This window comes from Colletes gigas, unplaced genomic scaffold (assembly GCF_013123115.1).
Source record: "Colletes gigas isolate AHSC1104 unplaced genomic scaffold, ASM1312311v1 Colletes_gigas_Sc00003, whole genome shotgun sequence".
NCBI classification, from domain to species: Eukaryota; Metazoa; Arthropoda; class Insecta; order Hymenoptera; family Colletidae; genus Colletes; species Colletes gigas.
In genome coordinates this window covers 6,759,969-6,871,486 of record NW_025106632.1, presented here as the reverse complement: position 1 = coordinate 6,871,486, position 111,518 = coordinate 6,759,969, and the positions used below count along the sequence as shown (strand labels likewise).

Genomic DNA, 111,518 nt, shown 5'->3' with positions numbered 1-111,518 from the left:
CCCATAGAAAATCGACGACGATGACCATCAGTCGTGCTCGCGGTGGATGCAACGCGCGTTACATAATCGGTGCACGGCGATGCAAAATAATTCAGGGGAGTGTGTCGGCGAGGGCTCGATAAAAATATGGGCGAAGGTCATTTCTTAACGTGCGTTCATCGAACGTATGCTTGTGCACGACAATAAATCGATGAATCTACGCGGTCGGGGGTTGTAATTAGATGTTTATTTGTTTCGGGGTTACTTCGTGTTTTCGAACGACCGCCGCGAGAATCGTTTTGCGAATATAACGTGGGGTATTCGATGCAGCGAGGTCGTAAATCCGGATCGACGGGTACGATAGTCGGTGACGTATACAGTGATCAAATAGTATTTTCTACGAGTGAGAGTTATGATTGTGATGACGAAGTAGAGGCTCGAGCTAGTCGCTTAGCGCACCCGGGCGATTACCGAGAGAGTTTTGGAGGGAATACCGATAATCATAGGGACAAAAACTGCGAGCGGCAAGAGGCGGCGAAGCCTCCCGCCGCAGAAGCAACGTCGTAAGTACTTAAGTTCTTAACTCTTTGAATTACGATTTTCCATCGTAAATTCACGGTTACGCGATAATCAAAAAATTCGAAATAATTTCTATCTCTCTTTTGAACGGACGATCGAATCCTCTGAAATTGCTTTTCGATTGTAAACACGGACCGATGCGTAACACGAAAATAACCTCAAAAAAAAGCTGCAGCAATATTTGTAACATAAAAAATTCGATTGAACGCATTGTCATATATTTCGATTAGAAGAGTCAAACAACTTAATTCTCTTTTATCAATAATTTAATTACTTTTCGTATTTGCGTATATTTCAACGTAAACTTCACGATAGAAAAGTAGTGATCAGAACTTCTTACTGATCGAGAATCTCCTACTTTTTCGACTCTTCTTTCGTGCGACGAGAAATATTTTTCAATGTTGCGTTTCGTCCGGGATTTTCTAGTCGAACTCACCGATAAGGCTTATCTAACAGATCCTGCCTTAGACGGGACGTTATTAATCGATTGATCGGTCCCCGATTACTCGCTAGTTTATTAGTATCAGTTTGTACAGGTAATAGGATAATAAATGACTAACGAGACAGAATTCTCCTGCACTGACTGAACTTTTTCACGTTCGACGTGCAGTTTTGACCAATGCGGAACTCGTTCGAAACGTAGACGATAAGAGGCCTCGGTTTCATTTTTTGAAGAGGGTCGAGTGTGTCGACATCGACGACACCAGGGGGTTAAGTGTACCGATACCGACGATCTCGCATTTGCTTGAGCGGATAGAACACCTGAGCTTCAACATCAACGATTCATCACTCCGGATCATCGCTCGTGGCCCCAACCTACAAAATAAATCAGGGTTAGACGACGGCGAACACTATAAACGCGGCGGTGCTTTACAAGGCGCAATTCTGTTCCATGATTCCTTGCTCGTCCATATTCGAGTCAGTTATTACGAAAGTGATTACATTTCGTTATTATGAAAATATTTTTGTCGAGTCGCGAATCGAGGTTATCATTTTCATGATTATTTCCCGCATCTTCGTGCTCAATTTAACAATGGCGTAAGTCGTGCCTCGTATAAAATATTTATAAAATTTTGTACCTTGGATATTCCCAAAGATTTGAGTGGACTTTTGAAGTTGCTATCGTATGGTTTATAATTTTATTTGTTTTCAATTTTATCGATCTTGTAGAGTAATGTAAACTTATAGAATCACCACCTACAAGATTGCCCACCTGTGGCCGGACATCCTGTGTATCTATATATATATATATTTCTACTGTTTTATTTCGGATCGTGCAACTGGCCAACGAAACGTATTTATTGAGTCTTCTCAGTTCTGGTTCTTGTCTCCACGGAATACCTCGAGTTCGGTTCGCTCGATCGAATCTTAAGATTCTGGGGGAAGTCCCCGCCGGTTCCAAAGTGTCCCCGATTGTTTCTATCGAATGCCACCAGTCTAACATTGACCTTATTGGCTCCGAGAAGTTTTCGGTTGTCCCTAATGGATTCTACGAGTTTCATGCTTTATCCTTCTGGAATCGAGTCTAAAAACGTGTCTATTGTTTCCTACGATTCCGAGCACGCGAACGACACGCTAATGGACAAAATGATTAACTACCATTATACAGATAACAAATTTCATGTACATATTTGGTAAAATCTCATTAATTAAAATAAAATTAAATTAAATTCTTTGGGCTATGTATTGATGTAACAATGTTTGAAAATTTCAGTTAAAAGTGTTTAAAAAAAAAAAAAACAAATGGAAATGGAAGAAAGTATTATTCCAAGCTTCAGATCAGGCTAGTTATCGAAGTAAGAACGTAGTAGTTTTTTTCGATTAAAGTTTCCACAAATAAATTTATATTTACAGAGCTATCGCAGATAAGGTCTCACGGGACAAACCGTACGACCAGACTCTATCGAATTCTTTAAATCTGAGAAAGTCTCTATTAAGTTTCGCAAGTTCGAGGTCGTCGACACAGTCTCCTACGAGTCTGGGGCTCGTTTCTATCGGGTACTACAACTCTAGATTACCCCAACAAAGTTCTGCGAGTGTGCGGTCGTCTCTATCATGTTTCGCGAATCCAGGATCGTCTTTCTTGGGTCCTACGCGTTCGAATTCCCCCCTATTGTATTTCACGACTATTTGCCGTCTTTGATAACAGGTTTCGTACGTAGTACACGTCTCTATTGCGCTCCATAGCTATAAAACATTTATCGGTGCTCCACCGCGTGATCCTGAATATTTTCTCGGACAACATTGTCGATAAGGACTAATTTAAGTTACGAAAAAGAATACAAAAGCAATGATAACTTTTGATTATCGCGATACGATCTTGGAATAATCGATTAAGAATATTTACAATTAGTTCGATATAGAGGGTGTTCAGCCAACCCTGGGAAAAATTTTAATGGGAGATTCTGGAGGGCAAAATAAGACGAAAATCAAGAATACCAATTTGTTGATGGAGGCTTCGTTAAGAAGTTATTAACGTTTATAGCTCCGTGTGTGGAACAGCTGCTAGTAGTTTTACAAGCGGCACTTCAAACGTTAATAACTTTTTAACGAAGCATCGATCAACAAATTAGTATTCTTGATTTTCGTCTTATTTTGGACTCTAGAATCTCCGGTTAAAATTTTTCCCCGAACAATACTAATTAACACTGACTACATAATGCGATGTTTTTTTTTTTTTAAGTTTAAATAAATAAATTCAAGTACAATTCTTTCTATGGAATATTTTGGTTATTGCGATTTTAATAACTGCAAATAAAAAGGTTAGCTTTCTTTTTGGGGGACATTCGAATTTTACACAGTGCAACTACGCGGTTGAAAATGTTTCAATGATTTTTTACAGAATTGTTTTATCCATTCGAAACGTACTGAATTTGTGTAAAAACCTAAAAGATCCCAGCGTGGTAGTCCGAAAAAACAGCCTGGAATGTCATTGTTGATTTTTTTATGAAGTTGCCTGTCTTGCAATGAAGCAAAATTCATTCACTGAATGCCATTCGCCGCTGACAGGCTGTGCCCGTAACCCATTTTCCAAGCTTTGATATTTTCCCAATTTTTTTTTTTTTTTTTTTGCGTGAATGTCACTGTGCGCCGTGCTATATCGCTGGTTTTTAACTTTCTGCTATTTTGTCAACTGGTTAATGAAGTTCTGCCTGGATAATAACTTTTAATTCTTCGATATCGAACGTTATTGGTAGATCGGATATTGACTCATCGGAAAAGTTAAAAACCCTATGTTGAAATTGGGAAAACCACTTTTGGAAACTTTCTTACACTCGAAACCGTACTTTCTATTCGCATTAAAAATATTTTTCAACCGTTTTATGTGGAAATGCGTATAATATTACAGTATGGTAATGCAGTTATACAGGGTGTTCTTTCTTGTTGACTGAGGCTTCGTTAAAAAGTTATTAACAATTAAATTAAAAAATTTTAAATCATTCTAAAAAAATTATTTTCGATTGCGGGGGTCAATTACAATAATTTTTGGTCATTAGACATACCCTTGAAATCTTACCCAGTTTCGAGAAAAAAATTCTAGAAGGTTTGAAATTTTTCGACAAAATTAAAAAATTTCAAATCGTTCTAAAAAAATTATTTTCGGCTCCAAGGGCCTATTACAAACATTTTCGGTGATTAGACATACCCTCGAATTCCTACGCATTTTCGAGGAAAAAATTCAATACGGATGGAACTTTAAACGGTGGCCGAACACCCTGTATAGTTAATATTATAAACAACCTGTTTTAATACTGAGAAATATAAAATATAAAAATTTGATAATATTATTCAATTATAGACATTTCTCTCATTTTTAAAGATAGCGTCTTATAGTTTTGCCTCTTGAAATTATATCATTCTGATTTAAATTGTAAATTCGTTTAGCTTACGTAGATATTACTTAAAAATAAAATCTTGTTTTACATATAACATTATTTAGTATAAATACCATACCGATAAGTCCTTTGTTGCAGTAATTCTGAGCGTGTTTTAGTATTTCATCCGGACAGCGTGAGTAGTTTGTCTAAAGTGGTGGCGCTAGAGTCGTGTCGGAACTAAAGAAATTTGAAGAATATTTTAATTTTCACCGTGGCAGGATTGAATTTTCGTCGCGCGTCTGCCATAATTAAGGGGTTAACTCCAGACACAAGAAATCCCCCTTAAGCCTTTCGAGTTGTTTCGTGTCGCACGCGTGGGAACGCAGCCACAGGCAACGGGTTAACCAATTACGAAAGTAATCAGAGTATAATCCAACTCTGTTACGTAACCAGTCACGAATGGTTTAACGAATTTGAACGTGGTCCCGATGGAGTCCATGATGCCGAAGACTCGGGGGGTATACACGCGTTAATCAATGTTTTTGATCGTTTCATGGAGTTGGTCGTAACCAACAGTGTTCCTCAACTTTTCTTTCTATTTTTTACATTTTCTTAAAGAACTTAAAAATAACGAATTTAATTCCATATATACGTTTCTTCTGTTTTGCTTGTATGAAAAGTAACGTGTAGTCGAATATTGTTTATTAACCTTTTCGCGTGGCTTCAATTATTAAAAAACAGTTTTATACTTGTGATGGAACTTTGGAGAATCTAAAAGTATAATTTTCATTTTGCATAATGTTATATTTTTACATAGTTTGTGTGCGATTTTACGTACACGAATGTACAACTGTGGGGAACAGTGGTGTATACGATTTTCACGTAACAGGATACGGTGATTAATTAAAATGAAGGAAACGAAACGGATTTGAACGAAAGTACGACTCGTAATCCCTGACAGGGGGAGGATTCCGATTATTCGATTTTGATTTTAACGAGTCTTTGCAAGGTGATGGTATACTATGTTCCTAATGGTATGTGTAAAATATTAGGTGTAGATACTCGATAATTTTAATGATATAAACAATTAAAGTTGCACACCATACCCATATATAATGAGTATAGAGACTAAATAGTCCATTCAAAATGGATAAAATTACCTATTTATAATAAAAATTGTTACAAATTTTCTCGACTGGATTTTTACAAATTTACTCTGATTTTCTATACGGAGAATGAATATAAACATTTATTTCCATTGCATTATTAACACTTCTGCAAGTATCTATCATTCCAATTTCTTTGATACAAGTAGATACACACTTACAATTAATTCTAGTGTTATAATATAGAGATAAAGCGTATCAAAATTGCCCGTATTATGAGAAAGTTTTACCCAACTATGTTAATTGTATATTTTTGTAAATCGTTACTGTAAATATTAAATAAAATAGATTTATTGTTATAATTTATGTTTTTCATTATTTATAGTTTTAGCCTTACATGAAAATTTTATAAAAATTACATGTCAATGAACCGGGGAATCGAACAGGAGACCTTGGATTTACCAGCCAGGTACTCTGACCGCCTCGCCAAAGTCGCTTCGATATCAACTATTTATACTCATGGTATACAGGGTGTTCACCCACCCCTGGGAAGATTCTAGAGACCAAAATAAGACGAAAATGAAGAATATTAATTTCTCGACTGAGGCTTCGTTAAAAAGTTATTAACAATTAAATTAAAAAATTTCAAATCGTTCTGGAAAAATTATTTTCGGTTAAGGGGATCCATTACAATCATTTTTGGTGAATAGACATACCCCCGAAATCCTACACACTTTCGAGAAAAAAATTCGAGAAGGTGTGAAATTTTTCGACGGAAAAAAAAATTTCAAATCGTTCTGGAAAAATTATTTTCAGTTGCGGGGGCCAATTACAATCATTTTGGGTGAATACACACACCCCCGAAATCCTACGCATTTTCGAGAAAAAAATTCGAGAAGGTATGAAATTTTTTCACAAAATTAAAAAATTTCAAATCGTTCTGGAAAAATTATTTTCGGTTGTGGGGGTCAATTACAATCATTTTTGGTCATTACACATACCCCCGAAATCCTGCGCATTTTCGAGAAAAAAATTCAGCACCAGCGAAACTTTGAACGTTAATAACTTTTTAACGAAGCCTCCATCATGAAATTGGCATTCTTGATTTTCGACTTATTTTGGCCTCTAGAATCCCCCATTAAAATTTTTCCCAAGGGTGACCGATCACTCTGTATAGGTGTGATGCACAACTTTAATTGTCTATATCTTTAAAATTATTGAGTATCTACACCTAATATTTTGCACGTATCATTAGGAATACGTGTACTATCACCTTGCAAATACTCGTTGAAATCGGCGTGTCCCACTGGGGGGCCATGTGGCTCCCTGAGAGTCCCGAATCCCGAGCGGAGTCAGTCGCGCTGCGAGTGTCGACCGCGAAGGTTGTCGGATTACGGTTGCGTCTCGCAGGTGCAACGTTCCCTTGCATTTATTCATGTCGCGCCACGGTGATCGCGCGATCGACATCGATGGATCGTTCGAGAAAAGGAAACGAAGTTCTGTCGATCCAATCGACCCTACACGTGAACAAACGACTGCTCGGTAACGAATCTCGAAACACGCGCGACACGTGACCATTTTTTAATTTTCCCACGCTTTTCGCATCGAAACGAACCCCCCTTTCTTTCGTGTCCCAAACATTATTATCGTACGCCGCGTTACGCGTCGAAACGCAAGTTTCCAATCTCGTTTGGCAATTTTATTTTAAGACACTGCTTCCGTGATTTTTTTTTTTTATTTTTTTCGTGCCCGTAAACGCGGACGTTAATTCCAGACGCGATAACGAAATTTGGATTTAACGACGCGGACAGTGTCGTCAGGAAGGTTTTAAAATTCAATCTTCTTCGAGACTTCGTGCTCTCGCGGCGTCGACCACGCGGAAAAGTGCAAACGATTTAGGAGGGGGGTTGGACAATTTCGTGATTCGTGACCCGAAATTGTGCGGCGAGATTTTTCTTTCTTTGGGGAATTCTATTTGAAGTCGGTCTTCCGAAGGAATCGTTTTTAAAAAAAGAATGATAAATAGACATTGGTGTAACCCTTAAATGAATTATTGGGACCCTCCACAAGTGTAAACTAATATCGTATATGTCGATATAATTATTTTAAAATTTGAGTAATCCTTCGTTAGTTCGTCAGTTTTTAAATGCTTTAAAGTCGATTTCAATTTACCAATTTGGTAAAAATCAACGTTAAATAAAATAATTCAGTTGAGATTGGAGTCCACTTAAGGGTTCGGTGTAAATATGTTATATAACGAGTATGTATTCAGATCGTTTCATTGTATTTTTTTTAATGGTTCCGATGATTTACTTCCAAAGGAAAAATCGTCGTGCAATAATCCGCTGGCGACGTAGAAAATCCTTGAAAAGCGACTCGACGAATTTTCTCCGGTTCTTAGCCTTTTCATTAAGCGTTGCCGATGCGCCGACGCATCGGTCAAAGCGTTGTGCGAAACGAAATAAAATTTCGCTCGCGATCGTTCGAATGCAAGCTTTGCAAAAAAAAAAAAATATCGACTTACCGATCGTCTTTGTGTCAGACGATACGAATCGTTCGAATACTCGACGAAATCATTTTACAAGAAAATACAACCATGCAAATGGAAAGCTTCTTCGACGTTTAAAAAGTCGTAAATCATCGTAGACAAATCGCGTAAAAAATTTATCAAATATCTACTGGACTCGAGTATATTTATTAAAATCCTTCCCCAAAGAAGATTAAAGTAGATAAAGTAACAATGGAAATAAGTGTGAAACGTCAAAGTGTGGAAGTTTAAATAAAAATTATAAACACGTATACAGGGTGTTCGGTACCACAGGGAAAAATTTTAATGAGTGATTCTAGAGGCCAAAATAAGACGAAAATCAAGAATACCAATTTGTTGATAGAGGCTTGGTTAAAAAGTTATTAACGTTTAAAGTTCCGCCCTTACTGAATTTTTTTCTCGAAAATGGGCAGGATTTCGGGGGTATGTCTGTTCACCAAAAATTATTGAAATCGACCCCCGCAACCGAAAATAATTTTTCCAAAACGGTTTGAAATTTTTTTTTCGCAGAATTTAAGCACCTAATTAGGTTTTCGCTAAGGAATTTTTTTCTCGAAACTGCGTAGGATTCCGAAGGTATGTCTATTCACCGAAAATGATTGTAATTGACTCCTGCAACCGAAAATAATTTTTTTAGAATGATTTGAAATTTTTTAATTTTGTCGAAAAATTTCAAATCTTCTCGAATTTTTTTCTTGAAACTGAGTAGGATTTCGAGGTTATGTCTAATCACCGAAAATGTTTGTAATTGACCCCCGGAAGCGAAACTAATTTGTTTAGAACGATTTGAAAAATTGTAATTTTGTCGAAAAATTTCAAACATTCTCGAATTTTTTTCTAGAAACTGCGTAGGATTTCGGAGTTTAGTCTATTCACCAAAATTGATTGCAATTGACCCCCGCAACCGAAAATAATTTTTCCAAAATTATTTGAAATTTTCTAATTTTGTCAAAAAATTTCACACCTTCTCGAATTTTTTTCTCGAAACTGCATAGGATTTCGGAGTTTAGTCTATTCACCAAAATTGATTGCAATTGACCCCCGCAACCGAAAATAATTTTTCCAAAATTATTTGAAATTTTCTAATTTTGTCAAAAAATTTCACACCTTCTCGAATTTTTTTCTCGAAATTGCGTAGGATTTCGAAGGTATGTCTGTCCACCAAAAATAATTGTAATTGACCCCCGGAGCCGAAAATAATTTTTTTAGAATGATTTGAAATTTTCTAATTTTGTCAAAAAATTTCACACCTTCTCGAATTTTTTTCTCGAAACTGCGTAGGATTTCGTGGATATGTCTATTTATCAAAAATGATTGAAATTGACATACACCCTGTATACGATAAAATGAAATTAATTTTATGTATTATATGATTCTACGTGAAAAATTAGAATTTAAAAAATTGTAGAATTGTTTACGTAAAATCTACGAGAAAAGATTATCGAAAAGGGTCCCTAATTTTCCGAGCACAGAGTACCAGACTCTAATTTTCTCGAAAGTTTGACGATTGTATGCGATCCGAGGTAAGCTTAAATAGTCGAATATAACGTTTGATTCACGATCGGGGCGAATTTTGTCCGCGTCGGGTCCAGCTTCGTTCGATTTTTATTTTTAGTTGGAATCAGTTCAAGGCTGGCGATAAATACTCCGGTTCGCAATTTTACATTTATACATGGTATTTGAGAGACTGTTCCCGCCGAGTTACGCGTTTCGTTCGAGCGACAAATTATTTTCCACAAACGAAAGGGGATCCTCGTCAGAAATTGGACAAAAAAAAAAAAATTAATTTGAATATAATACTGTGCATTTCGTCGAGAGCGAGTCACCGTATAATTAATAATTTATCGATGTCTAAAATAAAGAAATAAATCATGCAACGAGATCCAATCCTACCAACGAAGTCAAAGGTGGCTCGATTTTCGAAACGAAGAATTTTGTATTCCTTGAGGGAGTTGCAGGTCACGTGTAAAAATATTTGACTGACGACTAAGGTATTCTCCAAGTAAACTTCTGAACAAAAGATATTCTGAAACCAATCGCCACCGACGAAACAGTATCGAGCTGGTTACGATTGGTCTCCTCGAATAAACGTATAAATTAAAAAGGGAAGACGCGATTTATTCCTGTAATCGGGTCACCTAACGTGCAGGTGGCCGTTGTAATCGGTTAAAATTGTAACATTTTGTGTTAAGAATACGATAATTAAGAAAGTATTACAGAGTTGAAAATTTGTTTACGAAAATGTTCGTAGCAATTTCTCTGAATGCTAAGCGATAAACAAGTTATAATTTCACAAAAATAGGAAGAGTAGATCGTGAAGAGGGAATATAAATTAAAGATTACGAAAGCATCCCTTGCAACAATTTGTATTTTTAATTTCATTCCTTCGTTTGGTATTTTGTTAGTTGGATGCAAGCTCACGCGATTTTAGCTATAATGTAGCATTAGTTTATTTTTTTTTTCTTCTTTTTATTTACAAACTGTCGGATTTCTCTTTAGGAATTTCTCGGGGGGCCAGAAATTAGTGATTCCCCCGCTCCATAGCGACAAACCCACCAATAACAAATATTCAACGGTTGCCAACATCACGCAAAATCCTTTAATCCTCTCGAATTCGAGCATACGATCTGTCGCAAACTTGAATCGTTGCCAAAACTATCGGATACACCGTTGCAGTATTTGAAATCGTATAATTTTCGATATCTTGGGGCCGTACGGCGATGTTTGTTTTAAACTTCAACGATATATCTCGAACTACATCGCGAACACAACGCGAACAGAAAAAGTACAAATAATCGAAAATAAAATATTACAGGGCGTGAATCTAAAAATTCCGATTGAACTTTCAGAACGATTCGACGAATCAAATATTTCGTACGACTAATGGAAAATATTGGAATTTTTTAATCGGGTTCGATTTAAAAGCGTATTCATATTTGATTGTGTCTTGAAAAATTTTAATGGGAGATTCTAGAGGCCGAAATAGGTCGAAAATCAAGAATACCAATTTGTTGATAGAGGGCTCGTTAAAAAGTTATTAACTTTCAAAGTTCCGCCATTACTGAATTTTTTTCTCGAAAATGCGCCGGATTTCGGGGGTATGTGTAATGACAAAAAATGATTGTAATTAACCCTCGCAACTGAAAATAATTTTTTTACAATGATTTGAAATTCTTTAATTTTGTCGAAAAATTTCATACATTCTCGAATTTTTTTCTCGAAACTACGTAGGATTTCGAAGGTATGTCTATTCACTAAAAATGATTGTTATTGACCCCTGCAACCGAAAATAATTTTTTTAGAACGATTTGAAATTTTTTAATTTTCCCGAAAATTTGTCCAGCTTCCTGAATTTTTTTCTCGAAACTGCGTAGGATTTCGAAGGTATGTCTATTCACTAAAAATGATTGTTATTGACCCCTGCAACCGAAAATAATTTTTTTAGAATGATTTGAAATTTTTTAATTTTGTCGAAAAATTTCATACCTTCTCGAATTTTTTTCTCGAAACTACGTAGGATTTCGAAGGTATGTCTATTCACTAAAAATGATTGTTATTGACCCCTGCAACCGAAAATAATTTTTTTAGAACGATTTGAAATTTTTTAATTTTCCCGAAAATTTGTCCAGCTTCCTGAATTTTTTTCTCGAAACTGCGTAGGATTTCGAAGGTATGTCTATTCACTAAAAATGATTGTTATTGACCCCTGCAACCGAAAATAATTTTTTTAGAATGATTTGAAATTTTTTAATTTTGTCGAAAAATTTCATACCTTCTCGAATTTTTTTCTCGAAACTGCGTAAGATTTCGAAGATATGTCTATTAACCAAAAATGATTGTAATTGACTCCTACGACCGAAAATAATTTTTTTAGAATGATTTGAAATTTTTTAATTTTCCCGAAAATTTGTCCAGCTTCCTGAATTTTTTTCTCGAAACTGCGTAAGATTTCGAAGATATGGCTGTTCACCAAAAATGATTGTAATTGACCCCTACGACCGAAAATAATTTTTTCAGAATGATTTCAAATTTTTTAATTTTGTCGAAAATTTGTCCACCTTCCTGAATGTTTTCGTCGTGTTTGGGCTAATTTTCATTGGAAAAACATTTCCAATCCATTAGTGATGGGAAATATGCAAACATCCTAAACGCTTAGAAACGTGCAAACATCGTAAAAATTGTTATTTTCGCTACTATGATTTAACGCATTGCCCGAGTACGCAAAAACAATTGCGTGGGCGTGAGTCACAATTGTTTCGTACACGCGGAAGGTATTGTATTAAAGTGCAACACGACGATCAATTACGCCGTGGAAACAACGCGGCTAACTGTTTGAAATTTCGAAAACGAAGCTTCCAATTTCGAAAAATTCCGTCGCGTCGGATACTCTTTCGAAACGCGATTAAAGATCGTACGCGTGCAATTAAACGATTATTTTCTATCAACTTTGCACGCGTACAGTCCGTTAGAGGTTCCGCTGTAATTTGGTAAAGGTGAAATTTTATTTTCGATATGAGAAAAATGATGGATTATGTGAATCGTTCGCAGAGCTCGATCTGGACTATTTGGAAAGGAGAGGAGGCGAGTCAATATCCTGTGAAAACGCCGAAAGCGGATCGAAAGAGGAAGAAAGCCCCGCAGACACTCTGGATCGTATCAAAGTTGTGTTTCTCGGTGCACCTGGGGTGGGAAAGTCCAGCATAATTAGGGTGAGCACGATTTTCACTGAATCAGATCGTCATCGATTAATCGATGATTACACAGAGATCTCCAACCGTACTTTTAACCACGAAATTCTAACACTCCCCCGTAAAACAACATTATTATCCGAAATAATCTTTTGGAACAGGATTTTCGTACCACGAACATCGTTTGAAATTTTTAAGTTGGCTTCGAAAGGTTATTAAAATAAATAATATTTTCTACCTCACTTGTTGCTTTATTTTGTTAAAACCAACAAGTTAAAAGTTAATAAATTCAATTCTAAACCCTAAAACTAAAAAGTTCTTATTGAAAAATTCTAAAAAAAGAAATTGACGATTCGATTAAAATTGCGAGAGTGGTAACTTTATTTTGTCTTCGTGTACCTATAATGTAACACTAGCGTACGGTGCAATTTAAAATAAAAAGAAGAAAAGTACAGTTATACTTCACAAACACATTGTCGTACGCGTGAAAAAAATAATTGGGCGGATATGCTGTACGTATAGATGAAAATAATTGGACGAACACCTGTCTATATAATGAAAGCCCTGCCCAAGCTTCGTAACGCTCGTTAATGAAAGACCTAGTATAATTCCATTTAGTAAAATGAAGTTTGCAATCAGCAGATATTAAAACAATGTCCCGCCCGGCCATCAAGTTTTTACTGTTCGTTTTTCCCCTTTTTCCTTTCATCGCGAACGCGCGATTATTAGATTCACTTCACGCTCTTATAATTTCAAAAGTCACCAATCACCCAAGTAATTATTCATAGCAACGAAGTCGATTCGTCTTTCTTTTCATCTTTTTTGTTTCAACTTGTCGGAAAGTTGGAATAAAAAAGTGAGGTTATGTATATTTTGACAGGTTCACAGGTGAAAACAAGTAACTGTCGTTACTGTGTTCAAAATGCCAGGAAGTCAAATGCTAATTTGTTAAACATGCATCGAATGAAATTTCTGCCATTTCTGCTAATATTTAATTGAATAAGTCACCATTTTAACTGTTAGGTACATTTACTAAATACATAGTGGCTCAGGTATCCAATGAAGTTACCTTGGAAATTATAAAATATTGATAGTATTATATGTTATAAAAAAGATTAACACGTTGGCTGCCAGTCTAAAATCGTAAAATTGTTTGCAAGACCAAAACTTTGACTTTAGTCAATTGTAAACTGTATAAAACTATACAAATGTATATTCATTCTTTTATAGAAAATTACAGTAAACTTTCAAAAATTCAGTCGAATAAATTTTTTACAAGTTTTATTAAAAATTACGAATGGGGTCCTTTTGACTGCTTTGGTAGTACCAGTATTAAAAGTTGTCCTACTAGTTACTCTCGTAACCTCGTTAGAATTTATGAAGCCTATTAAAATTCATTTTCTTTCACATTTCAACTTGAGAATTAATTGTTCTAGTTCCACTGTTAAAAGTTCTGCCCATGTATCGGTGACGTGGCAGTCAAAGTGTTAAAGAATGTGTGGCATGCCTCCGAGTGGTCTCAATTTAATTTGTATAAGAATCGGTAATAGGATCTTCAAAATTGACGCTGTGATTAATTTTCAAATGGCCTCTGTGATATTTTCTACGATAAAATGTTGATTCATCAATCTCGACAATCTTCTCTACCCTTCTAATTGCTGTGCAGTAATTCTACAGCCAATCGACCATTATTTGCCCTATAAAATAAGACCATTGCAAAACAGTATTTTTATTTAATTTTTATAATTGTATGTTAGCGTATATGTTAATTTTAGAGCATCTGTAGCTGAGTTAGGTCTGGGTTAGGTTAGGAGCCAAAAGGGAGACAATATTTTGTACTCTTGCTGCACATACTGTCTACTTGACCTACTCCTTCATAGTACGTGCATAAAAAAATGATTTTTATGCATACATGTTTAACAAATTAGCATTTGACTACCTGGCATCTGTAATTTACACTATAGAACATAGTAACGACAGTCATTTGTTTCTACTTGTGAACTTGTCAAAATATACTTAACCCTACTTTTTTACTGCAACTTTACGACAAGTTTAAACAAAAATAACGAATTTCCGTAAATAATGAAATGCATATTAACAATGTACTGAATTAGTCGAATCGAATGACGTATAACTCACCCTAATCGGTGAACGGTCCATTTGCTAGGAATATTCTAAACTGATTAAATAACTATATATAGACAATATTGAAATGTTAAACACAACCACTTTAATTATTTATTAGATATGACATAGTTAAACATGAAATACAGTAACGAACAAACGACACGACTCGACACGAACAACAGACACGGGAATCCCCGCACGATCTTCGACCTTATAGGTGTCGCCACTTTGGTCGTTGCTTATTGCCGCGAAATTATGAACGGCTCAACATATTTTACGTTCACGCGATCTGGTAGAGCTGTGGTACTTAATCTGTGATCCATAGATCCCATCATGCGTCAATATTATAACATTTATTATACTAAAAAAAGAAATTCTATTTAACAACAATATATGTATATATAAAAATACTAATTTTCAGCTTTAAACAAGAAATATTTTTCTGTACACGTTTATAAATAAATTTTCTTGTCGAAACAAACTGATGTAAGATCATTCTTAATTTTCAGCCACAAATCACGGCTTTTCAGACTACCGCGTGAATTTAGGCACACGATTGGCAAAAAATTACGATCATAAAAATAGTCACGATCATTTTACGAAAAATCAAAGTGATTCTAATTTTTTAAAATGGTGGTATGCATTTTTAAAATCATTTTTGAGATCGCGGGCAGGTAAAAAGGTATAAATCGTGCTTGTCGAAGACGCGAGAAACCAAAGAAGAAAGTAACGGAAGCTTAATTGCACCCGTGGGTCCCGTGATCGATAATACCCTCTTGTGTTTCACGATTAAAAAAGGAGACAGAAGCTCGCAGACGTTCGATCCAGTGACGAACGCCGCTTCACAAGACGCGAATGACTTCCGTTCATTTCCGGAACCAATTTCCTGTTACCGATGGTAACTGTCGCCGCCCAAGGAAATTGAATGTCGTCGAAAAAGGATTGTAGAATGTTTAATCGGGAAATACGACGAGTGCATGTATAGCTTTCAACGAGCCATTTTTTTCAAATGTGATAACCAAAGAAAAAATTTTCAAACAATTTTTCCGAATTTATCATTTTGTCGCTTTTTTCAAAAAGCTCCCTTATTACAAATTTTTTATCGAAACAAACAAAGAATAAACGATAGCAAATATATTAATTGAATCGTTGATTAAATAATAATTATTCTGTTAACGAAACAATGTTATCGATAGGTAAATGATCGATAAAGTAAGGATTGCACGGTTCTTCCAAGAACACAAAAATGATAATTTAGATAATAACAGTGAAAATTAAAATATTAATGAAAGATTCGTATTTGTGTATTACACACGTGGTATATCAACAAGCGTACTCGTGCAACAGGCGTACGATAGTGGGTAACAATATACATATACTCGACGACATTACATTCCAGTAAGTATCGGAATTCGAGTCTCCGGCGACTGGATACAATAATAGTTTCGTGTACATATTCCCGATCCCCATGGTTTGTAGATTATTCAATTGCTCGAGACGATACAGTTTTGGGAGTCTAACCTATTTCATCGTGAAACAGTAATTCTACACTTGGACAGTGCAACGAGGTAAAATTGAATAAAAGTATTAGAGGTTACGAAATATTACAAAGGTAATTAAATTAGAACAACTGTATTAAACTTGTGCACAATACATTTCGCATTTAACGGAATTAACTAATACTACATATATCAAAGAAGAGAAAGATAAATTTGGACATTATGCAATTGCAATTTGTGGAATTTGCAATGCAATTGGAACATATTGCAATTTATGTTGCATGGTCGCAAAAAATACTTGTTTAATGCTTACCATTTATAATATTGTGCGATACTTGGGACTATACATGTATGAGTAAATGGAACGGAACTTTGTAATTGTGAGAAACTCCTGACAAATACATTTCCCTGGAGTTTGAAAAGCTGATTACCTTTATCCCGTACCTTTAATGTTTAAACTCGATTCCCATGAGTAAAACATTACTACCAACTTTATTGTAACGTCGTGTTAAAGTATCGATAAATTTTATTTGATTCCGCCACTTAGACCTATCCGTTTGCTTCCAGCTTCGTGCACCGGTGTGCAATTACAGCGGAACGTATCGTATTCTTCGATCAATTTTCATTTTCCTTTATTGCAGTTTCACGAACCCTTTGGGAGGACCACGCGAACCGTTAAAACGCGTAAAATACGCAATAACACGACAAAACAGAATTTTATCGACGCCATACCACTTTTTGAAACAAATTCTAAAAGTAATCCCAACAAATCCCTAGAAATCCCTAGAATAATAAGTGCTGTTATATTAACTACACTCTACCTACAAAAGATAACAAATATTAGTTAAAGAATTAATTTTCAAAGGGGGGAAATATTTAAAAATACTTTCGAATTTCGATCATAATTTGGATAAAGAATTTTTAATATTTTTGGTAAAAAATTTTTTTCTCGAAATTGTAATTGACCCCCGCAATCGAAACTAATTTTTCCAGGACGATTTACAATTTTTTAATTTTGTCGAAAAATTTGTCCACCTTTCTGAATTTTTTTCTCAAAACTGAGTAGGATTTCGAGGGTATGTCTATTGACCAAAAATAATTGTAATGGATCCCCGGAACCGAAAATAATTTTTTTAGAATGATTTGAAATTTTTTAATTTTTTCAAAAAATTTCAAAACTTCTCGAATTTTTTTCTCGAAACTGAGTAGGATTTCGAGAATATATCTATTCATCGAAAATTATTGTAATGGACCCCCGCAACCGAAAATAATTATTTTTAAATGATTTGAAACTTTTCAATTTTGTCAAAAAATTTGTCCACTTTCCTGAATTTTTTTCTCGAAACTGACTAGAATTTCGTGGGTATGTCTATTCACCAAAATTGTTTGTAATTGACGCCCGGAGCCGAAAATATTTTTTTTAGAATGATTTGACATTTTTTAATTTTGTCCAAAAATTTATCCACCTTCTTGAATTTTTTTCTCGAAACTGAGTAGGAATTCGAAGCTATATCTATTCACCAAAAATGTTTGTAATTGACCCCCGACTTCGAAAATAATTTTTCCAGAACGATTAGAAATTTTTCTTTTTCGTTGAAAAATTTAGGCATTTTCACGAATTTTTTCTCGAAAATGCGCAAGATTTCGGGGATATGCCTGTTCACCAAAAATTATTGCAATTAACCCCCGCTACCGAAAATAATTTTTTCAGATCGATTAGAAATTTTTCTTTCTTTTCGAAAAATTTAGGCATTTTCACGAATTTTTTTCTTGAAAATGCGTAGGATTTCAGGGGTATGTGTAATGGCCAAAAATAATTGTAATTGACCCCCGCAGCCGAAAATAATTTTTCCAGAACGATTTGAAATTTTTTAATTTTGTCAAAAAATTGGTCCACCTTCTTGAATTTTTGTCTCGAAACTGAGTAGGAATTCGAAGCTATATCTATTCACCAAAAATGTTTGTAATTGACCCCCGCAGCCGAAAATAATTTTTCCAGAACGATTTGAAATTTTTTAATTTTGTCGAAAAATTGGTCCACCTACTCGAATTTTTTTCTCTAAAATTGCGTAGGATTTGGGGGCTATGCAATTACCAATTGTAAATCAATTACAATATGGATGATCGACACGAGCCGGAAACTCGAAAACGTTCCGTGATTTTCGAGTCCTGCGCATAGTCCCAGAATTCTCTTTTGCTTCCGCCCGCGATGGCGGTTCGACCGTATTACAAAGGGGTACTCTAGTGTCCAAGAATCGTTTGTGCGTTTCAGCAATTTGTGTGGAGCGAATTCTCCGAGGAGTACAGGCCGACCGAGCGCAGGGAGACTTTTTATCCGAACGTGGTGCTCGCCAATCGATTCTACGAGCTGAAGATCACGGATCTACCGACGATCCCGTACTTTCCGGTCAGCTCGCACCTCGAATGGACGGACTTCCGTTATTACGGGCTACGAAGTGCCAGCGCCTACGTGCTCGTGTTCGATCTCAGCAATCAGGACACGTTTCAGGTATGTACACATACAGACCGTCACGATCCAAAGTTACGCGACCGCTGTTTGGTTTACCTTGTAGCCAGTTAGGTTAGGGCCGTCGAATGTCCGAGCAAAGGGACCCGCAAATTGAATAAAACAATGATTCGTTTAATCCACGTCAGAGACTGAAAACTGATACAGAGTGGTAAACAAGCGTACAGCCACAGCACGAAACTCTCCTTACAAACGCTTAAATGCACAGTAAATAACCTTAAAAGTCTTCCTAAATTTACGTCGCGCGACTAGAACGTGCTTCGCCGGTTAATATATTCGCTGTTCATCGGCTTCGCCGCAATATTGTTGACAGAAATTAAATTTGTAATTCCAAACTTCACTTTCGCCTTAAAATTTCATTTTAAAAGATCCGAATACTCGAGCACACCCCCTGGCACTCTCTTTAAAAGGATTTTCCAACCCAATTGCCGTGGGAACACCTCCTTTCGTTAAAGACCCTTCTTTATACTTAGCAGAGGGTCGGAAACTTTCTTTATTCTATCCTTATCTCGGCTCTTTCTTACACCTTCTTTACGCGAGACGAAAAACGTGTACAATTTTTTGTATTTAGAGAAGAAATCAGTATACCACTATTCGGAATATTTCACGTTACAACTCGACGCAACGCGCTGCAGAGTTTCAGATACGATTCAGCGAGGAGTAATTTTTAATAAATATTTAGGGGAAAAAATTTAATGGGCGATTCTAGAGACCAAAATAAGACGAAAGTCAAGAATACCGATTTGTTGATCGAGGCTTCGTTAAAAAGTTATTAACGTTTGAAGTTGCGCCTTCAAACGCGCATGCAGCGTGCGCAGGTTGCCTATCTACAGGCGCAATTTTAAACGTTAATAACTTTTTAACGAAGTCTCCATCAACAAATCGATATTCTTGATTTTCGTCTTATTTTGGCCCCTAGAATCTCCCATTAAAATTTTTCCCTGAACACGAAATATTTTTGGTTATGTCAAAGTTACTTACGACTCGATCCCCGTACGTGTTAAGAGATATAATTTTCTTGGATGACGATATTGAAACAATTTCATTTCTAATTTCACAGTATATTAGGACGTTACGGGAGCAAATCTACGAAGCACGAGACATGAGGGGTGTACCGTTATTAGTGGTCGGGAACAAGCAAGACGAATTGTCGCCGGCGGCTGCTACCGAAACTAGATACAGGGACATCGTCAATCTCGTCCGGAAACACTGGCGGTGCGGCTATGTCGAGTGCAGCGCAAGATTCAACTGCCGTGTCGTACAGGTACGTGCAATATCAACGTTTATTATCAACGACCCTTTAAACGCGCCGCTGCGCATTGCTCGTTGTCTCATTGTCACGCGAAGTGTCCCACTAGAGAATTTTGCTCTTGGCACGTTCACTGGCGTCACTAGTATCGCGAACCGTCACCCCGTGGCGCTATTTTGATCGCCCTACTGGAAAATGGTACGAAGCGCCAATGATGTGTACGTATATTACAGGATTTGGAGAATTGTTTATTTATCGATAACAGAATGTTGGATGTATATATATAATACATAGTATTTATATACAGTGTCTCGTAACACGTACTTCGAAGGTGGATTCAACGTAAGAAAACAGTAACAAAAGCTCGCTTAAATATGTGTCCTATTTGACACACTTTTTAGTCTTAAACTTTCTAACAACGGGCTCGATGCAATTAACGTACTTAAATGTAAATACATTTCATGAACCATTGGTCTTCTTATTTCTATTTTACGTACTCCTTGCAAGAACCGGGGCGATATGTAGTAAAATATGAACATTCAAAAATTACCTATTATAGAAAAAAAAAAGAGAGAAACACATCTTGTCTGCGCCGGATCTACATAAGTTCTTGCAAGACATTGTAAGCTAGATCCTTCGTGGATCGAATGACTCAAAGGGTTAAAAATAAGTTATCCAACCCTGCCTCTATTAACTTATTTTTTTATATTTTTTATTATATCTTCTTGAAAGTATCATCAATGGATTCACGAAATTTTGTCAATGAAAATGAGTTCAAACACAATCTTACTTATACATTAAGTCTAATAACTAAAAAATAATCCGAGTATACTGTTTACATCAGAGTACATACTCAGTACAAATCAGTGACAATAAGTCGCGCAGTTTGCCTGTCGTTCGAATCGACAGATTAAAAAAAACATTCATCAGAAGCGCTTCGATATGGATCGTTAATACTGAAAAGTATTTTGTTAATAAATATATGTAAATATATGAGACAATATTTGAAATAAAATTTCTTTGAACGTTATTGTATATGATCGTGTCCATACTTATTTTATTTTTGACTCGTCTCGATGTTCTTTAATTGAAACTTGTTTATCAACACTTGGCATTTCATTAATAATTTTTTATCTACAATTTTTTCTTTTTCCGTCAGTTTTTTCTTTGAAATAATATCCGATGTATTTAATTTCTGAGTAGATTTGGATTTACTTTTCGTACTCAACATATTTACACTGGGAACAATAAATTGTTCCTCGGAATTCAAATGTTCACCCTTGGAACGCGTCGATGACGTTCCCTCCGCAATTCGAGCATGATCAGCGTGGTTCGAATTTTTTAGATTATCGTCAAACACATTAGTACATAAAATAGGACTTTTCGATCTATTTTCACGTTGCGCTATATCCGTATCTATTAAGTCATTCTCGTCTCTACCATTTTGTTTTACACTATCATTTTTTAAAGACCACCAAGCTATTGTACTGCACGTGCTGCTTACGTCGCTATTGTCATCTAGCGGGGACCGTATAGGTGTGCTTCGTTTCGTACGTGTGCTTCTACCAACAACGAACGAATCTTGTTGAACAGTAGCAACGTGTTCTGTTGTTTTTTTAAGTTTTTGTTCGACGGTTTTTACATTTAACGTATTGCTTTCTGTGGTTTTAGAATTCATCACTGGCGTAATACTAGGTTTCTTAATGAGGTTGATTTCTTTCAAATTATGCAAAACGTGTTCTACGCTTTCATTACTATTTGACAAAATACTGTCGTCATTTTGTGTCGGGGAAGTACAATTTCCTTTCGAAGTTAATTTTGCCTGATCCTTCGTACTTGATTGCTGCGATATTGGTTCTTTATTTTTCAAAGAATCCGACTTCTGTATTGGGGTCTTACTTGCTGTCGCTGATACTTCATTGTGCGTATTTGGAGAACGGCTATCATTATTACTATCAGACTCTGAACAGGTTTCGAATTGGGCTAGCAAATTCTTAGTATTAACACACTGCTTATTTTGCGCATTTAAAGTGTGACGTCTTGATTTGTATTTCGTTTTTTGTTGAAAATACATTCTGTATAATTCTTGTTGCTGTTGGGTCAGTTCTTTTTTGGCTTCGCCAAGAATGCAATTTATAATGAATATTATATTTTCAGCATCTTCTAGCGTCTCTATCTCGTTTTTAACATAGTTCAAACCAAAACGATTCAGTTGGGATTTAAATGTGGCAAAAATGTGTTTACTCTTTTCTATTATTTTAATAATATATAATTTAAAGTTTCGAATAGTATCTAGTTTGTGTCCAGCTTGTTTCCTATATTTTCTACAAATATTTCTTACTACAAAATCAGTCTTGTTTGAATTATGTTCGCTCATCTCACTGTCTGTTACTTTCTTGCTTCTCGAGCTAGAGGGACTATTACGGAACACATTCAACTTTGTATGTAACTTATCATTATTATAATTATTTATTCTGTTAATTTTGGCAGCTCTATTGCCGCTGAATTTCTTGTTTACAGGAGAATTGAAATCATTTATAACAAGTTTTGTTTTTTTCTTTTTTTCTAGTCGATCAAAGTAATCTGATTCGCTACTATCTTCCCTGTAATGAAATGTTTTCCTTTTCCTGAAACAAGACATTTGCGTTGGAGTTTCTTCCTTTACACGCGGCACGTGTATGTCACATTATCAAATATATTATTGCAATACAATACCATACAACATTCTATACAGGACCAAATGAACAATATAAGCGTACATACTCTAAAATATATCTCGATCAAAGAATCTGATCTTGATGCAATGAATATTAATTTATCATTATTAAAATGAATTGTAATTGGTTATAAAAAGAAATATATGCATAAATCGAAAAAACATAAAGTAAATTGATCTTTTGAATTACAGAGTATTTTATATATATTTGCACATTTATGTAGCTTTGAAATTACATCATATTTTAATACAGGAAAACAAAAATTACAAAACAGAAACATTATTAACCACCAAAATTCAGATTCGTTCGATCAGACCGAGAGGTTAGAAACTTACTCTGGAACAGAAGACATGGTAAAACTAGAACAGAGTCGAAACGATCAAACAATTTGAGTGTATCCTTAACTCAGTTTTATGCAAATCAAAATACAAACGATTTACGAACGGAAGAGCACATTCGCCACAAGCACGCAGTTTTTGCTCTCAACACAGACTCGGTACTGAACACCGCTCGAACGTTAAAAATCAAACTCTGTACAATAATATATTTGACATTGCACGGTTAAAAGGAGAAACCAAACAAAATATTTTATTGTGTCGCTAAACAATGCTATCCATAGAGATTCCATTGTCATGCGTACACATTTTGACGATTATGTATCGGAATGCGCAGGTCCGCGATCGAAAACAGGAAACCCACAAAGAACAAACGTAATTATTGATTTATCATCATTCGATCGTAAAAAAGAGAAATTTTATAAGTAGTACAATTTTTTATTTCATCGCTTGCCTTTGTAAGACAAAGTCTATTAAAAAAAATTAAATCTTTTGTGTAGAATAAAATTTTATACCCATTTGCGTTGCTATACAGGGTGTTCGGCCAACCCGGGGAAAAATTTTAATGGAAGATTCTAGGGGCCAAAATAAGACGAAAATCAAGAATAGCAATTTGTTGATGGAGGCTTCGTTAAAAAGTTATTAACGTGTAAAGTTCCGCCTGTAGATAGGCAACCTGCATACGCTGCGTGCGCATTTGAAGGCGCAACTTTAAACGTTAATAACTTTTTAACAGAGCCTCCATGAATAAATTGGTATTCTTGATTTTCGTCTTATTTTGGCCCCTAGAATCTCCCATTAAAATTTTACCTACCTACAAAGTGGAATTACATTCGCGTAATAAAATGTTTTCGTGAACGACAGGTATTTCGAGAATTAATGAAGAGCATCCAAGCAGTCGAAGGCAGACCACCCTCGCCCCCGTCTGCACCCTCACAGCCGCTGCGATCGCACCCCCACGACACCGGCGAAAAGTGTATTTTTCTCTGACATTGAAACCAAAGAATCAGCGTGCTCGACTTCTGCGACCGTATCATCAGAAGAAGCTGCTTCTTTCCTTATCACGATGCAGGGTCGTAGTTATCTTAAGTCGAAGACGAAAGACAAACGTAAACGGGGGGGTGGTTTATTCAAGAGAATCGCGAAAACCCTAATGCGAAAGTTCAACTTCGCCGGGGATCGCAGGGCAAACATTCCTGCTACTCGTTTTATCGAATTGTAATCCGAAGTAAAAATTCACGAATTTTTTTTTTTTTTTTTTTCTTGGTTCATCGTTTAACCGTGTTAAGCACGGTATTGTGATCGTTCAAAATATGGAGGTCTTTCATGAAACGTTCATTTCTTATGAAAATAAATTGTTTTTGTTATCCTTATAGTAACTTCCTTACCGACAGGGTAAAACAAACACCGAAGAAAGGTTAGTTTTGTTCAGAAGTTATAAATCGTTTGCGTGTTGAGAGGGATGCCCCGAACTTTGTCAATTTTCATGGAAGATTCTTCAAAGCTCACGCATTAACAGTATTAGGTGGATAAAGAGCGAATGACAAAGCGAAGACCGAATGTAATTTGCGTATTTAGAAATCCTTGAATCTCGACTGTGAATATTTCGCCAACAAAACTGCTCATCGCGTGACATTAACATTAAAAAAAAAAAGAAAAATAATACAATCGTGTTGTGCAACTACAATTGCTCGTTCGTGTCGAGAGTAACGAAAATGGTTGCGAATACTTATACATGAAATCGACTGCCGAATACCACTGTGTCCATGTACAATTCAGTTCGCAGTTTTACTTTTGTAAGTCGCTCTGTAAATACGACGTGATTTTTATTCTCTGTACAGGGTGACCACACTTTACTCTATAAATAACCTCATCGCGATTTCTATGAACCATTTTCAACTTCTCCATTCTTTTTCTTCTACGTTTGTATAATTTCCTTGATAAATCATAGTGATCCTAACTGATACTAATAATCATTGGCAACATATTCCACGCTTAACTTCGATCCATCATTTATGATCTCTCACGGCAACTATGTTTATGTTGATCAGTTTTACTTTAACGATCTAACCTAAGATACAGTTGTTACCACTGACGTTCGCATTAATATCCCTATCACGATTTCGTTACATGAAAATTAACCATAATATTTACCAAAACTGTTCATAGTACAATTTACAATTTCTTCGTTCGAGTTTTCGATTTTGAAAACTATCAGCAATAAAACTTTGTTTCGAACAACTAGAAATCCACGATCGCAAGACTAGTGGAAAATTTTAAGCGTCAGTTCAATCTCAATACGTTCATGTGCCACGAAATGTACCGTTTAAGTTGTGCCTCAAAAAAAAAAAGAAAAAAAGAAAAAAAAACACCCCCAAGGAATCTGTACAAATAGAACAAAATTCTGCTGCGTTAATCACGTTCCTTTATCTGTGATATGTTTTACTCCATTTTACGTTGTTTCCTGTTCTACTATCGTACTTCAAGTATACGAAGCAATCATAAAATTTTAATTTATCTTCCAGCAATGCATTCGGCCTAATAGTAATAATTATAATAACAATAATAATAACAATAATAATAACAATAAAGTAATTATAATAATAATAATAATAGTAAACAAATAAATGTAACAATAGCGTGTTATTGAGAGTTACCTCAGATCAAGCAATAGTGTATACAATATACATATATTTTACTATACTGTTAAGGAATTAATCACTAGTTTGTAAGCGTAGTTGTTGATATTACGAAGTATTGTATACGTGCACTGCTGACCACCGAAATACAGGTTGACCCATTTAAATAGAAACATCGAAATATCTTCGTTGCTAATTGTTACATGAAAAATTCGTTCAGAACAGAATTACGCATGTTTTTTTTTTTATTTAAAGACATTATTCACTCGATAAAAACAAAAAAGGTATATCAAGTAGGGATTCAGCAAGTGGAACTAATTTGCAACCTAATTGGTTTCATAAAAAGAAACATCGATGATCTTGACATTGGAAAAGAAGAAAAATATTTGGAAGTACGTTGTTTGTCTTTTCGAACAATTTTTTCAACCATCAATAAGCGACGAGGATATTCATGTGTTTCTATATAAATGGTCCACCGTGTATACATGTAAAAACGACCTTATATTTTGAATCTACCGGATATTTGTGGGAAACACGCGATTTTTTGTAAAGCTTGTTTCATGTTTATTTATTACAGTATTACGGCGTAAGTAATAATATAAATTAACCGAACGAAGGCTGTTCTTCCCCGTTGTAAGATACACCGGCATTTGCCGCTAGAAATTAACTCGACGAGCAATTTCGTATAGAAATATATAATGATTTTATTCCGAAATAACTGAAAATATTTCTACTGGTAAAGAGAATTTCATTCCAGCTCTCTATTTTAATATTATGTGTACTCTATGTTTTAAAATACTACAACTCTTTGTCAGAAAGCGTAATGATCGCAGATCGCCTTACAACCTCACCGAATTTAGACAATTTTCACGCAGCTGAATTCTAATATTAACTAAATAATGCTTAATTGTTTGTATTGAATATACATTTGTGATCTTATTCGTATACGTATTCTGTGTACCTGAAAATCTTTAAATACTGTAATTTTGAAACTTAAGAACGTGATAACCTATAAGTGCCCCATCGTTAATTTTATGGCGGTAAGAACGTAATCAAATGTCAAGGCGTTCTTTGTAATAAAAAGCAGAGAACAACCTAAACAATGCTTACTGTGCCCTGTGATATTTTCTTAAATTAACGTCTTTCAATTAAATTGTTAACGCTGTTGGCCCCTTCAAATGAAACAGGAGAACTCAAATTCGTTAAATCAAAAGCTGCAAACTTGTCGTCCCAATATGTATGGTCGGTAGTGTACATGTACATACAGGTCTATAAAATGTGTGTTACCGTTGTTATTGTTTATACGTATTTTAAGAGAATCGCAATATTACCGGCTAAACTATTTCATCTATGGTTGGACCAAATTCAGTTGATCTTCAAGGCCACGCTACCTTCACAATATGCTAGTTTTCTACCCTACATAGCTTGCAAGAATATAATAAAAATACTTCAATAGAAACTTCAGCTGCATGAAGAAACTTCACTTTTTGAAAGTAAAAAGAAACAAGGTTCCAATCTCCAAGGATATAGAAGTTCTTCCGACTAGAATTTTTACTTTACATATTTTGTACATCCAAGAACTGTGTATATGTTTTGAATAATAGTTCTATAATGTCCTTTTCATCTCTGATACTTTATATAATAATTATTAAAAGTATTCATGTATATCTTGTACAAGAGCAATGTTCAAACCCGCGTAAGTTTAGCCATCTATAGTGATTCAGTTACACCTTGCGTAATCAATATTTAGAAGGCTTAGAACAAGTTCTTACATCTGTTTGAAATGTGTTTTTGGAGAGTCTTTGACAAAGATTGTTAAATAACGTTTGCCTTGAGATGCTGACAGAATTTGGTCCGATTGTACTTTGACACAGACAAGGCCAAACAATCATTGAACGATTGTCCGACAATTTTTTACTTTCGACCGATTTAACGCAATAAATTGATCGTTAATTTCTCGATTAAACTTGTTGTCCATTATATGTATAGACGATGGAAAATATACATAAATGTTGAATATATCGTGATCGCGATAGCGCGATTGTATGTTACACGGCATACAAACATGTGTTCGTTGGGAATCTTTGTACCGAAATACATAGAGTGTAGGCATTGTAACTTTCGGCGCGATTTGTACAGCCATCGAGTGTCGAGCAAGCGTCGTTTTACATACAAAATACCATTAATTATTTTGTATGCAGGAGTAACGCAATAATAAAAAAAAACGAACCGAAGAATTCATTGTTCAACAGGCTTTAACCCCGTTCCTTCTACCTTTGCGTTTGAATTGTACAATTTTTGTAGTAATAAAGCTAAAGAAAACTTTTCAAAGCAATGCCTTGTAAAATTAGTACCATGTGTGTATCGATCGAGTATACAGGGTGTTCAGCCACCCTTGGGAAAAATTGTAATAGGGGATTCTAGACTCAGTTTCGAGAAAAAAATTCGAGGTTTGAAATTTTTCGAAAAAATTAAAAAATTTCAAATCATTCTAAAAAAATTATTTTCGGTTCCGGGGGTCAATTACAATAAGTTTCGGTTAATAGACATACCTTCGAAATCCTACTCAGTTTCGAGAAAAAAATTCGACAAGGTTTGAAATTTTTCGAAAAAATTAAAAAATTTCAAATCATTCTAAAAAAATTATTTTCGGTTCCGGGGGTCAATTACAATAAGTTTCGGTGAATAGACATACCTTCGAAATCCTACTCAGTTTCGAGAAAAAAATTCGAGAAGGTTTGAAATTTTTCGAAAACATTAAAAAATTTCAAATCATTCTAAAAAAATTATTTTCGATTGCGGGGGTCAATTACAATAAGTTTCGGTGAATAGACATACCTTCGAAATCCTACCCACTTTCTAGAAAAAAATTCGAGAGGGTTTGAAATTTTTCGACAAAATTAAAAAATTTCAAATCTTTCTAAAAAAATTATTTTTAGTTACAGGGGTCAATTACAAGCAATTTTGGTGAATAGACCTACCCCCGAAATCCTACCCACTTTCTAGAAAAAAAATCGAGAAGGTTTGAAATTTTTCGAAAAAATTAAAAAACTTCAAATCATTCTAAAAAAATTATTTTAGATTGCGGGGGTCAATTACAAGCAATTTTGGTGAATAGACCTACCCCCGAAATCCTGCCCACTTTCTAGAAAAAAAATCGAGAAGGTTTGAAATTTTTCGAAAAAATTAAAAAACTTCAAATCATTCTAAAAAAATTATTTTAGATTGCGGGGGTCAATTACAAGCAATTTTGGTGAATAGACCTACCCCCGAAATCCTGCCCACTTTCTAGAAAAAAAATCGAGAAGGTTTGAAATTTTTCGAGAAAATTAAAAAATTTCAAATCATTCTAAAAAAATTATTTTCGGTTCCGGGGGTCAATTACAATAAGTTTCGGTGAATAGACATACCTTCGAAATCCTACTCAGTTTCGAGAAAAAAATTCGAGAAGGTTTGAAATTTTTCGAAAACATTAAAAAATTTCAAATCATTCTAAAAAAATTATTTTCGATTGCGGGGGTCAATTACAAGCAATTTTGGTGAATAGACCTACCCCCGAAATCCTACCCACTTTCTAGAAAAAAAATCGAGAAGGTTTGAAATTTTTCGAAAAAATTAAAAAATTTCAAATCATTCTAAAAAAATTATTTTTAGTTACAGGGGTCAATTATAATAATTTTCGGTGAATAGACCTACCCCCGAAATCCTACCCTCTTTCTAGAAAAAAATTCGAGAGGGTTTGAAATTTTTCGACAAAATTAAAAAATTTCAAATCTTTCTAAAAAAATTATTTTTAGTTACAGGGGTCAATTACAATAATTTTCGGTGAATAGACCTACCCCCGAAATCCGACCCACTTTCTAGAAAAAAATTCAGTACGAGCAGAACTTTAAACGATACTAATTTTTTAACGAAACCTCCATCAACAAATTAGTATTCTTGATTTTCATGTTATTTTGGCCTCTAGAATCTGCCTTTAAAATTTTTCCCAGGGTTAGCTGTACACCCTGTATAATTTCTCGACTCAATTTTAAACGATCCTAACCTGTACAAAAGACAAAGAAGACAAATGTCCCTATCAGCAACATCGACTCTATTCTACATCGTTTGTTTTCATATTCCACTAAATATGACAAATATTTTATTATCTTATTCATTGGTCAATTTATTATAACTATGATATTATGAATGATAACGATAAATCGAAAATCAAAAGAAACAAAATAGCATCTTTGCCTAGACATGTAAAAAGCACTCATCATGAATTGATCTTTTCTGCCTTATCTCGGAGCAGAGCAATGTCTAAATTTTACAGTTTATTTCGCACGATGCTCAAGTAAAATAAAAAGAAACAATAATAAGAACACAGCATGGTGTAACGATCTTTCGTTGCTCGAATCTTAAAGACTCACCTTTGAAGGCACAGACGAGAAACTTTGGAAAAATGTTTCGGGTTTGGAGAGAAATTCAATGCACGAATCTACAGTCAGCGATTTTACGAAGTATCAAGAAAATCCACAATGGCGACAGTAGTTATGGAGGACAACGACACGTATTGACGGTTGGAATCGATTTACCGATGTACGAGGTTACTCGCAGCCAATTTGCTTTTCGAAATTATAATCGTAATCGATAAATGCAGTGAACGAATCGAGGGTTCATAATTTCAACTAGTATTTCTCAAGCTTCGTATTTAGGCATCTCAGTATTGAACGCTCAAGGTTTTTCTCTAATTAATTAGGAAATTGTTTAAAAGATAAAATCAGAAGCGTAATAATAAAATGCAAAATGTATCATCGTCATTAAATTACAACTTAATATGGTATTCTACTGTAAACCTTTAAAAAGAAATAAAAGTTTCAATAAAATTTTTACCTAAATAACTCTGTACAAGTCACAGTTTGAGAAACACTGATCGAAGCAATCGATCACTGTTATTAACCTAGCGATGTTCAACACGACAAGCAACCTTTTTATGAATATTTTTGAAGGATTATAAATCGAAAGACAATAAGGAAATATTTCTTTTTTTATTTAAATTGTAACGAGCTATCTATGAATTGTGTATAAAATCAATTCCTCTTGGTCTCAATTATCTCTGTGTAAATGCTTCATTTTAAAAGAAAAAATTTTTGCAAAACTATTTACGAATGAAATGTTAAGGTGAGTACAACAAGAGGTACGCCAAGTACAAGTACAAACTTGAAGGAAGCCCTGTGCGAAAAGATTCCGTTGCACTATGACCTGCTGAGGAATTTTCGTCGCCAACATGGACCCTTCGTGCTCAGTCAAATCACCGTCGAAAACATATACCAAGGGTTGAACGGTGTGAACACTATAGTCAGAGAAACGTCCGAGACTGATCCAAAATATGGGGCAAGTATTAATTCTGCAAATCAAATTTTAATAAAAGATTCTGGAGGCCAAAATAAGACGAAAATCAAGAATACCAATTTCTCGATCGAGGTTTCGTTAAAAAGTTATTAACGTTTGAAGTTCCGTCTGTAGAACGCGACAGTGGTTCTTACTCAGCACGAGTAACTCTGCTTACTGACGTATCGACAGCGTTACAGTTTTCTGAGTGGGAATCACTACGACTGACCCGCCACCTGTTATCAATCGCACGCAGCTGTTCGCAGATTGTCGTAGAAACAGGCGGAACTTTAAACGTTAATAACTTCTTAACGAAGCCTCGATCCACAAATTGGTACTCTTGATTTTCGTCTTATTTTTGCCCCAAGAATCTCCCATTAAAATTTTTTCCTCAAGATGGCCGAACACCCTGTAAAATATTTATTTTAGAAATGATTTGTTTTCGAAAATATTGGTTTGTAAACGTTTCGTTTGTTCTTTTTAACCAGATCAGGTACAGGGGACTAACAATACCGGAAGTTATTACTTTATTGCCTCGCCAAGGGAAATCACCGAGCGCGGAAGCTGTATTTTGGTTGCTATTAACCGGCGACGTTCCGACTCAAGAACAAACGGCATCGTTGATCGCCGATTGGACGATACGACGACAGAAAAGGAAAGATTGGTGGTCGGGACCGGACGGAGGAATCGTCGGTTCCATTCTTCAAACTCTTCCCAAGACAACTACGCCATTGGGTAAACTGTCAGTGGCTCTCACTGTCTTCGATTCTGGCAAGCATATGAAAGATGCACTGAAAAATCGTGTCTCCAGTCATGCTCATTGGGAAGTGAGTTGAAATATATTACAAATTCAAAATTACACCAACTTACTTAAATTTTGGAAACTTTGCCAAATGTTTAAATATATTAGGTCTGCCAGAAAGTTACAGGAATATATCTTAAAATTATTTACTTTTCTCCATCAAAACCGGTCAGAACTTTCTGGAAGACTTAATATCTTTATTCAAACTATGTACGAATAAGTATTTTCGAAGCCATTGTATTTGCTTGAATTATAAATGAAATCTCTTCGCTAATTGTAAAATCTATTGCTTTTGTTTCAAGTATACATACGAGGATAGTATGGAACTGCTTGCCACGTTACCAGCGATAGTTGGTCTGGTGGCGAAAACTGAAGGACTTAAAAATGTGAAAGAAGATGGCGATTGGGTGCAGTTTCTGCTGGAATGTTTATGCAACGCATCTCAGATATCGGAGAATCGTAAGGAATCTATGCTGGATTTTCTTCGATTATACGTCACTTTGAATGCGTGAGCTGTTCAGAATTTTCTCGTTTTACATGAATCACTATTATATAGGTAATTTCTTAAATTTGATTTTCTCAGTGACGAGGACGGGGGTATCCCTGCTGTTCACGTTACGGAAATACTCGGAGCGTCTCAATTGGACGTAAACCAAGCTTTAGCTGCGGGAGTTCTGGCATACGCCGATGAACCAAAAAGCGGTACATTGGCACAAGTAAATTAAACGATTCTAACTAATTTCGATTAACAGCAAACAACGCGTGTTATTTATAAATAAAACCCGATGAATTCATCCATTCCTAATTTACTTTCCTACGAATAATGTAACAATCGAGGTATCGATGAGTTATTTTATTTTCTAATGACATAGTACATGGAGTTCCAAACGAAAATACAAAGTCTCCTTGGTCGTGAATCTAAAGAAGAACATTTAACGAATTATGTGACTCTAATCGCAAAGGATAAATTGATCGGCTTCAAGGAAACGGATGTTTGCGATCCGCGATACACAGCGTTAATAAATTATGTCAACGAAAATATGCCAAATGATTTCGATACAAAGGTATAGAAACACGATCTTCTTAAGTATGCATAATTCAATGGAATTTGATACGCAGTATGTCCGTTTTAATTCAGATTATTGAAAATTAAAAAATATTCTCTTTACGCAAATAATGATATAAAAAATTGAAACATTCCTAGCAAAGTTATTCGATTCGCCTAATTCAGTACATTATTAATATGCATTTCACTGTTTGCGGAAATTCGTTATTTTTTTATAAGCTGGTTGTAGAGTTACAGTAAAAAAGTAAGGTTAGGTATATTTTTCGACAGGTTCACAGGTAGAAACAAGTGACTATCTATGTTCATGTTACAAATTATGAATGACTGATCTAATTTGATGATGCTAGATTGTCAAATGGGAATTTGTAGAACATGTATGCATAAAAATCATTTTTTTACGCATAGATTTCGTATGAGTTGGTTAGGTAGACAGTATGTGCAGCAACAACTAAAAAATTCCTTCCCATGTAACCCCGACCTACTCAGACAGTACTTACAGGTAGACAGTAAAAATCCCTCTCCGCCCATATAACCCAGACCTACTCAAATAGTACTTACAGCTAGACAGTACATGCAGCAACAGTAAAAAATGTTGCCACCCCCCTCTGACAGTGTTTACAGGTAGACAATATAATAAATTACTATTCTATACAGTGCATTGGCACGATCTGTCAATCCAACTAAACGTAACAGACATAATATGTATAAAGATTAATACTTTTTAGGCTTTCGCGGCCATAGTGATTACTAATAGAATTAGCTTCCGGGTTGGAGCCGCGTTCAGAAGACGAGAGAGTCCGACGTTTCGCCAGCATTGCAGCTAGCTTCATCAGGGAATCAAATAAGAAGTATCAGAGATTATTTGATTCCCTGATGAAGCTAGCTGCAATGCTGGCGAAACGTCGGACTCTCTCGTCTTCTGAACGCGGCTCCAACCCGGAAGCCAATTCTAGTAGTAATGTATAAAGATATTTGCAAAGCAAAGAACATGGTTCTTCAAAAACAAACTCAGCTCCAGATGTCTTAAAATTAACATATATGCTAACATACAGCAATTGGAAGGGTAGAGAAGATTGTCGAGATTGATGAATCAACATTTTGTCATAAAAAATATCACAGAGGCCATTTAAAAATTAATCACAGCGTCAATTTTGAAGATCCCATTACCGATGCTTGCACAAATTAAATTGAGACCACTTGGAGGCATATCACACATTCTTTAATCTTTTTTATAACATATAACACTATCAATATTTTGTATTTTCAAGGTAACTTCATTGGATACCCGAGCCGTTATGTATTTAGTAAATGGTGATTTATTCAATGAAATATCAGCAGAAATAGCAGAAATTTCGTTCTATACATGTTTAACAAATTAACATTTGACTACCTGGCATTTTGAACACACTAACGACAATCACTTGTTGCCACCTGTGAACCTGTTAAGATATACTTAACCTTACTTTTCTATTGCAACTTTCCGACAAGTTTAAACAAAAATAACGAATTTCCGCAAATAATGAAATGCATATTAATAATGTACTGAATTAGACGAATCGAATGACGTATAACTCACCCTGATCGGTGAATGGTCCGTTAGCTAGGAATGTACCAAAAAATTCAACTCAATCACTATATTTTCCATTTTAAATCGAACAACTTATTTGGTAATAATAATAATTATTGGAAGAAACTATCATGTACAATACTGCATACTAAGTGGGGTAATTGTAGAAACAAAATATTCTGTGTATTTTATCTACCATTTTCATAGTTGTCCCAAGCTATCGCACGAATACTCACTACGACGATGAAGACTGCAAAAGGAAAGACCATTTATCCTGAACAAAATACAATCGCGGCGCCAGTATTTCAGGTATATCAACGATAACGTTTAATTAACCTCTTCACGCCCTTAGCCACATATGTGGACGTTTAATTTATTTTTTTATAATTATAATTACTGTCAATAATAGACAACAAAAAAAATCGTCCCTGAAGAGGTTAATCTGCAGTTGATACTAATATAATTATTACTTATCGAAATTCTACGACTCTAAATAGAAACAAATTTTCGAAGGGTTGAAATGATATCAACGCAATTCGAAATCAGAAAGCTTCGGACGGAAATATTTTATCTGTCGCTAAAAAAATCGAAAATGGACTGATCCACGATCTTAACCCTATATTATGCAATTAATTTCATTGTTTATTGTACATTCGTTATTTAAACGACCCATATTTCCCATTTATTCAAGTCCCACGGATTGAAAAACATGACGTTCAATCAAGTATTATTATGCATGTCGCGGGCACTGGGTGCAGTTGCATCGATCATTTGGACAAAAGCTGTTAATGCACCGGTCGAGCGTCCAGCATCGAAATGCACTTACACTTACTTGGATTCTATTCAAGGGACTCGAAGGAAACACAAACGCGGGGAACACGCGAAACATTCTCGAAAATAACTATCATTGTTTTACAATCATATCAAGTATCGTGTTTCTTATCGTATTCTCTCGTACGTTCCGCGTTCCTCTTCATGCGTTTACTCGCGCGATATAATACTTGCTCTGCTCGATTATTGTACATCTCGCGTATAAAAGCCGTCAATGGAACAAGATAAAATAAAAATTTTATACAAATAAAAGAGCATTTATGATTTTTCAAATGATTCTGCCTTCTTTCTCGACTCCCCAATACTCTACGAGCTCACGTATACAGGGTGCTCGACCACCCACAGGGAAAAACTTTAATGGGGGATTCTAGGGGCCAAAATAAGACGAAAATCAAGAATACCAATTTGTCGATGAAGCTTGATCGCCCACGTCGAAAAGCATACAATTCCATTGTTCACTGTAACACGCTGGTCCGTTTGAATTTCGCTCTTAATTAAAATGTATGTAGTTACATGACTCCGTGCTCGACGGTAAGTGATCGGGTTTCAATTAATTCCCGTTGTGGCGCTATGTGCGTTAAACCTACGTTCATGTGATAGCGTAACAACATATTGATTTGAGTATAACGGATTGCAATTGTAAGTACAGAATGCCGCGTAATGTACAAGTAGACGAGATTATAAACATTCCACAGAATTCAACAGTGTCACACATAACGTGTGAAAATAATGTTAGGCAATCTACAGGATTACTGACACATTCGTCTTCTATACCCTGGTCAACATCATCTATTAGTATAAGGGATTTCAATTTTAATGGTAGAACTGTAGAAGACCAGGAGGAGATCATAGAGGAGACCAGGCCTTTTATGGAATGTGTACATGCTGTAAGTGCAATTTCACCATGAGTTTCATAAATCATTGTATCAATATAATTGATAATAATGCATTTCTTGTTTTTATTTACAGCAACCTAACATTTCGTTAAACTCCTTGTTAAATAATCAAAGAATTCAAAGTTCATCGAGTGCCGTAACACCTCCATCTAATAATCATATAATTAATGTCGAAGATCAATCAAGTGGTTCGCATTCGCATGATGTTTCGAATCATGACAGTCATCATCACCAGACAACTGCAACGGACAATTTTTTAAATAATATTCGAGAGGCTGCAAACGAGGTTGTAAGCGAAAGCCAGAACAATAATAGTAATATTGTTATTAATCATAATAACAACAACAATAATAATAATAATAGTACAGGAGGGAATCTCATGGAGGCATTACAGTTGATACGCGAAATACGCGCATTACTCGTAGCGAACAAACGCTATATCATTTTTATCACTATTCTTCTTATTAAAGGCATTTACGATTATAGAGCCCGTACACTGAACATTATGATATTATTTGTTACATTCTATTACGCTAACTGCGTTGTGAAGCGTGAAATTGGAAAACGACATAATAAAAATTTGATGACACTTTTATTTATTACATGTTGTATACTTGGATCCACGTTTCTTATTAATTTTGAGTACGACACACAAATATTTTCGACGTACACGCAGCCTCTCACAGTCTGGGAATTGCTGTGGTCAATTTTGATAACAGACTTTATTTTAAAACTGTACACTATTATTTGTAAAATTTTTTTAACGTGTTTACCTGCGAAATTATTGCCGTTACGAACAAGGGTAAGTTATAACATGCAATTGTTTTGTTAGCATTGATCAAATAGAGGCTGAAAGAGAATTTTACTTCAGGGGAAATATTATCTCACGGTAGAAGCGACATCTCAACTTTATCGATGCAGCGCAACTATTCAACCATGGTTGTATTATTTCTTTGACGCGTATCAAGGACCCGAAAAAATTCTAGGAGTATTTCTCTCTTTAGTATACACAATGGACAAAGCATATTGTTTATTATGTCATGCAAAGCTTTTTCAATATGCTATTTGGAAATTATTTAAGAATGTAGTACGTTCCTTTCTTTTAATGGTAAATTGTACGTCTTTGCAAACAGATATTATTTTATAATCTTACAGAATATCGGCGAATCGCCATCAAAAGAGGAGTTGATAGCATCTGGTAATAATTGTGCAATTTGTCACGAGCGGTATTCGGTGCCAGTGCGTCTACATTGCAAACATATTTTCTGCGAAACGTGCGTTTTAACATGGTTAGAAAAAAAACGTTCGTGCCCGGTGTGCCGTGCTGACATCACGGAAAATCCTACTTATCGCGACGGACATACGACTACCTTTATTCAATTATATTGACTGCCATGTAATATACATTAATATTCACAGTATGAAAGAGATATGATTGTATAAAATTGGCTTAAACTCTAAACTGTTTTCGTTGCTGATTATTTGGGGTGTACGAGAACCCGAAAGTTTCGAGATCCCCGAAAATTCCGAGAACCCGATGAACAGCGTACACAATGCCCAAGTAATAAGCACGCGGTTACACGTTTGTTTACATCAGGTCACGTGATTGTTAGAATCCGTGTTTCCAATAACTTCACGAAAACTGGCACAAGAAATTGAAAGAATGTTGTCCATCGCAAGAATTCTTTTCAAGAGTCTAAAAAATTTTCAGGAACTCGACCTCATCCGATTCGCCCCAACCATCGGGTTTCCGATGTTTTCGGGTTCTAGTACACCCCTACTGATTATATTTCAACATTTGGTCATCAACACTGGATGAAGTGTTATGTGCAAGTAATATAATTAAAATCACACGGTAGACAGATTTCATTAATGTACAACATAAGTATTTTCTCTGAGATATTATAAAACATATTGTCATACAGGACTTTAACACTAACAATAAAGTAATTATTATGTAAGGGTATTACTTTTAGTATACATAGAAAAATAGTTCATAAAACATTGGTTTTTAAGCGTGCCTGGAAATAATCTCCATCTCCTTTAGTCGCTTGTTTATTTATTTCTTTATGACGTTCCCTACTCACTATTTCTTCTAAGACCTCCCCGTCGCCTTTAATTAACCTGCAAAAACATGAAATCAATAATTTTCATTCTATTACGATTCAATTCGAATAAAGCTATATCTTTTATGAAGATTACCTGTATCTTCCAGTTTCCTCGTCGTAAACTCTGCGTACTATGCTTTGTTTCTTTTCCCATTCTTCTTTCGTCATTGGCGCCATTGCTTTAGATTTTTCTGATATATCCTGTACAACGTCTTTAGACACACTTTCTTTGGACTTGTCAGTATTGCGCGACTTCTTCTTAGAAGATGATTTCTTTAGCTTTTTCTTCAACTTTTTCTTCATTCTTTTCTTCTTTCTGCGTTTTTTCATAGCTTTCTTCAACTTCTTAGCTTTCCTTTTAGCTTTCTTACGTTTTCTTTCATCTTCTGATGTATTGGTACTGCTACTACTGCAACTACTGCTGGTGCTGCTACTACTGGAACTACTGCTACTACTTTCACTACTGGTACTGCTAACACTCGAGGAACTTGAAGCAGACAAGGACCTTTTTCTTTTTGACTTTTTACGAGCGGGATGATCAGTCTTTTCCTGCGTGTCGTCTTCTTTCTTCTTTTCCTTTCCTTTCAGATAAGTATCATCCGCATCGCCTTTCTTAGATTCCATTTTGTCGCTATTCGAATGTTTTGAATGCCTTTCTTTCGAATCGCTTTCTCTCGAATGTTCACTGGAATCTTTAATATCTCTTTGACAATCGTGATTCTGATTGCTCCTACTCCTTGATCTATCGTAAGGTGGCCTTCTACTGTTATGATTTGAAAATCTACTGCCTCTCCTGTCGTTGTTGTACCTATTATACTGTGAATTGTTATGCATTCTATTTCTATCATAAAATCCAGAGTTTTTGTATGGCCGATAACCAAAATTACGTTTCCGGTTATCCATGAATCCGCTACGCCCTTTATAATATCCTCTACCTTCCCTCGCATTCATTCTGTACGATCTGAATCCATTTTCGTACCTCTTGTCCCATTTGTCGTTTCTTTTGTCTCTGTCATTTTGGTGCTTAGCTTCGTAACTGGACATGCTAGACGAACTTGAACTGCTCGAGCTGCTTCTATGCTTTGATTTCTTTCTCTTGTCTTTACTGCACGTGTTTCGTCTTTTTTTCTTCAGATCGGAATTGTCGCTTTGCGAAGACACCGATTGTCTCCTGTCCCTTTCCTCCTTAGTTTTGGAGCATTGCTCCGATCGGAAATCACTTTTCTCTCTATTACTCATTTTAATCTCTTATTGATTTCTTACGATGCATAAATCTACCTTAGATTAAAATTTTATGTCTTTTATTGTATATTTACCGCTCTATTGCATCGACGATTAACCTTCTACATCGTAACCGAAGGTTTCTCACTGGAAAATATACTCGAACGGAATGATCGATAAGAGTCACATATAAACGAATGCGTTAACGATTAATTAACGCAAAATAACTCGTATATATTTCCAAACTATCAACATTTTGAAACATTCCGCTAACACGTAATCGCAACTAACCTTGATCTAGCAAATTACAACTGTCTTCTTCATCGATTTCTATTTCAAAAATTTGTCGAAACTTAAGGCAAACTTCCATGATAAAGCGTCGTGCGAGGGAGGACTTAGGGTTTTTTATTGCTACTCTTTCAGATATTGGCAACGACCAATTACAAACACGCTTCGCGATGCAAATATTTATTAAAACGTTACATATTAATTTTCCAATGCTTTAATAATTTTTTTCCTTATCAATTTATTTTTTAAAAGACCAAATTAACATTTTACAAAATCAAATACTGCAAACAATTGTTTGAAAAAAGAACGCTCTTCGATTCGTGATGATTTGATTTCGTGTTGAATTTTTGTAGGAAATATATCTGTCTCTTGTACAATTAATAAATATTTGTTTTACTCAATTGTTTTTATAATTTTTGGTTAAGGTCGAAATTTCTTAAAACATGTTTGCCATGTCAATATAAAGACATTTTTTAATTATTCCTCACATCTTTAAATTGATTCGTATCATTTATATGCACTATCTAAGAAAAAAGAATGAAACGTTTAGGTGATAGATGTTCTTGCAAAGATAAAGTAAGCAACTAACCTATAATTAAAGAACTTTTACCAAGCAACACAAAGTACAGAAATATTTCTTTTATGCCACCTATAATTCAATGATTTTTCTAGAGATGAATACTAAAATTCCATCAAAAATATATTAGATATATGTTAGTCATTACTTGCAAATGTTACACTTGTTAAGGTTATTATGTGCCACAGTATTCTTAATCAGTAACGATTACAAGATTAGAATTTATTGTTATAAACTATATTTATACTTGCCTTTTTGTCTAAATTATTGAAATATAATGTGATAAACAGTTTGTTTATTTCATAGAAATAATAAATACGATGACCAAAGATCAAGAGAAATAAGTTGATTATCGTATAACTTTTCAACATTAACTTTGAACTTTGTTTATTATATTATAATGGGAATCATACTATTTAAAGTTTTGCAATAGTCAGTATCGTTTACTTAAGAATTATGGGATCTGAATACTGAATGACCGCTGTCCAAAATTAAATATAACTCGACCGAGTGCCAACGCGGTTATTAACCTCAACTTTACTCACAGTTTTGAGACTACACACTTTCCGATCACTGTTCCTTCGTTCAATTAAAGTTTTTGTGAATTCAATTCAATTCAAAGTTTCGAAATTTTGAGAGTCCCAACCCCTACTTTCTAGACATCATTTTTCTTACTCAAAAAACAGTAAGTCACCACTACCGCGATTAGACAGTTAAAAATTGTGGAAATTGAAATATTACGCAAGCTTAATCTGCTTCTACTTCAACGTTGAATAACCTTACCTCTATTTATAAACATTAATGGAATTTTTTAAATGCGTACGATACGACAACGATGAGCTTAATTGTCAATAATCTGAACAAGAGTATCTCGATAAAGCTTATTTTAAACACGAGCATAAATCATCAATATTTGCTTCGTTGAATTGATATATCGTGAGTTTACGTGTGGAGCTATAACGGATTAAAATCAATTGGTTGCTCAACGCCACTTTCTCCAATGTAAATCAAGTCAAATATGTATCCTACTTTTTCTTCGTGCTAGCTTTCGTCTCTGCAAGATTGAGAGAGTACGTGCAGAGACTATAGAGGGTGTTTGGCCATCTTGGGGGAAAAATTTTAATGGGAGATTCTAGAGGCCAAAATAAGACGAAAATCAAGAATAGCAATTTGTTGATGGAGGCTTCGTTAAAAAGTTATTAACGTTTGAAGTTCCACTATCGCGCGCAGCTGTTCGCCGATCGCCGTTCTACAGGCGGAGCTATAAACGTTAATAACTTCTTAACGAAGCCTCCATCAACAAATTGGTACTCTTGATTTTCGTCTTATTTTAGCCTCTAGAATTCCTCATTAAAATTTTTCCCAGGAGTAATATTGTTAAGTGGTATAGCATCGATATCAATGTTAATTTTGGCAATTTTTAGATATTATCGCCGGTAACAAAATATGCAGAGTTGGATCCTGCCCTTTGTTCCGAGTTGCGAAAAATCGTGGACACCATACTTGCGCCTGGAAAGGGGTTGCTGGCTTGCGACGAGTCCAGTCCGAGTTTGGACAAACGGTTCGAGGAGTTGGAAATCGAAAATACCGAAGATAAACGACGCGATTATAGACAGATGTTGCTCACCGCTGATCAGGTCATTATGTTGCACTTTGAACCGAACTTTTTTCGAAAAAAACGTTCCATCGATTACTTTCGATCGAACATTTTTTTTGATGGATATAAAGTAAACAATTTTTTTACGATTAATTTTTCTTTAAAGTTGGTACTCAACCTGCCTTTAAAGTAAAAAGAAAATTGAAAAGTTTGCGACGTTTGAAAGAAAAATTAACTTTTTTCTTTTAAATCTGATCCCCGCGTGTTTGCACGTTCTTGTCGCAGTCCCAACTGTCGAAATACATAAGCGGTGTTATTCTGCATCACGAGACAGTTTATCAAAAAACTACGGCCGGCGTCGACTTCGTCCAATTGCTTCAAGAAAGGAATGTCTTACCCGGCATCAAGGTCGACGGAGGTTTGGTCGATCTCTTCGGCGCGAAGAACGAAAAGACCACGGAGGGCCTGGACAATTTGCAAGAGAGATGCATACAGTACAAGCGGTGCGGCTGTCACTTCACAAAATGGAGATGCACGTACAGGATTTCAGAGACCACGCCAAGCCAGTTGGCCATGGCTACGAACGCGAACGTCCTGGCAAGGTTCGACTTACGAAGAATATTTTTAGACTCTCGAATTGTGATCGAAATGACCCTGAAAAAACCCTACACCATTATTATATAAACAAAGACCAATTTTTGTTACATTATGACGGAGAAGGAAGAATTTTTTTAATCTATTCTTAATTCTAGTTCAATGTTTTTTATTTCAATTTTTATAGTTGCCTTATGTACGATTTTCGTGTTTGTGCGATCATAGTAATTATTTATTTTTCATTCTGAATATGTTTAAATAAAACCCTGGGAAAAATTTTAACGGGAGATTCTGGAGGCCAAAATAAGACGAAAATCAAGAATACCAATTTGTTGATGGAGGCTTCGTTAAAAAGTTATTAACAATTAAATTGAAAAGTTTCAAATCGTTCTGGAAAAATTATTTTCGGTTGCGGGAGTCAATTACAATCATTTTTGGTCATTACACATACCCCCGAAATCCTACCCACTTTCTAGAAAAAAATTCGAGAAGATGTGAAATTTTTTGACGGAAAAAAAGAATTTCAAATCGTTCTGGAAAAATTATTTTCTGTTGCGGGGGTCAATTACAATCATTTTTGGTGAATAGACACACCCCCGAAATCCTGTGGATTTTCGAGAAAAAAATTCGGTACCGGCGGAACTTTAAACGTTAATAACTTTTTAACAAAGCCTCCACCAACAAATTGGTATTCTTGATTTTCGTCTTATTTTAGCCTCTAGAATCCCTCATTAAAATTTTCCCCAGGGTTAGCCGGACACCCTGAATAATCATTACCAAAAAGTATACTCGAGAAATGTAATTGACGTAATTAAAGATTCGACGAGCATTTCTCTATGTGTACTTTGAGCAGTCATCATTAATGGTAAGCTGAATCATTGTAAAGAGGAAAGCAAAGGATTGCATCATGCAGGTGACAAGCGCGAGAACCAAGAGCTTTTAGATGACTCGATATTATGAATGACATACAATTGTTATTAACTTTATTAATCACTATGACTTACTATTAAATGTATCTGTACTCTCGATTCAATGTATGACCTAACCTAACCTTCAGTGAATATTACAGTTACTTTTTTTATGGGGTTTCTAATCGGTTACATTGTGCAATAGAGAATTAATACCTAAAATTTCTATTTTTAATTTATTCAGAAGTCATTTAATATACAATTAGGTCTATATACACGTACGTGGATGATTTATTTTGTTAAGATATGCCAGTATATGTCAGAGTGCGCGAATGGTACCCATCATAGAACCAGAAATTCTAAATAACGGCGACCACGGAATAAATAGAACGTTGGAAGTTCACGAAGAAGTCTTGTCTATTTTATTTCGTGCCCTGAACGAGCACCGCGTGTACCTTGAGGGTGTAATTCTAAAACCAGCAATGGTCTTGTCAGGAATCAAGAATTCTCTTAATTGCACGCCGCAGGTATAGTAATTAGGCACTGTCGTCGAACAATTTCATTAACTTTTTTTACGAGTCGTGTTTACCGTATTATTGGTAATTTAAAAATATTGCTTTTAGATTATTGCAGAATACACGTTAACAGCTATGCAGAGGACAGTGCCACCGGCAGTGCCGGGGATACTATTTCTGAGTGGTGGACAATCAGACACAGAATCTGTCGTAAATCTAAATGCTATTTGTGCTTACGATGGAAAGAAGCCTTGGAAAATCAGCTTTTGTTATGGACGGGCCCTACAAGTACGATTAAACATTAAAAATCGAATTAACTTCTAAAACATTAACGCTTTCATATTTTTACGAAGAATGCACCAATGAAACTCTGGCACGGGCTCCCAGACAACGTGCAAGATGCTCAGGCATTGTTGCTCGAAAGAGCAAGACTTTGTTCCGAAGCGACTTTGGGTAAAATACAATTAAACGGCGTGTGTACGAAAAAGGCAACGAACGCCCAAAGGACAAGTCTCAACACCGTTGCTCAGACCTAACCTCTAATTGCGTCATGGAAATTCTACTTGAAATTATCTATTAATTGATTCGAACATCGAGAGCAGAAAATCGCAGCTGTTAACGAGACGATACAAGATATAACATTGACGATCCTACCTTATCAATGAGTTCGTCATACGAAGATAAAGGTTCAAGCGAAAAGAAGGTATGCATGATTCGTCACATGCGCGCGAGTACGTCAACCTTAACAGTGAAATGTTCCGTCAATAATTTCGGGGAATGTCGCGCAAGGTGCCCTTGACTGACCTCTAAAACAGAAGTTCTCAATAACAGAGATCCGTGCAGTACGTGCAAGCCACGACGTATACTCAGAATTTTATTCCGCTACTGGTCGATATGACGTCATTTCCGAGGATCCCCACCAACCACCAGCTCCTATTCTTCTCAATTTTATAGGTCCAGCCATCAGCACGTGTACACGCCAGTGTCGTAACAATCGAGTAACTAAATTCGTCTTAATCACATTTTTAATCCGACATTCCAATGATCATTCAATGGAGCCATGAACAAATAAATATTAAACCAATAATAACGTTATGATGTGCGCAATTTTATTGTCCATTTAAATATTTCTCGTACATTCGATGCTCTCCTGATGCTTGATATTATCTTTTATATTAGCTATTTTTTCATTAGAAAATGATTTCAAGCAAAATATTTGCAGTTATTATTTTTATCAATTTCATTGAAAGTAACAACACACATCGATAGAGCTCTTATTATAAGTTCATAAGCGTAATGTATATTCTTATTCGACCATTCCGAGTACTATACGTGGTTCGTTTATAAAAATAAAGCAGGTACGATTTCTTAAATATCATTCTACGCAATAGACATTTTTAAATGGAACGACAATTTCTTCAAAATATATATTAAAGCATCCATCGTATATCTTCCATACAAGTACTTTATTTTAAAGTTTTTGAAATTATATTTTCATTTTTAAAATACCCGCGGAGCCTGCTATGTAATTCGCATACCGACGTCTCTCGATCGGAGTAAGAGAACAAGTGGATGTGGTTGAGAACCTTCGCGAAGAAAGCGGGCGCGCATGCGCCAATATCACTCTGGTTCAGACTTTGAAACCGACAAACACCCTAGACTTACCTCAGTCGCTTTCCAATCAGCGGACAGTACAACGTGCTCTGACACACGTTTCAAGCCAGGAATCAATTCATCGATATTAGGTAAGTTATGTCTGTGAGTGTTCTTGAATGAATAGTTCACGCGAAATCGAGACGAAAAGTGACACGCGTTTCTGCGAACCCGATCGATTCTTTCACGCCACGAAAATTGGTGGGAAATGCAGCTACGGATGTTCGACTTACAATGAGATTCGACCTTGACTGACATTCGGTCGACACCCATTCTGTTCCCCGTGAATTTAAATGCTGTAAGTTTCCAACGACCCGAACAGCATCTTTTTCTTTCGTTACTGTAAATGCAAATTTTACAAGCGAATAGTGTTTTTCTTTTTCATACGTTACAACATATATATATACACAGAAAGGTCAAGTTCACGACATCGTATGCAAATGTTCCGTAGGTTTTTAACATCGAAGAAGTTAATGTTATTCTTAATAACATAAATCAATATTTTACGGCATTCGCATCGAATTATACGAATGGATATACATTACTTATTAGCAGTTACGTTTGAATTATTTTTATTAAAGTACTAAATACTTGTCGATTCGTAATTACCGAAAATTTTCATTAATTGATAAAAATAAATATATGAGTGTTCTTTGAAAAGTATTAAGTTTAAACGAGTACCGGAAGAATCTATTTTGTCTAATAATACCTACGTCACGTGATTCATTGACACACGACTTGAAAAGAACGTTTCGGAGTATAAAGTGTTCGTCTTTTAACGTTTAAAATAAATATCATTCTTTCGAAAGTTAAAATATTTTTTACAATATTCAACCAATATTTTGGAATACTATATTTTGAATCCCATTCACGAGTAATCAGCCAGTGATACGGATATATAATTTTACATATTAATAAAACGTTTAACTGATAACGTATATATACATTATACAATCTGTCGATGATAACGTATATGTGCTATACTCGTTAAAATATAATGCAGTAATATATTAGAAAAGACACATAAAAAAAAACAAAAAATTGCGTCACTTGCAATAATACGTATGACCATTTAACATTAATTACTAACTCGTAAAAGTAATTTTCGCTACTTAAGGCATTAAATTTTAAGCTTTGTTATATTTAAGCATGTATATAATGTAAATTCTTGATAAAAAAAGAGCACCGCCAAATAGTCACAAACACACGTGTCGCGCATCCGAATTGCGTCTTATTTTTCGCTATCTATTTTTATCTATTTTTCTCAATGACAACAGGCTAATTTCGGCGTTAGGATGGATATAATCGATATTGCAATCGATAGTGTTCGTAGGTTAGATGGAATTAGATCAGTTGTTCGCAGGCATGGTTCAATCGTAGCGTGAACTTACGCAATCGACACAGGAACCGCTGTGCTACGTGTCTACGTGCTTATGATCATTTTGTGAAACGAAAGTACATCACGTGCTCGGACAGAACACGGAACGATACACGTACACGGCGGCTGGGCATGCATCTGCGATGCACGCGCACGAACGCAGTCGCATTCACGCACAGTAATTTTTCTGAACCGTTTCGTCACACATTCCATCATCTCATATGTACAAATAAAGCTTTGGCGAATTACCAGTTTAGACGACTAGTTTTGCATATACTTTTGGCGCCCTCCCCTTTCGTCGGGTTCTACTCGTAATAGAAAATAATTCATGTATTCCGGTCTATTAGCATATAGCGTAATGAAAATAATTCTGTTTTTATCTATTCGGTTTTCATGTTCTTGTTAAAAACTTGTTCTGGATTCGTATTTAAAAAACCTAGGTTAGTTCAATATTGTACGAACTCAGTGGTCGATATGTAGTTAAGCAACTTTCACTACTCAAAGCTGTTGATAATTTTTGTACGAATCGAGGAAAATATTCTATATCAATCTTTAATATAATGAAATTACATGATATTTATTAAATATTACGAATAATATTATTACTCTTCTTAACATCTTAATAAACTACTTCATTACTGCTATTTGCCTATTGCATATACCATTCGAAATAAAATTTTGTTTACGATATGACAAATGCACGTTATGTGACGGTTCGTTACAATATCTCGTTTGTTTCACATAGTATTTGCGTTACTCTCTGGTACTGATACCATAATCTTTGGTTTCGTAAGGTGAAATGAAGCATATCTATTACTAATCAGTATTCAAAGAGTAATATCATAACTTTACGATATAACTGTTATTTGTTGATACCGTGTCAGAATTAATCAGCTACATTTTGAGGTTATGTTACTACTGGTAGATCTGCCACTCTCTTACGTTACGAAATACGGAAATTGTAGGACTGGAAATAGGTAATACCGATCACAAGCACCTATTTGTATAAATTGTATATAAATTTATAGATTAGATCGTATAAAACAAATATATAAAATAATTTCCAAATATTCGTAAGTGTCATACAAAACTTTGAAGATGTATCAGCAGCATTCGAAAATAGAAAAGTAATTAATTTTCAATATTTTTACACAAAGATAATACAATTGCAATCACCTTCAAGCCTTCCTTGACTGGCTACGTGCAAATCCATATGTAAGTTCACGATAATAAAGTTCTATCAGTTATTGGTCGTAAACAAGCAACCGATATCAGATAGTAAAATACGAAAACAGTAAACAAGTCGTAATAAAATTTACAATACTATAATTATTGTACGTATCCCTCGTAAATACATTTACGACCACGATAGTGATATGATTTTGTAACGTATCATTTCATACTTTCTAAAAAAAAAAGGAAAAAACTTGTGCTGCAATCTACATTATCTATATCAAGTTAGTTTTTTTTTTAATGCATTTAATCTTTACGCATGAAACAGAATAAAAACAATTTCGTACTCGAATATCGCGAGTACATGTTTACGCGTTATATTCGCGATTTAAATTGCTCCTATTTACACGGATTACGATCAGATTATACGACGTAGGGCAATCGAGATCAACGTGCACGGTTTTCAATGAATATCACGTGTCGCGGTAACGTCTTCGCGGAACGTGTTACAACACGGTCGTACACTTTGATGTCACCTTTAAATAAAACTTTTCACGATTGTTATTTTCCATAGACGGTTCACTGATTACGTTTAATTTTCGGGAGTTCGCATAGCGCACCGAGAACCGCATATTGCGGCCTGCATTGCGCACTACGTATTGAGAGATTACGCCAAACGCCACCGCCAGGTGCGTTTTACTGTGACGTTCACCTCGTCTGAATGCCACGGGTTAAACGGAGTCGAAGCGAGTGCGCATGCGCGCTTGCATATTCGTTACCGATTAACCACAGCTGAATTTTCTTGACGTTATTGACCGCCGGCCGACAAGTTAGAATTGTTGCGCAGATGACTTTTTTAACGGCCGGGATTGAAGTGTTCCTTACCCGCATAAATTTGTTGTAAAGTTCCACGAAAGGCTATAAATCTCTCGTAACGTACAGCGTAACGTTAAATATTCATTTGGTTGCTTCTTAAAAACATACGAAACGAGTTTGATGACTTTGGTATTACAACTAACAATAAGTAGAAATTTTATTATATCGTAGAAAGGGAAGTTCAGGTTTGTAGAAATAATTAATCCGTGACTTTGCGAGTGTTTGGGCGGACTCTATGATATCGACGATGCATAAAATTCTTTTGCACGGACTCGGGATGGTTGTTTTATATTGAATGAAATTTGTCTGGGTGGTTGGGGAATTTCGTGGAATTCAGAGGCTAAAATACGCGTCTGCGCGTACAGATAACACGATACGAGACCATTTTCACGTATTGACCGACACAAGACACCGCGTGGATCTATCGAATCTATTCTTGCGGACGTGTATGTACCTACAATCGCTAAAGTATATACATACGAAATACGTAGTTCGTTATTATCACGACAATTGCAGCATTTTTAGATGTTCTTCGGCGCTGTTTATCGTCGACATTGTTTGCGTTTGTTCTTTTGCTATGGATAATAATAAACGCTGATATTACTTTATATTAAAAGATGGCGGTATCAGAATTTTCCATGCACCACTAAATATCTGAATGTTTATAATCAACGAGTACGAACGCTTCGAATATTCGACGATAGCGTTTGTTTGCGAGTCAATGTTACGCAATCAGGATGAGAAATACGCAATCAAACATCGAATGTTCAAGTAAATTGATTCAACTCCTGATTATTCAGACGGGGTGAAAAAGTTGCAGTATATTTTCCATCCTAACATCGATTATCTGTTTTCGATATATTCGTTTCGTATCTTTTAACCCTTTGTAGTATGAATTTCTATCTCGACCATATTACGGTGGAACTTGTTGAGTGTTTTAGGTTATGATATGAAAAAAACTATAGATATAGATTTTATTATCAAGCATTTGTTGTATTAAAAAGAGGGCCTGATAAACCTAATACGGAATCATTCCTGTATTTTTGCATTTCTGTTATATTCACGTCATACATAAACCGATGGGTACAAAAATGTAACTGTTATACGCTTAAGAACATTCATAATCAGAGTTTATATTATTGTATTTAATCGAGCAATGCCAATTAACGAGTGCATTTCACACGGTTGAAAGAATTCATTTTATACACAAGAACGAGCTTCGAAGCGTTCGATAGACCGTATTTTAGCTCGCAAGTCTGCGAAACGTTAAGAAATATATTTCGCTTAATAAAGTCGAGACATTCGCTGCGGATGGCTGTGTACAAGATATCGACGGTTTAGACGTCAAGATTACGGGTCAGTGAATCGCAATTGATAACATAATAGCGGCATGTAAGGCGATACTTTTCACCGCGAAACGAGATTGCATGTTCTCGACAGATTTAACATGGTAAACAGGTTTATCGCGTCGTGTCACGATAACTCCAAAAAATAGGCATTTTCATACGGTTGCGTAAATTACGTTATCGTTGGATAACGATTATATGGAGAAAAAAAAGAAAATGAAAAATACCGATGTTGAATTCAGGGTGGAAGAAATTTAATATCACGTTTCGGCGTGTTGCAATAAAATTTTAGAAACACTGTTGCGACAATTCGTTTATTTCGGTGTTCGACTCGACACGTGGAATTTTTATTAGATACCAGTGGCCGCTATATTCTCAGAAAAGAGCCATCTTTAATCTATTTTCATTCCTTCCATCGTGGATGTCTCTTGTATTGCAATCACATTTTATATTTAAGTTGATACATTTCCAAAAATTTCGAAATTATTTAACATATTTTTTACGCACTTAAATCGCGTAAAATTTTATTCTACAGTTTCTTTTAACGTAGTTTCTTCACTTTTTTTTTCTTTTATGAATAGATAAAGTTGATTGTGAATAAAATTAAAAAATTGCTATTATAATTGTGATCGATTTTGTAATAGAAAGAATTCGTTTTCACGTTGAAGTCGATCACTTGACACAAATTGTCATCGATACGGAAAAGCTGATTCCTAAAGCTCAAGTGTTTATTCTTAGAGTACCCCTGTACAGAAATTTCGAAACTGCCGAGCACCGTTACAATCTACCCTCGTTATTTTTAGACCCCGTTCCCTCCGTGTTCGAAAACGGTTCGTTTGCTCAAAGATCCAAGGGTGCTCGAAACTTTTAACCGGCACATATTACATGGCGTCTAACAACGAGTTAAGTAATTCGATCGTGTCCCGCTAAGATGAACATGTTACGTAACTGTTGCTTTCATTGACCTACGTGAAATCACGCGACGTGGAAAGTTTGGATATAGAACCAGACTTTGTTCGAGTTGCGCAACGTTGAATCGTTTTGTAAAAAAAAAAAAGAAGCATAAAATAAGATTTTACAAAAGTTTCCACCCGACATTTTGCAACGGTTGAAAACGCGTTCTATTTATGATCCATGGAAATGACGAGCACCATCGATTCGTCAGCTTATGCCAAGTGTGAGGCAACGATTCACGCATTTTGACCGTGAATCGCGTCGCTGTCACGTGTTTAAAAAAATATTGCATCTCCCAAAACTGACGGTTGAATTATTCCGTGCTCCGACAAGTGGAATACTATTTTTAAAATGAAATTTATTCCCGATAATTATTTTAAAATAAATCTTGTTACGGATCAAATTTAACATATTTAAAAACTAAATTACCTTAAAATAATGAACTATAAATATAAACAAATTATAATTTATTGAATTAAGGTTGCGTTAAATTAAAATAATATTTTTTTTTTTGTTTTGTGTTATACATGGATTTATATTTTTCATAAACATTAAGTTGCTTATGTAGAATTAAAAAAAAATATTTCTTTTTAATAAGTTTTCGAAAAGTAACCCCCCCTTTTTTGTACTGGTTTTGGGTCTCATATAAGACGGTTTCACACAACAGGGCATTTTCTAAGAACCTATCTACCGTGTTATAGGAGGGTTACCTGTATTTTATACAGGGTGTTCGACAAACCATGGGAAAAATTTTAATGGGGGATTCTAGAGACCAAAATAAGACGAAAATCAAGAATACCAATTTGTTGATGGAGGCTTCGTTAAAAAGTTATTAACGTTTAAAATTCCGCTTGTGAGACTGCGTGCGCGCGATAACGGACCTTTAAACGTTAATAACTTTTTAACGAAGCCTCGATCAACAAATTGGTATTCTTGATTTTCGTCTTATTTTGGCCTCTAGAATCTTCCATTAAAATTTTTCTCATGGTCGAACACCCTGTATATTATATTAAATATATTATATTTATACGTAATTGAATAAAATTACTAGAAATAGAGTTTTCAGGCGAATGGTGGTATTATAAATATCCCTAAAAATATAAATGTTCAGGCCGCGGATTTAGCCGGAGGTTGCGTGATTTAGTTCGAGACTCGTCCAGACTACGGGTTTTTATTTAAAGAAAGATAAGTTGCAGCCATTCACGTGCCCGCGAAAGTTAGACTGGCGCGGCGAAAGACTTAAATAACGATCTGAGGGTTCGATAAATTACGATGATGCACGATCTACTTACCCCCAGCTTTTTCGACTTCGGGAACAGAGACTTCTCCCGGACTCCCGTGAAATTTTCAGGCCTCTTGGCGAGAGGAGCTTCTTTATCATTTACGCGGGCCAAAAAGCTTTCACCTACACGCCTCGCCGACGTATTTCTTCCGAAACGTGACTTTCATTTCCATGCATTCTTCAAGAGTTACTCGTGCCTCGTAAATGCTTTTCGAAATAAAAGGTGGCGTTCCATACGTTAACCGTTTAGACGCGCATGGAGAAACGATAGAAGCCTCGACCAGCGTTTCCGGTTTCAGAAAATTGTTTGCGTAAGTAGCCCCTGAGATAAATTGAAGGAACATTCCTAGCAAACGGACCTCAATTCATCTAATTCAGTATATTATTAATATGCATTTCATTATTTCCGGAAATTATTTTATTTTTTGTTTAAACTTGTCGTAAAGTTGCAGTAAAAAAGTAGGGTTAAGTATATTTTAACAGGTTCACAGGTAGAGACAAATGACTGTCGATACTGTGTTCATGGTGTAAATTATAGATGCCAGGTAGTCAGATGCTAATTTGTTAAACATGTATGCATAAAAGTCATTTTTTTATGCACATACTATGCAGGAGTAGGTCAAGTAGACAGTATGTGCAGCAAGAGTATAAAATATTGCCCCCCCTCTGGCTCCTAACCTAACCCCAGACCTAACTCAGCTACAGATGCCCTAAAATCAACATATATGCTAACATACAATTATGAGGAATGTCATATTATAACTAAAATTAAATAAAAGTACTGTTTTGCAATGGTCTTATTTTATAGGACAAATAATGGTTAATTGGTTGTATAATTTCTGCACATCAATTGGAAGGGTAGAGAAGATTGTCGAGATTGATGAATCAACATTTTGTCGGAGAAAATATCACCCGATCGGTGAACGGTCCGTTTGTTAGGAATATACTAAATTAAATTTATTCTTAATAAATTGTTGCTTGGAAAATGGCAAATTCATAAGTACAGTGGACGAAATTTATATCCCACTTTCACTATCCGAACGTTCCATCTTTTGGAGGTTAAACGACAGATCTCAATCGGTTGAAGTACGCAACTATCTCCCTCGTAGGATCAACGGTTAGTTCCCGGGAGTATTTCGAAGCTTTTATACGGGACCGGTATTGTTCATTTTCATAATCTTAATCGCAAATACTGCTTACGCGGAGGTTATGCTTCCTTAAATGCACGTTTGCGGAAAAAGTATTAGCGTTTCTTGCGATATTAGAGTGCACAAAGCGGTTCGTGCAGGGCACGGTAAACAACTGGTAATACCATCGACGTAACTTTACGTGACTTTAAATTAGCTACCCACTACAACTTTCGTCGACGTTTCCTCCTGTAGTTCCGTTTAGCTAACGAGCAGCCTGTAAACGTTTTGTGGCGCTGCTTCGCTGGTCGAGGTAACGAAAAAGATAGCAAAAAAGCAGATTCGTCAGTAAAGGGGTCTCCTAGCAGGACCTGCCTTAACCCCGGGGTCACGCGAGCGTCGAAACGACGTCCGTATTTGTGTTTTTGCATGTCTTACGATTGAAAACAGTCGAGCCAGACATAGAGGAATGCACGCTTCATCTTGTCTGTCTTCGTTTTTTTCAATCGAAAGACAAGGAAGAACATAAAGAAACGCACGTCGTTTCGACGGTCGTACGGCCCTAATCTTAGACGACTGCATTGTGTGGCCCTCTGGTGACATGTACGGGAGGTGACGAATTCGGAAGGTGACGCCACAGTTCCATTAATTCCGTACACCGTGTCAATCTTTCTCCGATTATTTACAGTTGATCGATGTTGCGATACAAAAAAAAACAGATAAAAAGTTGAGAGTGAATCGTACATGTTGGAAACAAGTGGTACTCTCGTGACCGATGGCTTCGAAGCTTTAAGAATATTTCCAATTAACCGGTGAACAGGTCAGACAATTTCCAAGCTATCATTCACCGAATTTTCAGTATGACCTATTTTATAGCAGCGGCCATACCTACTGTCAAATCCAACATAACCGCAACGTACGGCAGGTTGTACGACAGCCTGTTTACAATTATAGTTGAAACAGTTGTACAGACGATAGTCACAGGTGTAATTTATCGTATGATAAATCATTACGTCCGCGGTCCCCACGCAGTCTGTTCTTGAAAGGTGGTTGAAATCGTTCCAAGCTCGTAATATCCACAATAGTCAACTCTTTGTTCGTTTTGTCTTTGAACGAGGCACCAAAATTCCATTTTATCTTGGGTCGCGTTTACATATAACGCGTCGATGAACGGAGTGATCCGACACCAGAGTATCAATATCAAACGTAAATGCATCAACGGTATCAAAACGCGTCTCTGTCGCCGCTATTGATCGTAAATCTCCACAAAATTCGGTTATGCATCATTTCGCGCAATCCCAGCGACGATCGGAGACCCCACGAGAGTCGCAACGTGCAAAATTTAATAGAAAATCGAAAGTTTGCTACCGACACGCTCGACCGGGGTATATCCATTTTGAAAAATATTGAAGTATCAAGAAAAGGTCGTACAACGATCTTTTTGCGATCGTTTTAAAGGGAAAACTCTCTGTTTTTACGGTAAATTTAATTTAAGAAATAAATTACAGCGGAGAGCGGGAAAAAGATAGTCTCTTCGAGAATAAACTGTTTCGCGAGAGCGTTGGCTTGATATCTAAGAAAGTAATGAGTATTTTTGAAGAATTTAAAATAGGTTTAAAATAATAGTACAATTATTTAATATTGTATGAAAAATTTATTTTAATTCTCGAGTATAGCCTCATTCTTATAAACAATGAGGTCGTATTACAGATCCTCTAGCACAACAAAGAAAGTGTTTTTTTTTTTAGATAAAATATTTGATTTATCGAAGTTTAATTTCATATCTGAATTACTATTTTATTTGGTTTTTAAAGTATGTATTATTTGAAATGGGAGAGGCAGTTGCCCCAATATGGGAAACTTTTTTTTATACACATGTTTCACTTGCTTGCAGAACTTTGATAAAAACTTAAATAGTATGAATTTAGAGGAAATTTCATGCTCTTTTGACTGGGAACAGTCAAATTTAAGATATAATAACGGTTTAGGACACGTTTACTTTTGTTACTATAGAGGGTGTTCGGCCACCCATGAGAACAATTTTAATGGGAACTGCTATCATTTTCTAGTTTGAGGCCTCGTTAAAAAATTATTAAAAAATTAAATTAAAAAATTCCAAATCATGCCGAAAAAATTATTTTTGACTGCGGGGGTCGATCACAATCATTTTCGGTCGATAAATTTACCCTGAAAATCCTAACCACTTTCGAGAAAAAAATTCGAGGTGTGAAACTTTGCGACTAAAAAGAAAAATTTCAAATCGTTCCGGAAAAATTATTTTCGGCTCCGGGAGTTAATTACAAACATTTTTGGTGAATAGACATACCTTCGAATTCCTACGCAGTCTCGAGAAAAAAATTCAAGAAGGTGGACCAATTTTTTGACAAAATTAAAAAATTTCAAATCATTCTAAAAAAATTAGTTTCGGCTCCGGGGGTCAATTACAAACATTTTTGGTGAATAGACATACCCATGAAATCCCACTCAGTTTCAAGAAAAAAATTCGAGAAGGTGTCAAATTTTTCCATAAAATTAAAAAATTTCAAATCGTTCTGGGAAAATTATTTTCGGTTGCGGGAGTCAATTACAAGCATTTTTTGTGAATAGACATACCTTCAAAATCCTACGGAGTTTCGAGAAAAAAATTCGAAAAGGTGTGAAATTTTTCGACAAAATTAAGAAATTTCAAATCGTTCTAAAAAAATTATTGTCGTTTGCGGGAGTCAATAACAGTCGTTTTTGGTGAATAGACATACCTTCAAAATCCTACGCAGTTTCGAGAAAAAAATTCGAAAAGGTGTGAAATTTTTCGACAAAATTAAGAAATTTCAAATCGTTCTGAAAAAATTATTGTCGTTTATGAGAGTCAATAACAGTCGTTTTTGGTGAATAGACATACATGGGACATAGATGGGAAAATCACGATTCTTTGATATCGCAATTTTCCAAATTAGGAACGTGTCTCATATTAGGGCAAGCAACCCTATTCGAAACAGTTTTTTTGCGAATATTACTTAGCTTCGAGCGTGTCTCGTTCGTCCGTGTCCGCGGACCGCGCGTCTCTAAGCGAACCTTTCTTAAACGAAGCAACGCGGCTACCCCTGGTTACGAGGGTGGATTCATCTGTAGGTGGAATGAGAGAGAGAGGGGGGGAGTGAGGACGTGTACGGGTTCCTCGGTATCTCGCGTGGCGTTGCTGATGTCTCAGGTCACGGATTCAGGGTGCGCAGGGGGATAATACAGGCGTAGCCTCGAGAACGTCTGCGCGTGCTGCATTGCGGCTAGCCCACTCCCTTGTTCCGTGCTGTATGGACGACAGGCAGCGCGGCGGACAAGGATGGAAACTACGGGGCGGAGAGGGACGGGAACGCCGGTTGACGGAAAAGAGGAAAGAGGAAAGAGCGGGAAGAGAGGGGTAGAGCAGTGGTCGAGAGAAAGACGAGCGATCGTGGATGACAAGAACGAGCCAGACAATGAGCCCAGGGGGTGGTCGAGCGGGAAGGGAAGCGGGAAAGAGGATTCGAACGAACGTTGGCGCGACGAAGACGACCGAGGAAGAGAGAATCGAAAGCAAACAGAGAGAGAGAAAGAGAGAGAGGTTTACCCCCCTGTTTTGCAGTTACGACACTGCACTGCAGCCAGGTACCCCTGCCGCCTCTTGGACGGGGTGAACTGGTCGCGGATAAAGCCAGTCGTCGTCTCGTGCTCGCGCGAGACGCGCGCCCCGGCGCCATTTTATCCACGACGAGCAAAGATGTAGTCGAAGGACCACGTACGCAGGGGTCCTCTCTCGGCTGGGACCTCCTGGCAACTACCACGCAGCCAACGATACCTTGTGCCCGGTTTGTTTCACCGTGTCACCGTATCTTTTCTCGCCCCGTATCTCGTATCGAAGGTGTTTGCCAATTATCGTCGTCCACCGGACCACCGAACGGACTAACGTCGACGGAACGTATTCTTCTTCTTATTATTATTGTCGTCGTTCTATTATATTTATCGTCGTTGTGCGTACCGCGTGTCGCGACGGGGCTCGCGAGATCTCAGCATTTGTTTACGATCGAGGACGCAACGGATTGTTCGTGGAAAAGGTAAGAGTCACTCAGAGGCGACAAGTGTCGAGAACCTACATTAATCTATTTCGTCACCTCGCCCCCGTTGTCCTACGGTTCCTTGCACCGAGTTTCACGATCGCTGTGTGTTGCTAGCTCTGATATATTGAAATCAATACGCGTTAACGTTCGTTAAATGGATTTGTTCATTAACGAACTTAAATTAACGCTGGAACTATCAAATCAGTCGTAATTAACCGTAATTTCTAAGAAAATTTGTAAAGACACTTGTTTCCATCATATTGTACGTTTCTTCGCCTGTCTGTCTTAATTGTAATTGTAACTGTAATTGTCGGTGATTCTAGAGTTGAATATGCCTTTAAAAAATCTCTCGAATCGTGCGTCAAAGGGTTATGCTTTCGTCGACTCGCGAGCCAGCCTTCGTGCTGCCCGTTTCCACCCCTTTCGAGGGGGTGTGCACGTTGGGTAAACGCGATTACGTCTTCGGAGCCTGGCACCGTGAGAACTACGACCGTTACGGTCCGTCTTTATCGGTTAACGCGCTCGCGATAGAGACGTTCGATCAAACTGGAGCGTGAAAATAGAGCGGAGGAACTCAATAACGGTCGTTGGAAACTTTTTAAAGATGACCTTTCTCGAAAATGGACGGTTCGTCGATGAAACCGGCCGTCTCGTCCAAGGTTGCCAGCGCAGTTTCTCCAGTCGACTTGAAACTTTTCGTCAGAGTTAACCTATCAAATTCCATCGAATTTACGAACACAATATCATTGAGTTTGAAACAACACAACGTTGTACATATTTTTTTACGAGCTTTTCGGGACGTTTGCGAGCGACTGACATTTTCTATCGTCGTTACGTTTCGATAATAGTTGTAAATTGCGCCATTTTTCGTACGAGAAATCCACGAGAGATCAGTTTACTTTTATTCCAAACTCGTGCAGAATACTATCCCTATTCTTGATCGTCTGACTTTGTAAAAATTGTAACGCGAGGAGAAAGAAGTAAAACCACAAGGAAGAACGAAGTTTCCTTTTTCAAAAGATGTCGTAAGGCAAAGTTGAACGACGTCGAATGTATTTCTATGAATATTAATGCGTTCTTCTTCAAAATCGAACTTCGTAATTTTGTTTGAACCGTTTTTTAATTTCTACGAGAAAGTATCGAGGCGTTTGGTGCTCTGTACTTGACGATTCGAGAGTGACGACACTTGAAACTTTGATACCGGAAACCGTATAGCGCGGATGCTCGATGGGCTTCCGATCTGTTCGGGCGAAACTGTGTATAGCTTTTTACGATAATTTACAAGTTACGTGCTCGCGCGTACCGAAGCTTGTTTACGACGGCTGCTGAATGAAGAGTTTCATTGTACCCGTTTTATCGATCTTGTAACTCTCTCGTCCGCATCGTCTGCTTTACAGCCATTCCTGCGCGTGCATTCGCACCCGACGACTGTCTCGAGTTTCACGGAAAGACGGGATTCCTGTTCGTGAAATTAAATACGAAGCTTGATTGTGCTTGGTCCTCGTACAGCGGTGCGGGACGAGGAGCCAAGTAAAACCGATTCCAAGATTCTATCTTTGATGCCGTTGGCTCGACGCGACCCGTGCCTCTTCTGATTCATTAACGAGGGAACGAGAATAGGGCTATTCATTTTCGCTTTATTCGCACGGGAATTCGAATTCGGCACGAGGATAAAAATATTTTACGGATCCATAAGGTTTGCCAACGTTAGATATCCTTGTAACCTCCGAGGCCGGATAAGAAAAGTCGAGGACGTTTGTAGATATTTTTAAGAGAGAAAGCATCGTCTTGAAAAACCTGATTTTTACTGAAAATCATTTATACATACGTAGCGTTTAAATTGACCGATGTTTTTGAGATTCAAGCTTGCTATACAGGGTGTTTGGCCACTTCTAGAGGCCAAAATAAGACGAAAATCAAGAATACTAATTTGTTGATGGAGGCTTCATTAAAAAGTTATTAACAATTAAATTCAAAAATTTCAAATCATTTTGGAAAAATTATTTTCGGTTGCGGGAGTCAATTACAATCATTTTTGGTGAATAGGCATACCTTCGAATTCCTACCCACATTCTAGAAAAAAATTCGAGAAGATGTGAAATTCTTCGGCGGAAAAAAAAAATTTCAAATCGTTCTGGAAAAATTATTTTCGGTTGCGGGGGTCAATTACAATCATTTTTGGTGAATAGACGTACCTCCGAAATCCTGTGCATTTTCGAGAAAAAAATTCAGTACTGGCGAAACTTTAAACGTTAATAACTTTTTAATGAAGCCTCCATCAACAAATTGGTATTCTTGATTTTCGACTTATTTTGGCCTTTAGAATTCACCATTAAAATTTTTCCCAGATTGCTTTTTTTTATATTTATAGACTTTTTATATTGTTTTTAAAAAATCTCTTCTAAATTGATGATTATTCATCGTGGGTAGTTTAGTATTTTTGCTCAGGGAACGTTGCACCGAACGTTGAAAACAAAGTTAATTGCATCAATTTAAGAAAAACTATTCAACCATTATGAGAAACATTTTTCAATATAGTCAGCAGTATCGAAGTTTTTCAAGTAGTTTTGTGAATATTATGGGGCATTGACTAATAAATAGTATCTACTATTTTTACCCGTGTCACGTTTTCTTATGCTTATTTTAATGATTCGAAAATCGATCGAAGGGTTATCTATTTTCATCGAACGAGAAAGGGTATCGTATGGTCGCTTGTCTTGTCTCTAAAAATTATTTAATAGTTTCTAGAAAATCGATAAAGAACGCTAAATGAAGCGCAACACATATATCTTCCATACATTTTACATTCAGTTTCGAAAATGGTTAATTTCGGTCTCGTATTCGATTCAATTATAATTTACAGATAACCTTATATAGAATAGAATCTAGAACACTTTTCGTAATGTGTTATATAAAATATGCTCGGAGTAATCAATTTATAATAATTCCGTGTGACATAAAGCTAGGAAGATTTGCGAATTATCGTATTACGTAACTCGTGGTATCGCGTTTTGCGCTGCATCTGCAGCCATATTGGAAATTGGTGTAACCTTTACGCAGACATTGTTCCACGAATTTACTTAAAAAAAAAATCTTGGTATCGTTTCGTATCGTTATATTTTTTATTTGGTGTTAATATCATAACATAGTTAATTCCTCGAGACTGTCGTAAATAATAAATTTTTACGCGATCTCCTCTGGCAATAATTCCATATTGGAGAGGACACGGAGCATTGTATCTTCTTTAAGCCTTTTATACCTGTGCTCGGGCGGTCTGTCGAGTTCCCATAAAGTCAGAAAGTTATCAAGGAGCTTACCTCCGGTGAGCTTCCACTATCGACGGCCACCTATGTGTCTGTTTACGATGTTCTTTTACAACTTCCCTTTTCGCCTTCTCCCCCCTCCCCCTCTGTCCTTAAGTTCAATCTTTGGATGCTATCTCTTTGGATTAAGATTAATGCTGCTGCACACTACGTGTTAGACAGTAACGAGATTAACGAGCTCCCATTTTCTGCTGGAATATCGCTGAACACAAAACTTACGCACAGCGAGGCAAATTGCACAAGTTGATCATTATTCGTTTAAATTAAAGCTAACGTGTCGTACAAATTTCGACATTTTTTTCATTTTAATCATTCAATACGATAAGTTGGTAATATTATAATTGTGAAATAGGTATAAATAAAAAAATATTTCTTCATCGAAGGGACTCGATATTTTCGAAGCCTCGTAGAAATTGTATCGTTCGCAATTTAAGGAATCTCTAATTAAGAACGGAACAATACAAAGGTCGTAATGAACGCGCGTTTTGCTTTGCGTGGCTTTGCAAACGAACCCCTTTCCAAAGTACGGGGAACCCTTCTTTCAAACGTTTACTCAAACGTCAAATGCATGCGTCGGTTCATGTAACTCCGAGCTGCTGAATTCGCGATAACGAGCTGGAAATTTTACGTAAAGCGAAAACGATCGTTCGCCGTCTATTGTATCCATTGTTTTGCACGTTGCTCAAGGAACAATAGTAGCGCGCAATTAGTTGAATTTAATTTTCGACACGGTCTACCAATACTGTCGAGCGACAGAAATCTGTAGAACGAACGCAAATCTAAACAATTTGTATAATATACAGGGTGTTCGGTCAACCTTGGAAAAAATTTTAATGGCGGATTCTAGAGACCAAAATAAGACGAAAATCAAGAATACCAATTTGTTGTTCGAGGCTTCATTAAAAAGTTATTAACGTTTAAAGTTGCGATGTAGATACGCTAAGTGCGCGTTTGAAGACGCAACGTTAAACGTTAATAACTTTTTAACGAAGCCTCCATCAACAAATCGGTATTCTTGATTTTCGTCTTATTTTGGTCTCTAGAATCTCCCTCTAAAATTTTTCCCCTAGGTATTTACTAAGTTCCACCTTCCTGAATTTTTTTCTCGAGAATGCGTAGGATTTCGGGGGTATGTCTATTCACCAAAAATGATTGCAATTGACCCCCCCAACCGAAAATAATTTTTCCAGAATGATTTGAAATTTTTTTCCTCCGTCGAAATATTTCAGGACCTTCTCTAATTTTTTTCTAGAAAGTGTGCAGGAATTCGGGGGTATGTCTATTCACCAAAAATGCTTGTAATTGACCCCTGTAACTAAATATAATTTTTTCGGTATGATTTGAAATTTTTTAATTTTGCTGAAAATTTGTCCATCTTCCTGAATTTTTTTCTCAAAACTGAGTCGGATTTCGGAGGTATGTCTATTCACCAAAAATCCTTGTAATTGACCCCTGTAACTAAATATAATTTTTTTGGTATGATTTGAAATTTTTTAATTTTGCTGAAAATTTGTCCACCTTTCTGAATTTTTTTTTCAAAACTGTGCTGGATTTCGAGGATATGTCTATTGACCAAAAATGATTGTAATTGACCCCCGCAACCGATAATAATTTTTCCAGAATGATTTGAAATTTTTTAATTTAATTTTTTAATAACTTTTTAACGAAGCCTCAGTCAGAGAAATTGATATTCTTTGGTTTCGTTTTATTATGTGATTTAGCGTGATTACTACCGAATCAACCGATAATTTATATTTAATATTAAACAATCGTCTTTTTAAAGTATAAATTAGTAAACAAACATTTGAAGAATCAAATTACGTTCGACAAGATTTGTTATTCGTAACGTTCATTTACTATTTTTTACTTCAAAGTACAATTTTATAATACTGAACAGTTATCAGTTTCTACACTAGTTTTAGAGCAGTATGTTGCAACATCGACTTTCTCTATTGTATTTATTTCATGCAGTCGATCAGGCTGGTTTCCAAGAGGCTGAATTATTAATTTGCAATTATGAGATCAGTCAAGTTTCGCCTCCAGTGGGCTTCACGCCTTAATATAACTATAAATGATGTATGGTACATCGACGACCCTCGCGTCGTATTAGCTACGAATATAGCGGCCTGTTAGCTCGATGTCAAAGTGTTGGAACGAATGAAGGCACAGAAATGGGTCAGACTAACATTTTCTTTTTATGAAATATTGACGTTGATGGGGGACTGACTGTGAAATTCAATTACGTGGCGGAAGCCTTAGCGGGCATTTGATATTTCATGTGCAACAATGCCTTCGACGCTTCAAAAGGCGCGCCTTAAAAGGGATGGAAACGTCGGGAGGTCTTTGCTCCTGAAATTGTGCTGTCTCGTTACGTGGATTCGATAAATAACACGGGGGGGGGAAGCGATAAAAGAGCAATGTTGCCAAGCACTCGCCAATATCATCTTTTAACATTACGGTGTCCCAGAAAATATGTCACTTTGTTATTTTAAAATCACCATAACTCAAACGATGCAATTCTATCTCTATTGTCACCTGTTATAACTTGCGAGGCAGAAACCTTTCTATTTGCAATTAAATAAAATTTACATGAGAATTTTAATTTAGGTGATCAAGTCAATATTTGTTGACTTAATATATAATGTTTCAACAGGATAATTTATCCAAGACGATCACAAGAATTTTAATATCATACTCGAGGAACGTCACGCTCAAGAGTTCCTTCGTTAATTGCTCCGTGGTAATTTATTAGGCTATTAATTATATTCCAAAAGATTGGTTGCTCCCGTTATGGATTCGTCGTCATTGCTCGTTAATCAAACGTTCTTATCTTTTAACGATCACATTGAGGAATTGCGAATCGTTTGTGGCACTTTTCGAACCTGACTCGTTTCTTTCGTATATACGTAACCGTGTTCATGATTCCAATGTCTCTCGCAGAAAATGGTTGCGGAAAAGTACGACAAGCTCGAGCCTGAGCTGAAAGAAGAATTGAGAACGATCGCCCAGCAGATCGTCGCGCCTGGAAAGGGTATTCTTGCTGCTGACGAATCCACGACAACGATCGGCAAGCGTTTGAAGGACATCAACGTTGAGAACACCGAGGACAACCGTAAGGCGTACAGACAGCTTCTTTTCACCACCGCCAAGGTACTGTTCAAACAGAGCAAATAATTTCAATCTGATTTCAATCACTCCCCTCTTAATTTTTATTTTTAATCTAATTATGAATTGGTTTGTTCCTTCACGCAGGATGTCATCAGCCAGCACATCTCCGGCGTCATCCTCTTCCACGAGACCTTGTACCAGAAGGCCGAGGATGGAACACCGTTCGTCGAGCTGTTGAAGCAACGCGGAATTCTCCCGGGCATCAAGGTCGACAAGGGTGTCGTCCCGCTTTTCGGCACCGACGACGAATGCACGACCCAAGGTCTCGACGACCTTCAGGCTCGTTGCATCCAGTACAAGAAGGACGGATGCCACTTCGCCAAGTGGAGGTGCGTGTTGAAGATCAAGAAGGACACGCCGAGCAAACTGGCCATCTTGGAGAACGCCAATGTCCTGGCTCGTTACGCTTCCATCTGTCAGAGCGCCAGGATCGTGCCAATCGTCGAGCCTGAAATCCTACCCGACGGTGACCACGATCTTGCTCGTTGCCAGCAGGTCACGGAGGAGGTTCTCTCCGCTGTCTACAAGGTGTGCAACATAACCTAGATTTCTTGTGCTTTTGGAAGATATCTTACCATATGGTTTTCAGGCGCTCGCTGACCATCACGTGTATCTCGAGGGAACCCTCCTGAAACCGAACATGGTGACACCGGGTCAGAGCTGCCCGAAGAAGGCAACTCCCCAGGAGATCGCTGGCGCCACTGTGACAGCTCTGTTGCGCACCGTGCCACCTGCAGTGCCTGGAATCACCTTCCTCAGCGGTGGACAGTCCGAGGAGGAGGCATCCGTGAACTTGGACGCTATCAACAAGTACCCGCTGAAGAAACCCTGGGCACTCACCTTCAGCTACGGTCGCGCTCTTCAGGCATCTGTCCTCCGTGCATGGGCAGGAAAGAAGGACCAGATCGGAGCTGGCCAAGATGAACTCATCAAGAGGGCTAAGGTAACATTAGGGCTAAGATTTCGTGTCTCACTGTTTTAGAGTTTCTTTGCTAACTCTGATCGTCTTAATATTTCTCTATTTTACTTTAACGTGTCCCATAGTTACATTTTTCATTGAAATTATTGTAAATAACTTGTGCTTGCTACTTCTTTAGTTATTCTGTCTCTTTAGCTACCCTTGTTTTACTTCCGTAGTTTCTTCTGTACTTTAATATGTTTCTACACATGTGTTGTTCATTTTTTTAATCTATGTTCATTTTTTTAATCTATGCTTATTGACCTTTGGTCAAATAATGTTTGTTACAATTTTCCTTTATCGCCTAATTCTATACACTTTGTGTTCCCAAAACGTATCTAATTTATCCTACGATTTATTTATTTTTTTCTACTCTCACTTTTACTCACTTTTTATGTTTCTGTTTAACACCTTATTTTTTTTGCATGTGTATACCGTGTGTGCTTGTTTAGGCAAACAGTGCAGCTAGTCAGGGCAAGTACGTTCCTGGCAGTATCGTTAGCAAAGCTGCTAATGTTTCACAGTACGTGAAATCTCATGCCTACTAAACTCTTACTTTTCTTTCCATGAGATGTGTTTTCATAGTAAGTATCATACGCTACATTTTTAGCTCCTGTATAGTACGTAAATGACGCAATATATTTATCATTTTCATTTTTCTTAAATGTCTCTGCTATGTATAGCAGCATTACTATGTGTACGTTAATTGTGAGTGCCACTTGGATTGAATTTGTACCAAAGTGTGGTTAGAATGTGATTTTTAAAATATTCGTGATCTACTAATAACGATACGTGTATATTAATCGTAATTATTGTCATTAATTATTGGTTCATCTATTCTATTGTGTTTTGGGGATGGAACAATCAAATACAACAGAAATTTTCTGCATTACAGGCCAACAGCGAATCTGCGCTCGGCAAATACGCTGGTGGCGTGACAGGAGCAGCTGGCGACGCAGCACTTTTCGTCGCGAATCACGCGTACTAAGCATAGTCCCTAGAACACTGATAAGGATTTTTGTTAGAAATTAGATCGTTCGCCGAACATCATCAACGTCGATCATCGTTGCCGGCATGAAAACATAACCACTAACAGGAAAGATAGAGAACGAGCGGAGGACTCTTGAAACGCCTCGAAACGCGAGCGTGCGTTCAGCTTTTGCATATAATTTTTACGTTCGAAATTTCAAACGAGAATCAAACGGAATTTTAACCCTGTCGCGATAATTGGAAGTTTCTAAGTGATTTTAAACACGAATTTTAACGGTTTTAACGGTTTACGCGGGAAGCTGAGGGATCACGCTGCGTATCGACGCGAGATATAGTCGCTTTTTACTCAGGCTCGCGCAACATCAGGGAAATTACGCTTGTTGATCACGATCGATCATCACCGCTGTACCGTTTCCGAACGAGCAAGCTGCGAACGATTATCCCCTTTCCTACTTTTACACTTTCTAATTGTATCCACTCGCTTCCCACGATTTTATCCCCCGTTCCTGTATTCGGTTTCTCTAGAATTGCGAGGTGCGACGGAGAGTGTTTAACGTACGTTTCATCGCGGTGTCGTTCGTTGCAAGCTCGTTTCGCAACGAGGGGGGGGAGACTTCTCGCGAAGGATCTCTGAAAAATTTTTAACAACAACGGGAGAACGTGGTCAACACGCGTGCAAGAGCCTGCTGGGCGAAGTTGATCGATACGAAAAAAAATGCTTTACTCTGATCGTGAACAGATTTCGCGACATTCGAATTACACAGGCGTTATTATATTCTGTAACACTACGATAAAAAGCAGATATATATTATATATTGTCAATGTCGTTATAATATTCTACGTGTAAAAAAAAAGCAAAAAAAAAAAAAATAATAATGAAAATACTAAATAAAACCATATTAAATGTTGTTTGTTAGCGAATGAGTCGAATACTATGAAATCGTAATATTATGTCATCTACTTATACAATATGTGTATCTTATATAGATATTTAAGTAACGTATTGAAAAGTATCTCGTACATCGATGTTATATCTAATATTTTCATTGCAATCTAGGTCACCAAATACACTGTGGAGGGTATTTAACGTGGTTTTTTATTTCGAATTCCATTTGTCCTGTAATATAAGGCGAGGTAGAGGTTAGAACGGAATTTCACCATACATTTTATCTCACAGTGATGGATTTTGGTGGGAATTTTTGATCACTGTCGTATACACTTAACTAGAATTCAGGGTACCGTTGGATCCCAGTAAGGAACAAAATTTAAGAAAGTTACAGAGAAAGAGACAAAAACAAAAAATTTCCTCTTAATCTAGATGAGTATAGCTAGAGAAATACGTAGGGGATCTTCGATAAGTTAATTTTTGTGTGATTGGCGAGCATTTGAAGTAGAAAATTCAATTTTCTATAAAACATGGGAATTCTCAACAAGCACCTTTTCTTGCGCTGAAGATACATCTATGGCAGAAAGCTAACGCATGCGCAAAAAGGAATCCCACGAAAATTCTAATGCGCATGTCCAAAATGCCCACGAATGTCCATCACTGCTTAGAGTCCCCTTGCACTTTTCGTGTCACATTCAATATTCTGGATTCCTAACTAAATCGAAGGAGAAAATTTCATCGATCTTCACCGTCGAGCTCATGATCATCAATCACGCCATACAAATCGTACAAGATAAAGTCTACATAGAAACTAGGAATGGTTACAATGGATAACATTGTCTTCCGAATACACGAAGCATATCGCAGAATAGTTGAAGAGGGCAGCAAGGTGAATATCATTTGGATCCCTTCGTTGGATTACCAGCGAACGATAAATCGAATCAAGCAGCTAAAGCGAGCTAAAGAAACAGTCAACCTACCAACTGCATCTACAGAACTATGGAAGAACTAACAAAGCAACAAAAAGAGAAATAATCAACCGTTGGGACGTAGAATGGAAACAAACAGCATTTATCCAATCAAAATCAATCTACGAAAAATAAATGATTGCTTCTATTCTACAAAGGAGAGATCAAGTCGCCATTGCAAGAATTAGGTTAGGCTAAGAGAACTCGTTCGTATTTATAAACGAATGATTCGGTCAAAAGAAATTTATTTTACCTTTATGAAATGAAACAGTATTTAGAATCTTGTTTTTATTCAAGCAACGAAACACAAGATGGCGCCACTAGTTGCGTAACATATTTCATGCGTTTATTTTATAACATACATGGAAGTAATCGTGGCAAATTAAATGACCTAATCACTCCTAAAATATACAGAATTATTAATTATTTAATAAACGATTATTAACGATTTGTTGATTTTACACGAATAGAACATGAGTATGAGAATTATGCGGTCATAAAAATGTTCTAAAATTGTAAAATAAATTGTTAGCTTTAATCTTGTTGCCTTTTCTACAGGAAGCGTCCTTGTTCATCCAGAAATTGAAAGGACCAATCGCGTCGTCGAGGCTCAGGTAGTTGATAGCGCGATACAAAAGGTCGTCGAAAAGACTTTGTTGGCATTCTATCCGCGATCGTCGCGAGAAGAGCACAACATTGTATAGTGCGACGTTCCACGCAAAATTGCGAGTCGATACGCGAAACAGTCAACTTGCCGGACGACTGAACGCGTGTCCATGAAGGTCAATCTTGGTTCTCACAACGCCAAGAGGATTTTATTAAGTCTACGCGGTTAGTACGCGATACAGGTTAGTTTTTCGAGTCGAATTATGTTGCACGGTCTCCCAAATAGCGATTTACGTTTAGCGTTTGTGATTACAGACATTTGTGAGCGAACTTTGGGCCTGCATCAGAGATGCCAGATTCAACATCGGGTGCACTGCTCATACTATATCAGATCACGTGTACGTTAACTCGTAGAGCTCGTTTTTTCATTATGGGTGCTCATGTGTGCCTACATAGGTCGAAAAATAAAAATGCCTGGATAGTCGAGATTCTAAATCGTATGTTGTTGACGTGAGGATTTCAGTTGTTCAAGAGCGAGAAGGCAAACGTGAGCCTTTCTCTCTCGACTCCCCCGAGGCGCTCCGAAGTTACTTCGGGCAGCTTCGGCGAACCGAGAAAGAGGGCATGCGTCAGTTCGCCTCTGTCGACTCCCCGAAACTCTACGAGCTCACGTACGCGTGATTCGGCATTAGTGTGAGAAGATGGCTCTGGCTGCGTCATCGTCACGACCGAACAGCTGTTTTGCAGGGACAGATCGATCGGACCAAGGACAACAGCCGAGGTAAGTTCGTCGCTTACGAATGTTTCTTTCCTCGAATATTTTCATTGATGCCTCGGTGGCTAAATTCGTGGCACTCGATGATTCTTTTCAATTCGTCGAGACTGCGTATAGCATTTCACTTCGGGAATAGAAATTACCATGTAGCTTTTTATAACAATTGTATTCGTTTATGTACAATGTTTACACGACGATACAGAAAATAAATCTGCCAGCCTGATGCGTAATTATAATACATGAGTGTTATCGAGTTGAAGCCACCTGTTAAAATGTTAATACAACAATTACAGAGATAAAAAAAATATATTTATTGTTGAGGTGTTTCCTACTAGTTAAACACGGTATAATTTACTATAGTACATTCATAAATATGTTAAAATGGAGAACTGGTGGTAATAGCTTGTTCGTGGTTCGCGCTATGGCTGTGTACATCTGACTACTGCGATCTCGTTTATTTAAGTACAATGTTATCGAATATTTTCAATCCTGAACGACAGGATTGTTTGCTTACAATTTACATGTTACATTAATACAACGCGTATATAAAGAAGGATATTTACGTTGACATTTCTGTACGTTTTTGATATGTACAAAAGGGGCAAGTAAATTTTAAAGAACTGTTAAAAATGTGGAAACCTTATGTTCATGATTATGTGCATGTTTGTGTTCACAACTTGTGCGTTAAATTAATGTAAGATTTTCACATATCTATGTATACGTATAAAAAATTACTTTTTTTTGTATAAAAATACCTACTCGTACAGTAACTCATATTTTTGATTATACAACAAGTTACTCCAATTTTTAACAGTTTCTACCCTATTAGATACTCAGATTTATCGATAATTGTCATGGCTACTAGCTAACGCAACGTATCTCGTTGCATTCTCTATCCTCGTCTAGTCAGTGCTTTAACGAAACAAACATAGCGATAGAATTATAGGTAATTAAAGGATTAGTGTATTAAATAAACTTAAGTAACGTCGTTTGGCCCTCGTTATCGATACTACAACGAATCCTACGCAGATCTATGAAACATAACGTGTTATAATTACGTTAGAATTAATTGTAAAACCTACGTTCCTCTTACGGCATGTTACATATAGGCACAACTTTATAATGTACAGGAGTGTATGATAAGAACTGGCCGCGGGCGAAAACGGATATCGTTGCCTGAGCGTTAAATACAAGCTTCGATCGAGACACGTATATCTATTGTTAACAATAGTAGTAAAAAATATATCTTTCTTTTAGCACGCGTATACCCTGACATTGACGATAATTTAGAAAAAAAAGCATGTTTAAAGTGTTTGGGGGTCATTGAACGTTTCGAATTCTTCAGTCTGTCCGCCATTCCTCTAGAGAGATTCTACTGACTTCGTTGCACCATAGTCGGAATAAAAATCAACTACCCACCGCTTTATTTCTCGTCTTTTCTCGAAAATCTGTAATCTTGAAATATCGACAATTTTTTATCTACAGAAGCAAACGTGATGAAAGTGGTATCGTGATTTACAGCAAAGTGGCCATCGAATTTAATCCGACTATAGTAGACTCGTTACGATACATTTATATTCCCTGCATGATAAAACTAAACGGAGATCTATCTCTATAAAATCTTATTCCATAACGCTTAACGTACTATCAGAACTCTATGTTAATAATAAATACGATGATAAATCCGTCGTAGCACACACAGTTGATATTACGTCGACGATCTATTAGTACAAACGATACAGGTTTTCAGAAAAGCCACTTTACGGCGTTAGTATTGTTTGAACGTCGCGACGCGATGCATCGATAAGATAACCTTTTCACGTTGGTAACGTTTCGACAACTGGGACCAGTCTCAGCGTCGTTTTCGGTGGTGCAACGAGTCTCGAGGTAGGATTTGTACCGATCACCTCGAACCACGGATCTCACGTTTCCGGGCTGAAGAAATCGTGGTCCCTTGGTTTGCACTTCTTGCACTTCTTCCTCTTCTTCGGTTTAGGCGTGACCTCGCAGCTACAGCCGCTTCGTACCCTGATGTAGTCCAACGTCCACATCGATCCGCCCTCCGTGTTACCGGTGAGCGTCAAATGTTTCTTGTGATGCCTCTTGTGCCCCTCGTTTCCACCCTATTCGACAAAACGACACTATTAAACTCGTTACGTCGACGAACGACCAAAAAATTTTAAAGGCAGATTCTGGAGACCAAAATAAGACGAAAATCAAGAATAGCAATTTCTTGATGGAGGCTTCGTTAAGAAGTTATTAACGTTTATAGTTGCGTCTGTAGAACGGCAATCGGCGAACAGCTGCTAGTGGTTCTTTAAACGTTAATAACTTTATAATGAAGCATCGATCAACAAATTGGTATTCTTGATTTTTGTCTTATTTTGGTCTTTAGAATGTACCATTAAAATTTTACACAGGGTTGACCGAACATATTGTTTTTTTTACGATATTTTTAGAAGTATGACAAAAATATCAAGTATTTTTAACGAATGTTGGCGATCAGAAATTATTATAGTCACGTTACAATCATTTTTGGTCACTAGACATACCCTCAAAATCCTACCCCCTTTCGAGAAAAAAATTCGAGAAGATGTGTAATTTTTCGACGGAAAAAAAAATTTCAAATCGTTTTGGAAAAATTATTTTCGGTTGCGAGGGTCAATTACAATAGTTTTTGGTCATTAGACATACCCCCGAAATCCTACGCAGTTTCGAGAAAAAAATTCAGGAAGATGGACAAATTTTCGGCAAAATTAAAAAATTTCAAATCATTCTAGAAAAATTATTTTCGGTAGCGGGTGTCAATTACAATAATTTTTTGTGAATAGACCTACCCCCGAATTCCTACGCAGTTTCGAGAAAAAAATTCAGGAAGGTATGAAAATTTCGACAAAATTAAAAAATTTCAAATCGTTTTGGAAAAATTATTTTCGTCTGCGGGGGGCAATTACAATCATTTTTGGTGAATAGACGTACCCTCGAAATCCTACCCACATTCGAGAAAAAAATTCGAGAATGTATGAAATCTTTCGACAAAATTAAAAAAATTCAAATCTTCCTGGAAAAATTGTTTTCGATTGCGGGGGTCAATTACAATAATTTTTGGTCATTACACATATCCTCGAAATCTTACGCAGTATCGAGAAAAAAATTCAGGAAGGTGGACAAATTTTCGGCAAAATTGAAAAATTTCAAATCATTCTGGAAAAATTATTTTCGGTTGCAAGGGTCAATTACGATCATTTTTGGTCATTAGACATACCTTCGAAATCCTATCCGCTTTCGAGAAAAAAATTCGAGGTGTGAAATTTTTCAACAAAAATTACAAAATTTCTAATCGTTTTGGAAAAATTATTTTCGGTTGCGGGGGTCAATTACAATAGTTTTTGGTTATTAGACATACCCCCGAAATTCTACCCACTTTTTAGAAAAAAATTCAGTACAGGTGAAACTTTAAACATTAATAACTTTTTAACTAAACCTCCATCAACAAATTGCTATTCTTGATTTTCATCTTATTTTGGCCTCCAGAATCTCCCATTAAAATTTTTCCCAGGTCGAGCAAAAAGTTAATTCGTTCTATAGATTTTCATTGGCCATAAACCAAGAAAATTCGTTAGTTAACTCTGACACCGGAAACATCATCCGTACTTTAGAGAGAATATATTAGAAACGTATAGAATTTTATTTTGCAAACAACGTATAACAATTTTCAAGTTAGGAAGAAGAGATAACAAATTTATTAATGTAAAATCTTCCCTTCGTCTCGAAGAAGTTGCCAGAAGGTGACTTAACTCGATAAACCTTCGAACGTATTGTTTAATCACCGTCTTTGTTGTCTCGTGAAACCTATTATTTATTTTACCCATCAAAGAACATCCGGAGATCGCGAATCGATCGTCGATAGAGCGTTTCGAAAAGTAACGGAAGAACGAGTTCGTCCAACGTACGAGGCAGACTCGAGACTAATCGAAAGCATAGACGAGCTAGTTCTCAATTCCACCGTACCTTCGGTCCAGAATTTTCAATGATAGCGTAAGTGTACGAGAACTTCTGCACACATTTGGACTGGTTGCTGAACTTCCGGTCGATGAACCTGCACGGCTTGTCGAGTACGTCCTCCCTGCACGAGTACTCGAAGAACCTCTGGGTGTTCTGGCCTTCCCGATAGAGCTGTACGTACATGTCGTCACGATTTCGACCGCCGACCGGTTCCACCATTTCCAATACCGTAGGACAGCAATCGACTTGATGGCCGTTCTCGCCTCCCTCCTGTCGCAGAATCGTGTTCATTTCCCGATATGTCATTCGCTTGTTCGGGTCTGCGTCGAAGGTCTGCGTCCTGAAAAAATCCACGGCCATCGGTTAGAAATCGTCGCAGTTTCTGCGAACGATCGCTCCGGTGGGTCAGAGGCTCCGGTAAAAATACGCGTCGACTCGTACAAATGTTCAGGGCACGATTTGGAAGAACAGATAGTTATTATACATTCATAGATGACATTGATTTTTGAAATTTATAATTTAAACTATTCCTAACTTTTACTTTCGTTAAAACGTGGACCTAGACTTAACGATCGGTACATTTCTCAACAATTTTCATTATTTTTTTTATAAAGACCTCTACATTATTTCTGAGATACAATCAGCGAATGAAGCATATTTCTACGTTATGACAGTATCCTGTGAAGGAAATTAGAAAAAAGGAATTTTTTTTCCAAATTGTCCCTGAATTTTCTTCTTGGTGAAAAATATTTTCGACCTCGATTAACACTAGAATTACCGACAATTATAGTGTGTTTATTCGTACCACAGAAATAAGTGTTTATATATTCTCTTATAGAAAATTACGATAAATATTCAAAAATTCAGTCGAGTGAATTTTTTACAAGTTTTATTAGAAATTACGAATCATTTTGATTGGTTTGGTTTGGTAGTTCCAGTCTTAAAGATTGACGGGCTGGGGGAGCCACGATCGCGAAATAACATTCCGCTCGTGCCGGTGGCGCGGCGGCTCGTGTCCGAAACGCGCGACAGAATGCAGCTCGGCGCAAAAGAACCGCTTGTAAAACGATATCTTCGTCCGATCCCGTATTCGCCGCTCGTACGTTTCGCGCGGGTCATTAATAATAATTAAGACAGCTTGACAGAGACCGATAAATAATGAGCGAGCCGTCTAACGCCGACGAGGATATAGATCGAGGCTGGCGGTGATTGAAAATTGAAATTCACCTGATCCGGAATATGTCGCGCGTGCGTCGATAAATCGGCGATGACGCGAAACGTTGAACGTTGCCTGAGGAATTTTGTTGGTCGCGCGGCGTATAGATCGGATCGATTGTCGCGGAAACGTTCACCGAAGCGTGGCGATCGCGGAGTGGATGCTTATGGGAAATCGGGAGAAATTTAAAGGCTTACCAGCGAGACGTGCGTCCTCTCGAAGGATGTTCCCTGAGCTTACGAGAGGTGAAGGATATGCTATGGTTGTTGGCGGCAGCAAGCCGCGGGCACAGGACTGCGGTCAGCCAAACCACCTGTAAACAAATAATAATTCTTTATCGAATCGGTCGATTCCCCTCTGTATTAAAAAAAAATGATTCTGAGATTGTTCGTCTTATTAACATCAGATTTATTGTGTTTTAATAATACAGGGTGTTCGATCTTCCCTGGGAAAAATTTTAATGGGGAATTCCAGAGGACAAAATAAGACGAAAATCAAGAATATCAATTTGTTGATTGTGGCCTCGTTAAAAAGTTATTAACAATTAAATTCAAAATCTTCAAATCGTTCTGGAAAAATTATTTTCGGTTGCGGGGGTCAATTACAATCATTTTTGGTGAGTAGACACACCCCCGAAATCCTACGCAGTTTTGAGAAAAAAATTCAGCAAGGTGGACAAATTTCCGGCAAAATTAAAAAATTTCAAATCATATTAAAAAAATTATATTTAGTTACAGCGGTCAATTACAATCATTTTTTGTGAATACACAAATCCTTGAAATCCTACCCATTTTCGAGAAAAAAATTCGTGTAGGTACTGAAATTTTGAGAAGAAATTTAAAAATTTCAAATCATACTGCAAAATTATATTTAGTTACAGTGGTCAATTACAAGCATTTTTGGTGAATAAACATACCCTGAAATCTTATTCACTTTCGAGAAAAAAATTCGAATAGGTATTGAAATTTTGAGAAGAAATTAGAAAATTTCAAATCATACTGAAAAAATTATATTTAGTTACAGTGGTCAATTGTAATCATTTTTTGTGGATATATAAATCCTTGAAACCCTACTCATTTTCGAGAAATAAATTCGTGTAGGTACTGACATTTTTAGAAGAAATTAGAAAATTTCAAATCATACTGAAAAAATTATATTTAATTACAGCGGTCAATTACAATCATTTTGTGTTAATACACAAATCCTTAAAATCCTACCCATTTTCGAGAAAAAAAAAATATAATATGAGGCCAGCAATTTCATGCGAATCTTTAAAATGTTATAACTCCTGAACGGATTGGAGGATTTTAATTTTTCGAAATGCAAACAACGCGTATTTTAGTGGAGAATATATAGAAATTCTAACAATATTGAAAAAGTTGGTCCTTGACACTGTAAATTGAGAAAAAGTTCATAAAAACAGTCCAATATTCCAGCGACCATAACTCCTATAATAGTGACTGTATTTTATTGAAACTTGTTTCTGAAGTAGAACTCATGGGCACCTACAAAAAGGAATTAAACAACTTTTCTGTAGAGCGTCAAACAAATTTATTACAAATCAAAAACGAATTTTTATGAAAAATCGACATGGGTAGGTGCCTAAATTTTTCGGCGACAAAAAAAATTTCGAATCGTTCTGGAAAAATTATTTTCGGTTGTGGAGGTCAATTACAATCATTTTTGGTCATTAGACATACCCTCGAAATTCTACTCAGTTTTGAGAAAAAAATTCAGGAAGGTGGACAAATTTTTCGACAAAATTAAAAAATTTCATATCATTCTAAAAAAATTATTTTCGTTTGCAGGAGTTAATTACAATAATTTTTGGTGAATAGACATACCCCCGAAATCCTACCCACTTTCTAGAAAAAAAATTCGAGAAGGTGTGTAATTTTTCGACGGAAAACAAAATTTCAAATCATTCTAAAAAAATTATTTTCGTTTGCAGGGGTCAATTACAATAATTTTTGGTGAGTAGACATATCCCCGAAATCCTGCGCATTTTCGAGAAAAAAATTCAGTACGGTTCCATCAACAAATTAGTATTCTTGATTTTCGTCTTATTTTTGCCTCTAGAATCTCCCATTAAAATTTTTCCCCCTGTATATCTTCGACAAAAGAACAATTCTGATACACGAAAATATCCTTTTAGTATCAACCTGCATTTGTTCAAAGTTCAAAGAATAATTCTATGGAGATTCCATCGCTAATTCGAACGTTGCCGCCATATGCGTAGTTTACCGCCAGGGACCGTTAAAGTTAGGGTTAGGTTGAGTGTACGTCGACGATGGAAGACCATAGGCGTCGTTACGGTAAAATAGTCGTTGTAGTTAATAAATCGTGTGAAGTAGAAAGAATGCTACATTACGATATTTATGTGTCACGTTGAATAGTAAAAGTTTCAAGTGCTACTGTAATGAGAAATTCGAGAAATGCAGTACCGTTACAACAATGTGACAGCGATACGATCTACTTTTCACCGCGGACAACTCGCGACACTGCCTTGAGAATCTCGATTCGATTTCGTAACGATCTGGACTAAAATGCAGTTCTCATTTTAATCAAGGTACATATGTTCATATCGTTACATCAATTCAACATAATTTGCTAACGAATAATATCTACGAGTCCCGTAACGTTGGGGTTAGAATCTGAATGCGGCAGAGTAACGTACTCGCCAAATTAGGGTTAGGTCGTCGATGAACGCCAAAGTAGTTAAGACGTTACACAGATACATTAACCACGCGTGTGATTTAGAATGACACGGAGACCTCTGTTTGGAAAGAGCGAATTTAATTGCTAATTGCGTCGGTTAAACTTTGTAGGACAAGGTGAACAGATTGTTTGGAGAGGTGTAAAGGGCGGGTCGAGATCGCCGCGTGAGAAAGTACGGGAGGTACTGGATCAGTATTAACGTGCAATAAACCACTATGTTAGTCACGCATCGGCCGACCGTGAAGCGCGATGCACACGAACATGAGCGAACGCGTGTACGCGTTTTACGGAGGTGAAAACATTAATTCTGCTTATAATTTTTATGCAAAACAGACCCCGCGGCGGTCGGCTCGCCTCGTGCGGGCCCCCCCTCTTCCTCACCTTTTCTCCCGTACGCTTTCGATTTAATTGCGGAATATATCTTGTCGTTAGAAATTAGAGGCCAGATAACGCGATACGTCTGTCGTTATCGTGTCATTATTCAATTTTCTCAGCCTTCGAGAGTCAACCCGTATGACGATTTCCCGTTAATCGCGACATCCACACGATCGATTCTTACACGTTCGTGTTGCAGAAATTTCACTCGCGAACGAAGAATAAAATTTTAAAATTTATTTGCAAAGTTTTCTTTAAAACTAATTTTGAGCGAGCAGAAATTAGTTTACGAGCAGATTTAACATTTTTATTCGTTGTTTGTCAATGAAATTTGCCCGACTCTGTCTTACATAACCCAGTTTAGTAAAATAGATACTCGCCAAAAAAATAACCTAAAATACTTATTAAACGTTGGAAGTATTTATATGTGTACAAATGTCTAGATTCCGTCTATGATGTAGGGATATTTAATTCGGCTGGAATTTGTACAATTTACAACGTAGAGTAATTTTCGAAACAAAGATGTCCGGAATAATGGTAAATTAGAATTTGAAGCGGCATTGTTTGGCCTTGACGGCATTTTAGAGACACGGAATCGAGAATAGCGACTCGGGTTTCTGGTGATTTATAGAAGTGTTGAGATGGTCGGCATTCGTGTCGCTTAATTAAGCCATCGCTCGTCGGGGTGAACAGTTAACCAACTGGCGCCTCCCGTACGAGGAACTCGCGTCGGGACGAGGCTTTGCGTTCAGATTAAACGCATATTCACACACAACGGACCACACACCAGGTTCTCGGATCCTTATCGGTTTTCTTGCCACATCGGTTAAGCGAACCTCTCGACGCTCGCAACGCGATTTTAATCGAACTTGGTGCACGGACGCGTCATACGCGACGTTACAACCAATTAAGGTTATCTTTGTTTTTTTTCACTAAAGAAATTATGGCACTTTCCGCAGCCAAGTTTACAAATTTTATTTATACGCGTTTGAATAACATTTTAGAACTTTTTCGACGAAACGTAGTTAAAATTGTGGTCGCTTTTATGAAAGGTCGTTCTATCGGTATCCATGATCGCGGCCATCTTGTTTATTCGAAACGAGAACGAATTTGGCTAAAACGTAGTGAATACAAACGTATTCTTTTGCACTTGACAGTGTTTATTTAGCAGATAATGCATGGAAAGTTATTTAACTTTTATTTTATATGTAAAATTTCTTTCTGTGTAAGAGTTTTGCTCGTCTCTCTGCATTGTAATGCACGCGAGCAGTCATACGAGCGACGACCACGCAACGTCGGCGACAGAGTGTTTATAGGATGCACCCACCATTTTCTTGATTTGTGGTCCTCATTTTCTACGCTCGACACAGTATAAACGAAAACGGCGACTTTTACATTATTCATCATGCCTGTACGAATTTTTATCGGTTATTGTACGACTCTGCTTTAGCATTAAATACCTCTTAAACTACAGGGTGTCCTAAAAGTCGCCAATTATTTTGAGAAATAATAAGAATTTCAGAGAAACGAACCGTAAGGCATAGAAACTTCTTTTTTCCAACAAATTCTTTATTTTTCCTAAAATTAGTTTTAAATTGAAATATCGTGTGACATATATTTTTAGTAAATAAAATAATATCCTTTTACTTCCGTGAGTTTCTCCCAATCATTTTGGTATCGACTTTTTTCACAAATGTCAAAAATGTTCTGATCACGATGCTGGAATACATTTATAGATTTATCAATGGTTTTCAAATCCCTTATAATAAAAGGGAAATTTGTGTCTTAGAAAAAATAGATCCTACAAACACTTAAATCTATTTTATTTCATGAATTTATTTTAGATACTTTAATTTATTTTAGATTCTTTTCTTGAAAGTGAAAAACATTCGTTAAATTCTTCGATATGGACTGTGTATGGGCATCTGCCCCGATTACTATCGATCTAACGAATAAAGATTTATCGAGACCATAATACGCGTATGCTGTGACAACGAAACGGCGATTCAGCCGCGAGAAAAAATACTGGCCGATCGGCCATAAGTCACGGACCCCAGGTCGAATGCAACTGGCATCTTTTGCGCACAAAAAGCAACGCAAGACTTCCGCGGGGATTTATCGGGCGCGTACTTTCAAATTAACCCCGGAACGCGGAGGTCTTCGAACGGCGAAATTCGGGGTTCGATGCACCGCCATAAAATTCTGATGTTTGCTCGTTACGTTCCCGTCGTCTTCGCATGTTTTTATTATAGGGCAGACTCATTTAGACTCATTCGTTTAGGTTTTTCTGGCGACAGAGTATATTTTCAGTAAAGAATTTTTTTCATGAAAGTACATAGGATTTCGGGGGTATGACTGTTCACCAAAAATGATTGTAATTGACCACAGTAACTAAATATAATTTTTTTAGTATGATTTGAAATTTTTTAATTTCGTCTAAAAATTTCAGTGCCAACTCGAATTTTTTTTCTCGAAAATGAGTAGGATTTCAAGAATTTGTGTATTCAACAAAAATGATTGTAATTGACCGTTGTAAATAAATATAATTTTTTTAGCATGATATAACATTTTTTAATTTCGTCTAAAAATTTCAGTACCAACTCGAATTTTTTTCTCGAAAATGGATAGGTTTTCGGGGGTATGTCTATTCACCAGAAATGATTGCAATTGACCCCTGTAACTAAAAATAATTTTTTTCAGAAGGATTCGAAATTTTTTAATTCAATTCTTTAATAACTTTTTAATTGTGTAATATATTCAGGGATGTGATAAAGAGGAGCCAGGGGGGTACAATACACTCCCAAACATGGTTTCAATTACTTCAGTATCTAAATTGTATCTAAATTTTCTTTAGATCATTAATTTGATTGATTGTTAATCCCGTAACCAACAATTAAATACACCTATGTATACAATACAGGGTGTTCAGCTACCTCTGGGAAAAATTTTAATGGGAGATTCTAGAGGCCAAAATAAGACGAAAATCAAGAATACCAATTTGTTTATGGAGGCTTCGTTAAAAAGTTATTAACAATCAAATCCAAAAATTTCAAATCGTTTTGGAAAAATTATTTTCAGTTGTGGGGCTCAATTACAATAATTTTTGGTCATTAGACATACCCTCGAAATCCTATCCATTTTCTAGAAAAAAATTCGAGAATGTGTGAAATTTTTGGACGAAAAAAAAATTTCAATTCGTTTTGGAAAAATTATTTTCGATATCGGGGATCAATTACAGTAATTTTTGGTGAATAGACATACCTTCGAATTCCTACCCACTTTCGAGAAAAAAATTCGCGAAGGTATGGAATATTTTGGCAAAATTAAAAAATTTCAAATCGTTTTGGAAAAATTATTTTCGATAGCGGGGGTCAATTACAATAATTTTTGGTCATTAGACATACCCTCGAAATCCTACCCACTTTCGAGAAAAAAATTCGCGAAGGTATGGAATATTTTGGCAAAATTAAAAAATTTCAAATCGTTTTGGAAAAATTATTTTCAATATTGGGGGTCAATTACAATAATTTTTGGTCATTAGACATACCCTCGAAATCCTACCCACTTTCGAGAAAAAAATTCGCGAAGGTATGGAATATTTTGGCAAAATTAAAAAATTTCAAATCGTTTTGGAAAAATTATTTTCAATATTGGGGGTCAATTACAATAATTTTTGGTAATTAGACATACCCTCGAAATCCTACCCACTTTCGAGAAAAAAAATTCGAGATGTGAAATTTATCAACGGATAAAAAAAATTTCAAATCGTTTTGGAAAAATTATTTTCAGTTGCGGGGGTCAATTACAATAATTTTTGGTGAATAGACCTACCCTCAAAATCCTGCGCATTTTCGAGAAAAAAATTCAGTACGGGCACAACTTTGAACGTTAATAACTTTTTAACGAAGCCTCCATCAACAAATTAGTATTCTTGATTTTCGTTTTATTTTGACCTCTAGAATCCACCATTAAAATTTTTCCCAGGGTTGTCGGAACACCCTGTATACAATCGTCGACCAACTTCCCAATATCCTAGTCCTCTAAGGCAGGACCTACTAGAAAGCCTCTTACTGATGAGTCCCACTAGCATACCCTTTCCTTTTCTGTAAGGGGAAAATCCTAGGAAAATCTCCGAGTTCCTATCCGCAGTAAAACAGCGCCGCAGTAGGGCAAGCAGTTGTAAAACCCCTTTTAAAAGAGATAAACAAATTTCGTCAATCCCTCATAGTGGATTCCCCTCCTTAAAACGTTGAAACCAACATCGAGAGGTTTCGAACAATTCTCGAAGCGAGTGAACGCGTTGGTACCCGATCCCCTAAGCGTTATTTGGCCGTTGGAAACGAATCGAAGCTATCCAGCCCGAGCAGATATACACGTAATAATCGAAATGGTCCCCGCCTCCAATGTTTGCTCGTCAATATCCTTGGCATTCTTTCATGTACAACGACCAGGATTACAAATTTTCAGGTCAGAGAATGGAACTCGCGGATGATGAATTGCCGCGATTATCATACAATGTGATACGATCGGAATAATGTAACGCTATACGGTAATATTTCCGATTTTACTGCGCCGTCCAGAACTGGAGGCGGTAGTTATGAGCGCGGCGCATGGCACGGTGGACATTCTCTGCCGCCATTGGTCGTGATTTTTTTTATTAACCGTCGTACGGCGGTCAGCGATTGGACAAACTCGGCGGCAATAATTTATAGGTCTCCGCGAGCCTCCGGTTTCTCGCGCTGAAACGGCGTGCCATTATATGGCGAATAACTAGACGCGTTGTACAGCGATACCGCGGGTATCGTAACAACCGTGTAGTATCGTAATAAGGCAGCGTGATTTGAATATCTCTGTCCAGGACGAAAGGCTCTTTCGAAACGTGCATACGAATTTTACGCAATAACGCGTCGTTTTCTGTTACGTTTCGCTGGGGGGGGAAGCGTGAGAAAATCGTGGCGCGCCTAATTGGCACCGCTACCAGGATACTGCTACACACAGTGGGGGGGCCATTGCACGCCAAACGCGACAAAAAGTGATTTTATACAAATATACCCACAATGAAACAATGATTCACTAATAGTTGACACATGGGCCAAAACATGATTTAGTGTGATTTTTTTTATCATTCGTCGATTTTTGATACGACTATATGGTTCTCAAATGTTCAATCTTAAAATCGTCCAAAATTACAATCATCGTTTATTGTTGGTTTGATTCTTCAAAGTAAATGACGAGTAATTGAATTAAATTTATTTAGTACGTATTTAAATGACACCAAAGTACACTTTTGTATCTGCAACATATTTTGAGTTAGAACTGATTGAACATGTTCAGTTTTCATTTTATTTTTTAATTATGAATGCAGTGTTCATTTTAGTTGATTATTGTTGCGTGAAGCCTTACCTTTTCTAAAAAAAAAAAAAAAAAAAAATTAGCTGCTACTGCGAAAAATATATATAGATAGCTAAGTAAACTGCAAAAAAGAATCATAACGTCAGATTTCCTTAAAAAATATTAAGAAAAATAATTGTCTGTCATTCACACGAAGTCTATCGTTCTCGTCGGTATGAATTACAGAAACGTACAGCTACGTGGACTTAATCGAGTTGTAAATTATGAAGATGAGTAACAGCCTAAACGAACGGAGTCGAGTTTACTGATCAAACGAGCCGCCTCTTCGTATGTTTAAAATGTCAACGGTTTTAATTAACCTTTGGCCCAAGATCATCGGCGGCTGATTACGCGATTAACCGTTAACAGGACGAAACTAGCAATTTTCACGAGTCGCGGTTACGCGCAGAAAGTAAACCATTAAACCGATCGTTAAACGCGTAATTTGTTTGCAGCGTCTAGGAATCAGACTTTCAGAGTTAATCGAAGGTGATAAAAGTGTACCGTGCACAGGAGGACCAATTAGCGTAATTCAAGTCGTAGATCAACGCGTAGAACGTACCTGAATTGTATAACAAACCGGTGACATTAAAATTTCAACTTTCGACGAACGTTAAAGTCACTAAATTGATCCACGCTTGATATAACAAATTGGTCGTTGGTGCAATGTGATGTAAATATCGTTTATGCTCTCGATCCAGGTATTTCTCTAACTCGGTGTTCAACGGAGCGAAATAAAGCAATTTTCAGCTTGCTACTCGGATCGCGAACTTGGAGGATTCGAATCCTCCATCGATTATCCATATTTTATACGAGAACGATAAATCGAGTGCAGCGGAGCGAAACATCCTACCGGTATTTTCTCAGATAATCGTTAACAGTGGTTTTCATAATAAACTCGCGGAGATATTTCAAATTCGGTTTATATTTACTCAACGTCGATGCAACGCTCCGTATTATTAGCACCCTCTCCGTGCGTGCTAGCGGACTGAAAACACTTCTGACTTATTGCTGAGCAAAGCCTTCGCTCAGAGCTCTCATCGTCGTCCACCGTGTCTGTTCTCCGTCGATTCCGATACCGTGATACGTTCATTGTTTACGTAGTTACTTATACGATGTTTCACACAACAGTTGTATTTTGTAATCAAACAATAGTTTGGAATCATGAGGTGTTTGGTTGAGGCGCTAGATCGAGCTTTTGTTACCATTATTTTGCATTCTTCGGTGATAAGGGTCAATAGTAACACTTTGACTTTGGAATGCAATAATGAAGACGTGTAAACAGTCGAAATTTTTAACAGAGTGTTGAATAATAAATTGCTAAATGTTCTATGATTTTTAAGAGATGAATTTGAAGCGAAATTTAAAAATAAAATGTCTATTCTGTAAGAAGTGTAGGTGTTTGGAGCATTCTTCGGTGATAGAGGGGGACCAGGGTCAATAGTAACACTTTGACTTTGGAATATCATAACAAAGACCTGTGAACAGTCGGAATTTTTAACAGAGTGTTGAATAATAAATTGCCAAATGTTCTATGATTTTTAAGAGATGAATTTGAAGCGAAATTTAAAAATAAAATGTCTATTCTGTAAGAAGTGTAGGTGTTTGGAGCATTCTTCGGTGATAGAGGGGGACCAAGGTCAATAGTAGCACTTTAACTTTGGAATGCAATAATAAAGACCTGGAAACAATCGGAATTTTTAACAGAGTGTTGAATAATAAATTGTCAAATGTTCTATGATTTTTAAGAGATGAATTTCAAGCCAAATTTTAAAATAGAATGCCTATTCTGTAAGAAGTGTAGGTGTTTGGAGCATTCTTCGGTGATAGAGGGGGACCAAGGTCAATAGTAGCACTTTAACTTTGGAATGCAATAATAAAGACCTGGAAACAATCGGAATTTTTAACAGAGTGTTGAATAATAAATTACCAAATGTTTTATGATTTTTAAGAGGCAAATTTCAAGCGAAATTTTAAAATAGAATGTCTATTCTGTAAGAAGTGTACTTGTTTAGACCGTCGGACTTTTGGCGTCGATAATGTTTAGTCTGAGCTAGAGTAGGTATCGAGTGAGGTATTTTGTTTAGATCATTATGAAGATAGGAATAAGGAAGGTTCGACTTTGTTGTCGAGAGCAGTCACAGTTTTACGTTTATGACCTTTTATGGCCTCTGACCATCCTCGACAATCCTTACAATTCGTAGTTGTTGCACAAAATTATAATTCCGGTCTCGATACTTCCCAAGAAGGGATGGTAGAGACGGGGTGGAAGGATAAAAATTCCTGTCCCGTCTCCAGTCGAGTACGAAACAGCGAGGTGACTAACTAAATATTTATACACGTCAATCATAACAGACGGCGAAGCACTCGTTGTCTAAACAGGCCGCAGAGAGGCACCGTGCAACGCGTAAGCCACTCGGTGGCGTCCATTATGGAGAACCTTTCGTTGCTCTGCGCTGAGACTCTCTCGATTGTTGCTCTTTGTAGTAAATTACATGCCCCTTTCCAAGAGAAAAAATCGTACGTAACTTAATTCCTGTCGTGAAACGACCAACGAACGCGTTTTCGTCTCTCTTAGAAGCACTCGTGTCGCTAAATGATTTTTAGATATCTTTGAACCGAATCGCGACGCCATGATAATGTAAACAAAACATTATAGGGGAAGCTAGCTTAGCAGGTATTATGTTTAAAAAATTCAATAGTTTTGTTAGATTTACTACCTTCGTATTTTGGTGTACGAACAATTTTGTGACATAGAGATTTCGTTACATAAAATATGTTGATGAGGTCAGGATATAAAATAATGAACGTAGACACAAAACGAACAAAATATGAATTTATAAAAGAGCAAAATATGGCTTTACACAAACGTTCGAGACAAAAACAATTATTTGTAACTGGAACATTCTCAGCGAGCAATGATACATGTATCCAGTGCCTGAGAAATAATCTCGTCCTTTTTCTTAACAAAATATTCTTAAAAAAGCAATAAATTTGTATGTAGTTTGACAGTAGAACTACCAAACCAGTCAAAATGATTCGTAATTTCTAATGAAACTTGTAAAAAATTTACTCGACTGAATTTTTGAAAATTTATCGTAATTTTTTTAGTAACCCAGACCTAACCCAAATCTAACCTAGATCTAACCCAGACCTAACCCAAATCTAACCCAGATCTAACCCAAATCTAATCCAGATCTAACTCGGATCTAACTCAGACCTAACCCAAATCTAATCCAGATCTAACTCAGACCTAACCCAAATGTAACCCAAATCTAATCTAGATCTAACTCAGACCTAACCCAAATCTAACCCAAATCTAACTCAGACCTAACCCAAACCTAATCCAGATCTAACTCAGACTTAACCCAAACCTAATCCAGATCTAACTCAGACCTAACCCAAATCTAATCCAGATCTAACTCAGACCTAACCCAAATCTAATCCAGATCTAACTCAGACCTAACCCAAATCTAATCCACATCTAATTCAGACCTAACCCAAATCTAATCCAAATCTAACTCAGACCTAACCCAAACCAGTTAATAATAATAATATTCAAGTTTGAATACTTAAGTTCGACATATTTGACAATTCTAACTTGGTATTCGAATAGAAATAAATTTTTTCAAAATTCGACGCGTCGATTAACACTAGAACTACTAAACCAGTCAAAATGATTCGTAATTTCTAATAAAATTAGTAAAAAATTTACTCGACTGAATTTTCGAAAATTTACCACAATTTTCTACAAAAGAATGAATAAACACTTATTTCCATTGCATTATATATTTCTTCGCGTATCTATCGTTTCAATTTCCTTGGTACAAATAAACACACTATAATTGACAGTAATTCTAGTGTTAATTTACAATATCATATATAATAATAAATGAATATATTATTATACGAAATTGTTGCCTATTTTCTTTAAAATTACTATCTTAGGGGTTGCACGAAGACATTCCTGACTGACTGTATATTTTTATCCTAACACGATTATGCACCGTCCCTAAAAAAATAACAGAACACAACGATAAACGTTTAATATTTCACTCGTTAAAAATTTCTTCGTGTTTTTATGAAACTAAATAAGTTGGTTGGCTTTTATAGAAGATAAATGCATAAAATACGCGTAATCTCTCCGCGTTACGACGTATTGTGCAACGCGTACACTTTTTTTCGACACGATACGTTCGAGGAGGCGCCATCCATTCGCGAATTCCGCTCGGTATCGGGATGGTTTCGCCAGAAAGTCCTTCGAAAGGATAACGCGCCTGAGGCAAAAGTCCACCCACGGCCCACTAAATCACCGGAAGGTAGAAACAAAGCGTACGCGAGTCACGCGAACGGACCCACCCTCTTTCCTGTTCCCAGCGACGATTCGTAATATATTATTTGAAAATTGTTTTAAATTACAGGCTCGATCGGCGCGATGCGTCCCGGCGATAATAGAAGAGGCGTCCATTCGGGCCGGTATCTCTCGTTGCGTTTACGAAACGAACGTGGGCTACGTCCGATGGACGCGTGGACGTTGGTACACCCTTGTGCAGAGTTAAAAAAAGAAATAACGAAGAAGTGGACACGAGATGTCGCGAGATTATGAAACTCCAGGTAAGCAACAAATTCTCGTGCATAACGACTCGAAACGATAAAGTAAAATAAAAATTGTGTCTGAGAAAACGACGAAGGAGTTTGGAAACGAAACTGATGGTAAAGATTTTAAGGGAAAATATAGAACTCAGAAGCAACCTGACAATGATTACAGGGTGATCTAAATGTTTTTGGAATAAATATAAAGGAAACGAAGCTACTAATACTAAAGATTTTAAGGGAAAATATAGAACTCGAATAAATAACCCAGAAACAACCTGACAACGATTACAGGGGGATTCTAAATGTTTTTGGAGTAAATATACTATACAAAGGAAACGATAGAGAATTCTGAATTGTTTGGGTTGAAAGATTGATCAGACTATTTCCGTATTCCAATTATCGAGCAACAAATATTCAAACGCGTGGTTGTACCGTTTGTCAGTGATTATTTACCGATCGATCAATTCCTATTTTCCAAACGCAGCACTTTCTAGCAAGCCATCAATTAATTCTTCTAATTTTCATTAAACCAGTTTCGTGAAACCTGTTTTATCGTTCCGGCGACGGCGAGCATCGATTCCCGGGATTATTAAAATCACCGTTGTCCAGGAAGCTCAGCGGGAATAATAACCGCGATAATCGCTTCATTTCGCAGCTTCCCACGAATCGTGGATCGCGAGAGTAGCGCGTGGGTGGACGCCTCGACCGAAAGAGGCAGGGTCGATCGCTTTGAAATCGATACGTGACGTCGATGCACGATTCCCAATAGGATCGAGTTGGTATTTCAATCCTGCGCGCCTCGAATACCCTCCCCTTTTTTTCTCTGCGCGGTTAAAACAGTATAATTATTGCCTGTAATGCGGTTGGCCTCGTTTTAAAGACGCGTTAAGAAATGTTTATGGCGTGTCTCCTTTTCTCTTACGGAGGTATTCAAATTTCATGTCGTGCTTTCTTGCTTCGAGTGCAATTAACATTTTGCCACTTTCTACTTTTGCAAAAAGGTCGCGATTCGCGGTATATTTTCTTCGAATTCCTATGGTCGTATATACAGGGTGTAAAATTTTGTTGCGTGAAATAGATATTGCTTTGTTAATATTGTACAAGGTATTTGGCTACATCTGGGAAAAATTGTAGTGGGAGATTCTAGAGGACAAAATAAGACGAAAATCAAGAATATTAATTTGTTGATGGAGGCTTCGTTAAAAAGTTATTGATATTCAAAGTTTCGCTCGTACTGTATTTTTTTCTCGAAAGTGGGTAGGATTTCGGGGGTAGGACTATTCACCAAAAATTATTGTAATTGACCTACAATATTGATAGTAATTTTTCCAAAACGATTTGAAATTTTTAAATTTTTGTCAAAAAATTTCACATCTCGAATTTTTTTCTCGAAAGTGAACAGGATTTCGAGGGTATGTCTAATGAGCAAAAATTATTGTAATTGACCCACGATATTGAAAATAATTTTTCCAAAACGATTTGAAATTTTTTAATTTTGCCGAAAATTACACATCTTCCTGAATTTTTTTCTCGAAACTGCGTAGGATTTTGAGGGTATGTCTATTCACCAAAAATGATTGTAATTGACCCCCGCAACCCAAAATAATTTTTCCAAAACGATTTGAAATTTTTTTTTCCGTCGAAAAATTTAGGCATCTACTACCCCCTGCGATTTTTCTTATAAATTTGTTTGACGCTCTACAGAAAAGTTGTCTAATACTTTTTTGTAGCCACCTATGGGCTCTATTTCAGAAAAAAATTTCAATGAGATACCTTCACTATTGTAGGAGTTATGGCCGTTTGAAATTGGGCCAGTTTACCATGGGGTTTTTCTTACTTTACGGTGTCAAGAAACAACTTTTTCAATATTGTTAGATTTTCTACATATTCTCTACTAAAATACGCGTTGCTTGCATTTTTAAAAATTAAAATCCTTCAATCCGTTCAGGAATTATGACATTTTAAAGATTCGCATGAAATTTCAGGGGAGCCTCACATTAGATTTTCAGTAAAGAATTTTTTTTTTCGAAAGTGCGTAGGATTTCGGGGTATGTCTATTTACCAAAAATGCTTGTAATTGACCCCTGTAACTAAATATAATTTTTTTAGTACGATTTGGAATTTTTTAATTTCGTCCAAAATTTCAGTACCTACACGAATTTTTTTCTCCAAAATAGGTAAGATTTCAGGAATATGTATATTAACTAAAAATGCTTGTAATTGACCTCTGTAACTAAAAATAATTTTTTTAGTATGATTTGAAATTTTTGAATTTTGTCGTAAAATTTCACACCATCTCGATTTTTTTTCTCGAAAATGCATAGGATTTCGGGGGTATGTCTATTTACCAAAAATATTTGTAATTGACCCCTTCAACTAAATATATTTTTTTTAATATGATTTGAAAATTTTTAATTTTGCCGAAAATTTGTCCTCCCTGAATTTTTTTCTCAAAACTGAGTCGGATTTCGAGGGTATGTCTATTTACCAAAAATGATTGTAATTGACCCCCGCAGCCGATAATAATTTTTCCAGAATGATTTGGAATTTTTTAATTTAATTTTTTAATAACTTTTTAACGAAGACTTAATCAACAAATTGACATTCTTGATTTTCATCTTAATTGGGCCTCTAGAATCTCCCATTACAATTTTTTCCAGGGGTGACCAAACACCCTGTATATGAGTAATAATTAGCAGATCATATACATAGATAGTGAATGAAGTTAGGGTAATAATTGGACTTTGATCAAGCTCCATGTTTGTTGTTGAATAAAGTATTTTTGATTAAAGTTATTTAATATTTAACTATTATATATATATATGTATAGTTACGTTCAAAATATCTTTGATAATTTAAAAAAATTTGCACAATTCATATAGTTTAGACTCAGTACTGTTGTATTAGAAAATTACCCACGTAAGACAATAGTTGTAAGATGCATTTAAGTTAGAAAGTGTTAGTACCGAAGGAATTACTTATTTACTGCATCAAACTGCATGTGTACGTTGATTTTATTTGCAAATTAAGCTTGCCTTTGGTAAATTAAGATTCATACATCGTTGCTTATGCAGCACTCTCGATTAATCGATCTATCGTTGTGTATTCGTATTCTTCGATCGCCCACAATCGATTCACGCGCGACTCGGCCATTCAGTGTATCCATTATCGAGACACGCAATCATTCACTCGTGAATTTATTCTCGGACGATCAATTAATTTAGTCGATCACTGTCATTAGACGGTAAATTACACCGCGTAACGCAGAAATTATACGACGCGCATTGCCACTTTAGCGCTGCTCATAAAAAGTAGAAAAATTATCGTCTCTTTTATACAGATCCTCGTATGTCGGAAACGAGTGATTTATTTTATCATTTTACATAAGTCTCCCTCTCAAAACAAAAAAAAGTCCCTAAAATATAAAAATATTGTTGGTTCTTGTTCAAATAACGTTCTATACCCAGTTTAGATTAAAGACGAAACAAGATTTATTTAGCAATAAAGAATACAGCGGTTTGAACACGTGTCTATGTTACAGTGAAACACCGAAATTTGGAGAATGTCGACTTTCACCGGTGAATGTCAACATTCACATAGTCGCTTAGTGTATGTCCGAAATATTTGCTAAACACCCTTATTTCTGACTTACACCGGTAAATGTTGACATTCACCATGCAATAATGGTGAGTGTTGAACATGTTGGAGATTTATATTTTCTTCTCCGTAATTCAGTCGCTATAAAACGTCACAAGGGTGACGTAACTTTTTCGCCTCTCTTTCTGAAAGGATCTAACCCAGACCTAACCCAGACCTAACCCAGACCTAACCCAGACCTAACCGAGACCTAACCCAGACCTAACCGAAATCTAATCCAGACCTAACCCAGACCTAACCGAAATCTAATCCAGACCTAACCCAGACCTAACCGAAATCTAATCCAGACCTAACCCAGACCTGACCCAGACCCTAGATTTGGGTTAGGTCTGGGTTAGGTCTGGATTAGATCTGAGTTAGGTCTGGGTTAGGTCTGGGTTAGGTCTGGATTAGATCTGAGTTAGGTCTGGGTTAGGTCTGGGTTAGGTCTGGATTAGATTTGAGTTAGGTCTGGGTTCGGTCTGGATTAGATCTGGGTTAGGTCTGGGTTAGGTCTGGGTTAGGTCTGGATTAGATCTGGGTTAGGTCTGGGTTAGGTCTGGAATAAGTCTGAATTAAGTCTGGGTTAGGTCTGGACTAGGTCTGGGTTAGGTCTGGGTTAGAAAAAGATCACGATTTACTGCAGTATCCATTTAGTATAAATTAGGGTATCGGGAAAAAAATTAAGAAAACGTTGCTCGCGTTATCAAAGCTTGCATAAGACTGACAAAGCTGATTGACTCCGAGCAGAACAAAGGATTTGGCAGGAGAGAGCCAGTCGCTTGTATTTTGACTCTTCTGTTTTGGACCTCCACCAGAGCATATCTGTGATTGTCGACACACACCGGAGAGGGTCCGAATGTACAACAATGTAATGAAATATTCGATCTTTCACCGACGTATTTGGTATCTGTTGACATTCACCGGTGAAAGTTGACATTCTCCAATTTCGGTCATTCACGGTAACATCTATACACGGACGACAAGACAAGAGAGAAGCGCGAAGTGAAGTAAATAAGGAAGGTAGAGGGGGAAAGCAATACAGGGCTCGTTTGCATGTTCAACAAATATCAATAATTTAATCATCACCAAGTAATTTTCACAATTCCCCTAAGGATTAAAAATTTGTCATATTGGACAAGACTATTAAAAATTAAACACTTCCAACGACAATGTTCGATTTGAGATAAATTTTTCCCAGGGATCATCCGAGATATAAGACATTTTCCAAAGAAAATGCGACAATTTGTTATCAAAGAAAGCTAATTCGGTGGTCGATCGCCTCGATCTCTACGTTGCACTCGAGAAGTAATCTTATCCCCGTAACGATCGCGAATGGAGCTTCTCGCGATCGTTGTGCATTTGAACGGTGGACCACGAGACGTCGGGACTTTTAACGCGTCGACAAAATAATCGCAGATCCCAGATAATGATATACGGTAACAGAGTTGGAATGAAATATAGCAGTCGGTATAATTTATTGCTGGATCCGTGGAACAGGGTGTTTTTATTCCGACGGACATAAACCTAGAAAGTTATCGGACTGTCATCGAGTCCGGGGGATGCGCGTATAACGGTAGCGGATATTATACACACGCGACAGCCTGTCGTACGATGGCGCGTTAAGAGAATTATTTATTGGAACTATTGGCGCCACGAGAACGATTAGCATATTAATGTCACCGCGATTTTCTCGCGTCGTTCCGCGCACCGGCTGCTACCGTCGCGCGCAGCGCGCAAAAATGGCGGAAACAGGTGTGGGTGGACGAATAGAACGTATCTATTATAATTGTATAAAGTTGGTAAAAACAATTTTACGAGAAATCGATACGATAACAATGTTTTCTCACTCTCAATGCTTAAACCCTCAACGCTCATGCCCGAGTCTGACTGTTTTGAAAAACGATATTTCTTTGGTCTAATTGTTTAAGGGTTGACAATATTTATTTTTCTTCAAATTATACGTCGGATACAACATTGAAATTAACAAAAACCGTATTTTTATACGGCTTGGAAACAAATCCAATAAAGAAAACTGATCAATCTTGGTTAACCCGAAAAATATGAGCGCTAAGGGGTTAATCCGTTGGATTAAACAAATATTGTTTTTCAAAGCAGTTAGACTCTGGCATGAACGTTAAGGGGTTAAATACAAAGCGTATTCGTATCTCCGTCGGTCTAAGAAAAACAAACGTCACGAATTTATGAGTCTATCTAATGTTTCAATGCTTGGAACAACAATTATGGTGTATTTATTTGTACCAAAGATATTAAAACGACAGACACTCGAAGAAACAAATCTTTAGAAAAAGCCTCTTATAGAAAAAGCTACGCTAAAATTGCTAAAATCCAGTCGAATAATTTTTTACAATTATCATTCGAAATCACGAATGGTGGTAGCTCGGAACACATTGATCCAAGTTGCTGTTAACTAACAAAAAATAGATTGCCGTGATACGCGTGTAATATTCAATTACAGTTAGGGGAGACCGGGGCTAGTTGACTAATGGGGTTAGTTGACTAATTGCCTTTAATTTTTATATTATAAAATGCATGCGGCTGCAATCGATGTTTTGGAACATATGAATGTCTAAACCGTCATGTAGTTTGTTACCGTGACAATACTTTGCATTTTACATCAGTGAGAGCGAAATATTCAAAAACGATAGCGGTAAGTAAATATTTTCCTTCTGACAATTTATATGCGACGAACTGTATAGTAAGAGCGTTCGTGGTGATAAGTGGGTGCAATGCACACGTTGCAGCAAACGGGCTCACGAGAAGTGTATCGGTTCAAATAAAATATTTTACGTTTGTATAAATTGCAATTCAAATGACGATTTACAAATTAAAATTCATCGTTATAATTAATATGTGTAAAAAATAAATGTTGTTTGTTTATTAGTTTTTGTTTAAAACTTAAAAGTAAATGTCAAGTAAACTAACCCCGTCGTATAAGTCAACTAACCCCAAAGCCGGGGTTTGTTGACTTATTGCTCACACCTGCATAAATGTGATAAAAACTACAACTTAGATTTAATCAAAGCGGCTTTAAAAATTACACTGTATACCTCAGTAAATGTGTAAACTATTGGTATACAATAAGTGAATAAAATAACAATGGTTCATTTGTAATAATTAAATATGTTAAAAGTTAGTCAACTAGCCCCGGTCTCCCCTACCGTTGTTTCATAAATAATAGAAAGCCGGTAGCTGTACCAGATTGCCTCGGTAATACATACAGAAACGCACTAAAAATGCCCTGTGAATCGTCCATCGATCCTATATACGGTGTATTCATTTATTCATGCAGTCGTTTACGTCGAATTATTTATCCGACACTCGTAAAACGGACCATTAAAAGAACTCCGGGGCGGTCGCGAGGGCACGCGTGGGTAGAAAATTTTCGTCATTAGAAATCCAACCGTGGATTAGGTTGACCGCGGGTGTCATAGCCGAAAATTGTAATCAAATACGGCCGGGGACGCCCAACCGCGCGCCAAGAAGAACAGGACGCGACGAGAAACGACCAAAAGGAAAAGAAGGGAAACGTTTATCGACTACGGGGAGGGGGGGACGAATTCTGTAAATCCACAGAGTCCTCCACCGCCGTTGCAATTCTAAAAAAATGCAAGAACGCAAGAATTCACATTACTTCACGTTACAGCAATCACTCCCAGTGTTTATAGCTGTGTTTCTCTTTTTTAAACGGACAGTTAGTTTCCCGATACTTTAAAAATTGCTCGTTTTTCACGATCTCTTCTGCGAGTTGTCAACTATTTGATGAAAGGAAAAAATGGCCAATTACCGAAACATTTTAATTTTAGGATTTTAGCGATAATTTGTATTTCAAGATATTCTTTCGAGTGATCGATCACTGGGCACGTTATTAATTATTAGACTGCGGATCTTTATGCAAATTCATATTTTTATTAATAGAATTAATAAAATGGGAGCTTTGTAGATGATTGTCTCAACCCTTAAATACAATAATTCGTATCTTACTTTAAATATTTCTTAGATTTTTGCATATTAAGTGCATTCTGTAGTTTCATGAGAATTAAAATTCCCCATAAATGCATAAACATCCGCAGTCTATTAATTATTTTAAAGGAACAGATTCGGATATTTTAATTGAACGTTTCGTTATCGTAACGCGGTCACAGCCTACGCTCCGGGGAACGAACAATCCTTTTAACGATTTCGAATGTTTTCTCCGTATCGGGCAAACTTGGGCAGCTAGGTTTGACGTTGACTTAAAGTTTCATATCCTCTTAACCTCTTCAGACACGATTTTTTTTTTTTGGTCTATTTATTATTGACAATAACTATAATTATATATAAAAAAAAAAACTGAACGTCCAGATATGTGACCAAGGGCGTGAAGAGGTTAATTAGTAAAAAATAAATATCACGGAGTTGCTTCTTGTTAATTTTTTTAAAGCTCGAGTCAAAGTCGAGGAAACATTGAATAGAAAAATTGAGAGGGATCATTAGTACTACAAAAAACTTAATCAGCAGTTTGAAAGGTTTTATAATACCGAGCATAACTTATAAAAATCAAGTAACTCGGATGAAAATTTTGCAAATGGCATATATTTACCGTTAAATGTATAAAAAATTGCCATCAATCTTGAAGCATCATTTTTAATTGACAAAATAGTAAATACAGTTAAAAATCGGGATTTTAAGTTATAACAAGCCATTATTTATAAATAATAGTTTTTTTTATTCTTGTCCATTGCTCGAAACGCTGTGCAGCGTGTCTGTAAAGGGTTAGATAGACTTTCGATCGGTTAACTTACCGCGACGAGGATGCTGAGAGCTTCAATTCGCATAGTAGCTGGCCAGGCCAGCGGGGAGGCCGTAGGTTGCAAGCTGTTGGATCGATCTCGTGCGTCGATCCTCGATTATCGGCGATACTGTTCGATTTCACTCGGTCCTAATCGTGTCCGGCAGGCGATCCGATTCTCCCGGTTCCACGTCGATTTCTCGTGATCCGTAGTACGGATCCGGTGACATGGCTCCTGCGTCGATCTGTCGACAACACGGGTTCGATCGTTAAATTTCAACGCTCGCCGTTCAAACGATCGAAGTTCCGTTTATCGTTTTAATTGCACGATTCTAATATCGTCCGATAAAAGCGTACCTCCGTTGTACGATAAATAACGCGATACGTATCGAGTTCGTAGTCACGGTTTCTCGATATCCGGTCGTCGGTGAAAGAGTATCGTTCAGATTTATCCCGTCGTGCCCGATAAAATATGGAAGCAACGAAATTTAATATCGTTGACGGTTACGCGGCTAGATTGAATCCGATCGCCGATACCGATGTCTCGCGAGGACAGTCGTATCGCGTCGTTACTGTCAAGAAAGAGAAACGCGACGCTCGCCGCGGCAGGTTGCGTTAGACTGGATCGATCTTTAAGATCTCGCGATAAAAGTAACGAGGCCAGAGTTAAACGCCGGCGTTTCGGTTGGGGAAAAAAAAGGGAGAGAAAAAAAGAAGAAAAGACGACCACCGCGTTTCGTCATACGGACGACCACGATAACTTTGCGAACTGGTATCTTATCTTGACGTGTTCCCGATAAGCGTCAATTACGTTCGCGCGCGACGCACGCACTGACCTACCGAAGCGATGCGTCTCCAACTTCGCGCGTGGCCAAACGTTACCCGAAACAGCATTTTTTCGGACCACGAACGTTGTACGGATTTATCATTCGGGCGATTTTTACACGCGTATCACGGAAATCAATTTTTGTTAGTTTACAACGACGTGGGTCAATGTGTTTAGAGCTACCACCATTCGTGATTTCGAATGGTAATTGTAAAAAATTTACTCGATTGTATTTTCGAAATTTTATCGTAACTTTTTCTATAGGAGGCTTTTTCTAAAGATTTAATTCTGTGAGTGTCTGCCGTTTCAATATCTTTGGTACAAATAAACACACCATAATTGTAGTTCCAGCATTGAAACATTAGATCGACTCATAAAGGACAATGTTAAGTCATAGAGGGGTTTACTGACCCAAGAGCGTACAGCATATGCTATACACCGTTTGAAAGGTCTCGCCAAGGCGAATCGACTGATACCATTTTTAACTTCGATATCAGATGGGATAATGTCGAAAAATGGCCTCAAAGTTCGAGATTTTGCGGTTTTGAACAAAAGAAACCGGTAGTAAAAGCCCATCCGGTCCGAGGGACCTCGGGTAGGCACCTGAGGAAAAACCGTGGGGTGTAAGCGATACTCTAGCAGATTGGGACGGCAAATGTGCCCCACCACCTTCATTTCAGTGCCGTGTTGGGCCTGCGTTTGTCGCATGGGCCTCGTTCACAAATGTCCAGGGCGAAATCGCCAATGGATCAGTTGTTTTTCATGAACATAATATATTCATGGTAGACAATTCGCAGGTATAAGTTGGGAATGTGCAGGTTAGTATTCAGACTAATGCGTCACTTACAATAGTGAATGGAGTGACATTTTATTGATTGAACGAAACATAATGATGTGAATACTGAATACTAACCTGCACATTCCCAACTCATACCTGCGAATCGTGGAGTCTGCGATTAATGGCTATTTTGAGGAGCTCGATGGTTCTCACTATAAACAGGGCATCGAAGCTACTGGAAAAGGTAGGGCTATGGGACGTATGATTTGATTGAAACAACAATAATTAATGGTAGAATTTTACTTTTATTAAATAATACGTAAAGGTATATCTTGGAGTTCCGTTCTGTTCTCTGAGAGATCTGTTACAAGACTGTGACTTCATCCGCAGATGAAAGGCGAGAGTGAAGCGCAGTTCGCCCTAGCGACGAACTCTTATCTTTGTATAATAAACACCATGAGTTTGTAGAACCCATGGTCAAAACTCCAGACATATACAATCGTCACTGGAGATGATTTTTGTAACAACGTGAGACGGTTAGGAAATCCAACAGAAGCTATTGAACACCGTTGGGAAAAGTGTACCCAGCTAAAAGGAGATTACGTTGAAAAATGAAGATATCCGTTTCCAAATTTCTTGTGTTTATTTTTGTTAGGTCGGGTACTTCTGGGATCACACTCGTAATATCGGTTTCGAGATCGTGAAGATATCGTCTACGATCTCTTCTAGTCGCTACGATTGACAGACGCATATAGTATGGCGGTAAAGTAATCGACGCAACGCCGCTCCCAGTATCATTCGTTATATGAGTTAATGACTCTCGAGAAATCATCGATTGGTCCGTCCCGAAGCCGCGACGCCTCTCACACGGTATAAACACGCCTTCTCACATAATGTAATGGACGAGAGTTACATTTCTAGCGGTAAACCGAACGCCTTGCGCTACCGCGAGTAGGAAACTACATTTCGTGCTTTTCAATGACCGAAATACACGCGACTGTATTCGAATAACCAGAGTATTACAACGCGAGCACGAAGAATCTGATCCTTTTAACCCTTTGTCACACAATGACGAGTCTGATTCACAATTATGAGGCTACTAACTCGTCATCGAGTCGTTTACATTGACGAGGTATTCGTAAAACAAATCTATAAAATCAAATTAAATAGTGTACGTTTGAAAAATTGTATTAAATCGTACGTCAAGGGGTTAAATCGAGAGAAAACATGGCATAACATTTTCTTAAAGACCAACTTTAAGACCAATAGAATACAACATTGCTGAGATAAATAAAAACATCCAAAGTACGTAAATCATAGATAATACGTAGTACGTAATTCGTGCTCGTGCAGGAAATAAATCTCTTGGAAGATTCGAGCTACAAATAAAGAGAGTCTCAGGCTACTCTCAGAACTCTGAAAAAGGTTTCGAAAGATTCCAAGTCCAGGCATTTTTCCATTCGTTTGTTCCCGGCGCTCGTGAATCACTGGGATCCCCCGTTCGCCGCTAATCAACGAACCGGTCCAAGTTCGATCGAATCGGCTGCCGTGATTCCTTGTAATCGTAAGCGGATTAAGAACATAATTTCGTATTATCGTCGTGACGTGTAACAGTGTCGGTGAGTCAGAAGATTGCTGTCGTTTGGAATATGTGCGTCGATACCGACGAGCAAACACACGTTTGGCGACACGCGTTGTCGGGAATCCCCTTATCCTGGTTTTTCCACGACGATGGTTCTCGGTAGAAGGTTGGGAAACGGAACGAAGAAATGGTATTCGTATGGATTCCATCATAAGTTGGAATACAAGGTGTTGGATATTATATGTATATGTCGGAGAAGCGGAATCATGAACCACTTCCCTAGGGCGGTTAGCATTTGGTCCTCTCGGGCGACCAAGCCTTTGTCTTGTTATCATATGCAGTTTTCTAAACTTTAACTAATAATTAACTCAAACACTTAAACGAAACGAAAGAATGCTCAACGTAAACTAATGAGTCCTTTGCAAGGATTTCTATTTAGATTTTCTCGCGCAACCTTTCCGTCTGATCACCCTTTTTCAATTCTCTTCTTTTTCTAAAAGTTTCGGTAACCGGACAACCAACTCGGCTACCTTCAAAGGCCACATTCAAACGTCAACGCTAACCAGACGTACGTTTGCGTTTCCGATTACATTCTTTGCATCGATTAAATTTAAGAATCGATAAGGGGCAATATAACTTTATTACCACAAACTGAAGTAACATTCAATTAGAACAACAACAACTGTTTAATGGATTCCAATATATAGAAAACTAGTTTTCACTCTGTCTCTAACTACACGTGTGCAAAGACCGCCATTAGTCGAGTATTATTAGCCAAGTGTGTCGATATTGTATTCGAAATATAGACAATTATTTGTGGCATAGATCCCTGTGCACTAGATACTCCAACACAAGGTAACGACACCAGGTCAACAGCAGAGATCCAAAATCTTTTTATCCTGGATGATCTTCTAAAAGAAATTAAAATGAAACTGGAAATGACATGGGAAGAGGAATGGATATGTAGAGCTCCTTATATTGGAAGATTTACTGTGAGTTTGTTTGATCACTCTACTGAAGAAAGGAAGTTAATGACACCAAGAAGGGAACAAGTGATAGTTACGTGCATAAGGATTGGACATTCTAGAAGGATTCACTCTTATTTGGTTGGAATCTGGGTGGTCAAGCAATGCTCCTTTTGTGTTACAAGAGTCTATTTTCATTTGCATTGAACTCACGCTGAATTCAACTGTGAAGAATGACGGAATTTGCAATGGAATTTGACTCTCTTGGACAAGTTAAAACTCGTTAAATCTCGTAGACTTCTTGTGCAACTCTTGAGGCCCTTAGGCCCTGTAGCCTGGGGGTTAGGTCTGAATTAGCAATAGTAAGGAAGCAAGACCTCTAGACCTAGTGACTAGTGAGCCTTGTGACTAACAGACGATGACGTATCGATGTTTGGCCCATTGGTCATCCAACAACTTATCGTCACGAGACCCTGCACCTATATGTGACGAGTGCTCTGAGAAGATGACGATTGAACACCCGTGATAAACTAACGTGTCAGTTAGTTAGTTAGTTTGCAGTTAGTTAGATAGTTTGTTAGTTAGTTAGTTAGGTAGTTAGTTTGTAATTAGTTAGTTAGTTAGTTAGTTAGTTAGTTAGTTAGTAAGTTAGTTCGTTTGTTTGCAGTTAGTAAGTTAGTTAGTTAGTTAGTCAGTTAGTTTGTCAGTTATTTAGTTTGTTAGCTAGTTAGTTAGTTAGTCAGTCAGTCAGTTAGTTAGTTAGTTAATTAGTTTGCAGTTAGTTAGTTAGTTTGTCACACGTGATTTGTCACATTGAACACCTCGTGATAAGCTGTTCCAAATAGAACAGGACCTGCATACCACATAGTTTGGAATCTGACCTGGAAGACAACCTCGTCTTCTCAACTTCATCATCTTCAACTCTCATTTCTTAGAGAAACTGGACTTTTCAATAAGCTGTTACAAGCATTGTTAATTGTACCGATGTCGCTAGTAACCATCTAGTTGATGAGACGTTAAACCATTAAGTAACAAAGAAAAGATAAGGTTAGGTTAGGGTGGCTCTGGTATTTTCAGTCTTCCTGTTCGACGTTTGGCCGCGACGTCCATTATCGTGGCTTATCAACGTTCCTATTGCAAGCGGAATGTCGTTTCGCGATACGCAGCTGGGCACCTTGCGTTCTTGGCCGACGAAAACAGAGAACACGTGTTCCCGGAGTCGACGGATCGTTAAGGTGTTTGGGTGAACGTTCCTGACTCAGGGCTCCCGGAGTCCGGTTTGAACACGTACTCGGCGAACGAAGTATGCAGCGAGGTGCTCGAGGCGCGTTTAACACGGGATACGCCGCGCTAAAAGATCGCAGAAGTCGATGTTCCGCGTCTACCGACTGTGATATCGACACAGTCTTAGAGAATCGTTCGACAAAAGGTTCGAAAATGGGAATAAATTAGGCGGATACGGGAGTAAGTATGGAAGACATGGGGCTGAAGCTAAGGCTAAACCCCTTTTTGGCATGTATATTCGCGTAAGCTCTTTGATCGTTAAGTGATGTCTGCTTCAGCGGTGGACAGGCGATACAGGAACAGAGAAAAAGTGTAAACTCGACTAAGACGCGGGGATTACTGTTATAAATTTTATTTTTCTCCATTCTCTACCCTTCTGTACTTGGACGATTCTTGATCACGAACTTTTGCTACCAAACTGTTTTGTAGGTATGTACAGTTGGTCGAATTTCATTTGTTGGAACTTGTTTTGCCCTTCGTTCGTATTTTATTGTCGTAGCTGTATCTCGAATAGTGATAATTAATTGATTTCTAGATCTATACAGGGTGTTTGGCGAACCCTGGGAAAAATTTTAATGAGGGATTCTGGAGGCAAAAATAAGACGAAAATCAAGAATAACAATTTGTTGATGGAGGCTTCGTTAAAAAGTTATTAACATTCAAATCTTTTTATTTTTGGTATTTTTTTTCTCGAAAATGCGCAGGATTTCGGGGGTAAGTCTTATCACCAAAAATGATTGTAATTGACCCCTCTAACTAAGAATAATTTTTCCAGAACGATTTGGAATTTTTCTTTTTCGTAGAAAAATTTAGGCATTTTCTCGAATTTTTTTCTTGAAAATGCCTAGGATTTCGAGGGTATGTGTAATGGCAAAAAATAATTGTAATTAACCCCTTTAGTTAAAAATAATTTTTTTAGAACGATTAGAAACTTTTCAATTTTGTCGAAAAATGTCATACCTTCTCGAATTTTTTTCTCGAAAGTGGGTAGGATTTCAAGTATATGTCTATTCACAAAAAATGATTGTAATTAACCGCTTTAGTTAACTATAATTTTTTTAGAACGATTAGAAATTTTGTAATTTTGTCGAAAAATGTCATACCTTCTCAAATTTTTTTCTCGAAAGTGGGTAGGATTTCAAGTATCTGTATAATGACCAAAAATGATTCTAATTGGCCCCCGCAACTGAAAGTAATTTTTTTAGAACGATTTGAAAAATTTTGTTTCGCCGAAAAATTTCACCACCTACTCGATTTTTTTTCTCGAAAACGGAGAAGAATTCGCGGGTATATGTAATAGCCAAAAATGTTTGTAATTGACCCCTGGAGCCGAAAATAATTTTTTTAGACTGATTTGAAATTTTTTAATTTTGTCGAATTTGTCCACCTTCCTGAATTTTTTTCTCGAAACTGAGTAGGAATTCAAAGGTATGTTTATTCACCAAAAATGATTGCAATTCACCCCTGTAACTAAGAATAATTTTTCCAGAACGATTTGAAATATTTGAATCCAATTGTTAATAACTTTTTAACGAAGCCTCCATCAACGAATTGGTATTCTTGATTTTCGACTTATTTTGGCTTCCAGAATCCCCCATTAAAATTTTTCTCATGGATGGTTGAACATCCTGTATAGTTTAGAAACAAGTCCAATACAGAAAATTGATAATTCTTGGTTAACTCGAATAATATTAGCATTAAAGGGTTAAGGAGTATTCGTAGCCCTGAAATGAGAATAATCTGTTTGAAATTTAGAAAATATACAGTAGTCTACTAGTTTCACTTTTTAACCGAACGAAGAATTTATTTACCAGGCTTTATCTAATTACCGTCCTTACTAGACATTCGCGCGTTAAAATTGAAATGTCACTATAAACCGAGAAATGAATTAAATGTATGATTAAAATCACTTATCTAAACGAGAACTCCGGGTTATTTGAATGAAAAGTTGCAATGTGTAATTGCATAATGGAGCTCCACTGTAATGTTCGATTAACGAGTTATGTCAATTTCCTGAGCAGTTAATTTCATGAATTGTAGCAATAAATTTAATTAGATTACGCGTATGTAAATCACGAATATTTGCCTAGCCAGTTAGTTTTCCGGTCACTTGCAAACAATAATTATTACATACTACAAACATATCGATAATTTGATAATCAGATATGATATAACAATTTTGTAGTATTGAAATCATACTTCTCTCGCTATTCGTCTGTAAATGTTTCTCGTTTCGCGTAGAAATTCGAAGAGTTTGCTCGCATCGACGCGTTCGTTGAAGTCACCGAAGGAAACATGCGACGCGAGCATAATTCATCGAGAACGATAAAAAGGGGATTCTGTCGGCTGTAAAGCATTTCGTCATAAACGCGGAGGCAGGAAGCGAGCTTTCGGTGGAAAGTGAAAGTAATCGCGAAACCGTATCACGGTACACACGAAAAATGTCCACCTACGACAAGCAAAATCCACAAACTTTCTCCTCCTCGACGAGCAAGCAACCCTTTCGCATAATGACCCGTGGTTTCCACTCGCGCTAATAATATACGCGTCGCGCCGCACTTGCATTCAAAATTATCGATAAATTGTTCGAATCGCACGGGAACGTTAATTTTTCAGGCGAATCTGTGTCCCCGGTCGCGATAATTGCGATTTATGATGTCGCGTGGAAATCTTTCGTCGAACCGTTGTCGTAAAACGATGAGAATTGCAAAACGCACACGGAGCTTGTGCTTTAATTGAAATGTTATTTATGAATAATGGACCAGCCGCGGTGTAATATCGTCGGCGAGCGTATTCGACTTGAATGCAAATGGTCCGCCATTATCGTACATTATCTGGGAGCTATAGTGAAATATCGATTGCTGAATATTGCGGATCGATCGGCCGGACTCGTGTTGTTCGATCGCTGACCGGATAGAAAGGCTGCACTTAAATTGCATCGATATCGCGCGGGAACGATTTTAACTTGGACAAGAAACTTTATCGTTTTATGAGTTTTGTCGACGTTTTAAGTAAATTGCGTCTGGGTAATAATAGTGATCCGGTACTTTTGCGAATATTTCCCGGGTGGCGTTCGATGTTATGCAATCGATCGTTTATAGTTGTACAATAATAGTCGTCATTATGGATATAGGAGCGCGGATCAATGATCGATGAAGAGCATCGATCGACAAACGAGAGGTAATCTCTTGACATCGTTCTAAAATCTATGTACTTTGATGTTAGAGGCCAAAATAAGACGAAAATCGAGAATACTAATTTGTTCATTAAGGCTTTGTTAAAAAGTTATTAACGTTCAAAGTTCCGCCCGTAATGAATTTTTTTCTCGAAAATGCGCAGAATTTCGAGGGTATGTCTATTCACCAAAAATTATTGTAATTCACCCCCAAAAGCGAAAATAATTTTTCCAGATCGATTTGAAATTTTTCTTTTCCGTCGAAAAATTTAGGCATCTTCTCGAATTTTTTTCTCGAAAATGGATAGGATTTCGAGAATATGTCTAATGACCAAAAATGATTGTAATGGACCACCGCAACCGAAAATAATTTTTCCAAAACAATTTGAAATTTTTTTTTTCCATCCAAAAATTTCTCACCTTCTCGAATTTTTTTCTAGAAAATAGGCAGGATTTCGAGGATATGTCTAATGACCTAAAATTATTGTAATTGACCCACGCAACCGAAAATAATTTTTCCAGAACGATTTGAAATTTTTCTTTTTCGTCGAAAATTTAGTCATTTTCTCGAATTTTTTTCTTGAAAATCCGTAGGATTTCGGGAGTATGTGTGATGATAAAAAATGATTGTAATAGACCCCTGTAACTAAATGTAATTTTTTTAGTATGATTTGAAATTTTTTAATTTTATCCAAAAATTTCACACTTTCTTGAATTTTTTTCTCGAAACTGAGTAGAATTTCGAGGGTATGTCTATTAACTAAAAATGATTATAATTGACTCCCGGAGCCGTAAATAATTTTTTTAGGATGATTTGCAATTTTTTAATTTTGTCGAAAAATTTGTCCACCATCCGGAATTTTTTTCTCGAAACTGCGTAAGATTTCAAGGGTATGTCTATTCACCAAAAATGATTGTAATTAATCTCTCTAGCTAAAAATAATTTTTCTAGAACGATTTGAAATATTTGAATTTAATTGTTAATAACTTTTTAATGAAGCCTCCTTCAACAAATTGGTATTCTTGATTTTCGACTTATTTTGACCTCTAGAATCCTCCATTATAATTTTTCCCAGGGTTGGTCGAACATCCTGTAGTAGTAAATAATGAGCATTGAGAATTTTTGAAATACTTTGAAGTTTTTGAATTTGAGACTGTTGTTTGTGATTATGCAAGCATAAATTTGATAGACAAGTTCGTAAACTTCGTTGGATAGAGTCAGACCACGCCGTATTTGAATAAATCTTGAAAGAACTTTGTCAATCTCGGAAGAATTTAGAAAAATCAATATGGATCGAGTATACTCGATTAAGCAAGTAATAGTTTGTTACGAAAGTTTGTTAGAAACTAACCAGATTCGATCATATCGTATAAATAAAAGAATAGTAAGCGTGTCTATCGATGCTTATCTTTCAACGAATAAATTGGATAGTCAGCTATTTCCAGGTTAATCGTACACCTTTAATCGATTAAATCTCAATCATTCATTGCAGTACAAAATCGTACGATCTAAGACTAAATCATTGCACTTGGTAACTCGCAAAATACATACTTTATTTCGATCCTTTTGTTACAAACAAATTCCTCGTGAAATAGTAAAAAACACACAGTAGTTTTCTATGAATGAATTGCACGATATAAATTGAAAAATCAATTAATTGAAAACTTTGTCTCGATCCTTTTGTTTCGAACAGATTCCTCGTGAAATAGTAAAAAACACACAGTAGTTTTCTATGAATGAATTGCACGATACAAATTGAAAAATCAATTAATTAAAAATCTACGAACGATTCATTGCAAAATTGAAAGTCGACGCAGATTTAATCTTATACTTTAAACAAGAATAACAGATATTTATAATAACGAAATAATGTTTCTCGTGATAAAGCAGAATGCAATATTTGTCATCGTAAAATATTGATAATTTGCAGAAAACGGAACTGAACTTTGCTTAAACTTATCAACGGTATTCAGTCCGTTTCTGATAATATCGTCAAACATTCCGCGCGTGTTTTCGCTCGCGCCGGCGCTTCGTAATCACACGGCAAGATATACCATTGCTTTCCGCGCGGATCGTTTTCCATCGATTTATAGGAACCCGTAAATCATAATCAACCTTATTTTCCGTCCGCGCATAAATACCATTAACGAAACATGCATCATGCACGCGCGCTTAATTTATAATTACAAAAGTAATTGATCGCGTAATTCGAATTAGTACATAGTTTAAAACCCGAGGGGTGGAATGCAAAACAGGCGGATGCAAATCGTTCGGCATCCAGCGCCACGAATAATTAGCGATAAGGAAACTCTCGAACCCGGGCCCCTTTTACTGCCCGGGACAATAATCAAACAGAGCATTAATAAGCCCGTACCACGATGATACGATAAATCATCGGATACGTTTAATGATAGCGTCTAATGCGCATCGGTGAACGGTTCCGCGGATGCGGGAAAAGAAAGAAAACGATTCGCCTCGCTCGATCGTCGTAGTAAATGCAAAATAGGAAATACAGGATCTGGTTTCAAATTATGATAAAGGAGAAACACGCGACACGAGCGTCAATTACAATGCCCCGACCTGCACTTTATATTGGGTGATACGCGTTGCAACTCTCGATTTTTCTCCATTCTCACTATACATTGTCTATACAAACAAACGTATGGATTGTTTTATTATAATCGTTTCTAAATAACTAAGGACGCGTTTGGTGGACAAAGACGCCAAATTTGGGTGTCGTTTCGAACCGCAAGTTTAACACGTTGGCTGCCCAGTGACCCACATATGGGTCACACGACTTTTCACCAAGGAATTACAAAAATTCTCAAGTTTAAATTGTCAAAGAAACTAAACCTAGCTACGACCATGAATTTTAACGAATCTGTGAAATTAAATTCCAACAACAATCGATGGGTACACTAGTTTCGATTTGCATCGTTGTCGCGTTCTGGAAACCAGAAAAATTGAAAGAATTTTCTCTATTCTCACTGCATATTGATTACAATCATTTCTAAATAACTAAGGATGCGTTTGGTGGACAAAGACGCCAAAATTTGGATGTCGTTCGGAACCATAACTTTGGCGCATTGGCTGCCACGTGACCCACATATGGGTCACACGACTTTTCACCAAGGAATTACAAAAATTCTCAAGTTTAAATTGGCAAAGAAACTAAAGCTAGCTACGACCATGAATTTTAAACGAGTCTGTGAAAATAAATTCCAACAACAATCGATGGGTACCCTAGTTTCGATTTGCATCGTTGTCGCGTTCTGGAAACCAGAAAAATTGAAAGAATTTTCTCTATTCTCACTGCACATTGACTACAATCATTTCTAAATAACTAAGGATGCGTTTGGTGGGCAAAGACGCCAAATTTGGATGTCGTTTGGAACCGCAAGTTTAACACGGTGGCTGCCACGTGACCCACATATGGGTCACACGACTTCTCACCAAGGAGTTAAAAAAATTCTCAAATTTAATTGTCAAAGAAACTAAAGCTAGCTAGGATCCTTGAATTTTAACGAATCTGTAAAAATAAATTCCAATAACAATCGATTTGCATCGTTGTCGCGTTCTGGAAATCAGAAAAATTAAAAGAATTATCTCCATTCTCATACATTTGCGTACGGATATTTTCGTTATAATCGTTTCTAAATAACTAAGGATGCGTTTGGTGGACAAAGACGCCAAAATTTGGATGTCGTTCGGAACCATAACTTTGGCGCATTGGCTGCCACGTGACCCACATATGGGTCACACGACTTTTCACCAAGGAATTACAAAAATTCTCAAGTTTAAATTGTCAAAGAAACTAAACCTAGCTACGACCATGAATTTTAACGAATCTGTGAAATTAAATTCCAACAACAATCGATGGGTACACTAGTTTCGATTTGCATCGTTGTCGCGTTCTGGAAACCAGAAAAATTGAAAGAATTTTCTCTATTCTCACTGCATATTGATTACAATCATTTCTAAATAACTAAGGATGCGTTTGGTGGACAAAGACGCCAAAATTTGGATGTCGTTCGGAACCATAACTTTGGCGCATTGGCTGCCACGTGACCCACATATGGGTCACACGACTTTTCACCAAGGAATTACAAAAATTCTCAAGTTTAAATTGGCAAAGAAACTAAAGCTAGCTACGACCATGAATTTTAACGAGTCTGTGAAAATAAATTCCAACAACAATCGATGGGTACCCTAGTTTCGATTTGCATCGTTGTCGCGTTCTGGAAACCAGAAAAATTGAAAGAATTTTCTCTATTCTCACTGCACATTGACTACAATCATTTCTAAATAACTAAGGATGCGTTTGGTGGGCAAAGACGCCAAATTTGGATGTCGTTTGGAACCGCAAGTTTAACACGGTGGCTGCCACGTGACCCACATATGGGTCACACGACTTCTCACCAAGGAGTTAAAAAAATTCTCAAATTTAATTGTCAAAGAAACTAAAGCTAGCTAGGATCCTTGAATTTTAACGAATCTGTAAAAATAAATTCCAATAACAATCGATTTGCATCGTTGTCGCGTTCTGGAAATCAGAAAAATTAAAAGAATTATCTCCATTCTCATACATTTGCGTACGGATATTTTCGTTATAATCGTTTCTAAATAACTAAGGATGCGTTTGGTGGACAAAGACGCCAAAATTTGGATGTCGTTCGGAACCATAACTTTGGCGCATTGGCTGCCACGTGACCCACATATGGGTCACACGACTTTTCACCAAGGAGTTACAAAAATTCTCAAGTTTAAATGTCAAAGAAACTAAAGCTAGCTACGACCATGAATTTTAACGAATCTGTGAAAATAAATTCCAACAACAATCGATGGGTACCCTAGTTTCGATTTGCATCGTTGTCGCGTTCTGGAAACCAGAAAAATTGAAAGAATTTTCTCTATTCTCACTGCACATTGACTACAATCATTTCTAAATAACTAAGGATGCGTTTGGTGGGCAAAGACGCCAAATTTGGATGTCGTTCGGAACCGCAAATTTAACACATTGGCTGCCACGTGACCCACATATGGGTCACACGACTTTTCACCCAGAAGTTAAGAAAATTCTCAAAATTTAAATTGTCAAAGAAACTAAAGCTAGCTAAGATCTTGAATTTTAACGAGTCTATGAAAATAAATTCCAACAACAATCGATGGGTACACTAGTTTCCAAGTTGTCTGTAAATAAAATTTAATTTCCCTTTTAATTCGAGAAGTCTGTTAAAAAGAAAAGTATCGACGTGTCGTTATCGATTTAAAATAATATTCGAGGCCTATGTGTCGCACCGTGGCATTCGTGGTTATAAATATCCGTGCAGACTTGAAACTCCGCCGAGCAGAATCGCGTAGAAGAGTCTAACTGCCGTGTCACGAGGTTTTTACGGTCCCCTTGACGTTGCAATTACTTCTGGTTAGACGTCGTGTCTTAATGACCGTGCAACCGTTCATTTGCCTCGGTGGTTGCGGTTTAATAACGACGAACGCGTTGTAAAACAAACAGCGTCCAACGAGTATCGTGAATTTTACGCGCCGAAGCTATTCAACCGTCGTTCGTACGCGTCGCGCACGGACACCGTGTACATTCAAAAACCCGGCTGTGCACACCACGACGAACGTAACGTCGCGAATTGTGATTCATAGTTTCGCTTTCCCACCGTGGCGAACCAACAATACTGCAGCTGCAGGTCCACGACCGGTAACGAGCCACTAATTTCCTCTTTGTCTAGCCACGTGTCTACGGATCGCCTCGTGTATTTAACAGAATAATCGCCACGATCGCGTCTCACCTGAAATATTTCTGTTTTCACTGTTTTTACCAAAATTACCATCCAGATTCGTGTATTTCCGTACTTTGTAGATTGAAAATACAGTAATCCCCCCTATAACACGGTAGATTGATCTTAATGGGGGATTCTAGAGGCCAAAATAAGACGAAAGTCAAGAATACCAATTTGTTGATGGAGGCTCTGTTCAAAAGTTATTAACGTTCAAAGTTTCGCTCGTACTGAATTTTTTTCTCGAAAATGTGCAGGATTTCGAGACTATGTCTAATGACCAAAAATGATTGTAATTGACCCCCGCAGCCGAAAATAATTTTTCCAAAACGATTTGAAATTTTTTCTTTCCGTCGAAAAATTTCACATTCTCGAATTTTTTTCTAGATAGTGGGTAGGATTTCGGGGGTGTCTCTATTCACCAAAGATGGTTGTAATTAACCCCCGCAACTAAGAATAATTTTTCCAGAACGATTTGAAATTTTTTTTTTTTAAATGAAAATATCTTTTCGGAATTTCCGGACCGCGATAACGGGAGAACTAGAAAGATTTTTCCGACCGGTCGTGACGTATGTACATCGAGCAGGCTAAAAGTGTTTATCCGTGCCGATAAATAACCGCTGAACGCGTTTAAATTATTCGATAAGCGTCTCTCTTTCTCTCTTTCTCTTATTCTTTTTTATT

The 111,518-nt window shown here is 36.9% G+C and overlaps 7 protein-coding genes across 13 annotated transcripts; 5 read left to right on the top strand and 2 right to left on the bottom strand.

Annotated features, from left to right (window-relative positions):
• Positions 1–6,621: 6,621 nt before the first annotated feature.
• On the top strand, positions 6,622–24,365 carry LOC122404804 (ras-like protein family member 10B). Its single transcript, XM_043409042.1, has 5 exons — positions 6,622–7,024; positions 12,579–12,739; positions 18,617–18,853; positions 19,932–20,135; positions 24,037–24,365. Exons 1-5 carry the CDS (start codon positions 6,799–6,801, stop codon positions 24,160–24,162), a joined length of 954 nt encoding a protein of 317 aa, XP_043264977.1. The 5' UTR covers positions 6,622–6,798; the 3' UTR covers positions 24,163–24,365.
• Positions 24,366–26,659: 2,294 nt separating this feature from the next.
• LOC122404801 (probable citrate synthase 2, mitochondrial) lies at positions 26,660–35,661 on the top strand. Its single transcript, XM_043409037.1, has 9 exons — positions 26,660–26,851; positions 30,232–30,372; positions 30,975–31,187; positions 31,673–32,011; positions 32,289–32,494; positions 32,570–32,702; positions 32,859–33,050; positions 34,827–34,928; positions 35,311–35,661. The coding sequence occupies exons 1-9, from the start codon at positions 26,846–26,848 to the stop codon at positions 35,518–35,520; spliced, it is 1,542 nt and encodes a 513-aa protein (XP_043264972.1). The 5' UTR covers positions 26,660–26,845; the 3' UTR covers positions 35,521–35,661.
• A 382-nt stretch (positions 35,662–36,043) lies between these two features.
• On the top strand, positions 36,044–37,753 carry LOC122404662 (RING finger and transmembrane domain-containing protein 2-like). 2 transcript variants are annotated; one of them, XM_043408834.1, is made up of 5 exons: positions 36,044–36,089; positions 36,187–36,337; positions 36,420–37,148; positions 37,218–37,433; positions 37,502–37,753. In XM_043408834.1, the coding sequence occupies exons 2-5, from the start codon at positions 36,320–36,322 to the stop codon at positions 37,733–37,735; spliced, it is 1,197 nt and encodes a 398-aa protein (XP_043264769.1). In that variant the 5' UTR covers positions 36,044–36,089; positions 36,187–36,319; the 3' UTR covers positions 37,736–37,753. The 2 variants fall into 2 exon arrangements, with proteins under 2 accessions (XP_043264769.1, XP_043264768.1); XM_043408833.1 differs by having other exon boundaries at positions 36,068–36,337.
• Positions 37,754–38,335: 582 nt separating this feature from the next.
• LOC122404663 (ADP-ribosylation factor-like protein 6-interacting protein 4) lies at positions 38,336–40,015 on the bottom strand. Of its 3 annotated transcripts, XM_043408837.1 has the most exons (5): positions 39,506–40,015; positions 38,889–38,926; positions 38,826–38,857; positions 38,549–38,739; positions 38,336–38,470 (listed from the first exon to the last, which is right to left on the bottom strand). In XM_043408837.1, the coding sequence occupies exons 1-5, from the start codon at positions 39,691–39,693 to the stop codon at positions 38,341–38,343; spliced, it is 579 nt and encodes a 192-aa protein (XP_043264772.1). In that variant the 5' UTR covers positions 39,694–40,015; the 3' UTR covers positions 38,336–38,340. The 3 variants fall into 3 exon arrangements, with proteins under 3 accessions (XP_043264772.1, XP_043264771.1, XP_043264770.1); XM_043408836.1 differs by lacking the exon at positions 38,889–38,926 and having other exon boundaries at positions 38,549–38,837; positions 39,492–40,006; XM_043408835.1 differs by having other exon boundaries at positions 38,549–40,000.
• Positions 40,016–40,255: 240 nt separating this feature from the next.
• On the top strand, positions 40,256–45,215 carry LOC122404664 (fructose-bisphosphate aldolase-like). The gene is made up of 6 exons (XM_043408838.1): positions 40,256–40,539; positions 41,965–42,177; positions 42,423–42,739; positions 43,944–44,166; positions 44,263–44,442; positions 44,508–45,215. Exons 1-6 carry the CDS (start codon positions 40,501–40,503, stop codon positions 44,688–44,690), a joined length of 1,155 nt encoding a protein of 384 aa, XP_043264773.1. The 5' UTR covers positions 40,256–40,500; the 3' UTR covers positions 44,691–45,215.
• Positions 45,216–45,743: 528 nt separating this feature from the next.
• LOC122404914 (fructose-bisphosphate aldolase-like) lies at positions 45,744–67,555 on the top strand. Of its 4 annotated transcripts, none has more exons than XM_043409289.1 (6): positions 45,744–45,899; positions 64,298–64,507; positions 64,610–65,053; positions 65,115–65,468; positions 65,936–66,067; positions 66,379–67,555. In XM_043409289.1, the coding sequence occupies exons 2-5, from the start codon at positions 64,301–64,303 to the stop codon at positions 66,029–66,031; spliced, it is 1,101 nt and encodes a 366-aa protein (XP_043265224.1). In that variant the 5' UTR covers positions 45,744–45,899; positions 64,298–64,300; the 3' UTR covers positions 66,032–66,067; positions 66,379–67,555. The 4 variants fall into 4 exon arrangements, with proteins under 4 accessions (XP_043265224.1, XP_043265227.1, XP_043265226.1 ...); XM_043409291.1 differs by lacking the exon at positions 45,744–45,899 and adding an exon at positions 45,996–46,105; XM_043409290.1 differs by lacking the exon at positions 45,744–45,899 and adding an exon at positions 57,638–58,031.
• A 4,075-nt stretch (positions 67,556–71,630) lies between these two features.
• On the bottom strand, positions 71,631–96,555 carry LOC122404701. The gene is made up of 4 exons (XM_043408898.1): positions 96,451–96,555; positions 75,127–75,242; positions 73,720–74,053; positions 71,631–71,831 (listed from the first exon to the last, which is right to left on the bottom strand). The coding sequence occupies exons 1-4, from the start codon at positions 96,481–96,483 to the stop codon at positions 71,631–71,633; spliced, it is 684 nt and encodes a 227-aa protein (XP_043264833.1). The 5' UTR covers positions 96,484–96,555.
• Positions 96,556–111,518: the final 14,963 nt, after the last annotated feature.

Excerpts from the sequence above, each read along its gene's own strand:
- LOC122404662 (XM_043408833.1), top strand. The coding sequence starts at position 36,101 with ATGCCGCGTAATGTACAAGTAGACGAGATTATAAACATTCCACAGAAT. Across the intron at positions 37,149-37,217 it reads TATTGCCGTTACGAACAAGG|GGGAAATATTATCTCACGGT; the intron begins GTAAGTTATAAC and ends ATTTTACTTCAG. Across the intron at positions 37,434-37,501 it reads GGAAATTATTTAAGAATGTA|AATATCGGCGAATCGCCATC; the intron begins GTACGTTCCTTT and ends ATAATCTTACAG.
- LOC122404663 (XM_043408835.1), bottom strand. The coding sequence starts at position 39,693 with ATGAGTAATAGAGAGAAAAGTGATTTCCGATCGGAGCAATGCTCCAAA. Across the intron at positions 38,471-38,548 it reads GAGGAAACTGGAAGATACAG|GTTAATTAAAGGCGACGGGG; the intron begins GTAATCTTCATA and ends ATGTTTTTGCAG.
- LOC122404801 (XM_043409037.1), top strand. Across the intron at positions 32,703-32,858 it reads AAAGCGGTACATTGGCACAA|TACATGGAGTTCCAAACGAA; the intron begins GTAAATTAAACG and ends CTAATGACATAG. Across the intron at positions 34,929-35,310 it reads TCGCGGCGCCAGTATTTCAG|TCCCACGGATTGAAAAACAT; the intron begins GTATATCAACGA and ends CATTTATTCAAG.
- LOC122404701 (XM_043408898.1), bottom strand. The coding sequence starts at position 96,483 with ATGCGAATTGAAGCTCTCAGCATCCTCGTCGCG. Across the intron at positions 74,054-75,126 it reads AGAGGACGCACGTCTCGCTG|GACGCAGACCTTCGACGCAG; the intron begins GTAAGCCTTTAA and ends GGATTTTTTCAG. Across the intron at positions 71,832-73,719 it reads TTGAAAATTCTGGACCGAAG|GGTGGAAACGAGGGGCACAA; the intron begins GTACGGTGGAAT and ends TTTGTCGAATAG.
- LOC122404914 (XM_043409289.1), top strand. The coding sequence starts at position 64,301 with ATGGTTGCGGAAAAGTACGACAAGCTCGAGCCTGAGCTGAAAGAAGAA. Across the intron at positions 64,508-64,609 it reads TTCTTTTCACCACCGCCAAG|GATGTCATCAGCCAGCACAT; the intron begins GTACTGTTCAAA and ends TCCTTCACGCAG. Across the intron at positions 65,469-65,935 it reads AACTCATCAAGAGGGCTAAG|GCAAACAGTGCAGCTAGTCA; the intron begins GTAACATTAGGG and ends GTGCTTGTTTAG.
- LOC122404804 (XM_043409042.1), top strand. The coding sequence starts at position 6,799 with ATGTGGCTCCCTGAGAGTCCCGAATCCCGAGCGGAGTCAGTCGCGCTG. Across the intron at positions 12,740-18,616 it reads GAAAGTCCAGCATAATTAGG|CAATTTGTGTGGAGCGAATT; the intron begins GTGAGCACGATT and ends TGTGCGTTTCAG. Across the intron at positions 20,136-24,036 it reads TCAACTGCCGTGTCGTACAG|GTATTTCGAGAATTAATGAA; the intron begins GTACGTGCAATA and ends CGTGAACGACAG.
- LOC122404664 (XM_043408838.1), top strand. The coding sequence starts at position 40,501 with ATGAAACGTTTAGGTGATAGATGTTCTTGCAAAGATAAA. Across the intron at positions 42,178-42,422 it reads TGTTGCTCACCGCTGATCAG|TCCCAACTGTCGAAATACAT; the intron begins GTCATTATGTTG and ends TTCTTGTCGCAG. Across the intron at positions 44,167-44,262 it reads CTCTTAATTGCACGCCGCAG|ATTATTGCAGAATACACGTT; the intron begins GTATAGTAATTA and ends TATTGCTTTTAG.